Source organism: Myxine glutinosa, chromosome 1 (assembly GCF_964187855.1).
Source record: "Myxine glutinosa chromosome 1, kmMyxGlut1.1, whole genome shotgun sequence".
In the NCBI taxonomy this organism is placed as follows: Eukaryota; Metazoa; Chordata; class Myxini; order Myxiniformes; family Myxinidae; genus Myxine; species Myxine glutinosa.
Genome location: NC_136261.1, coordinates 103,452,726 through 103,583,669, shown reverse-complemented (window position 1 = coordinate 103,583,669; position 130,944 = coordinate 103,452,726). Strand labels below are relative to the sequence as shown.

At 47.1% G+C, this 130,944-nt stretch overlaps 2 protein-coding genes across 3 annotated transcripts in view; both read right to left on the bottom strand.

Moving 5' to 3' along the window:
• Positions 1-5,279, bottom strand: part of LOC137412332 (protein CDKN2AIP homolog B) — a 12,102-nt gene extending 6,823 nt beyond the window's left edge. Inside the window, exons 1-2 of the mRNA XM_068097591.2 lie at positions 5,085-5,279; positions 3,892-3,992 (exon numbers count right to left, since the gene is read on the bottom strand). Coding sequence (XP_067953692.2) covers positions 3,892-3,992; positions 5,085-5,251 — 268 coding nt within the window. The 5' untranslated portion in view covers positions 5,252-5,279. The remainder of the gene's footprint in view (positions 1-3,891; positions 3,993-5,084) is intronic.
• Positions 5,280-11,231: 5,952 nt separating this feature from the next.
• LOC137412330 (phosphatidylinositol-3,5-bisphosphate 3-phosphatase MTMR6-like) lies at positions 11,232-90,116 on the bottom strand. 2 transcript variants are annotated; one of them, XM_078775458.1, is made up of 15 exons: positions 89,957-90,116; positions 89,725-89,815; positions 88,402-88,518; positions 81,038-81,200; positions 80,618-80,775; positions 74,397-74,522; positions 70,805-70,939; positions 70,388-70,520; positions 61,584-61,693; positions 49,604-49,729; positions 27,299-27,348; positions 18,570-18,770; positions 14,831-14,959; positions 14,535-14,661; positions 11,232-12,406 (listed from the first exon to the last, which is right to left on the bottom strand). In XM_078775458.1, exons 2-15 carry the CDS (start codon positions 89,746-89,748, stop codon positions 12,110-12,112), a joined length of 1,896 nt encoding a protein of 631 aa, XP_078631584.1. In that variant the 5' UTR covers positions 89,749-89,815; positions 89,957-90,116; the 3' UTR covers positions 11,232-12,109. The 2 variants fall into 2 exon arrangements, with proteins under 2 accessions (XP_078631584.1, XP_078631580.1); XM_078775454.1 differs by having other exon boundaries at positions 89,725-89,808; positions 89,956-90,080.
• Between the last annotated feature and the right edge of the window lie 40,828 nt (positions 90,117-130,944).

The following is a 130,944-nucleotide window of genomic DNA, read 5'->3' as shown; positions in this document are numbered from 1 at the left end:
ATACTGTAGTGAGATGAAACTGCAGTTATGGGGCAGTGAGGTGAAGCAAGCTTACCTGGCTTAGTGAACTAAATTATAGCTACAATGGTACTGTGGTGATCTATAGTTGTATTGTAGTGAAGTGAAAAGTGTTGGCATTTTAAATAGAATATATCTGTTGTTGCCTGGTGTTGGCTTAGCGGTTAGGGTGCCAGCTTGGGATCCTAGGATCCTCGGTTAGAATCCCGGTCAATCGCTGAATTAACGCCAGGGGGGTTGACTCAGCCTGTCATCCTTCTGAGGTCGGCAAATTGAGTACCAGCTTGCTGGGATGAATGATCCCGGTGTGTACCCCGGTTTAGAATAGGTACCGTATTTTCCGGTGTATCAACCGCACCCGTGTATCAACCGCACCCCCGATTTTCGACTTAAAATAAAATAAAATAAAATAATCAGATTTTTGAGGAAAAAAAAAAACATCAGGAAAATTAAAAAAAGACAAGAGAATAAATAAATAAAATGGAAAGCGAAATATGATGAAAGGAAAGAGAAACTGAAGACAGAGAAAGAGTGAAAATACATGAAATGAGTTGAAAGAGAATTTAAAAAACATTATAATTATTCTTTCTTGCCAATGTGGGGCCCTGAAAAGGGCCGTTGGGTTTAGTCTCTAAAATCCGAAGAAGTCCTCGTCATCCGTTTCTTCAGTCCAATCAGAGTCGGGGTAGGCGAGATCCTCGTCGTCGTTATCCTCTTCTCCATCGTCGGAAAAGGGCCGTTGGGTTTAGGCTCTAAAATCCAAAGAAGTCCTCGTCATCTGTTTCTTCAGGGAAGACATTACGAAGATCATCATCCGAGTCTGGGTAGGCGAGATCATCGTCGTCGTTATCCTCTTCTCCATCGTGACATCGTCGGTCACTGCCATTTCATCCTCCCAGATGATGTCATCTTGAGTGCCATCAAGGGCATTAGATATGCAGCACTTGAGGAAGGCCCGCTCGATGATGGCTGCCGGCAACCCCTCCCAGACCTTCAGTATCCAACTACAGATCGCCGGGAGGTCCACCTTCCTCATCCTCCCAGTCTTGGTGAAGGTCTTGTCCCCCGACAGCATCCACTCCGACCAACAGCGCCGCAGACCGTCTTTGAACGGCTTGTTGACTGAAACGTCTAGCGGCTGCAGGATCCCGGGATCATCACCAGATCAGTGTTGAGGCCCCTCAGCGTTGACTTGGTCTCCTCTGTCTTGTGACAACGGAAGGCATCGAGGACGAGCATGCTCCATCGCCGCGAAAGCCCACCAACTCGTCTCCCCCACACGACGCGGAGCCAGTCATCTACCAGCGCTTGGTCCATCCACCCCTTGGCCTGGGCACGAATGATTACACCCGGAGGAAATTTATCCTTTGGTGGCGTCTTCCTCTTGAAGATGATATACGGCGGCAGCTTTCCCCCATCAGCGGTGCACGCTAGCATAACCGTAAAACGATCTTTCTCATGACCCGTTGTAGTGATGGACACCGACTTGTCACCTTTGGCCGAGATGGTGGTCCCTCGAGGCACATCGAAGGTCAGCGTCGTCTGATCTGCGTTGCCGATGCGGCTTAGGGGATAGTCGTGCTGCTTGCGGAACTTGATCACGAACTTCTGAAAATTAGCAGTCTTCTCTACTATGTCATCAGGGAGACTCTGTGCGATGTGGGTTCGCCGGCGAATGGAAAGGCCATGACGACCGATGAACCTGTACGCCCAAGACGTACTGGCCGTGAAGTCATCGACCCCTGTTTCCCTGGCGATGAGTCAGGCCTGGAGTCGCAACGCTAGTGTCGCGATGGCGTGTCCCTCGGCTCGCTTCTCTCTCACCCACATTAGCAGTCTCTCCTCCAAGGCCGACCACTGGGCTGCTTTGCCCCTCATCGCCTTCTTCTTCTTCGGCATCGTCTCCAGCGTCTGCTTGTTAGTCCGCCAGCGTCTAATGACGGACTCGTCGATTCCGAAGCGTTGAACCTACCTTAGTAACGTAATTGACGATCATTCATCATTGTATCCCCGCAACCCCAAAGTAATATAAAGATTACGTCCCGATGATATGACAGTTTTTCAATGCACAAATTTTTCTGTTACTGTGTATCAACCACACCCCCTTTTTTATGGTTTTCCCGTCGGTAAAAAACCGCGGTTGATACACCGGAAAATACGGTACACCGTATCCCTGCGCATCGTAAGAGCGTGACCAAGGGTTGGCGTCAGGAAGGGCATCCGGCCATAAAAACATTGCCTCAAACAGGGAACCCATGATTGTCATGGGGCCCGCAAGGCTAACCCCCACTCTAGCGGGGAAAATGGCCTTAAAACGATCATTCATTCATATTCATTCATATTTGAACTTTTCTGGAGTAAAAAAGTCCAAGTATTTTTTTCTTCCAATTTACCAATGTATAATTTGTGGCATATAATTGTACTGCAGTAAAACTATCGTGTAGTACTTTATGTACCGCCGCAACACGATGATATTTCAACTTTAGTACTTTTTCGTGACTATTTGAATGCTCTTAACTGAATGGCAGGGCAGGGATTCGTCAAGACCAGTGGAATCATGCTGGAGCAGGGTGGAGTCTTGAAGCCGTGTGCAATTGTGAGATTGCGCCTAAAGAGACAATGCACGCAGCTTCAAAGGCTTGTGAATAAAGGTGTGGAGAGGGAGGGAGGGAGAGACGGAGAGAGAGAGAATATCAAAGAGGAGACATTGGTGGGATCGCTCATGTTGTGTTTTGCGCAGGGCGATTCTTCCTTCAAGAAGAGTAAACGCCGACAGACAGAGGAAGCAGACCGGCGAGACACACATGGTGAAGTCACTTGGCTGGGATCACGTTGCATCGCAGCCAGTCGTGCTCTGGTGGGTTCTCCCTGAGAAACAAAGACGCTCCTGACGCTCGACATTCATGAGAGTTTCAGCCCCAGTGGGATCGATTCAGCTGAGCATTGTTTATTGGAGTTGCGCTGTTCTGGAAGGGCTGTGAGCTCAAGTCGAGCCGTTCCTCTTGCCGATGACCCAGGCTACACGTTTCAAACCCAGGCTAGACGGCTTAGAGGTGACTGCGCACAACTTTAGGTCATCCTATGATCGATTGGTTCATTGTAAATCAAAAGTTATAACTGCCTCAGCTGCTCAGTACACCATCAGGTCTATCACCACATGCTTAATACCACATCTCCATGTGCTCACATTAGGCCTGCTGTCCTGGAGACAGACAAGTGCTGACACATTTTGGTTAACTGTGCGGTTTATCTGCTTAGTTAAGAATAGGCTTAAGATAATCTGGGTAATTTGATTAAAGACTTTGGTTTTATAAATAAATAAATAAAAAACCACCTTTAGAGGCCATTTTTCCCCGCAAGCGGGGGTTGGCCTTTTTCGGGAACCGTGGTTGTTGTTGTTTTTCGGTCCCCTTTTTGAAGCAATGTTTTACGGCCGGATGCCCTTCCTGACGCCAACCCTTTTTGCCGCCTTTAACGACAAACAGGGAATTACCAGTGAACTGGTACTCAATTAGCCGACCTCGGAAGGATGACAGGCTGAGTCAACCCCCCTGGCGTCAATTCAGCGATCGACCGGGATTCGAACCCAGGATCCTAAGCTGACACCCTAGCCGCTAGCCCAACACCAGGGTTTGTTTTTATAAATAGACGGTTAATTATAAATGAAGTTATTACCAATATTGTGTGATGAGTCTCGGCCTGTGTACTCTGACTGCTAGGAATTGGGGCTGCAAATGGCTTTGTGACTTTGGGTCTAGTTCCCGTATTTTGGGGGCATGGTCATTCAACTGCAACCTGCGTGTGGTCAAGACTCCCGAGCATGCAACATTTGTTTTGGTCTGTATTGGATAAAGTAGTGTCGGTGAAAGTTACCTTTTGTAGCTGCAGAGTTCTTGCGTTCTTGAGAATGGCCTTTCTCAATGTCAATGCCTTCTCCCATTTCTTTGACTTTCTTCATCAACTCAGCTCCATAGCTTTCAAAAAGGTGAAAACCATTCACGGTACATACGTGGAACTTCACACAACTCAAAGTATGACGAAGAAAATTCGCTTTAACATGACATGCGCACATTGCAATATTTTGCTTTAACATTACAGCACTTTGGCAAAAGGCAATTCGTGTTTGCAAATCAGATGAAAAGTGATCTACGACTACTACTGCTTTGTCGTTTAATGGCCACAACTTTTCACATCTTGGGGATCCACCAGGAAGACAGTTTATAGTTGGGTCGGGATTCGAACCCAGGCAAGGCAGCATATTTATTTGTTATTTTTCAACCTTGTAATAGGGCAATGTTTGTCATCCCGTCATTACCTCCGCCACCAAAGGTGAATGGAGGTTATATTTTCACACCTGTCTGTCTGTCTGTCCATTTGTGAACAAAATATCTCAAAAAGTTGTGAACGGATTCGGACGAAATTTGGCAGAGATGTAGCGTATGTGAAACCTATGAAATGATTAGATTTTGGTGACGATCCGGATTCGGCTACTAGAATTTTAAAAGTGATTCTTTACCATTGGGAGATCGGGCCAAAAACTACACAAAGCAGGATATCTCAAAAAGTTGTGGACGGATTTGGACGAAACTTGGTGGAGAGGTTGGGTGTGTGACGACGACAAAAAGATTCGACTTTCGTGAAGATGTGAATATGGATTCGGATATTAGAATTATTTGTTTTTTAATTGATTCTTCACCATTGCGAGATCGGGCCAAAAACGATACATAGCAGGATATCTCAAAAAGTTGTGGACGGATTTGGACGAAACCTGGTGGACCGATGGGGTGTGTGACGAGGAAGAATCGATTCAATGTTGGTGAAGATCCGGATCCGGCTAGTAGAATTTTAAAAGTGATTCTTCACCATTGAGTGACATGTCCAACAAGGTGGAGGTGTGGTATGCTCTCTACTGAGTGCCGTTCTAGTTCCCCGTGTTTTAGTAACAACCCCGATTTAGACCCGACAAGTCTTGCGAGCAGGTTGAAAGGACACATTAACACATCTGTGACCCATCATGTGAACACCCATTAACATGCCCATGGCGGAAGGTATCTTGACAGACTCACCAGCAGCCGAGAAAAACGTGATTCGACCACACCATGGATAGTGACACGAGCCTGTGATGCATCGACTCCCCTTCATAGTTGTTAATGTGTCGAGCAAGAAATTCCCGCCGCGCTTGCCACTGTTTCTCGCTCTCGTTGCCGACACGAAAAATATCCAAATCCGCCATGTTATTCGAAATCTCGCGAGATGTTGTTGCTGTTGTTTTTCAATCGTTTGGATTTGGGTCCCTCCGATTCAAAAAGGTTGTGGTTAAAAGAGGAATATTAAATCGGATAATCAAAAATAAAACTGAGGATGCAACCAAGAACCAACAAAATACTATATTACTATATGTATACAGATAGGATGTCGGAACAAGTACAGATACATTCAAAGTACACAGACACAGACCCCATGCCAAATAAATAAATAACACCCTCTAGCGCGCGGAATTGCCGCCGTCCATGCAGCACATGGAAATATAATTGGAAAGGACTGGTGTACAATAATTGATTAATTGTGTAATGAAAATAAATAAATAGTAATCGTAAAATAATTAATTTCTTAATCAATTGGCAAATAGCATGCCTAAACCACCACTCTTTTATCCGAATCTGTAACTTTTTGAAAATTAATTAAGCAGTAGGGCCTATGTTGAAAATAAATTCAGGTCAATCAGATAAAATTGACGATTTTATGCAACCTTGACCTTTTGATCTAAAAAAATGATCAGATTATATATTTTGATTGGTGAACCAATTCATTAACCCAATATGCAAATTCTTAAAATTTCAGGTCAATCAGATGAAAATTGACACTTTTAAATTCCACCTTTAGATTTATAAGGTCTAAAGGCTGAAAATTTCATGTCAATTGGCTGAAAATGTATGATTTTATGCACCTTAACCTTTGACCTTTTGATCTAAAAATAATAATCAGCTTCTAGCTTTTGATTGGTGAACCAATTAATTGACCCAATATGCAAATTCTTAAAATTTCAGATCAATTGGATGAAAATTGCCTATTTTATGCAACCTTAACCTTTGACCTTTTGATCAAAAAAAAAATCAGCTTCTAGCTTTTGATTGGTGAACCAATTCATTGACCCAATATGCAAATTCTTAAAATTTCAGGTCAATTGGCTGAAAATTGACAATTTTATGCAACCTTAACCTTTGACCTTTTGATCAAAAAAAAAAGAAGCAGATTCTCGCTTTTGATTGTTGAACCAATTCATTGACCCAATATGCAAATTCTTAAAATTTCAGGTCAATTTTGCTGAAAATTGATGCTTTTATGCAACCTTAACCTTTGACCTTTTGATCTAAAAAAAAAATCAGCTTCTATCTTTTGATTGGTGAACCAATTCATTGACCCAATATGCAAATTCTTAAAATTTCAGGTCAATTGGATGAAAACTGACGCTTTTAAGTTTGACCTTTACATTTATAAGGTCTAAAGGCTGAAAATTTCACGTCAATTGGCTGAAAATTGACGATTTTATGCAACCTTAACCTTTGACCTTTTGATCTAAAAAAAATCAGCTTCTAGCTTTTGATTGGTGAACCAATTCATTGACCCAATATGCTAATTCTTAAAATTTCAGATCAATTGGCTGAAAATTGACTTTAATGCAACCTTAACCTTTGACCTTTTGATCTAAAAAAAATTAATCAGCTTCTAGCTTTTGATTGGTGAACCAATTCGTTGACCCAATATGCAAATTCTTAAAATTTCTGATCAATTGGCTTAAAATTGACTTTTATGCAACCTTAACCTTTGACCTTTTGATGTAAAAAAAATCAGCTTCTATCTTTTGATTGGTGAACCAATTCATTGACCCAATATGCAAATTCTTTAAATTTCAGGTCATTGGCTGAAAATTGATACTTTTATGCAACCTTAACCTTTGACCTTTTGATCTAAAAAAAAAATCAGCTTCTATCTTTTGATTGGTGAACCAATTCATTGACCCAATATGGAAATTCTTAAAATTTCAGGTCAATTGGATGAAAACTGACTTTTCAGTTTGACCTTTAGATTTACAAGGTCCAAAGGCTGAAAATTTCACATCAATTGGCTGAAAATTGACGATTTTATGCAACCTTAACCTTTGACCTTTTGATCTAAAAAAAATAATAATCAGCTTCTAGGTTTTGATTAGTGAACCAATTTATCCAATATGCAAATTCTGAAAAATTCAGGTCAATTGGCTGAAAATCTACACTTTATGTGATGCTGACCTTGAACCTTTTGACCAAATTATTCATTTATCTTCTCTATATCATAATAAAGCTTTGTTGAAAATTTGATGACAAAAGCTCAAATGGTAAAAACTTTATGACACACACACACACACACACACACACACACACACACACACACACACGGAATATTCCCAAATGGGACGCTAGTCTCCCGATGGAGAGCGGTCATCGTTGGGAGTGATAAAGTCAACTTTCAGTTTGATTCGATGGAAAATTGTGGCCCCGTAGAGGCTGAAAGGCCTGATAACGCGATTGTATTTGTGCAGTGAAAACGATGTAGAATGAGCGAGTGGGTCCTGCATTGATGAAAAACGTTCCATTCATTTTTGTCCACGAGAAGGACCCTTAGACCATTTTAGACCCTAAAGGGGTGTAAAGGGTGTAAAGTGTTGAAATAGTATTAAAAGGACAAAGGGTCATAACAGCATGAAAAATGTCTAAAAGGACTAAAATGACCTTTGATCTTAAAATCGAAAGGTCTCGTGTTGTTGAGACCTGTGTTGGTCCATAGGGTCTATCGGGATTTAAAGGGTCATAAGGGGTTTAAAAGTATAAACGTTTCTATGGGTACATTCCAACACGAGTTAGGGTCTCAACAATCTAAAGTGTTGAAAGGGTCGACAGGATCTCAAAAGGTCTAAAGGGGTGTAACAGTCTAAAGGTCAAAAGTGTTGAGGTTTAAGGGGTCATAAAGGGTCTAAACGTCTGCGGACATAAAGGTCTAAAGGGTACGTTTCAAAAGTAGTTCGGGTCTATGGTGTCGAAAACGTTTTAAAAGGTCTAAATGGGGTCTATAGGGTATTTTCCAATAGTAGTTAGGGTTTAAAGAGTCGAAAGCTGGTGGACCAAATGGCATCAGCTCACGTGTCCTAAAAACCTGCTCTGCTGCTCTTGCACTTCCTCTCTCTGCCATTTTCTCAAGGTCATCTTCCATCTGTTTGGAAATCAGCCAATATCACTGCATCACATAAAAGAAGAGCAAAAACAGATCCCCTCAACTACAGACCCATCATCAGCAAGGTTATAGAGTCCATCATTGCAATTTATATGAAATCCTTCCTTTTCTCCAACAACCTCATCTCACTTCAGATAATCAACTCGGATGCAGACTAGGTCACTCTATCTTAGACATGCTGCCTTCTACTCACCCAAACAATGGATGGAGGTCTTCAATGTCATTCATGGGATCAGGGCCGTCTCTCTGGACACATCTCGTGGTTTTGATAGTCTGGCATCCTGCCTTGATTTCCAAACTGTATGCCCATGGAATCCAAGGTCAACTCTACACATGGATTACTGACTTCCTCTACTCTCAATGGAAGCCTTGCATATCCTCTCCCTGTCAAGGCTGCAGTGCCACAAGGCAGTGTTCTGGGCCAGTCCTTTTCCTGATCTTCATCGATGATCTCCGACTGTAAAAATCCTCTATTTGTTGATGACTTCACCCTCTTCCATGGCACCCCTCATCCTTCAGTCAGGCAGGCTGCAGCCTCTTCTTCCCTGTCTTCAGATCTTGAAAAAAAATAATCACATGCTGGTCAAGAATTTTCAATCCTGACAAATCTCACTCACTCCAAAAGACTCCCCTGCCTCACATCTTTCTCAGCCTGATGCCATGGAAACCAAGGCCTTCAAGATTATTGGAATCGCCCATGATGAAGCCGAGGTCGATGGTCTCTCTGTCGTCTCCTGACTCCTTTCGGGTCTTGCACCTGCTGCTGCTTCAATGTTTCTCTGCAGGGAACACACAACCCACCATCAACCACTTTCTGGTGAAACTACCTAAATCCAGGATCACTGCTCACCTCCAGTAATTTTTTCTTCTTTTTTTCTGCCTGTGTAACCAACTCCCACATTCTCTTCAAACTCATTCTTCCCTCCAGGTCTTCAACACAGTTCACCACCATCTAAGATCATCGCCAATCGTATCACCAATCCAAAACTATTATCTTTCTACCCTCGTAACCCCCCCCCCTCCCCTCCCACTTTAATCCCTCCTTTCAAATTTCCAGCTTTTCCTCCTGAGACTTTCCTTCTGTATCCATATTGTCCACCCCATCCATCCTCTCCTGCCCCCCCCCCCCCCCCCATTCCTCCCCACACGTATTGTTTGTCCAAGTCTCACTCTGTTTTGGCCTTCTGCTCTGCTGTTGGCATTTCTCCCTCTCTCTGCTGTTCCTTTTGTCCTGTTGCGTCCCGATCTGTTTCGCGTAATAGTACTACCTCTTCCATGAGCCCAACTATTTATACAAGACTGAAAGTGTAACAGCGGCATAGCTGGTCGTGTTTGATACTTTAGTTGAAAAGGATAGTATGATCTGGGTGGAGATACCAGTGGAGATACCAGATTCTGGGTGGAGATACCAGATACTAGTTGAAAAGGATAGTATGATCTGGGTGGAGATACCAGTTAGCAAATAATGTAAGTATTAAATTATTTTGAAGTATTCTTAAGTCTCTAAGCTGTCTGTCACCATGGAAGTGAAGAGATTTCAGATGCAGTGAAGAGGTTTATTCTATGTTTCAAGTCAACAATGAACCAACCATACACAGCTTGAATCCAGTAACTTTGTAGTCATGACAAAGGGATTACAGTATTATGATATTTTATTTATTATACTACTATCTGAATGCACCCGGCGTTGCTCGGGTTCTTTTTGATTGAATTTAATCTTCTGCACATAGGTCTGACACAAGCCCAGTATCAGTTAGTGCTCAACGATTCCTTCTTTCTTCTGTCGGGCCCCGCGAGAGAGAATTTTGAAAGCATGTGTTGCAATCAGATATTCCTATTAAGTGCATAAGTTGTACTTCAAGATAATTTTGAAAGAAGAAGATTTATTGCGAAATGGGCCCAGGCCGGCCGAGGTGGCCTCAAGCGGCCTCGCCACCTAGCCTATAACCTTCCCGGGGCCCGTCGACATTTTTTGTTTGAGGTTTCCTCCTATCTTTAACTGTTCAGGAGATTAGCGCGTGCAGACAAAACAAACAAATAAAAACTTTCCTTTATATATATAGAAGATAGAACATAGATTATTATTAACGCTATTATTATTATTATGAAACAATGGTACTGTATTAAGAAACCTGGGCTAATTTGTCTGAAGCGGCCTGAAGGCATGAAGCCTAAGGCCGATACGTACCGTGTCGTTGGAAGACCCGTAACGCCAATGCTTTCGATATTTGATGGTCATTTTAACAATCGGTTTGTTTGTTTCACACTGAATGAAAAACGAAAAAGTAGAGCATGGCGATTGTGATAAATGACAGGTTCGACGATATGTTCGGCCTGAACGGCATATAAATCAACATGGCGGTGTGTGGAGTCAGCCGTTGTATGCCGTAATGACATCACAGACGTAATCACATCACCCTGTCATGTGACCAGATCCTTAGCTCTGATTAGTGTACATTTGTGAGGGAGATATATACATACGGACAGACAAATACTGTTCTAGACGGCTTTGGCCTACGTGCTACGCCATAAAAAAGGAAAAGTATGTAAGGAAAGAGAGAGGGGAGAAGGTGTGGCAATTTTGGTGAAAGACAGTATTGTACACATCAATTGAAAGGCATGACATGAAGAAGGGAATTAAAGGTGAATATTGTGTAGAGAAAGATTAGAAATTGCAAGAATAGTAAGAAATGTGTCGGGTGCTTTTATACGGCTCTTGGTTTGAGAGAAATATTCTCCACCATCATCTTAATTTCTCTCAATCTACAACTTTCCCATTCCAATGTAGATGGTTTGTAGGTGGTCCCCAAATTTCTGTGTCAAGAGCACAAGGTAGGCTTGACTATTTAATGTACATTTTGCATTGTACAATTAGAATGGCGAGAGAAAAACCAAACGCTTAATTCACCACCAACTGAGCCTGTAGATCCAAAAATACAAAAACGTAACACAATGCTGTTCCTTTTATTATTATTATTTCAAAGTGTTACTCTATTCCCCAACCCCTCCACGCACACCCCAAGCACTCTACCTGCAGGACACAGCAATAAACATGTTGCTTTTAGACCAACCATTCCCACATAGCTTAGAGCATAATTTTACACCAATGCCATGCATCTTGCAGGAGGCGACTGCAAAGCCCTTTTGGCACAAGCTGCAAAAAGTTCTCATATCTTTCAGACAAACACTTCAGCAAAACGATTCAAGTTTGACTTTGATGATTCATTACAAGACGTGTTTTTTTTTCATCCGATTACTTCTCCATAACCGTATCCACTGGGTTAAATTCAAATAAAACAAAAAGAAACCCACCCAAAAATGGAAAATACCAACACAGAAGCGACTTGCTTAGTCTCCAACACCAGTACGAAGCAAAAAGTTTGTCTGAAGACCAAGTTCCTAGACAATGTAGAAATAAATGAATATACATCAATTCATCTCATTCAAACAAATATCCTGATACGTATATCCAGCTGCAAAAGGAAGTTTACTATATACACTAAGTTGAGGTTCTGACCATGACACATTCAGTATACAATAATATACAGAAGCAAATCATGGAAAGGACATTCCACCTTTATCTCCAAAGCCGATGAAAGACATCCCAAACAGGCCAAATAACTCGATTCCACAGTGCATATTCTCTTTTTCTAGTGCCAAGCTCAGTGCATTTCAACAAAATGCTGCACTCCCTTATGTAATAAACACCTTTAAATCGCATAGGCTTTGCCAAATATATAAAAATGTATGAACATGGAGCAATAGCTTATGTAGTTACAAAGGTCCTGCTTCTACTTTTCCCTCCAAGTCCCTTTTACTCTGGTTATTCAAGCCCTTCCGAATTGTCACTGCAGCTCAAAACTCCATTTGAGATAACTAAATCATCATCATCATCATCACCACAACTACTACTACTGGATGAAGGAGAACTCGAAGGAAGAGTGACCAAATTTGTTGTATTGTTGGGAAGTCCAGCATAAGCATCCTGTGGTGTACCAGGAGAAAGTGAGGGAGTAGACATTGGATTAGAGTCTGGAGGAGGGAGCTTCAGGCCCACAGAGGTGGGCAAGTGTCTGATCTGGGCTTTGTCTGGCCGTGGACCTTGAAGTACTGTGAGACGCTGCAGGGAGAGTCAAGGGAAAGGATGTGGAAATGGTGTAAGTGAGAACATGTGAAGTGAGCAGAGATGGAGTTGGTGAAAGACCACAAATTTCACTGCTCAAAATCAAACAGTTAGCTGTACTCCAATTGGAATGAGAAACAAGATCACAAAGGGCATATATAAATCTATAATATAAAAGGAGCTCGGTCTCGGCGTGCCTGTGTCCATTCGTGAAGCCGTGTGACTATATGTCTATTAATTACGTACTATTTGAATCTACCTTTTGACCCTTTAAATTGCTAAGACCCTTTAGACCTTTGAAGACCGTTCAAATCCCCCAAGATGCTTTAGACCACAAAGACCCTGAAAGACCTTTAAGACCCTTAAGACCTAAAATATCTTGAAGACTCAAACACCCTGAAGACCCAGAGGACCAAAATTATCCTGAGGACCCAAAAGACCCCGAGGACCCCAAAGACCCAAAATACCCCGAGGACCCCAAAGACCCCGAGGACCCAAAAGACCCCCAAGGACCCAAAAGACCACGAGGACCCAAAAGACCACGAGGACCCAAAATATCCTGATGACCCAAAATACCCCAATGACCCAAAATATCCCGATGACCTAAAATAAAAGACCAAGAGGATCCAAAATACCCTGAAGCCAGATGTCCCAAAAGACCCTGAACACCTAAAAGACCCAAAGACCCTTAAATACCCAGAGGACCCAAAAGACCCAGAGGACCCAAAAGAGCCAGAGGACCCAAAAGAGCCAGAGGACCCAAAAGAGCCAGAGGACCCAAAAGAGCCAGAGGACCCAAAAGAGCCAGAGGACCCAAAGACCCAGAGGACCCAAAGACCCAGAGGACCCAAAAGACCCAGAGGACCCAAAAGACCCAGAGGACCCAAAAGACCACAAAGATACAAAACACCCTGTCGACGCATAATACCCCAAAGACCCTGAAAGACCCCGAATACCCTTTCCCAAAGACCCTTACAACCCCTTTTAACTTTAAGACCCTTTTGATACTTTAGACACTTTTAGATCCCTTCACCCTTTAGACCTTTTATACCCTTTAGACCCCTAGAATCTTTAGACCTTTACACCCCTCAAGTCATCTTTGGCCCCTTAGACCCTTAACACCATTTAGACACCTTACACCCTTCAGACAGATGCTTGGACCTTTGACCATTTAGAGTTTTAGACCACTTTAACCTTTTTAGATTACAAATACATTACAAATAAATAATATCACCAATATTAGAAATAAATTTGTCCAAGAGAAATGTTTGTATTATGATTTGTGTAAATCACGACAACACAGAAACTCACATACAGTCATTATTCTCAGTTAAAACAAACCTGCGCCTATGTAGCGACGTGTGGTGAGGCGAGCACAGCGAGCTGATCCATGCTAGTATTCAATAAAAGTGTGCATCGTGTCAAAATCTAGTTTTATTTTGTTTTTGGCAGCCATTTTGTTTTGACCTCAAACCTCAAAATTTAGTTTGACAGCGTCGATTATTGGATTCAGCGACCCTTAATTATGTTAGATAGGCATGTTACCAACTTCTACTCAAAAATGCATCTTATGTTCTTAAAATGAAGTCTTTTCTGAAATTAGATCTAGTCTAAGAGTAGGATGGACAGTTGCTCAAGTGTTTATACGACTCTTGTTGTTACCTATTGGAAGCTCTGAGCCGACTCTCGCCAATTTGAAAGTACTGTGAAGTGTCATAAGCAAAGGATGTGGGTTTAATTGGTGTATGCAAGACAGCAGAAGTGATAGCAACGAACTAAGTAAATAAATAATTATCAATCACCAATATAGACGATTTCTGGAACATATCTATTTGAGTTATCAAGAAACCAAACTCGACAGCAATAGGTGATGTAATTCATATAAACAGTGTTCCTTTGTCTTAAGAAATGTTTTTACCCACTGATAATCAGGAAAATATATATTTTGTTTTTTAAAGTCTTGCAATACAAACTCATACATGTCATTGCATTTGCCTTCCAAACAGCTTAGTAGAGGTTTTTTTTACTACAATCAATCTCACGATTCACAATAGTTTAAAGGAACTTGTGTTAAACTTAAACCTTTTATCTCAAAATTTGCAGATACAAAAAGACACAAACATACATCTTCCAGTCGGTCAATCTCCCGCTCCAGCTCATTGCATCGCTTTTCCATTGCTGTCAATGCCTTCAAATAACTCTGTCGTGGCTGTAGACTGGTTTCAAAGTGGTTGTACATGCCTCTCCAAAACCTACAACCACAATACAACAAGTTAGTCTCACTTTCAAATAGACTCGTAGGAAGCCAGTACTGCGACAAATGCAATCATGCCACAGGAAGGCAGTACAAGCACAGTACTTCAAGTACCCTTACAAGAAGGCAGTAACAGGAAGGCAGTACTGTGATTGTGCTCAACCCACGTGAAGTTGCAGGCAGCTGTATTTGGCCAGATTGGCCCTGCATTGTTGTTAGGGCGGTAGTGAGGGTTGGCGAAGGTGTCGCGTTGATCCCAGAGATGAGCCCAGACAGAATATGTACGATCCCGCACTCTAATGGGCAAACACAGGAAGTTAAAGATATTTAGAAGTGATGAAAACAAGAGGTAGAATTACTTTGCAATACATGTCCCCTACCTGTCCCAATGAATGTTCTTCTTCAAAGCAAAAAGGGCACGAAAAGGGTGAAAAATTGGCGAAATGCCCCAAAAGTCAAACATGTTCTGCAACTTATCATAGTTAGGCCATGTACCAAGTTTCAGTTGAATATGTTAAAGGGGATGGAAAAAAGCAAACCCATTGACCCTCTGGGTAGGGGACTAATAAAAAGGAAAAGATATCTGGGGTGGGGGGAAGGTGCAAATTAGTGCGATGAAGATTTAAAAGATGTCAAATAAAATTTCCAAAATAATGGTGTCAATGAATGATGAGCAATGAATGGCATAATGTTGCTTATGCATTATTGGCAACCATTACAATTACAATTACAGATCAGATCGTGTACTTCACCAGCTTTCAAAGAACACCCACAAGTGCTGGCAAAATAAAATTAGAGAGTTCATAGAACACCTCGTAATCCTGGTGATGATTTTTCCTTGGCACACCTGAACTCCTATCCACCTACAAGGCCTTCATATCCACAGCTTGATACAGTACTGCTCTCCCCTCTGGGCTGGCTCCCCTGCCTCACACCTTCCACAATGTAATGCCGTGGAATCCAAGCCTTTAAGATTATTGGAATCTCCCGCAATGAGCCGAGTCTATGGGCCTATCTCTTCATCATCGCAGACAAGTCGGTGGTCTCTCTGTCTTCTACCACCTCCTTCCTGGTCTTGCACCCTCTGCCCCCAAAGTTTCTGAAGGGCTCACACTGTCCACCATCAGCCTCCTTCTAGTGAAAGTACCCAGACCAGGACCAGTGCGCACCTCCTCTACTCATTTGCTCCTCTTTTTCCCCACTTGTTGAATAAACTCCAACATCCTCTTCAATTGCTTCATTCCCTCCAAGTCTTAAAGACAACTGCTCGCCACAATCTCAGATAGTCCCCAATGCAGTGACGCTCCTCTCAAGCAGCATGACACAGCATCCAACAGTGTTACAACTATCAAAATCCCATGTAAAAACTAGAGAGGTTCCAGGGAACCTGAACTCAACTGGTCTATATCAATATGGTTAGAATATGCAAAATAGAACCACAAACTATATAGTTTATATGTGCTAAAAATATATAGGACAAAAATTGATTTTTCAATATGGCCACCCTGCTACACCCATTTTTGGGCGTGTAATGCCCAAATGCAATCCCAAACTAGTTTATGTCTTAAAGATGCTGCATAACAAGTTTCATCAAATTTAATCAATATTTGTGACTTTTAGAGCGTAGACGTCGAATTGTTTACAGACGACAGACAGACAGACGACAGACGGACGACGGACACTGGGTGTCGACTAAAACTCAGCTGGACATAGTCTAGTTGAGTTAAAAACAAAAAACCTTTATGTATTTAATATATATATTTAAATTGCAACACAAAATAAAATCTCCTTAATGGTTTGACTTTTAAATGTCTCTTCTTTTATGTTGGACACTGTATTCATCATCATGTGATGACTGCTTTTGTGTTGGGATAGAAATGTAGTGCAGGGTTGGATGGACAGAATTGTCCTTTTTCTGCATCTATAGACTCATTCGCAGTGTGAAATATTCCATCGCAAGAGGTGCAACATCTGAGGAGTTTTGATCCATGAACAGAGCTAACTGATTCCATGTTGCCTTTTTTAAAAAGGGAGAAGGCAACGTGTTTGGGGAAATGTATGTACGTATGATGAGCTGTTGGTTCTGTTCTCAAGCATGGCGTTTAGTTTCTCGTACCGCCTTACTTTTTTTTTCTACCCCTCCTTTTCCTATCATTTGCCCATCAGTCAATTTCAGTTTTCACATTTTATCCAGACATTCCTCCACAGACCCATGCATGCCTGAGCATCATAGCCGTGTTCAAATGTGACAACACCTTTTCATTCTCTAAACACAAAGGCATGTCAGCCTATATATCATCCTCTGCTCAAAGCGCAAGCAACTCTTCAATTTTGAAAGTGCTCCAAGATGGGGCCTTTGCTGCTGCCACCGCTTTGTTTTTAGTGGGCTGGGAGCATGATGAGAAAGGGCTGGGAACATAATGAAACTGTTATACCGATTGGAATGAAATAGGAAAGCATCTTGCAGGAACACTTTACTGGCCTGTTTGGGAAGTGGGGTCTCTTTAAGGAAGGTGGGACAGAGAGAAGGCAGCACTTGAGTTGTTCCAGCACAGGAACAGTTTTGCCTGTTTCGTGAAAACTTTGCCCACAGCTAAGATTTCCCAACGGATCTGTCCTCACTACTCGCTGTAATGTTTTCTAGATATATTCCCATGTCTAATTGACCCAAGTCAGTGTTCAATTTGTGCTTGTGAGTACAGACATCAGGCCTTACACATTCTCTTTTTATCTTGGGTTCCTCCTCTCACATTTTTGTACAACACCTCTTCTTCATCTTCTCAAAAAGCAAAAAATAATAATAAACAAAAGATATAATCTCATTCTGCCTATTATTACCTCCTTTACTTGTTCTTTATCCTCCTTGTTGACACAAATCAAAATAATTCGACTTCTTGATTAAAAGCTTTTAAAAAACCTTTTTTTAAATGATTCAAAATCGTGCTGTGCCTTTTTTGCTACCACTTCGTCTGCCTCTTCCTTGCAGGTTATCGTTTCCACCTTTCCTCTTTTGTTGTCATTTCATCCCCTTGCTTGTTGTATCTGCAACTATGGCCTACTGCTGTTGTATTGCTTTTTTAACCGACAACACCTTGCTCTTCCATTAGCCCCTCCTTTGTACCGAGGAACAGCTTGATTTCACTTGTTGGTTATATCCTGAACACAAATTGGAAAAGCAACCTGCAATTAAGCAGTACTCTGGCTCTGAATTCATCCCGATCGCACATCCACAGGTCGGAGCGAGACCATCTGTTTGCCTGGCAGTCAAACGAAATTGAAAATGATTCCAAACAGGAAACTTAGTTTTTAAGGATGCTAAAAAGGACACAGGTACAAAGAGCTAATGTAACGTGTTAAATAAGTTGGTGTACAAGACACTGGTATCTGGAGAGGTAAACTTCTAGATTTTTTTTTCTACAACATTTAAAGTCTCTATTTTATACTTGAACACTGTAGAACACAAATCGTCTTTTTTACACTTTCAAAACCCTGCCATGTAGCAGTACTTGGACATGTTAAATAAGGTGGTGTATAAGACATCATCAACGGCGCTAAAATTCCGGATTTTTCAAATACAACCTTTAAAATAATTATTTTATTTCAATTGCATTATAACTCGAACACTGCATGGGGCAAGGTGTTCTATGAACTCTCCAGTTACAAAAGCGAAAGTCGATTGAAGATTGGAACAAATAAGCTACACGGCTGTGAACCTTAACTACATGATAGGAGAAAGATGTCAGACTATTTTTACAATTTTGGAATGGTTGGCAGCATGAAAGATTGGCAGCTTAAGGATTGTAGAGGAGGCTGAGGCAATTAAATGGTGGATGAGGGTGATCAAAATTATTGAGGCAAGTGTTTAAAAGATGTAGATTACTGAGGCTGCAGATATGGAAGACAGACCCGAGCATCTGGCGTTTGTTATCACAGTTTCCCAGAAAGTTTCCAAACTGGCAAGAAGTGGTGTGGTGATGCAGTTGAATCAGCAATTCTTCTCCAAATTCAAATGCCAGGGGAAATTGTTGAGCCAGTTGCCACACAGTCTCCAAGAACTGCAGAAACACAGGCGACGTCTCCTTGATGTCTCCTTCCAGGTGTCCGCATCTGGAATGATTCCATAATGTCTTAAATAATAGTTCTAGGTCGGGGTTAGATGGGGAGAAGTGTGGGTTAGAAGGGTTGTATCAAAAGAGTTAACAGGCAGCACCACAGCATGCACACGCACACACTTATTTTTGTTCCTCAAGTTGTTCCTCATGAATTATAATAATTTATTGAACAGTAACAGTTATTCCTAATACATTAACTTCACACACAAGGGATGTTTTAAGTGATACTAATTCCACATTACCCGATACTTAACTCTATCTTGATAGCAAACTTTAAAATAATTATGTGCCTAAAGTCAGAACTTCAGTAATTTGCAACCAATTTCAAGAATGTCTGAAATATCAGCTGCGCTCCCTTTCTTCGTCGAGATTTCGACTGTGCAAATATCTGTCATCATCAAACATCAGAACCATCAAACATAGAGTTTGTCTTACCCGAGGATTTCCCCAACTGACGGGACCTGATTGACTGAAGAGCCCTTCATCCTTAAATGACATCCAAGTGACTCGTCGAGGGGATCATCCCAGTTTTATTTCCCTTCATTCTCACCCTGTCTTTCTATCCTCCCATGCACATCTGGTTGTGTGTAAGGCATCGTTTTAAGTTATACGAACCCGTTTCAGTTTAATAACAAGTGCACGTCTTCCCCGCCGTCATGATCCCTTCCCATCCTTATTTATTAACCAGCAAAAGTACCCGTTCCCAGTGATGGGAAAAGTAAAACTATAAATTTAAATTATTTAATGGACTTTATAAAGGTCAATTGTGTTGCACTCTTGGTTTCACTCAGAACCAAAGCTCTGAGCTACTTATACTGCCCACCGCAAAATGGTGGTGCAACGTCGGGCAGTGAAGGTCGGATTAGTCTGAAAAGAGGGCAACATATAGCTATTTTAAATTGTGTATAACTTCATGATGAAGATCTGTTAAATCTGCTTTAATCCAGATGTTCATGTTGATTTTAAAGGTTACTGGAAGGGAAAAGAAAGTGACTCACTATATTGCATCACGATTTTTATTCTTCAAGTTATGTCACATTTTGAAATGTTAATGATCGTATGATTAATTCCTAACAATTTAGTGTAGAATATCCTGCTTGCGAAATAAAATTTATCAACATTATAAATGCCTGTTCTCACGTCATTTCAAAAGTGAATGTTGAGAGTTTCCTGCATGTGCAGCTTTTCAAATGTAGCGAGGGAAGTGATCGCCATAAATGGGAGATAGAACAGTAATAGACACCACAGTTCTCATTTTTATTATTAATCATTAAACTCATTTTTCAATAATCGTCGTTTTGTTTTGGTTCTAAAGTCGATCCTCCCATGTGTATAAATTGAATAAGCACGTGCTTTGAATGAGTGCACATAAAGTCAAATTGTGCTAAATTCTTAACGGTCTGAAGATGGGGTTCTTAATTTAGTTTCGGCATCTCAACTCAATCAGAGGCCTCCCACCTATCAGGCCATTCATGTTACAACTGGTTCATTCTGACTACCAATCCAGAACCTAAAATATCAAGTTCTTTGTACACTCTTGGTAGAAAATTGAATAATCTTGTCCTCTTCTTCAGCAGACAAGATTGAACCACCAGTGTGTGCAAGGCATCACAACATTGTGCAAGTTCAAATCTTTCCTGCAAGTCTTTCCATATTGGTTATAAATACAATTTAACATTTTTTGTACTACTTATATTTACCTCCACCACCGATGGTGGATGGAGGTTATGTTTTCACCCCTGTTTGTCTGTCTGTGAGCAGGATAGCTCAAGTGGTTATGGATGAATTCAGACGAAACTTGGTGGACAGGTTCAGTGTGTGACAAGCAAGAAATGATTAGATTGTGATGAAGATCTGGATCCAGTTACCAGATTATACAGCACCAGTTAAAAGTTTTAGAACACCTCAGTTTTTCCAGTTTTTATTGAAATTTGCACAGTTTAATGTCTCGATGTACTCTGAAATTAAGCATAGAACAAATAAACAATTGGAGATAAAAAAGAAATCATAGAATCATTTTGTTTAACAAAATTTAATTTAAATTTTTGACTCAGCAAAGTAGCCACCTTTTGCAGATATAACCGCTGAACACACTCGTGGCATTCTTTCTACAATTGAAATCAAATATTGTTCGGGAAGTTCTTCCCAACACTGTTGCAGAAGTTCCCACAAATGTGTTGCACTTGTAGGTTGCTTTGCTTTCACCCTTCTGTCCAGTTCATCCCAAACCAGCTCGATGGGGTTTAAGTCTGGAGACTGTGCTGGCCATTCCATGATTTGAAACCTACCGTCTTGTTCTTTTCCTCGAAGGTAGTTTTGACATAGCCTGGAGGTGTGTTTAGGGTCATTATCTTTCTGTGGGATGAACCCCTGACCAACGAGGCGTATACCAGAGGGTATTGCATGGCGCTGCAAAATGCTGAGGTAGCCATTTTGGTTCAGGGTGCCAATGATTCTGTGCAAGTCGCCGACTCTGGATCCAGCAAAAGAGCCCCAGACCATCACACTTCCTCCTCCATGTTTGACAGTTGGTGTCACACACTGAGAAACAATGCTTTTGCCTACTCGACGGCATACAAAAACCCTGCGTGATGAATCAAAGATTTCAAATTTTGATTCATCGGTCCATAAGACATTCTACAAGTCTTCAGTAGTCCACTGGCGGTGCTTCATGGCCTAGGCAAGCCTCTTTTTCTTATTTTGCCATCTTAGTAGCAATGGCCATCTTGAAATCTTTAACCATCTTTGCCATCTTGAAACTGAGACTTGCTTACTTCGACCAGTGTTAAGCTGTGGTTGAAGCTGTTGTCCTGTGAGCCGCCTATCACGCAAGCTGTTGACTCAGAAACATGACTTCTGATTCTGTTGTGGTTTTGGGTCTGCCAGACCTCTTCCTGTCAGAGTTTCCTCCAGTTTCCAATATACTACTTCCTGCAGTGCAATATTGTCCAAATAATGCTTCAGAGGGTGTAATAACAGTCTGTTCCAATACTGCTTTTATACAGACAGGGGGTTTGTAATCAAGTAATCAGCAGAGGTTGGGACACCTGTAGGAATTGTTTGCATCAACCTTCAAGGCTTAATTTACTTACATTGCTGCAGAACAGCTGTAAGTTGTTAACCAATAACTTGTTCCCTGAAGAAGGCCTTTTTTTTTTTTTTTTTTTTACAACATAACTGTGCAAATTACATTATTTTTCCGTTTTTGCTAACCCAAACTTTTTTTCCTTTAACCTCGAGCAGTTTACTGCTTACCTTTTTACCATTTCAGGTTATTCACTGGACATTAAACTGCGTAAATTTCAATAAAAACCGGAAAAATTGAGGTGCTCGAAAACTTTTGACCAGTAGTATATATATATATTGTTATGGATATGAGAATTGTGTTTACTTGTTGTAAAATATCACCCTCCTTCCTCCATTTGTTGTGTATAAAGGTCAAAGGTCGTTCCCGTAGTTATTCCATATACAATCACACAGCAAATCATAGATTTCCTTTGTTCAGTAGTTATTTCCTTATTATGTGTATTAGGTTAAGGTTCTGTCTTCCCACTAGTTAACACTGCATTGCACCAAATTGGAACAAAGTAGAATCCCTTTTCAATTGCCACCAAAACGGAATTGGCGGCAGCGTTCGCTGCCCTTTGGCTGGGGCTCGCTCAAATCGCCCCAAAACCTCCATTACGCAAATGGTTAAGCTGGAGAAGGAGGAGGAGGAGCCGTCGGATCATGGGCGTGGCACCACCTCGTCATCAAAGGTGGAGCCAGCGAGCCCCAACCAGCCAACCAGGGCTGATGAGATACCATCACGGGCATGGCGCGCATTGATCTGGAAGCGCGTTATATAAGCGCCCGCGCAAGCCTTTTCGTGGCAGAGGAGGTGAGAAGAGATGCGTAAGGGGCCAGAGGAGAAGCAGTGAGAGGGATTTGAGGGAGGTGCGCTGGACCAGAGGCAGATTCTGCGGAAGAGGAAAAGAGCGTCGGAGACACAGGAGGCGGAGGACGCGGGAGACAGCCGCCGGTGTGAAACCAAATACGTGGAGCTGCCGGCTCCTCGCTGCCAGCCCGAAGCGGCGCTGTGTTTGCCGGGTTTTCGCCTCGACCCCAAGAGCGCGGATCGGAGCGCGCGCTTAGAGCTGGACCTCGACGCCTACCATCTACCTGGACCCTCCTCTGCCGTCCCAAACCATTCCTGTCCTTCCATCCTTTTGTGTACGTGAGTTTGTTCTGTGTGTCTTGTCCTGGGGTATACGTTAAGCCTGTTTAGAATAAGTTAAAATTGCACTGTGTCCTTCTGGTCCGTCCCTCTTTCTGCCTTTATTTTCTTATCTTTCCTTCTTCCTTGGTTTCTTTTGGGTGTACATAATAGGTAGAAATAAATCATATTTGTATTTCCTACCTTGCTGTCTTCCTCATCTTCACATCCGTCGTCTTTGTCTTTTCCCCATTGAAAACCTGTGGCACGATTTGGCCAACGTTCAAGGATCGGGTCTAGTAATTGTTAATAGTTCGTGCCGCGGTTGCTAAAACCGCTCGGCAATTAACATCTGTCCGCGGTACGAACGGGGCTGTGCACCTACCTTTCCGGAGGTAGCTGGGCAGCGTCAGGGACCCCGTCGGTCAGTCATAAACGAGGGGATTAGTCCCCCCCCTCGATAAGGGGAACAGAGGCCGACGTTGGGTTCCATAACAATATATATATATATATATATATATATATATATATATATATATATATATATATATATATATATATATATACATATACTGTCATCCCTCGCTATATCGCGCTTCACTTTTCGCGGCTTCGGTACATCGTGGGTTTTTCTCGCTAGTATATGTAAAATTATATATCGGATTTTTCATTATATCGCGGGATTCTGCGGCCGAGAGGTATTTTTATTTTTTTAGATTTTAATTATTTTTGCGGTAAAATAAGCATTTTCTAGCCTAAAAAATTAATAATAATATAAATAAAAATATAACACATTAATTAAAACCTATATTAAAAGAATATTACAGTAAATCGAAATAAAATACGCATTATAAATGAGTAGACAAAGAATCGCGCGTATGGAAAACCAAGCTTGGGTTGCTTGCGCTAGTTTGCCCAGATGATTTCGTTATAGGGGGTTATAAGCCTGAACAAGTTTTTAATATGGATGAGACAGCCTTATTTTGGAAACAGATGCCGTCTCGCACTTTCATCATGATCGAGGAAGCCAGAGCCCCTGGATTTAAGGCCCACAAAGATTGGGTGACTTTAGTAATGTGTGGGAATGCTGCGGGCTTTATGATAAAACCTGGTCTTATTTATAAGTCCAAAAACCCAAGGGTCCTCAAAAACAAAAATAAGAACCTGCTGCCAGTGTATTGGATGCACAACCAGAAGTCCTGGATTACGAAACTCCTCACATCGGATTGGTTCCACCAGTGCTTCATTCCCGAGGTCAAGCTTTATCTCGCAGAAAAAGGACTCGAGTTCAAAGTGCTGTTGCTCATGGATAATGCAGGAGGTCACGCGCTCGACCTGTCGTATGATGGCGTACAAATAGAGTTCTTACCGCCAAACACCACATCGCTGATACAGCCCATGGATCAAGGCGTCATTCGCGCATTTAAGGCACTTTATATGCGAAACACCCTGCAGCACCTGGTCGAGGCTATGGACTCAGACGAAAACTTCTCGCTGAAGGCGTACTGGCATGAGTACACCATTGCAACGTGTCTGCAAAATATTCAGATGGCCATAAAGGAGATGAAGACAGAAACTTTGAATGCCTGCTGGAAAAAATTGTGGCCAGAAGTAGTCCACGATTACGTGTACAAGGGTTTCTCTCCTGACGAAGTCCACCACTCTGCAGTAGATAAGGCAGTGAAGCTGGCAAAATTACTAGGAGGAGATGGCTTCAACGATATGACTCCCGATGACGTTGAGGAGCTGCTCGAGACCCACTCAGATCCGTTAACGGACGAAGACCTGGCGGAGATGACGAAGTCAGCAAGTGAGGAAGAAGAAGAGGAAGAAGAGGGTCCAGGGGATGAAGAATAAGAAGGCCCATCACTGGAACGCCTCGCAACCCAAGTGAGAATGGCAAAATAACTTAAGGAAAGGGCTGAAGAATGGGACCCCCAGATGATTCGTTCGTTGAAGGATGGTACACGGTAGGGATGGTGATAGATGGGTGATTATCTGTTCTCGGTTTTCACCAGACAGACCACAGAAACGTTTGCCTCATGCTCAGTCTTTCACATGCCTTTTTTTAAAACTCCATGTGCCTTTTCCTCAGGAGTGGCTTCCGTCTGGCCACTCTCACATAAAGCCTAGATTTGTGAAGTGCTGCAGAGACTGTTGGGCTTCCGGCAGGTTCTACCATCTCAGCCAAGGAACTCTGTCGTTCAGTCAGAGTGGTCATTGGGTTCTTGGTCACCTCCATCAACAAGGCCCTTCTTGCCCTGTGGCTCAGTTTGGTCGGACGGCCAGCTCTAGGATGAGTCTGGGTAGTTCCATATTCTTTCCATTTCCTAATGATGGAGCTCTCTGTGTTCTTGGGATCTTTCAACACTATAAATTGTTTTAGTCCCTTCCCCAGATCAATGCCTCCTAACAATTCTATCTCGGAGTTCTACGTACAGTTCCTTGGACTTTAGTTTCCATTTAATAATTATGGAGGCCACTGTGCTCTTGGGAACCTTCAATGCAGCAGAATTTTTTTTGTAGGCTTCCCCAGATCTGTGCCTCGACACAATCCTGTCTCTGAGCTCTGCAGGCAGTTCCTTCAACCTCATGGCTTGGTTTTTGCTTGGATATGCATCGTCAGCTGTGAGACCTTATATAGACAGGTGTGCCTTTCCAAATCATGTCCAATCAAATGAATTTACCACAGGTGGACTCCAATCAAGATGTAGAAACATCTCAAAGATGATCAAGAGAAATGGGACGCACCTGAGCTAAATTTCAAGTGTCATAACAAAGGGTCTGAATACTTATGTCAATGTGATATTTCAGTTTTTTCTTTTTAATAAATTTGCAAAACTTTCTAAAGTCCTGTTTTCTCTTTGTCATTATGGGGTATTGAGTGTAGATTGATGAGGGAAAAAATGAATTGAAACGATTTCAGCATAAGGCTGCAACATAACAAAATGTGAAAAAAGTGAAAGGGTCTGAATACTTTCTGAATGCACTGTAGAAATGTGTTTCTTTCTAAATCATGTCCAATCAATTGACCTGGCCACAGGTGGACTCCAATCCAGTTCCAGACAGACATCTCAAGGATGAACAAAGGAAATTGGAGGTACCTGAGCTCAATTAGGAGTGTCATAGCAATGGGGTTGAATATTTATCAACTCAAGACATTTAAACATCATTTTAAATTAATTTGTAAAATTTCTAAAAAAAATGATTCCACTTTGGCATTATGGGGTATTATGTGTCGATCAGTGCCAAAAAAAATCTCAATTTAATCCATATTAAATTTAGGCATTACCGTAACATAACAAAATGTGAAAAAGTCAAGGGATGTGAATACTTTCTGAAGGCACTGTATTTTCTTACTTTGTTTTTTCCTCTTCTTGCTCTGCAGACCCCCTGAACCCTGCTTGTGGAAACTGAGGGGGTCCACACACCCCCTGTTCAAAATACCTTTTGTTGGATAGATGTTTATCACAAATTAATCATATCATCCATTGATGTAACATGACTGATCATTGAACATTTCAGTAGAGCTTCCCAGACTTCACCATGTTGGGGGTCTTCAATGGAAAAAGAAAAACCTTTATTTTTGGTCAAAACTATTGTTTTATCATAAAATTTGTCTTCAGCTGTATAGATGTACATGTTTCACAGTATAAATAAAATATGGGATTTTGGGTGCGATGTCTGTAAAATGGTGATGAAGCACCAGAAGGAATTTAGCCCCCATACCCCACTCCACTAATTTTTCCAGCCCCTCTAACACCACCTCCCCCAACTTTTCCTTGGCTTTACTTTCTAGTATGCAGTCGATAATGTTTTTTCAATCAAGATCACTATCACAATCTTAATAAAGTGATGCAAAATAAGACATTCAGCATACAAAGAAGCAAAGCATGTTTGTCAACAACGTCATTTACTCCTCTCTTCCTGTTTGAACTTTTTTTTTGGAGAAAGAAAGAACCTTCAATTTGATTGGAGATATAGCCTTCACCCCGGCCCTCCCCCTCCGCCCCTCAATTTACATTCATCTCAAGATTGATAAATTTAGAAGAAGGAGGGGGGGGGGGGAGGGGTGGGGGAAAGGGAGCAGAAATACAATGATTGCCAGAAGCTTGACATTTCTGAAAGAGCAAAAAAAGTTTTAAAAAATTAAAGGTGCAATGTTCTGAAGGATTGGAGAAAGAACTAAAATGAAAAGAAGAGTTGTGTGGGGGAGGAAGGGGAGAGGAGTTAGAGATTGAAAGGATAAATTAGATGTAATTTCACAAGAAATACTGCAAGTCTTTTTACATCAAAACAAATGATCTGTGTGCAATAATACACTTCACCTTTGTGCAAACTTGTGACCAAATTTTATCCATTCTTTTTCAATCACAGTCTGTGAACAGAGAGAAGAAAATAAGTTATAAATTGACCTTTGCACTCATATATTTGCACCATCAGGAACCTTTGAATACCAAACCTGGTTAAAACAAAAACATGAATTATGTGGCCATGCCTCATGCCCAAGTAGTTTGTAATTACTTCAAACATTGTTTGCCAATTGTGGCTATATGATGGAAGTGGTACTATTTAATGCAGTTTGCAGATCAACCTTTTGCACAGATTATTCCAATGAAAGTTACACTTCTGATAGATTGTTGGTGTATACAACATATGTCTCCACTCGGCACAGAGATGCTGCAACTGGATGAGAGCCCTGGAAGAAATGCCTATATTTGTGCCCATGTGTACCACAATTAATATGGTGTACACTGCTGTACAAAATTCTGAGACATTTTGCATTTTTCTACCCTGACACAAAAGGAAACACTTCATATTCAAGGCAAATTCACCTTTATGAAAAAAAAAAATCATATTCAAATAACCAAATTTATACACAACACAATATACCTCAATGTAAACTAAAAGCAAGTACGTTCACACTTTTTCTTCAAAACCACTGAAATTTTTCTTGACACTTTCAAATAATGTCGTTATGAACTGGTCATTGAATTTTTCCACAAATAATGTTATAATGATGTTCCATGCTTCTTTCCAGGCCTTCCAAAGTCAACAAAGGGGGGGAAAAAAAACTAGAACAATGCGACTGTCGCCAATATGCCTCCGCATAGTCCCACAATGGGTAGATGCCATCACTCTGCATATGTTTGGATTGGGGGATCACGTTTGTGAAGTTTTGTGTTGATCAGATAACGTTCGTTTTTCTATCCAAGATGGCTGCCAAACCACGTGACCTATGACATCATTTTCAAACTGTATGCAACAGTGCTGTTAGATATTTGTAAAGTTTCGCATCGATAGGGTGAGCAGTTTCAGAGATATAATTATTTAATATTTTCCTTCAATCCAATATGGCTGCCAAACCATGTGACCTATGATGTCATAAATGTAATATTTAAATACAAATGGGTCATAGATCATGTGCATGCAATTTCAGATTTTTAGGATAAGGAATTCAATTAAAACATTTTTGGCTGGTGTTTGCAAAACATTTGGCAAACACTTCACCTATGATGTCATCATTATCATGTTTTTGTTCCCCCATTGGGAGTACTTGACAAATTTTTTTTTTTTGTATACAAGATCGAGGCTTGTGTAAGAGCTAACATTAATCACAAAAAGACAAACTGACACATAAAACATAAGATAAAGGGAGCGGGAGACAAGATGGGGAGAGAGAGAGGGAAGCACACAAGTACTACATTTTAGAGCAGGGACATCGGGAGATCTGTGGGAGGGAGAAGCCTTAGGGGGAGGAAGCACGGGAAGGGGGGGGGGGGGGGGGTTGGGAGAAGTATAAAGCACATGGACACTGCTAGTACTTCCGGGAAAGAAGTCGGAATTTCAAAAATGTGGATCTGGGGTGAATTAACGGGGGCAGAAAAGATCAAGGTTTTGGATGGGGAAGACAAGAGATGGTGGTGAACAGCCGTTTCAAAGACCGGGAGGGAGGAGTGGGATTGAATAGAGTGAGGGAGTTTGCTCCAGAGGCGGGAGAAAAGAGGAATGAAAGAGTGAAGGTGAATAGAGAGTCTTGATTTTGGCAGTTTCACCATAAGAGGGTTGCTGGCAGATCTTGTGCAACCTGTAGGAATTTGGGGGACAGAGCACAGACAGAGCTGGGGGAGCTAGGCCAGAGAGGAGCCCGTAGAAGACAAAGACCACCAACCTGCCTGCGGTGAGCGAGTGAAAGGCCCTCAGAGTTAGCTTCATCACGGGAGATTCCAATGATTCTGAAAATGTGGCAAGTCTAAAAAATTTTCATTCAGCGGTTTCCGAGAAATAATTTTTTTATTATTTGCTTTTAATCCAAGATAGCTGCCATACCATGTGACCTGTGACGTCACAATTATCATAAAAAAACATTCTGCATGGGTGTCACTCCTACCCTGAAAGTTTTTGTCTCAATCGGACATATGGTTGCTGAGAAAAATGAGGTTTAGCCCGTACGGACGGACAGATTGACGGACAACTTGAAAACATAATGCCTCCGCTGACTTTGTCGGCGGAGGCATAAAAAACGAACCGGGGATAGCATGATTGATTCAAATTTGTTTGTACATTGCTGCTATGTTTGCATTGCATTTACCATCAAGTTTTTGCAATTTTCCAACACCACTTAACGATATGCACCCCCAAATTTGAATTAAACCTCCATCCATGCTAAATGGTCGTCTTTGAGCAAGGCTCTATCAGTTTCAGTTTTTTGTCGTCTCACATACCATCTTCGATTAGATCCAAATACAATTTGACTCATCTGTTCAAAGCACCTTTGAACATTGCTCCATAGTCTAATTTCTACGTTCTTGTGTATATTTTAGCCTTTTTCGTCTTGTCCCCCTTTCTTAACAGGGTTCTTCTTTCTGAAACACATCCTTTAAGTCCCGATTTCAAAAGTGACCTTCGTACTGCTGATGGATGGACAACGACACCTGAGTCTTCTGACAGTTCTGTTGTCAATTCAATTCTGGTCTTCTTTCTATTCCTCAAGGATATTATCAAGTATTGCTCATCCCTGATGGACACATTTTTTGGTCTTCCAGTGCTGGGTTTGTCAATTAATTATAGATGATCTTTCTCTGTACTTGTTGTTACCTCCACCACTAAAGATGGATGTAGGTTATGTTTTCACCCATCTGTCTGTCTGTCCGTGAGCAGGATAACTCAAAAAAGTTAAGGACGGATTCGATTGAAACTTGGTGGACATGCTGTGTGTGCCAAGAACAAATAGATTAGATTTTGGTGAAGATTCAGACATGGATATTACAGACTTGGCATTTAATATGGAATATATATTTTTTTCTTGACTTGGGTTTACTTTCTTAACTCAGTATATCAATCTGGTGAGTTTCTTTTACACTTTGGTGATTTATTTGTTAAAAGAACCATGTCACTGATTGTCTGTCGCAGCAAGAAGTCAACAACAGGATTATATCACAGGTGGCGTGGCAAAATGTACGGACAGGTGCATTTGACGATTGGCTTCACAGTCGGGTATACAAGGGTTGTTGCGTTCTGTATTAGTGGAAAACAACTGCTGCACGTCTCCAAAAGTTATTGCCGCTTCCTCTGGAGATGGTCCGTCAACTCGACAATGCTGTTTGTCATGGAGTGGTGGCTTTACGAAATTACAGCATGAAAGAGCGTGCTATTGCTCGGCAGTATGGCATCACTCAAGGTCAGGTGTCAAAGATCCTGAAACGAAATGCTCAGAGGGGTGTCCCTGCTCCAATACCGAGGCCAGGACGTCCCCACAGAACCACAAGGAGGGATGATCGCCAGCTGCACCGGTTAGTCCGAAATGGCCATACCAAGTCAGCTAATCGGCTTAGGGCTGAGCGGCAGCAACTGACAAATGTGCCTGTATCCAGAAGGCTAGTCAACCAACGACAGGTTCAAGCAGGCTATCGTGCCAGGCATCCCCTGGGAAAGCCACGCCTGACCAGACAACAATGCCAGCGCCGATTGCAGTGGGCCAGAGAGCACCGTCAATGGCAGCCAGGACACTGGAATTATGTGATCTTCAAGGACGAGTCTAGATTTCTGGTCTATCGTCAAGATGGCCACGTCCGAGTGCGCAGACAAGTGCATGAAGCCTACAATGAAGATTGTATAGTGCCAAGAGTCCAAGCTGGAGGTGGTGGGGTGACCATTTTGGCTGCTTTTCATGCAGGGGGCAAAACTGACCTGGTTGTTCTGAATGGAAACCTGAACCAGTTCAAGTACAGGGCCATTCTGGAAGAAACATTGCTTCCATTTGCTCGTGCAGCCTTTCGAGGAAACTTTGTCTTCCAAGATGACAATGCACGGCCTCATCGTGCTCGCATGATCCAACACTTTCTTGCTGACCGTGGTGTAGAGCATATGGAGTGGCCTGCCATGTCCCCGGATATGAATCCGATAGAGAACTTGTGGGCAGAATTAACGCGTCAAATCGACCACTTGGACCAGCAGCCGACCTCTGTGCGTGAATTGCAGCAGGCTATTGTCACTGCATGGCAAGCGATTCCAGTCCAAACCTTGGCAAATCTCGTGAACAGCATGCCTCAACGTGTACGTGCTCTCCTGAATGCTCGTGGGGGTTACATGAAGTACTGAACTGTAATTTTACTGTCGGTAATCGCAGTCGTAATTTAACTTTTGTTTTTGTTTAAAAAAAATTTGGCTAATGTGCAAAATAAAGAGATACTTCTGGAAAACGTACAGAAGTTTAACACAGTACTGTCCATGAATTGAGTTCGATATCAGTTTACATCTCTTTCAAGGATCAATTTATTTGTTTCGAAATGGCAAATGTGGTTTTTGTTTCTTTTAAAGGTCACATTAACAAAATCTAGAATAATTTCAACATAATTCCAATGAACTTTTGGTTCTAAGACATCTTGAAGAGGTAAGTTCACCCCCACAAAAAAAATATTCCATATTAAATGCCAAGTCTGTAGATTGTGGAAGCAAACATACTGTATTAATAACAAACTGTATTAATAACAAACTGTATTAATAACAATCAACGTTGTTATAATAGTAGAAAACAGTGGAGGCTTTGAGTGAATTGTTGATGCTTACAACATCCATATATTGTAACTCCTGAATGTGTCCAACACTTTTGCACAGTATTATAAGTGCTCACAAATGTATATTTTGACTAAAGAGGGGGCTATTTACGAAATTTCATGCAGTCAGTCACAAATTATATCTATATATATCTATATATCTATACACACCATTCGACATGCCTACATAAACTTCCTCCAAACCCAAAGTGAGCCTTTCAAGGCAACCTGGGCCACCTTGTCACACATCCTCCTTCTTTCTGTCCAACACACTCCAAGCCGAGCAAGAAATGCAGAAAAGGAATTGCCAATATACCCTCTACACCCCACCTCAAATGGCTGACAGGAAACTCGCCAACCCTTCTCCCGACACTCTACCTCCAGCTCACTGTACTTTCCTCTCTTCCTTTCATGCACCTCCTCAATGTTCTCTTCCCAAGGTACAGACAATTTCCCTAAGATGACCTGTCTTGTTGCACCCGACTAGATGACAATGTCAGGCCGCAACCTTGTCACACAGATCTCCTCTGGGAATACCAATTGTGGGTTTAGGTCTGCCACCACCTGCCAATCACAAGCATCTGACAGCCCTTTTGCTTTCCACCTCCTCCTCTTTCCACCTCTTACCACTTGGTCCTCTTTGACAAACAACACCTCTCCCCCATCGGTCTCCTTCTCCACTCTTCTCTCTCTCGATCTCAGCACCTCTTGTTGCACCATCTGCACTACCACCGCCAGCACCTGATCATGCAGCCACTTGTATCTTCCTGCTGCCAATGCTACTGAGCATGCACTCGGTGCATGCTGGACCATTCCCAAACCTCCACACAAATAACATCTCTCCTCCTGCAACACCCCCCACAATCTCAAGTTTACTGGTGACGGAAGCACATCATACGTTTCCCGCAACAGGAAACTCAATATTGGCTCCATCCTCCAAATCTTTTTCCACTTCAATGTCCTCACCCGCACACCTTCCCACCGCGTCCAAGCACCTTGCTGTGCCTGTCCGACTGCTTTCCCATATCTCCCCTCCTCCTCCTTTCTTCTCACCTCCCTCTCAACCATCTTCCTCCTCTCTTTCACACATGCCTTTCCCCATCACTCATGCTTCATCCACACCAAGCCATGCTTCCTGTGCTGTACCATCCCCATGACTTCCTCCTGTTTCAATCGCTCCTCCATCTAATCCACCTCTGCTCTTGCATTCCACTTCCGACTTCCCTTCTTCTCTGGGAGAGCATTATATATTGTTGCGGATCTCCCGAAGCCCGTTCCCGTTACAAAGGGGGAATTAAACCCCTTTTTTCCCCTCCGGGTCTTCGTGTCCACGAGGCCAAATCGCCACTTCCGAAGCAAGCGTGAAAAAGGGTATCGGGTCAACGTTGCACGTACCTTTAACCCACGCTACCACAAAAGAGGGAACCGAACCTTGCACAAGCCACGCTTAATCGAGTATGCCCGAGCGGTATGCGTATCGCGTGACTCATGCCGTTACTTTCATGGAACCCGCTTCGAGCGGTTCTAGTCGTACCATGCGAGGCCAATCAATGGAAGGGACGGAAACGGTCAAATAAGAGGAATAACACGATTTATTATTTATGTACAATGATTCGCAGAAGGAAATGGGACACAGAGCAGAAGCTTAATCAACCTTAACGTATCCCCAGACACAGGGCCCACTCACGCACACGGGGAGAGGAAGAGAAGAAGTTCGCGCGCCAAACGCGCTTTGCCGTCGGTCGCTCGGCGTGGGTCTCTGGCGGTCACGGCACGTATGCAGGAGAAGGCAGGCAGGAGGAGATCGCGCGTCTGTGGCCCGGCACGGGTCGTCTTCTCGAGCGCGCGATTAACACAGCGCAGAGCGCAGAGCACGGGGAAAGTTTGTGCACAATCACGATAACCAGCAATTCAATGCACTCGTTCTGCAGCGCGTTCTCGTGCGTTCTCAAGCTCAACAACTCCACTCACTCTCACAGGGGCTCCGACAACTGAACTGACTCGTGACTCAAACTCATCTGAGGTGGGGGGGGGGGGGGGCTCGGAGCAGGGTTTTATGGCTCCGTCCGGCCTTACTCGAAAGTTCCAAACCCCACCTCTCATCGTCGTGGTTAGCCACTCCCCTCAAGCCCTGATTGGCGGCTTGTTGCTTACCGGCCACTCCCTCCTGCAGCACCTCCCTTCGGCCTCGCCAGACTTGTTCAGGCCTGCCACATGGCATGCTAGCGCCAAAAGACCACCCTACTCACGGGCCTGCTCAACGCAAAACTAACACAGGAAAGGACTACGCTTACATTCACTAATAAATAACTGAACTATTACGAGGCTTCATGTTGTGGTGCGTCTACCTACGAGGGGGATTATCTTTTATTCCAAAACCGTAACAATATTAAAGATTGCTAAATGACAATCTTAATTTCTCCTCACCCATGCAAACTGTATTAATAACAATCAAAGTTGTTATAATAGTAGAAAACAGTGGAGGCTTTGAGTGAATTGTTGATGCTTACAACATCCATATATTGTAACTCCTGACTGTGTCTAACACTTTTTCACAGTATTCTAAGTACTCACAAATGAGAAATGTATATTTTGACTAAAGAGGGGGCTATTTACGAAATTTCATAGTCAGTCACAAATTATATATATATATATATATATATATATATATATATATATATATATATATATATATATTGTTACTGATCGCGGTTTAGATGTTATGATGGGCCGAGCGGATGGTCCGACCGCGACCGTTACAGGATCCCCGACTCACCCGATTCCACCCAAACGTTGGCCGGATCGCACCGCAGCTGCTCAATGAGGGAAAAGACTAAAACGACGAAATGCAAAGAGGAAAAGGAATAAAACGAGAAGACGTACAGACGAGTAATGGGATTTATTATTTACACAAGCAAAAAGGAGCAATCAAGGTTTATTTACAACACATAAGACGCAGGTGACACAGTGCAAATATTAGCTTACCTACAGACTTAATTAAATACCCAGGGACAGAACAAACAAAACAAACTCACGTACACAAGAAGGATGGAATGGCAGGAGGTGGATGGCTGGAGGGAGAGGAAGGTCCAAGGGGGGTCCTGCAGCACAACCGGCGCGTTTAGCAGCCGCCGTTCAGGCCCCACGCTGCTGTTGTGGCTGCTGTGGACGTCGCGTACTTTGCCAGGCCTCGTCTGACGCGTCTGGTCCAAACCCTCAACTCTTTCTTGTGCGTTCGTTCACTCTTTACCACCGACTCCTCACCGCAACCAACGCAACCAACTGACCACCACCACCGACTCCTCACCGCAACCAATGCAACCAACTGACCACCACCACCGACTCCTCACCGCAACCAACGCAACCAACTGACCACCGACTCCACTGACTGACTCCTCACGACTCTCTCTCTTGTAACCGACTCACTTGCTTCCTGCGTGCGCGCCTTTATAACGCCTCCGGCGATTAAGCCGCCGGCCTTCTGGACACGCCCATCGGGGTGCTCACCTCGGCCCTGGTTGGTCGCGCGACCCTCTGGCTCCGCCCTTGATGACGGGCGGGCACGCACCTCTTCCCCTCTATGACGAGGTGGAGACACGCCTTTCTTCTCCGACCCTGCCTCGTGGTCAATGGCGGTTATTGGAGGGGAGGTAATATGGGCAATCGAGGCTCGGCAATGACGAGAGGGGATGTAAAGGAAATGGGGATTTTGGGGATGGGAATGAAAGGGGATCTATTCTCTTTCACTGGTGCAATGGAGTACTTCAATTAATGGGAGACACAGCCTTACCCTAGAACACAGAATAAGAGATAACTATCAACAGGGGTATTCTATTACTTGGCTGACGTGTATGCTTGTGGACTAATTATGGGATGCCCTTTCACCTTTACACAGCTCCGGAGGTAGGGGGGCGCAGAATAAACAATAATAATAATAATACAGCACACAATCAAAAAAATACAGTCCTCATCTCCGCAACAATATATATATATATATATATATATATATATATATATATATATATATATATATTGTTAGCGGATCTCGAACGTCGGCTCTCTCCTTATCAAGGGGGGGTTAATCCCCTTGTTCTTTTATCTGGCCGACGCGAATCCTGGAAGTTATACGCTCCTTCCGGTCGGTATTAGGTAGGGTTATTGGTCAACTTAGTCCTAATACCTAATTACTAACACCGACCGTGAAGCAGGGAAATAACTCCCGTCCGAACCATGTTAGTGGACGTGAGTCCTGAATGTTAGTGGACACGCCGAGCGAAGCGAGCCGCGATTCGGGCCATAAGCAAGGACTAAACCCGATTATGGCGGTTCCGATCGTGCCACGTTTACCCAATGGAGAAAAGACTGATGCGATCGGATGGAGAGAACACCAAGAGAAGAGGAAGAACAGATGGGTTTATTAATTATGTACAAAGAAAAGAGGAAACGAAAGAAATGTACAAGAAGAAGAAGGAAGAAGAAGTATGCAGGGCAGCCTTAAACAGTCTTATTCTTAATACCCCAGGACAAACAGGCCCGTCTCACAAACACACTCACACGGGGATTGTAGATGGTTGATCGTCACCAGCGCTTCCAGGCTCCAGCCAGGCTCCGGTCCAGCGGACAAAACCCGGCAGGCAGCTCTGCGTGTAGTGGAATGTGAACGGACAATTATATAATGGGGGGAAGGCTGGTGTCCTAGCGGCGTATGTAATAAGTGCACACTCGTGCCAAACGCCCCCTCTCTCCAATGTCCTGTTTTAGCACAAGGTTCCAACAAGAGTCCTTTCACAAGCACGCTTCCAACAAGCTCTTTCAACACCAATGCTTCTCAAAAGTCCTTCTCAATGCGCATTTCCAACCAGTCCTTATACTCACGAGTTGCCTGGGTAAGTTCTCCAAATGTGCTCTCTGGTAAGTCCTGTACAGTCCTTTCACAAGCCACCCTTCCAACAAGTCCTGTAAAAGGGCTTTGCATTCGCACTTTTATAACTCAAGCAGCGATCGCTCCGCGAGCCCAAAAGCCACGCCTATCAGGCGATCTTACTACAGCCCTGGTTGGCTGGTGCTTGCTTACCGGCCCCGCCTTTGACGGCTGGGTGACGTGGCCACACCTTCTTCCAGGCCTCACCTCGTGGCTTATGGCGGCGTTGAGCAAGCTCATGGGCAGCTACGGCTGCGGCTGCTGGCCAAGGAGTGTACCAAGTCGGGAGGGGGCATGGGGCACAGACTGGAGGGCGCGCTTAATGGCATCGCTTGGAGAGGGAGGCTGGCAAAATGAATGGAATGGGGCCTACTCCTTATTTGATTGACACAACGCAGATTCAACTATTGGAAACATGGCCTTATCTATACACATACTAATGACATAACTGAAGTCCTATGGTGACCTACGTGTTGCTTGTGGCCTAACTATGGGGTGCTACCCTTAACCCTTTAATGATGTGATATTTACAAGAGTGTGGGTTCTCAAAACCGCAACACTGCACCCATCCTTTTGCCAGGCTCGTCCCAAGCCGAAACATCAGGGCTATCCTTTACCTCTACATGTGACACTTAGGTGTAGTTACCCTCTACTTTTAACCTACTACCCTGAGTGCGACAGTTTTAACACTAGATATGTCCCCCTGCTGCGTTGCGTCCTACCTAACTGACTCACGCCCACAATTAACCGAATTACGGAATGGTTTTCCATCTACACATATAGCCGGTGGGGAGCATTATTTACAAGACTACTATTAATTATTTACAACTACAACCCAGGACCTGTCTTTTGTGGGAAAAAGAATAGAGATTTTGATAAGAGGAAAGGCCATTGCAATGCACTGCACCGATACACCATACCCATATGTACCAAAAAATGCACCTAATAAAAGAAAATGCACAAAAACACCATCATGAAAATGCACCAAAACATTTCAAAATAATTAATGAATGATGTCTTCTGCGCTCCTCTGCTGGGCCGATGTATCTTGGCTTCTGGCTTAATCTTCTTACTTGATGTTAATTAATTAATAAAAAGGGCACACACCGCGTCTGCTTTTTAAAAATGGCCAGCAGGGCCAACTCAGGTGGTCCACTGCTGGGCATTGATGCCACTTAAAACAGTGGTCCGCAAGCCAGATACTGCTGGCAGCAAAGGTCTGTCCCAGCAGAGGTGCCAGGCCACAGAACGTGTGGTCCATATGTGCCAGGCCACAGAACGTGTGGTCCATAGGGTGTACCGGTGCAGGCAGGCATGCAGGCAGCAAGGTGCAGGCAGCAAGAGTGCGGCCGCACAATTCAGGGCACCTTCACACTCCCCTCGGACAAAAGACCATGGTCCATGAGTGGGGAAAGAAGACAAAGCAGAGATTAGCGGGAGGGCAAGGGCGCAAGAGCACACGTAATCACAGGGCAATGCGACATGAAGGGCGCGGGAGAGCGAGCGGAGGAAGCTCGTCCCTACTTGTTCGTCACCCCCCATGTCACCTACTCTACCCTTGCCCCTACCCCGTATTTACACAATTTACAAATACGTCTCTACCCGTCTTGTCCCCCATATCTCCCCTAAACCAAATTCGTCACCAATCCCTTCCAAGAAGGAAGGGATGGAATACATACAATGTCTCACCCACGTCAAGATGCGTCTTACATTCCAAATCGTTCGCCAAAACCTGGTGTGGAGTCCTATCACCTCGGTGAGTGGATGCGGATGGTGCGAAGAGATTTTCTTCCTATCTATCCTTCTAATTGACATTATCACTGTTAAACTACCTGGGGTCTTGCCCTGACCAATCCATTGGCCACTCTACTCTATAAATAAAATAAATATAACCATCTTTAGAGGCCATTTTCCCCCGCAAAGCGGGGGTTGGCCTTTTTCGGGGACCGTGGTTGTTGTTGTTTTTCGATCCCCTTTTTGAAGCAATGTTTTACGGCCGGATGCCCTTCCTGACGCCAACCCTTTTTGCCGCCTTTAACGACAAACAGGGAATTACCAGTGAACTGGTACTCAATTAGCCGACCTCGGAAGGATGACAGGCTGAGTCAACCCCCCTGGCGTTAATTCAGCGATCGACCGGGATTCGAACCCAGGATCCTAGGATCCTAAGCTGGCACCCTAGCCGCTAGCCCAACACCAGGGTTTTATGCGGTTCTATAAACCAATTCCCATTGACCATCCCTGTGGTGCCTCCCAATTTGGGGTCTCACTCCCCCCATTTTTCTCTGTGCCCTCGCACAATTTTGGGGCTGGGTTGTGTGGCTCTCCTAGCAGGTCCTACTTACCTGCGCACCTCCGCCACTGAACGTCGCCACCCGAGCTTGCCTAGCTCCTCACACTACACTAACCGGGGAAGGCCCTCCCTGGCACTTACCCACTCTATGCCCACCTCGGCATCGGGCAACCCGGGTCCTTCCCATGGATCCTCGGGCCCCACTGAACTCTACACAACACTACCTGGCTCCCAGAGCCTACCTGCGGCCTCACCTGGCCGACAGACTACCAGTGGCGGAGTGCTCATTTAACCATACGTACTAATGAAGCCACACGCCCAGCCATTCCACACACTAATGCACCCCTCTAAGCAATACTTTGCTCCTACTTGCACCACAGATGTCAATATCCAACCAATTTACCTACTCCCTCTACCTAACCTTTAAACTACCCTCCCAGGGTATTCGTGAAGGGGTCCATCCTTCCCCCATCCACTCCTTCGCACCATGCACTCCACTCCACTCATCCCACAATACTCACTCCACACCATTTATTCCAGGCCATTTATTCCAGACCATTTATTCGCTTGCACATTATGCAAGGCAATCACTCAATACACAATGACACACATCCTAAATACCCTCACAATACATCACTTCTCCAAACCATTGCCTCATTCGCTCAGATTTTCCCACGCTCCAATTCCTCATTTCAACATGCTCACCAGCAAGACTCATTCCAATTCTTCATTTCATCCTAAACTTCAAGCTCATACACACAGCACCATTTAATCTAACTATTTCCCCTAATACTGATGCTTTCCCTGTCATCCCTTATACTAAGCACTCCCTCGTCATTATCATCCACATAATCTGACTACGTCCCCGCTACTTGTACAATGTCACTACTTAATTCTCAAGTCACCTATAGTCATTTCTAGGTCCCTAACCATGATCCAAGCCCTCCCTGGCTAGTTCTCACCGCCAAACCCCATAAATCTATGGCTCCTTTGCCCCAAGGGATGTGAGGGATGGTAGAGCCACCATCCCTCTACATCGCTATCACCATTACTACTACTACTACTACTACTACTAGTAGTAGTAGTAGTAGTAGTCCACTTACTACGAGCCTCTCGTGCGGGAATACATTCTCACAGCTCGGCTTCGGAAAACCGAGCAATGCATACGGTGGTCTGTCTCCTGTTGGTTGGTTCTGTCCGGCATTTACGATTCTGGGGAGGTATACTCGGGCCGAGGTTCCAAGGTCCATCTCGGCGCGGAGCCTTTCGGTCTCTGGCCCGATGACCCAACCTCCCCCGGTCGGAGCACCGCGCCCGCCAGGGGACGAAGGTCCGGCCTGGCCGACCTCACCCGGAATCGTGCCGTTCGCCGCTACGATGCGGCACCGACATTCTACTACTACACTCGCTCATGCATTCTCTTTCGCTCCACACTCAGGTGCACACCACTCTGTTACACACTACTCTCACACACATTCTTGTGCACACTCTCCCGTTACGTACTCCGTAACACTCCCGGGTGTGCACTATCGCATCCACCCACTCAGCGCACACCTACCCACGGGTGTGCAATCTCCTGTCGCACACCCAATCATGCGCTCTGGTGTGCATCCCCGCACACTCTCCACAACCAACTCACTCTCTGTGTCGCACTCCTCACACTTGGTTTCACACATACACTCCATCGTGCATTCGCTTTCACTCTCTGTTTCATACTTGCACTCCGGCGCCGTTCGCACATGCACGCCATTCCCTTTCATACACCTCTCCACGGAACCTTCCACAATCGCCCGGGTGATGCCGGGATCCCAAGCGCGCGAAAAATCCTTTCGCGCCAAACCTTTTCACGCCATATACAGCCCGGCTTACCTTTGGGATCCTCCTCTCTACCCGCAGCTGCAAATTTTAATTGGGGTTAACAAGTACTACATCGTGATGTGAATACAGACTTTGTGCATATTCCATTTCTTCCCTCCGCGATTGCTTTTCTAAGTCCGCCGTTTCTTCCACCCCAATTTCCACTATAATTAATTCATTTTCCTTTCCCTCGACGACCGCTGGCGCTAATAAAATTTTATTTTCTACTTCGGCGGTCGTCGGCTTCTCCATACCCCAAGTCGTGATTTCTACCCCGGTCCACGTAACTGCGCCTTGCTCAGCCTCGCTTTTCCCGCGTTCCTCAAGCCACACTACCCCGTCGCATACCGATGCGTCTTTCCCGCTCGACCTGCGGTCTATGTCCTTCTCCATCTTCTTTATCTGGCAAACCCACTGTTTCCAAACCCTGTTAACCCGTCCTTCATTCCTTCCATCTGGTTCTCTCGGGTGGCCATCCTGTTTTCCAATCCCGTTATCCCCTCATTCATTTCTCTGGCTTGGCCACCCATGTCCTTCAATTGACCCCCCCAATTTGCTTCCAAATCCCCCCAATTTGCTTCCTAATCCCCCCCAATTTGCTTCCCAATTGCTCTCCCATTTTGTTTTCCAACCCTTTTATTTCCCGGGTGGATTTATCACTTTGGGCGTCCAATTTGCCATTTATTTTATTTATTTCATTCTGTTGGGTGCCCATCATTTCTTTCATTTCCCGGGTTTCTTTGGTGGATTTGTCACCTTGGGCATCCATTTTCGCATTCATCTCCTTTATTTGGGCCAAGAATAGTTGCATGTACCCTGGCATCGTGGGCTCGGCTGCCGCGGCCATGTGCGAGGCGCCGCCATTTTGTCCGCCTGCAACCCCTACTGCTGCATCCTCTCCAATTGCATCCTCCATCTCCTCCAATTGTCCCACTTCTTCCCGGGGGTCCTGGGTTAACTCTAATTCCTCCTCATCTACCCCCACCGGCATCCGATCGCCTTGGCTATCCATGGCACGATTCAAAATTTAGGTGTTAAATATAATTTCGACCGTGTGTAATTTTGACCAAATTTATTCAAAATATAAAAAATTTGGTTCGGGTCCAAATCCCACTCCTGACACCAATTGTTGCGGATCTCGAACGTCGGCTCTCCCCTTATCAAGGGGGGGTTAATCCCCTTGTTCTTTTATCTGGCCGACGCGAATCCTGGAAGTTATACGCTCCTTCCGGTCGGTATTAGGTAGGGTTATTGGTCAACTTAGTCCTAATACCTAATTACGAACACCGACCATGAAGCAGGGAAATAACTCCCGCCCGAACCATGGCGTTAGTGGATACGCCAAGCGAAGCGAGCCGCGATTCGGGCCGTTAACAGAAGAGTAAACCCGATTGTAAGTGGTTCGGCCGAAATCGCGCCACAGGTACTCAATGGGGAAATCACTAAAGCGATCGTACGCGGTGTACCCCGGTTTAGAATAGGTACACCGTATCCCTGCGTGTCGTAAGAGGCGACTAAAAGGGTTGGCGGCAGGAAGGGCATCCGGCCATAAAAACATTGCCTCAAAAAGAGAACCATGACAATTACGACTACATATGGGCAGGATTTTTTTTTTTTTTTTTTTTTTTTTTTGTATACAAGATCGAGGCTCGTGAAAGAGCGAACATTAATCACACAGAAAGACAAACACACATAAAACAAATAACATCGGGAGCGGTAGACAAGATGGGGAGAGAGGGGGAAAGACACAAACACAACATTTGAGAGCAGGGACCGAGAGACATGGAGACATCGAGAGATCTGTGGGAGGGAGAGGGCTTTGGGGGGGAGGCATGTGAAGGGGGGGGGTGGGAGAGGTATAAACATATGGACACTGCCAGGATTTCCAGGAAAGAAGTTGGAATTTCAAACAAGGTGGATCTGAGGTGAATTAGTGGGGGTAGAAAAGGTCAATGTTTTGGATGGGGGAAGATAAGAGATGGTGGTGAACAGCTGTTTTAAAGACCTGGAGGGAGGAGAGGGATTGAAGGGAGTGTGGGAGTTTGTTCCAGAGGCGGGAGAAAAGAGGAATGAAAGAGTGAAGGTGAGCAGAGAGCCGAGATTTCGGCAGTTTAACCATCAGAGGGTTGCTGGCAGATCTTGTGCGACCTGTAGGAATATTTGGGGGACAGAGCACAGAGAGAGCTGGGGGAGCAAGGCCGGAGAGGAGTCGGTAGAAGACAGAAAGACCACCTACCTGCCTGCGGTGAGTGAGTGAAAGGCCCTCAGAGATAGCTTCATCGCGGGAGATTCCAATGATTTTGAAAGCTTTGGATTCAACGGCGTGAAGCCGAGCCAGGTGTGAGGCAGGAGCACCAGCCCATAGGGGAGAACAGTATTCCATTGAGCTGCGGATGAAAGCCTTGTATGTGGTGAGGAGCTCAGGTGTGCCGAGAAAGGACTTCGCACGACGGAGGATGCCCAGTCGGCGACTGGCTTTGGAGGCCAGCTTGGAAATGTGGTTCTCCCAAGAAAGATCATGGCAGATAGTGAGACCCAAAAGCTTTAGCGACAGAACTTCTTGGAGAGGATTGTTGAGAAAGTAGATGGGAGGGTTGTCCAGTCGATCTTTTCGGAGAGACATAGTAAGAGAGTGAGATTTGTCAGGATTGAAAGACATGTTCCACTTGTTTGACCAGTCTGTGATTTTGTCCAGGTCTTCAGAGAGTGAGGAGGCTGCAGACTGCCGATCTGAGGGAAGAGGAATGGAGCGGCAGAGAGTGGAGTCATCAGCAAAGAGATAGAGAGGATTTTCCAGAGAGTCGGAGAGATCATTGATAAAGACCAGAAAAAGCACAGGGCCCAGCACACTTCCTTGGGGAACTCCAGCCTGAACAGGAAGGGGAGATGAGAGAAATCCATTCAGGGCCACACGTTGACTACGACCAGAGAGGAAGTCCGCAAGCCATGCATGGAGATTTCCATGGATACCATAGGAGGAGGGTTTGGTGAGCAGAGCTGGGTGCCAGACCGTATCAAAGGCCCGTGATATGTCAAGGGAGACAGCTCTGATTTCCTGTTTGGCATTGTGGACCTCCATCCATTGTTGAGACAGCAGAAGCAGCATGTCCAGAGTAGAGTGACCTGGTCTGAAACCAAATTGATGATCAGAGATCAAGCCATTGGAGAAGAGGAAAGATTTCATATCCGAAGCAATGATGGATTCCATGACTTTGCTGTTAATTGGGAGCAGGCTGATTGGTCTGTAGTTGCAAGGATCTGTTTTTGCACCTTTTTTGTGTAAAGCGGTAATGTTAGCTGATTTCCAGGATGCTGGCAGATGACCTTGAGCAAAAGATAGGGTGAAAAGAACAGAGAGAGGGTGAGATAGAGCGGCAGAGCAGGATATTAGGACCCGTGGGCTGATGCCGTCTGGTCCAGTTGCAGAATCAGAGTCGAGGTTTGACAAAAACTCCTCCACCTTGTCAGGAGAGAAGGACACAGAGTCCAGGAGCAGTTGGGTTCGACTGGGAAAGGTGGGAACAGAGAGAGATGGGTTTGGGACTAAGGATTTTGAGGCGAACACAGAGTTGAGGCATTCGGCTTTGTCACGTGCGATGTCAACTGTGTGGCCATTTGAGGTAAGGGAGGGGATGGAGGGGGAACAAACACCAGAAACGGATTTGACCAGACGCCACCAGGATTTGGAGGAAGGAGACAGGTTTGAGAGTTCATTCTTGAGTGAGGAGAGATAATGCTTCCTGGCACTCCTGAGGGTAGACACACACTTGTTCCGAGCTTGGTGGAAGGAACTGAGATTGCCTTCAGTTGGATTAGCCTTCCAAGAGGCAAAGGCAAGTTGTTTCAGGGCAACTGCCTCACCACAAGATACAGTCCGAAGTACCCCGTAGGGGACCCCACTCCCTCTCGTCAAAACTCAAGGTGGGGAACCCGATCGAAGCAAGGGTGGAAATCATTCCATTTATGACGAAACGTCTGATGCCTGACGTGGAGATCGGTTTCTGAGATTTGGGACATGGAATGTAGGGACAATGACAGGGAGATCAGGAGAAGTGGTGGAAGTATTGGTCAGAAGAAGAGTGGACATATGTTGTGTGCAGGAGACGAGATGGAAGGGAAGTGGTGTGAGAATGGTGAAGGGTAGGCAGGGACAGAAATTCAAGTTTGTGTGGCAAGGGTACCTGGAGGGCGTGAATGGTGTTGGTGTCCTGTTTTCTGAGGAGTTTGTAGACAGTGTGGTGAGTGTGACTAGAGTGAGTGAAAGGTTGATGATGGTGAAAATGATGATTGGAAAGCTCTTGGTGAACATCTTCTCGGGATATGCTCCGCAGGTTGGTCGGAGCGATGAAGAGAAGGACAAGCTCTGGTGTGCTATAGAGAAGCTGATGGAAAACGTGAAAGATGAGGAAGTTGTTGTGGTCGGAGGAGATCTAAATGGACATGTGGGAAGGAGTATGGACGGTTTTGAGGGAGTTCATGGGGGTTACGGATATGGTGTGAGAAATGGAGAAGGTGAAAGGATTTTGGAGTTTGCTGATGGAGCTGATTTGTTGATTTGTAATACTCAGTTCCAGAAAGAGGATAATAAGCTTGTTACATACACGTCAGGTGGATCGACGACAACCGTTGACTACCTGCTGGTGCATAGGCGAGATAGGGGGCACCTCCGGGACACAAAGGTGATCCCGGGGGAGGAGGCTGTTTCACAGCACCACTTGGTTGTCTGCGACATAAGGGTGAAAAGTGCGAGGAGAGCTCGGCGGGTGAAGTACCAACCGAGAATGAAGGTGTGGAGGTTGAAAGAGGTGACAGTGAGGGGGGCATTAAAAGGAAGGCTGAGTATGGTGGAGGATGATGTGGTTGAGCTTGAAAGTGGTTGGATGTCCATGAAAGATAGTCTGTTGGGATCCGTTGGTGAGGTATGTGGATGGACAAAAGGACCACCGTGGCACTCGGAAACATGGTGGTGGGATGATGAAGTTGGAAAGAAGATTGACGAGAAGAGGAAGAAGTTCAAGGAGTGGCAGAAGGCGAAGGGTATGGGGGCAGAAAAGGCAGAGCATGAAAGTTATAAGGCAGCCAAGAAGGCTGCAAAGAAAGAGGTAACAAAGGCACAGGAGGCATGTCGGAAAATGTTCAGAGAATGCTTGGATTTGGAAGAGGGTCAGAGAGCGGTATTCAGGATTGCAAAGCAGATAGCGAAAGAGAGGTGTGATGTGATGGGGGTGAGTTGCTTGAAGGATGAAGTGGGACAAATCGTTGTGGACCCAGATGGAATTAAAGGAAGATGGAAGAGATGTATGGAAATATTGTTGAATGCAGAGATGAATGGGATGGCAACATAGAGAGTAACCCAGTTTTAGGACCGGCAGAGAAGATAACCGGGAAGGAAGTTGAGGAAGCGATAAAAGCAATGAAGAGTAGAAAAGCGTGAGGGCCGACGGGAGTTGTGGGAGATATGTTGAAGGCAGCGGGAAATTGGGGTGTGAAGAGAATGACAGAGATCTATAATCTGGTGGTGAAAGAAGGCCGCATTCCAGTGGTTTCGGTACTGAGTACCCTCGTCCCTCTATACAAGGGGAAAGGTGACCCTCTGCAGTGTGGCTCGTACCGAGCAATAAAGTTATTGGAGCATGGAATGAAGATATTGGAAAGGGTGTTGGAGAGGAGGATAAGGAAGAGAGTGAAGATTGACGAAATGCAGTTTGGATTTATGCCAGGAAGAGGAACGACAGACACGCTTTTTATTGTGAGGCAGTTGCAGGAGAAGTATATGGAGAAGAGGAAGCAGTTGTTTCTTGGGTTTGTTGATCTGGAGAAAGCATTCGATAGGGTTCCACGTGAAGTAGTGACATGGGCATTGAGGAAGTTAGGAGTGGAGGAATGGTTGATCAGAGTGGTGATGGCAATGTACAAAAGAGCGCGCACAGCTGTAAGGACGAAGGACGGGAACAGTGGTGAGTTTGAGGTGAAGGTGGGAGTGCATCAGGGGTCGGTACTAAGTCCACTACTATTTGTAGCTGTGATGGAGGTGCTGGCTCAGAACGTAAAGGAGGGTTTACCATGGGAGTTGTTGTATGCAGATGATCTGGTGTTGATTGCAGAAAGTATGGATGGACTGAAGGAGAAGATGAAAAAGTGGAAGGAATGTATGGAGACAAAAGGTCTGAAGGTGAATATCGGAAAAACTAAGGTGATGGCAAGTGGTAAAGCATGTGGTGAGGTGGAAAGAACTGGGAAGTGGCCGTGTGCTGTGTGCAGGAAGGGTGTCGGAGTGAATTCCATTCAATGTACAATGTGCGCTGAGTGGGTTCATCAAAAATGTAGTGGTTTGAGAGGGTCATTAATCAGTGTGGCAGCTACATTCAAGTGTAAGGTGTGAACAGAGGGAGCTGCAGATGGAGGAAATGTTGAGTTGGATCTTGGAGATGGCGTGAAGCTGGAAGGTGTGAAAACATTTTGTTACCTTGGAGACATGCTGAATGGAGAAGGTGGATCAGACTCGGCAACGGTTGCTCGAGTGAGATGTGCATGGAAGAAGTTTCGGGAACTGAGTGGCGTGCTGACGAGGAGGGGAGGGTCATTGAAGCTGTAGAGAAAGGTGTTTGCTGCATGTGTGAGAAGTGTTATGATTTATGGGAGTGAAACATGGGTAATGAACGTAGAGCAGCAACGAAGGCTGGAAAGGGTGGAAATGCGAATGGTTCGGTGGATGTGTGGAGTATCGTTGAGAGAGGAAGACAAATGATGAATTCCAAAAGATGATGGGAATAGAGCCTGTGATGGATGCTGTGAAGAGAAACAGTTTGAGATGGTTTGGTCATGTGTTGAGGAAGGATGAAAGTGACTGGTTGAAAAGAGTGATGGGAATGAATGTAAAGGGAAGTAGAGGACGGGGAAGACCGAGAAAGACTTGGCTAAAGATGGTCGAAGAAGAAATGCGGGCAAGGGGGTTAACAAGGGGAGATGCAGAAAATAGGGCAAAATGGAAAACATTGTCATGGGGACTGCAAGGCTAACCCCCGCTCTTGCAGGGAAAATGGCCTTAAAAATGCCTGTTGTTGTTTGTTGTTGATCGGATGAGAAAGAAACCAAAGAATAAGAAGGAACAGGGATTTATTAATTATTTACACAAAAACCAAAACCAAAGAAGAGGGAACGAAAGCAATTATAGAAGAAGAAGACAGCGCAAATCCTTAAACAGTCTTACTTAAACCCACAGGACAATACAGACAGACTCGCACGAATAGGGAATTGCAGGCAGGAATGGCTCGAGGGATGAGAAGGGCAGACGGTCCACAGAACGGGTGGCAGGGAGGTCCGGGGATCGCGGCACTACGTCGAGGTCCCGCTTGAGCGTCCACGCTCCGGTGCAGTGGCGAAAACCCGGTCATCAGTGCTGGTTGGTATCGCCCACGAGCGTGCCGACTCTCACTCGCCGCAGGATGTTCGCGCCAAGAAAATGAATGGTCGATCCTCTCTCCCTCCTCTCTCAACTTCTCCGGTCGTACTCCCTCACTCATCTGCCTCTTACCGGCTCTCTTGAACCTCCTCACGCGTCTCTGGTGGGGGCCTCGCGCCAATGGTTTTATTACCACGCCCTTGGAACCCTCTCAAGCTCACCAGACGTTTCTTGCCACGCCCTATCAAGCCATGCCCACCGAGCCCTGGTTGGTTGTTAAGGGCTCTCTGACTCCACCTTTGATGACGAGGTGGTGCCACGCCCGTGCTCTGGTGGCTCCTCCCCCCTTCTTGGCCTTGTGCGTAATGGAGTTTGGCACCAGGCAGCGAACGCTGCTGGGCGACCAGAGGCAGTGTGATGCCCACTAAAACAGCCCAACTGTTACTGGCACTTTGAGGAGACGATGGGGGATATTGAAAGGGGACCTGTCTTAGTTGATTGATGCAACGTAGAGTCAACTATTGGAAACACAGCCTTACCTGGAACACATAATAATGACATAACTATAGAGAGGTCCTAAAGTGTCCTACGTGTTGTACATTGACTAACTAAAGTGCAATCTTTAATTAACAGCCAATTAAGGGGACATGTACACAGGGGTCATTTATAAGGGAATTTACATGTGAAGGTTCTAAAAACCATATATATATATATATATATATATATATATATATATATATATATATATATATATATATATATATATATATATATATATATATATATATATATGGTGAATGATCAAAGCAAGTCATGATCACGTGGGAGATATTGAATATCCTGGTTGCGGTCATCTTGGAGTAAGATCTGCAAGCATGGACAACGAATGACAATGCCATGGTTGACCATCATATAATAGGGTAGGATATTTTGGAAGCACTGTCAATTGGTATTTGGAGTGTGCAAGTTTGGATAACTAACATAGATTTCTACAAAACATTTGTAAGGGAGTGAGACCTTCCAGAAATGTAAAAGTGCAACTTCCACAAGGACTATCCTCTTTTATCTTAACAAAGAAGCACTTTGGTCACCAAGCTGACTTGCCATAAAGCCACGAGTTGTCCGGTAGTAAGGATGCAAAATAACAGCAGACAAGGAGCAAACTTGTGCGGTTCTGTCCCAGCCATCTGAGCAGTGTACCAATACACTGGCACCTTCCTCCCACAGTGCCTGCAACAAGATAATGTGCACATCAACTACAATATTAAAGAGCAAATAAATTAATCCTGAGAAAATGGATAACGATCTGTATTAAGCAATATGGGAATAAAGTAACAGTTGTACTGGTCACACAGACGTTTTGTCGCTGTCACACACCCAAAAGTAGAGCACATATCAAGACCTGAAAGTATGAAGATAAAGACATGCGAAAGGAGCTTCAGCTTAAGAAAGCAGAGCAGACACCATCAAATATAGACACACTTTTGAGATGTGTTCACAAAGAACATCTGTAGTAACTAGTCCTTGCTGGTTCACAATAATTTTGATTGACTACAGAACATTTAAAAAAAAATTTTGACATTCACATGAAAATACATGGACCAGGTGGAAGGTAGAGTTGGCATGAGAAGGCATTACGGTAGAATACTTGGCTATTGTTGCTTGTGCCCTAGCAGTACCAAATGCTTGTACAGTACCCTTGTTTATACATTTACTCAGGACAATGAACTAACTAAATCCATCATTCAGTAAAGATCAACTAGTCTTGTTTCCATTCACATATACCAGTCAGACATCAAAACTTCAGACGAATCTTTGTGTGATCACACCTTCAGAATCACTTCGGCAATCGGAGAACTTGGTAAGTAGTACATTTCCACTGTATTTTCTCACAAGCAAAGCCTGGTGGTCTTGTTCAACATTACATTAGACTAGGGCTTAGAATAACTGCATGAATGAAATGAATGATCGTTTTTAAGGCCATTTTCCCCGCTTGAGCGGGGGTTAGCCTTGCGGGCCCTATGACAATCATGGTTCCCTGTTTGAGGCAATGTTTTTATGGCCGGATGCCCTTCCTGACACCAAATGGTGAATATTTATAGATAAATATATATATATGTGTGTGCGCGGCGCACGCACGCACACACACACACACACCATTGTCTCTGTGTGGCCATATATCATATGTCTGCCTTTGTTCCTTATGCACGGTCGCATCTTTTATGTTACAAACTCCAAACTCGGGGTACAAATACAACTCTGTGTGGGGTTAACATAAGCTATGTGGCCACAGCCTCACGTGGGGTTGTGGAGGACCGGGGAGGGGCATAATTACCTATGTAAATGTGTACCGTGTGGCGCCACCTCGTGGTGGGAGCAGAGGGTATTACAATTTCCTTTATGCGGGCAATGCTGAAGTTAAAGCACTCTTTGCACAGGTAAATCCCTCCCCGATCCCCCTACCCCGTCTCCCCTGGTAAAGTTTAATAAATTAATTGAAGGCAGTGCAATAAAATATTGTTTGGTCCATCTTGGAAGACTAAAGGTCTCGATGCTGAAGTTTCAGTCTTAATGGGAGGCTCTGTGACAATACAAAATCCTCACATGGTCACTAGCCACCTCACACAATCAATTGCTTGGTGCAATATTCCAATATACTTGTCAAAATTTATCCAACCATATTTAAATAACTAGACATACAAATAAAATGAAGGAAGGAAAAACCAACCAAGAACTCTGAATGTTATATTTGCATACAAGTATTCTCACAATTTGATGGAAAATAGACAATGATGCATTGCCAACAATAAAGAGCAATCGGAGATTGCAGACCCTCGCCAGGATGTTTTCTGTGGTTTTTAAGGGTTTTGTGTTAAAAAAGAAATATGGCGGCCGAACCACGTGGCCAATAGTCATCTTTTTTTTTTTTTCTCTCTCGACCAATTTATCCCTGGATGACACTCAATAAATTTCTTCTTGATCGGATGAAGTTTTGTACTTGCGAATTATGACGTCATAATGGAGGCATCTATGACATCATCATCAACATATTTTATTCGCCATGGAGAGTTCTTTATAATGAGTCATGTTGTAGCGACCCATGGGTCCCCCAAAGCTCGAGACCAGCAACAGAATCTCCTGGCCCAAGCCGGTGACGTAACCGGCGGACAAACCGTGGCGCCGAGGTTATAATCCTTTGCACCTGTCGGTCACATGATCACCAAAGCGTGCCTCGCCTGAGAGGCGTGGCTTTGGTTCTGATGTATGCTTTTTGGTTTGGCTATATATATGCGAACCCGATAAACGGGCTTTCAGAGTTCCCGAGATGATTATACAATAAACATCTTCTCGGACGAGTTTGTGTCTTGTCCGTCACTTCGTCCGTCTCAAGCAAGAGCGCTGCTCCTTCACTGGTGACCCCGAGTTTACGACACGCGATGGACACGGCAGTGTCCCGCAAACTGCCCACTTCCTGGGAAGCACATGCCGCCGTCTGGTTCGCTCAGGCTGTCTCCCAGTTCGCCCTGCGTGGCATTACGGAGGACACCACGAAATACCATTACGTGGTCGCCGCGCTCGGCTCCGTGACCGCCGCCCGCTGCCTGAGCCTCCTCCAGAGCCCGCCCGCTGACGGCAAGTACGACGCCATCAAGGCACTTCTTCTGGGCGCTTTCGCCCTCTCCCCGGCTGAACGCGCACGACGCCTGCTCGACCTTCCTGAGCTCGGCGATACGCGCCCGTCCGAACGTATGGACTACATGCTCGCGTTGCTCGGCGAGCATCCCTCGGATTTCCTTTTCCAAGAGCTTTTTCTCCGCCAGCTCCCGGCCCAGGTCCGGGTCGCCCTGGCAAGCACGACCATCACGAACCCCCGCGACCTCGCCAGAGAGGCCGACAAGATCGATTCGGCAAGCCAGCTCGTCGGGGTGGCTGCCGAGAGCCCGCCCGCCGCCCAGTCGGCGCCCGTGGCGCAGTTTCCCGCCCACCCGCCCGACGCCCGCGACGCAGCTTCCTTCCCGGAGGCCGCCGGGCCGGCGCGACTGGCAGCGGCTGGCAGCGGCGACGCCGCGTCGCCCGGTCCCGACGCGTCGACCGGAACACCCCCGCCAGACCCGGCCTGGTGTCATTTTCATGCCAGGTTCGGGCGGCAGGCCCGATCATGTCGACCCCCATGCACGTTCGGCAAGTCGGGAAACGGTCGGACCGGCGCTCACTACCAGCCATGAGCGCCGGCCGTTCCGGAAACCTGCTATTCATCGCGGACCAAGCGTCGGGGCGGCGTTTTCTCTGCGACACCGGCGCTCAGCTGAGCTTCATTCCCGCTTTGGTGGAGGACAGGTGGGCCGCCATTTGCGGCCCCTCCTTAATCGCGGCCAACGGCTCCGCCATCCGCACCTTCGGCCCACGCACCGTCGCCCTCCGCTTCGGCAGCCAGCTCTTTCGCTGGGAGTTCGTGACGGCGGACGTCCCCATGGTTTTGCTCGGGGCCGATTTCCTTTGCACCCATAGGCTGCTGGTCGACGTTAAACATCGGCGTCTCGTCAATGCCGAAACTTTCAGCTCACTGGCGTGCGCCTTGAGCCGTTCCGCGCCCACCGAGCTTTCCTGCGTCCTCCCGTTGGCAGACGACGTCGCGCGTCTCCTCGCGGAGTTCCCGGCCCTCACGCGACCGACGTTTTCCACCGTCGCGGTGCGTCACGGCATCGAGCATCACATTCCCACTACGGACCCGCCGGTGTACGCCCGAGCTCGCCGTCTCGACCCAGCCAAACTCGCCGTCGCCAAGGCCGAGTTTGCCGCGCTGGAGCTACTTGGCATTGTGCGGCGCTCCGACAGCGCCTGGGCCTCGCCGCTGCACATCGTCCTGAAGCCGGGGGGCGGATGGCGGCCATGCGGCGACTACCGCCGCCTCAACAACACCACTACCCCCGACAGGTACCCCGTCCCGCACATCCAGGATTTTTCCGCCCGGTTGGCGGGGCGGACCATTTTTTCAAAAGTGGCCCTGATTCGGGGGTACCACCAGGTGCCCGTCCGCCCGGCCGACATCCCGAAGACGGCCGTTATTACACCTTTCGGCCTCTTCGAATTCCTCCGGATGCCCTTCGGCCTCAAAAACGCAGCACAGGCGTTCCAGCGCCTGATGGACTGCGTGCTGCGCGACTTGCCGTTCCTCTTTACCTACCTGGACGACATCCTCGTCGCCAGCACGTCCAGAGCCGAGCACCTCCTCCACCTCCAGACGCTGTTCGGCCACCTCAGCGAGCACGGCTTGATCGTCAACCCGGCCAAATGTCACTTTGGTGCGGCGACGATCAACTTTTTGGGCCACCACATCACCCAGAACGGCGCCGTACCGCTACCGGCCAAAGTCGAGGCCATCGCCGCTTTCCCGCGCCCCCGCTCCGTCAAGGCGCTGCAGGAGTTCCTCGGGATGGTGAACATTTACCACCGCTACGTGCCCCGAGCTGCGCAACTCATGTGGCCCTTGTACGCCGCCCTCCGCGGCCAGCCGGCGAAGCGCGACGTCGTCTGGTCCACGGACATGGACGCTGCTTTCACCGGCGCGATACGGGCCCTCGCCAACGCCACGCTGCTGGCCCACCCGGTACCCCATGCTCCCATCGCCCTCACCACGGACGCCTCCGACTACGCCGTGGGTGCGGTCCATGAACAATGGGTAAACGGGGCCTGGCAGCCGCTCGCGTTCTTCAGCCGGCAACTCCTGCCCAACGAGTTGAAGTACAGCACTTTCGACCGCGAGCTCCTCGGGCTGTACCTGGCCGTCCGCCATTTTCGCCACCTCCTGGAGGGCCGCCCGTTCACGGCCTTTGTCGACCACAAGCCATTGATTTTCGCCATGGCCAAGGTCACGGAGCTGTGGTCGGCCCGCCAGCAGCGCCACCTCTCCGCCGTGTCGGAATACACCACGCACATCCGGCACGTCGCCGGAAAGGACAACGCCGTGGCCGACTGCCTTTCTCGAGCCGGCGCCAACGCCGTCCACCTCGATGTCGATTTCGCCCGGATGGCGACGGACCAGGCCACCGACGGCACGGTGCAGGCGCTCCGGGTGGCGGACACGGGCCTCCGCTTGGCTGACGTCCCCTTCGCGGACACGGTCCTGCTTTGTGACATCTCCCAAGGCCGACCTCGCCCCGTTGTGCCGGTCACCTGGCGGCATCGCATTTTTGCTTCGCTCCACGGCCTCTCACACCCGGGCCGGAAGGCGTCCCAGAGGCTGGTGTCGGCACGTTTGGTCTGGCACGGGTTGTGACGGGACGTCCGCGACTGGGCCAATGCCTGCACACTCTGCCAGCGGGCCAAGGTCCACCGTCACACCCAGGCTCCGCTGGCTCCTTTCACCGTGCCCGAGCGACGTTTCGACCACGTCCACGTGGACCTGGTGGGTCCCCTGCCCCCATCGCAGGGGTTCACACACCTGCTTACCATGGTGGACAGGACCACCAGGTGGCCGGAGGCCGTGCCCCTCGCCTCCACCACCACCGCCGACGTGGCCCAGGCGTTCATCGCCACCTGGGTCGCGCGTTTCGGCACACCGGCGGACACCTCGTCGGACCGCGGCCCACAGTTCACGTCCGAACTGTGGTGCGCGGTCGCCCGCACGTTGGGCGTTACCCTGCACCGCACCACGGCCTACCACCCCCAGGCCAACGGGTTGTGCGAGCGGTTCCACCGCTCCATGAAGGCCGCACTCATGGCCGGCCTCCAGGACGACGGCTGGGCCGACCGGCTCCCGTGGGTCCTTTTGGGCCTCCGCACGGCTCCAAAGGAGGACCTCCAGGCGTCCACTGCCGAGCTGGTGTACGGCCAGGCCCTCCGCGTCCCGGGTGAGTTCGTGCCCGACGCCACCAGCCCCTGGTCCGCTGCGCGCCAGCGCATGGACTTCCAGGAGGCCGCCCAACGTTTCGCCCCGGTGCCCACGTCCCGCCACGGCGACCCCCAATCCTACGTCCCCCCAGCGGAGTACATCTTTGTGCGCCACGACGCGCACCGGGGGCCGCTCCGGCCACCATACGACGGACCCTTCCGGGTCCTACGACGGGACAAGTCCTTCGTCGTCAGCATCGGCGGCCGGGCAGACCGGATTTCGGTGGACCGCCTCAAGCCGGCCCACACGGACGTTGGCCAGCCGCCACGGCTGGCTCTCCCACCGCGGCGCGGCCGCCCCCCGTCCACTGCACCCCCCCGTCCGACCACCCACCACCACACCGGACCCCCCCCCCCCCCCCCCCGCAACCAGCCAGGGGTTGTTTCGGTCGGGTCATCCGGACCCCCCTCAGGTTGACCTTCCTGGACCAAGGCGATTCTGGGGGGGCGTGTGTAGCGACCCATGGGTCCCCCAAAGCTCGAGACCAGCAACAGAATCTCCTGGCCCAAGCCGGTGACGTAACCGGCGGCCAAACCGCGGCGCCCAGGTTATAATCCTTTGCACCTGTCGGTCACATGACCACCAAAGCGTGCCTCGCCTGAGAGGCGTGGCTTTGGTTCTGATGTATGCTTTTTGGTTTGGATATATATATGCGAACCCGATAAACGAGCTTTCAGAGTTCCCGAGATGATTATACAATAAACATCTTCTGACGAGTTTGTGTCTTGTCCGTCACTTCGTCCGTCTCAAGCAGGAGCGCTGCTCCTTCAATGTCTTATTTTTTTCTATGCAGCACTTTCAGAGATAGAGGTGCAAACTTTTTCGGTTTTTCCAAGATGGCGAGCGAACCGCGTGACCGATGAAGTCATAATAAAAAAAATTAGACAGATGGAGTTGCACCTATGGTGGAAATTTCCTGTCAATCGGACCAACGGTTGCTGAGAAAATCATATTTATTCTGTGCGGACAAACAAAGACAAACAAAGACAGACAAAGACAGACAAACAGACAAACTGACCCAAATGCAATACCCTCCTGCGAGGGTAAAAAATCTCAGCTTTTTCATAAGATCAAACAAGACTTTGTCATGTGTTAAACAAGGACTGAGTCTCCCTAATGGGTGTTCCAAGACCTCTGGAGATCAACTCCCAGGATGCCAAGTGTACGAGTTTCATTCGCATGCACTGGCGGTGCCGTCAATTAAATCTGCAGCACATAAACCACACAGCGATTTGACAATGCTCAAGTTTAACCAATTATAAAATAGCCACGTGGGGACTGATGGTTATTTACTGACTGTTTCTAAGAAGATTTTAAAATCAATTACGGAATATGAAGCAAGCAAACCCCCTTTTCAGCCTCTTACAGCTTTTCAGCCTTTCAGCCTCTTGAGCTTGATCCAGATGGGGAGCAAAACCCCACGAGACCTTAATGTTCTGATGTATCGTACCAAATTTTGGTCATAATCGGTCATGCAGTTTGTGAGGAAAATATGTTTTAGTGAATAAGAGGGATAAGGGGAGAGAGCCGTGGCACTAACACATGACCAGTTTGGTCTGGATCTGGTTATCGGTTTCTGAGAAGAAGATTTTTGAATGAAACACCAATACTTGGGGAAAAATCCTTTCCACACCCTATAAATGGGAGTATCCGGATGGGGAGCACAACCCCACAAGACCTTACTGTCCTGATGCATTGTAACATGGTCTGTATCACTCAGGTCGTTGTGGAGAGATATTTTACTGAAAATGAGATTTGGGGAGGGGGAGAGTCCATGGCCTCCTTTCTGGAGGAGATAGGACCATGAAGAACACAACTGAAGGTTAGGGTATGGTTCCAATGCCTCGTGACAAGTTTGGTTTGAATCTGTCTGGCGGTTTCTGAGAAGAAGATTTTTAATGAAATACCAATATTTGGGGCAAAACCCCACTTCTGCTCCCTCTATAGGGGGCGCATCCAGATTAGGAGCACAACCCCATGATACCTTGCTGTGCCGATGCATCGTACCAAATTTGGTCCATAATCAGTCGGGTAGTTTGTGAGATGTTTTAGTCAAATGTTAATGTACGTATGGACGGACGGACACCGGGACCCACTCTGAGGTTATTTCGGAGAAATAACCTGAAAATAGGACCGTGGGCCCTGAAGCTCACCTGGATCCAGAACAACAGTCCCTCAAGCCCCCCCCCCCCCCCTTCACGAGTGATGAAGGGCTGTAGTCAAGTTTTGTCGAAATAGCATGTGTCATTTCCCAGGTAGAAAATACCTATTTTGGGGAGCTCAACCCACCCCCTCCCCTGGTAGACCTCCTAAGACCAATGTGTGTATGTATGTGTGTGTATATATATATATATATTGTTGCGGATATGGGATTTGCATCCATCCATATCCGCTTGTAAATATTCCCCTATTTCCTCAATACTTCCCAACTATCCCCAATCCCCCATTCCCTAGTCCCATTTTCTGTAAACAACACTCTGTAGACCCGACCTCCCCCTATTTCCCCCATTAAATGTCGTGCCCAGGTTCACCGCATCTCATGTAAGACAACTATAGGACATCTTGCTAGTTATTCTTAGTCTATGTCAGTTAAGGACTCGTTTCCATTAATTCTGACTCTTCGTTGCACCAGAATGTGATTGTATGGCACCGTTAGGAAGTTTAGGACCTCCCAATACCTCCCCGCAGCTCTTCCTCACGGTTCAGCAACAACAACAACAACAACGGCGGCGGCGGCGCGGGGAGTGCGCGTCCTCACTCCGGCTTGGTTGGTAGGGGGTGTTGGGAGGGCACCAGGCCTTTCCAACGAGCCGCCATCGAACATGTGCTCGACGGGGTTACCAAGTAGGGGCTCGCTGTCAGCTCCTCGTCAAGGGCGGAGCCTGGTAACCCCCGCACCCAATAGAAGCGGCGGACCGGTCCCATCTGGGGCGGAGCCAACCAGCCGAGGGCGTGTGACTCCCCGCTGAGCATGCGCAGGAAGAGGGAGGTGACGTCAGATGCGCGCTGAGCTTGGAGAAAGAAAGACGCCACCTCCGAGCGCTGTGAGGCCTCCCTGCATCTTTTGGACCGTGCTTGATCCTGTCCCCGAGCCAAGGTGCACCTTGTGCTATCAACCGACCTGTCCTTCCCTGCCATCAATCCCTGTGTAAGTCAGCCTTGTTCCGTTTGTCTGTGGTCTGTCTGGGATAGATAAGATTGTATCTAAGTGCCTATCTCTTCTGTGTCTTTTACCTCACTCTACCTTGTAATCTACCCCTTTTCTCCACCACTAATTATATCCTCCTCCGGAGGTCTTGAGAACTGTACCCCTTGCGTCGTTTCATTTATCCCAGTCGTTGTGTCCTTTCCATCATTGATTTAGCGTAGCGCGACTTGGCCAACGTTCGAGTGGAATCGGGTGAGTTGGGGAAGAATCGGGGGAACTGTTAGGTCGCGGTGGACCATCCGCTCGGCCCATCATAACATCTAAACCGCGATCCGTAACAATATATATATATTGTTACGGAACCCAACGTCGGCCTCTGTTCCCCTTAGAGGGGGGATTAATCCCCTCTTCTATAACTGACTGACGTGGTCCCTGACACTGCCCAGCTACCCCCGGAAAGGCAGGTGCACAGCCCCGTTCGTACCGCGGACAGATGTTAATTGCCGAGCGATTTTTAGCAACCGCGGCACGAACTATTAACAATTACTAGACCCGATTCCTGACCGTTGGCCAAATCGTGCCACAGGTATTCAATGTGGAAATCTCAAAGACGAAGGATGTGAAGAAGAAGAAGACAAAAGGTTGGAAATACAAATATAATTTATTACTACTATGATGTACAATCAAAAGAAACCAAGGGAGAAGGAAGAATAAGAAAATAAAGACAGAAAGAGGGACGGACCAGAAGGACACAGTGCAACTCTAGATTACCTATTAACAGTCTTACTTAAACCCCAGGACAACACAGAAGACGGACGAACAATCAGACTTACACGGGGGATGATGGCAGGAACGAATGGCGGGAAGGATCCGGGTGGTTGGGATGATCGCGGCTCGAGTTGGGCAGCCGCCGGCTCTCCTCAACCGTCTCTCGTACGGTGACGTTGCTTCGAGGCTGCAACTTGGTTCACCGCTCAAAGCTGCTGTGGTCAAAAACTGTGGTGGTTTCAAAGCTCCTTTTGTTCAAGCTGCTGTGGTGTGCCGCATCTGATGTGGGGGCGTTGCGTGACGGGTTCTCTCTCTCCCTCAAAGGGCTTCCGCCCGCGCTTTTATTGCCCCTGGGGCGATCAAGCCGCCGGCCTCCACGACACGCCCATCGGTGAGCTCGCCTCGGCCTTGATTGGTCGCGAGGGCTCACCGATCCCGCCCCTAGAGGAGGCGTTTGCAAGGCCACGCCTTGTTCCTGGCGCTGGGCTGACTCCTCCCACCTTCTGCTCCGAGATGACTCCTGCGTAATTGAGTCTTGCAGCGAAAAACCACAACCCAAAAGCAACAGCGGAATGCAGAAAACCGCCCAATGCAGTTGGCATGACAAAAGGGGAATGTGAAGGGAATCTACCTTGTTTGAATTCGGTGCAATGGAGTGTTAATTAATGGAAGACAAAGCCTTAATCTAATACACATAATAAGGAGATAACTACTGAACAAGGAGGAAATCTATGATTTGCTCCGTGATTGTATATGGAATAACTACGGGCACGACCTTTGACCTTTATACACCAAATGTTGGAAGGAGGGTGATATTTTACAACAACAAAAAAAAACACAATTCTCATATCCACAACAATATTTTTTTTTTTTTTTTTTTTTTTTATGGCACGAACAAACTTGAGTTCCAACATAGCAAATTTCTTTTTAGTCAAGTTTGGTCAAAGTCCCATCAACAGTTCCGGAGAAAAAGTTGCAAGTGTTTACAGATGGACGGACTTACTGTCGACACTCCATTCCTTAAGCACCCTGGAACTATGTTCCAGGTGAGCTAAAAATAGGACGGGGCACACAGCAAACTGGAAAAACAGGAAAGAAACCCCGATCAACATAATGCAATTGTAATTAGAAGATGGATTAAACACCTAACCTTACTCTAACTTATCACGTGCAGACTTGTTTTTTGACACAAGACAGATAAAAGAGGATGCAGAAGGATAGATTAATGTGGAGGGGAGCTTCCCGCAAGTTGCTGTGAGGCACAGGTGACGAGTCAAGGAGCTTGTAAGCAAACATTTTTCGTGCTGTGGCGAGAGAGGCTCATGCTGCGGCTTGAACACAGGGCTGGCATGGCACCGACCTTTACTGCCACCATCTCTCCTCCCTTTGGATCCTCCGCTTTCTCCAGGTGCCGGCTGCGACAATCTCTCTTAAGGGGCTTCCTCTCTTTCCAGGTACGCAATGTGACTGTCTGTCTCAGGGGACATCCTCTCTAGTCTTGAGACACCCGTTAGGGAGGAGACCTCTCACCATGTGGACTTTAATATCCAGAGTCCGACAACCCCCCCCCCCCCCCCACAAGGTCTCACACATGCTTTTGCCAATTGGACCCACCATGCTTACAGTGTGCAAATGTCACATACATGACACCACCATGCTGGCTTCGCACTGAATCTGAGGGCGCACACACGGTACTACCATTTGGTTTCACGGCCAAGTGCCCAAGTAGGGAGTGAGGAAAGTCAAGGGAGAAGGATCAAGAACACTAAATACGGAGGGGAAAAATGGAGAAAAGAGACAGACAGGGATGCTCGGGTGATAGGGAGCCCTCCATACACTTGATTGTGGCAACTGCTAGACTGGGGGTATAAAACGCCTTATACTAACATTTATTATGAAAAAACTAATTAACCCTACTCACCCCCTAGTCATTTTTGTCACATATCCTCAGGTCAAAATATGCTTTCCATTTAAAACATATATTTTTGGTCAAGAAGTTAATACTCAACTGTCACTACACCCTGCAAATGTAAAATTCAGAAAAAGAATGGCTTTCCAGACCTGTCCAGCGAACCATGGGGCAGTGGCATGGTGAGAAAATATAGAATTATCTAACACTCAAAATAAAGGATCACAATTACTATCGTGAAAAAGACAAAGATGCTTATATACAATGTATAATTTTTTTTTCAAACAAGAAATGTGTTTTGTATGACGATTGCCGAGATGGTTTTAGGACAACCTACAAATTGAAATATCTTAATTAGTGCAACTACCCTGGCAATGAAGACAGCAGTATCTGTGATCGTCTTGATGTGCCGCAGCCATCCAGACGCCTCAAGCCCAGACAAGAAAGCAGACACAGTTAGACACCGAGCTTGACATGCTGTTGGACAAAAAGAACATGCAATACAATCATTAATCATCATCATTAGAGGCCACACAAAACTGTCAATATTTTGTGTGCAACTTCCATGAATAGCTGCAGGTGCAGTACAAGATGTAGCTTTGACCATTCACTGTGGTAACTACTGAAATGCCATATGCTACAAAGCATTGAGAACATATTAGTGTTGAATGTAAACTGAAACCACTACATGAAAAGTAGAAGAAGAAATATTTTTGTCTTGAAAGTATCAAATTTGGATTAACAGAATGTCCACAATAAGTTGCGAACATTTCTGTCGTCGAGAAACAACACAAGGCAGGAGTCTCCCGAAAGGGTCCATCACATCCACAAAGTGCAATTAGTTTGGGCAGGAATGTGAAAATTTGCTTGGGTGCGAGCACAGAAGAACTCTTGCAAAATATATTAAGAAATCTTCAATGTCCACCTGTGAATGCCAGCAGATAGGACACATTTCCACATACCTCTCAAGAATGGCATACACATTGATGTAACACCCTGCATGCAAAGCACCAAGATGACAGTTTAAAGTTTGTGTCAAGAATCAAGCTACCTCTGCTGCCATCTCTAAAAAAAAAAACCATTCGACTGTGCAATTAATGGAGACAGTCATTTTCCAATTTTTAATCGCATGCAGGTCCAAATGCAACATTTGTGCAACCCATTTGGTAATCAAGATAGAATGCATAAAGAAGAAAAAGAAAAACAAATATAAACGAAAATGAGGAGTTCATAAAACACATTACCCTGCACTGTCTTGAGAAACGAGGTCTACGAGCGGACAATTTAATTGGTCGTGATGACGTAAAATGCTGTAATATTTTGTCCGAGTACTGCTAGACAGAAGGGATTTGAAAGTGTGAAAAAGACAATTTGTGTTCTCGTGTTCAAATATAATGAAATTGAAATTTTAAAAATGATTTTAAATGTCATAGAAAAAAAAATTAGAAAACGAAGTTCATCGCCGTTGATGCAGCGCCTTTTACAACATCTTATTTATCATGTTACAAAAGAGAGGCTGAGTATGGTAGAGGATGATGTGGTTGAGCTTGAAAGTGGTTTGATGTCAATGAAAGATAGTCTGTTGGGAGCCATTGGTGAGGTATGTGGATGAACAAAAGGACCACCGAAGCACTCGGAAATATGGTGGTAGGATGATGATGTTGGAAAGAAGTTTGACGAGAAGAGGAAGAATTTCAAGGAGTGGCAGAAGGCGAAGGGTATTGGGGCAGAAAAGGCAGAGCATGAAAGTTATAAGGCAGCCAAGAAGGCTGCAAAGAAAGAGGTAGCAAAGGTGCAGGAGGCATGTAGGAAAATATTCAGAGAACGCTTGGATTTAGCTGAGGGTCAGAGAGCGGTCTTCAGGATTGCAAAGCAGATAGCGAAAGAGAGGTGTGATGTGATGGGGGATGAGTTGCTTGAAGGATGAAGTGGGACAAATCGTTGTGGACCCAGATGGAATTAAAGGAAGATGGAAGAGATATATGGAAATACTGTTGAATGCAGAGAATGAATGGGATGGCAACATAGAGAGTAACCCAGTTTTAGGAGCGGCAGAGAAGATAACCGAGAAGGAAGTTGAGGAAGCGATAAAAAAGCAATGAAGAGTAGAAAAGCGGGAGGGCCGACGGGAGTTGTGGGAGATATGTTGAAGGCAGCGGGAAATTGGGGTGTGAAGAGAATGACAGAGTTCTGCAAATCTGGTAGTGAAAGAAGGCCGCCTTCCAGTGTATTGGGAACTGAGTACCATCATCCCTCTAGACAAGGGGAAAGGTGATCCTCTGGACTGTGGCTCGCATCGAGCGATAAAGTTATTGGAGCATGGAATGAAGGTATTGGAAAGGGGGTTGGAGAGGAGGATAAGGGAGAAAGTGAAGATTGACAAAATGCAGTTTGGATTTATGCCAGGAAGAGGAACGACAGACCCGCTTTTTATTGTGAGGCAGTTGCAGGAGAAGTACATGGAGAAGAGGAAGAAGTCGTTTCTTGGGTTTGTTGATCTGGAGAAAGCATTCGATAGGGTTCCACATGAAGTAGTGACATGGGCATTGAGGAAGTTAGGAGTGGAGGAATGGTTGATCAGAGTAGTGATGGCAATGTACAAAAGAGCACACACACTCGCACAGCTGTAAGGACGAAGGACGGGAACAGTGGTACGTTTGAGGTGAAGGTGGGAGTGCATCAGGGGTCGGTACCAAGCCCACTACTATTTGTAGCTGTGATGGAGGTGCTGGCTCAGAACATAAAGGAGAGTTTACCGTGGGAGTTGTTGTATGCAGATAATCTTGTGTTGATTGCAGAAAGTATTGATGGACTGAAGGAGAAGATGAACAAGTGGAAGGAATGTATGGAGACAAAAGGTCTGAAGGTGAATATCGGAAAAACGAAGGTGATGGCAAGTGGTAAAGCATGTGGTGAGGTGGAACGAACTGAGAAGTGGCCATGTGCTGTGTGCAGCAAGGGTGTCTGAGAGAATTCCATTCAATGTACAATGTGCGCTGAGTGGGTTCATCAAAAATGTAGTGGTTTGAGAGGGTCATTAACCAGTGTGGCAGCTACATTCAAGTGTAAGGTGTGCACAGAGGGAGCTGCAGATGGAGGAAATGTTGAGTTGGATCTTGGAGACGGCGTGAAGCTGGAAGGTGTGAAAACATTGTTACCTTGGAGACATGCTGAATGGAGAAGGTGGATCAGACTCGGCAACGGTTGCTGGAGTGAGATGTGCATGGAAGAAGTTTCGGGAACTGAGTGGCGTGCTGATGAGGAGGGGAGTGTCGTTGAAGCTGAAGGGAAAGGTGTATGCTGCATGTGTGAGAAGTGTTATGATTTATGGGAGCGAGACATTGGTAATGAGCGTAGAGCAGCAACGAAGGCTGGAAAGGGTGGAAATGCGAATGGTTCGGTGGATGTGTGGAGTATCGTTGAGAGAGAGGAAGAGAAATGATGAATTGCGAAAGATGATGGGAATAGAGCCTGTGATGGATGCTGTGAAGAGAAACAGTTTGAGATGGTTTGGTCATGTGTTGAGGAAGGATGAAAGTGACTGGTTGAGAAGAGTGATGGAAATGAATGTAGAGGGAAGTAGAGGACGGAGAAGACCGAGAAAGACTTGGCTAAAGATGGTCGAAGAAGAAATGCGGGCAAGGGGGTTAACAAGGGGAGATGCAGAAAATAGGGCAAAATGGAGAAGATTGTCATGGGGACCGCAAGGCTAACCCCCACTCTTGCAGGGAAAATGGCCTTAAAATGCCTGTTGTGTTGTTGTTGTTTATTTATCATGTTACATTCGATATTTGTGCCCGATATTTGTGTCCTTTAGGACATCGTTAAAAACAGTAGATTTACTGTTCGGAATGATTTTCAATTCTGTTCGACTCAGGCACACACACAAAAAAAAAACCAAAAAAAAAACCATCATCTCACTCGTATTGGGGATAAGACATAGTGGTGCACTGTTGACCTGATTCCAGAAAAATAAACAAGGAACAGGAGAAGTGAGGAATAAAAGTTAGGGTGTGCGGTCAGCCTGCATTTTGGAACCTGAACCAGGAAAGGGTTACTGGAAGAACGTGTGCATCCTGGAGTAGATAGGGAGGGTCAGAGGATAGAGTGCAGAAGGAGAAATATAGGAAAATGGGCAGCAGAAAAGAGAGACCACCGACATGCCCAAGATGTGAGAGCAACAGACCCTATGCCTTGGCCTAATCAGAGGAAATTGCAATACCTTTCAGAGTTTTAGATTCCACAGACAGATGTGATACTGTGTGTGCCAGATCATAGAGGATAGCAGTACTCCATTTTGTATATACATGGACGAGGCTCGTGGAAGGACTAGTACAGTGAATGGATCAGGATGTAACAGCCAAAAACAGGATGCAAAACACATACATGGGGTCGACAAAATGGATAAAGAAGGAAACTCCAAGGAGGGAAAACTGGAAAAATGGAAGTAGGAGGGATTTGTGTGGGGTTAACGAGGTTAGAAAAGATCATGGTTTAGGATTGGAGATGATCTGAATGAATGAATGAATGATCGTTTTTTAAGGCCATTTTCCCCGCTAGAGCAGGGGTTAGCCTTGCAGGCCCCATGACAATCATGGTTCCCTGTTTGAGGCAATGTTTTTATGGCCGGATGCCCTTCCTGGCGCCAACCCTTGGTCGCCTCTTACGATGCGCAGGGATACGGTGTACCTATTCTAAACCGGGGTACACACCGGGATCTGAGATGGTGGTAAACAACTGTGTTGATAACCTGGAGGGAATAGTGAAATTGAAGAGGATATGGAAGTTGGTTCCACAGGTGTGGAAAAAAAGAGGAACAAATGAATGGAGGTGAGCAGTCATCCTGGATTTGGATCGTTTCACCAGAAGGAGGTTGATGGTGGACTGTGTGAGCACTGTAGAAACCTTGAGGGCACAAAGCATGGAAAGAGCAGAGGATGCAAGACCAGAAAGGAGATGGTAGAAAACAGACTATTGACCTGTCGCCTGCGATGTCAAAGTGATAAACTAAAAGATTCAGCTTAAGCACGGGAGATTCTAATCATCTTAAAGGCCTTGGTTTCCACGGCATCAAGCTGGGTAAAATGAAGATGTGAGGCAGGGAAGTCAGTGCAGAGGGGAGAGCAGTACTCCATCAAGCTGCAGATGAAGGACTTGTCGGTGGGATAGGAGTTCAGCTTTGCCAAGGAAGAACTTTGTATGATGGAAGATGCCCAGTCGGCGGCTGGCTTTGGAGGCCAACTTTGAAATGTGGTTTGTCCAAGAAAGATCATGGCTGATGGTGAGACTGAGTTTGAATGACTGAACCTCAGCAAGAGGGTTGTTAAGAAAGTGGATAGGAGGGATTGCCAGGTGGTCCTTTTGGGAAGAGATAGTGAGTGTGAGATTTGTCAGGATTGAAAACATGTTCAAAGTGTTTGACCAGCTTGGGATTTTTTTAAGGTCTGAAGAGAGGGAAGAGGCTGCAGCCTGTCTGGAGGATGAGGGATGTCACGACAGAGGGTGGTCATCAGGAAATAGATAGAGGGTTTTCCAGAGTCAGAGAGATCATTGATGAAGATTAGGAAAAGGACTGGGCCCACACTACCTTGGGGCACACCCCAGCCTTGACAGGTAGAGGAGATTAAATAATTCCGTTGAGAGTAGAGGAAGTCAGTAAGCCATGTATGGACAGGCAGACAGTTTGGAGAGCAAGGCGGGATACCAAGCTGTATCAAAACCACGAGATATGTCGAGAGAGATGTCCCGGATCCAACATCGAGGGCCTCCATCCATCGTCAGGGAAGGGGGAAAGGGGAAGTTTGGAGGGGAGAAGCAACATTTCCAAGGTGGAGTAACCTGGTCTGAAACTAAATTGGTGATATGAGAGGAGTTTGTTGGAGAAAAGGAAGGATTTCATATCAACTGCGATGATGGATTGCATGACCTTGATGATGATTGGAAATAATCCGATAGATCTTTAGTTGAGGGGATCAGTTTTTGCTCCTTTTTTGCTCACCTGGGACGAAGTTCAGGGGAGCTTATGCGTTGGCGTGTCATCTGTCAGTCCGTAAACACTTGCAACTTCTTCTCCTTAACCGCTGAAGGGATTGTGACCAAACTTGGCACAAATGACATTTGTTGTGTTGCGACTAAAGTTTGTTCACGGCAGAACAGCAAACATAAATAGATAAATAAATGTTTAAATAATAATAATAATAATAACAATACATCAGGTTCTAACAGGGTCTACCGGGGGTCAAAGTGGATCCAGGTTTGACCCCCCAAAATAGGAATTTGCTTTTTCCTCTGAAACTACACAAACGATTTCAATGAAACTTGACCACAACCTTCATCCCCCATGATTTACCGAAGTTTGTTCATGGCACTGAGAAAATCGAAGTTCATGGGTGTCCATGAGGGGGGGGTCAAAGTGGGTCCTGGTTTGAACCCCCAAAATAGGTATTTGCTTTATCAGTAGCTACACATGCAATTTCGATGAACCTTCACCACAACCTTCATCACCCATGATGTACCAATTTTTGTTCAAGGCATTAGAAAAATTGGGGTCTGAGGAGGCACACGGGGTTGAGGGAGGGGGGGGGGGGGTTGCCCCATAAAATAGGTATTTCTTTTGTTTGTTTAAAGTCTTATGGTAGAGTTAGCATGATTCTACATGCTGTCCTGTCTTTTAGCAACCATTGAAATTGGTTTAAAATGCTTTTAGCGAGTGCAGTATACTGTTTATTCTACCAGGTGAGCGCCAGGGGTATTGCCCCTATGTTTTATGACGTGCAGTGATGTTGCACCCTGCAAATGTTGTTTTTGGAATGAGTGGTTAAAAGTTTGGCCATGTTGCCTGAGAGAGATGTCGAAGGAGTTGTCACTGTTATGAGGATGGTACAACACAGATCAATACAAGGTGGGAGTGGAGGGGAAGTCGCAGCCAGAAGTACTCATGGTGGTTGGGAGGTGGAAGGTCATCAATGACAGCATTGTGAAATTGCGTTATTGATGTAAAGAGCAACTCTGCCGCCGAAGTGTGGTTCAGGCCTATCAATTCGGAGGAGACAGTAACCAGGGAGAGAAACCAAGGAGTTGGGGATGTCCTGTGTGAGGAAGGATTCTGTCAAACAGATGATGTCTAGTTTATCGGCAGCAGCCTGGAATGAGAGATCCATCGGGTTAGGGTGGAAACCTCGGGGGTTTGAGGTCCACGCAGTTAGATATAGGGGGTGGGGAGGAGGCATTGGAGGCAGGATGGGGGGTGGGAGGGGGAAGGCTTTGTGAGAAAGGGGCAGCTTTTGGGGGGTGGAGTCAAAGGGAAGGTTTGAGTGTGTCAGGTACAGGTGAAGGTTTGAGTGTGAGCTGTGGGGGAAGGTATTAGAGGGTGAAATGAGGGGGAAGCATTCAGGGGTGAGGTTTGTAGACGAGGAGCAGAGCAGACAAAAACCTCAGAAAAAAAAAGAAGAAGATATTGTGGTGGAGAAGCAGAACATGTGCAGCATTTGTAGGGGAGAAATAAGGGTTAAAATGCATTATTAAAATGATTTTTAAAAAGAGTAGTTTACATGTAATGTAGATTCAGCTTGGAGAACAGCAAGGGGGGGTGGGGGGGGGGGGGGGTTATGTTGATCCAGGAGCAGAAGGAAATTCAATAGAAATGAGAATAGTATGGAGTGAAATATATATTGAAAAAATGTATATTGTATCTTGAAACGAAGAGAGGAGAATGAAATAGGAAATAGGATAGTGTTGAGGAGAGAGAAATAGGGTATCAGTGAATACACATGGGAATACAGCTAAAAACAGAGCAAACTTTCTATCCAAGGAAGTCCTTGACAATACAAATGTACAAGATGAAATGAACAGCTCAAAACATTAACAAATTTACATGAAATATTGCACTGGATAAAATAGCAACATGTTGATGAATGATACACACCAAACTGGATGAATATGGTTCAAAAAAATTGGTGAGGTGGGACGGAGGAGCTCAATATTGAGGAGTAGCTCCAAAACACTCCAGAGGAGCATTGAACTACAGATAAAGGCCTTGCAGACTGAGTAGCTCTAATTTTGCAAGAAAGGACTTAGTTTGACAAGAGACTGAACTGATTCCAGTGGATGACCAAGGAAACTGATTGGTGGGTTCGTTTGACTATCCTTCGGGGTGATGGGGTGAGACTGAACATTTTCAGGATTGAAGGATGTTTCATTCATCAGACTAGTGTATCGTCATTTCCATATGAGCGGCGAGAGATATGTAGTTGCTAACTGCCTATAAAAGGGATGAGGTATTGTACGACATAATGTGGAGTAGTATTGACAGAGTCTAAGCATTCTGCCACATCTTGAGCAGAGTCTGCAGTACAGTAATGCTGTTTGAGGTAAGGGATGGAATGGAGGGGGAACATACACCAGAGCTAGACTTGACGAGGTGACACCATGATTTGGAGAAAGAAGATTGGATGGAGAGTTCAGTCTTGAGATTTGAGAGATATTTTCTGGCTTGCCTCAGGATCGACACCGTTGTTGCGTACCTTATGGAATGAACGAAAGTTACCCTCAATCAGGTTAGCTTCCTTTGCTGATAAAGCACGTCTCTTGACTGCAACTGCCTCCTCACAGGATTCAGTGTACCAGGGACGAGAGAATGGGATAAAGCGGTGGCCAAGTAAAAGTAGGCTTTTATGGAAGTATTCCCAGGCAGAATCAATATCAGGCCCTTTCATGCGTCAGAGGGCACATTGAAGCCCATGTCAGTTGGCTTGTGTGAATAGCCACCTTCTGCATCATTGAGCTGCTCCCTTAATTAGCTACAGATATATGGGCCTTGAGGAGCACGTGATCAGAAGAGCCAATCAAGAGGAACAACAGATATTGGATGAAGAATTAGTCATTACGAGGTCCAGAAGGGAGGATGTAATTTCTATATACATAATCAAAGCTCATAGAAGAACAGAATGAAGAGCGAAATAGAAAAACAAGAAAATTAAAACAGGAACATGACAGTGGCGAGAGCGTTGCAAAGACAGCTTCTTGTACTACATCCTGCAACAATACATGTATATTTATAAATAGATGGCCCATCAGGATCCAAAAAGATAGACAAAACAAGGTATTTAGACAGTGTGAGAGAAAATAAAGCCAAAAGTAAACCTTTTTTAATCCCTAAGAATAGTTTATTACCTTCGAGCAGCCGCTGCAAGCTGCTTCGCATGACATGAATGTTGTCAATGCCCACAAACCGAAATCGGACATCAGTGTAGTTATCTTCATTCTCATAACCCTTACCAGCTGCCCGATTTGCCAATGCATTTATCTGTAAAGAAGAACAAAATACAGTGTGCTGTGCAATTAAAAGCTACATAACCAGAGCCGACAAAAGACAGCCGAGAAGACCGAGAAAGACGGCCAAAGATGGTCGAAGAAGAAATGCGGGCAAGGGGGTTAACAAGGGGAGATGCAGAAAATAGGGCAAAATGGAGAACATTGTCCTGGGGACCGCAAGGCTAACCCCCGCTCTTGCAGGGAAAATGGCCTTAAAATGCCTGTTGTATAACCAGACAGCGATGAAAGTCTTCAGTTTAAAATGAATACCAGTACCTTAGGCCGTGTGTCTACAACATACAAGTAGTTGCAGTTCGGGTTGGCCAGTCTAATTGCTTGCAGCAATCGCTCATCCTCTTCGCAACGTGCACTGAACCCAGATAATGGCTGGCTGCATCGACACAGTGCTGCCTATCGGTGCAGAGAAAAGCATACGAGGTCATAAGAAATACATAGCTCGAACCTCCTCACTGCCTGCATCCTTTTTCTCTCACAACATACAAATTTTAGTGTTTGGAATATTTTTGTGACATTGTATTGACATGGGACATTTTTTTCTACAATCACTTAACATGGAACACATCATATTGATAAGATAACGATAGCCAGGATTGTCAAATGTTGTCACATTGTTGCAGAACAACACTCAGTCTCATACACCAATGTCACAACTTAACTATTGCAGAGTTAAGTTAAAAAGGTGCTTAAGCATCTCATTACATAGCATGGGAAGATGGCCTATGAGGTATGCACACCTCTCGGCTGTCTCGCCTGGGTTTGAATCTCTGCCCACTATAAACTGTCACCCTGGTGTTTCACAGGCAGGGAGATTCACCATTCTGTGTGCCGTCCCTTAAATGGACGTTAAATGGAGAAACCTGTCTGCTGGCATTAGTTGTTGGTGGACATTAAAGATTCCACAGTGTCATTCAAAAAAGGTATGTGAGCTATCGTCGGCACCATGGCCAAATTCTAAATTCCTGCCCTCACCTACAGAGGGCATTGCATCAGCAGCACAACCGCACCCTCAGCCAATAACGCTACCCCATAGCCTTGTGCTGCATACAAAAGAACATCTCATTACATAGTACAGAGGTGAGGCAATCCAGATTTTCTTTCTCTCCATCTCTTCAGCCCACTAAAGCAGAATCTCAGTAGCAAAAGGTTTCAAAGTAACAAGGATACGAAAGCAAATGTCCTAAAATGGCTACGAACCGGATCCTAGAGAGATTTCCATCATTAATAATAATAGGAGTTCCCTTAGAAGGAATTTTGATGCAGGAGGCCATTAAGCCCATCAAACCCTGTGCTATTAATACTAACCTAATATTGTTTATCCGTGGTCTATCCTTTTTAAGTGTTGAGCGTCAAGGAAGGAAGCAGCACGCACCATTTTTAAAGTCTTTGGTATGACTCAGTCTGAGTTTGAACCACCGACCTCTCGGACTCAGAGCAGATGCTATAACCATCACACCACCGAAGCTGATAAACCTCCAAATATGGTTCAAAATGGATGAAATCTGGCGTGTTTTTATTTTTACTTTTTACACGAGATCAAAATTTGGGGGTGAAATTAGGGGATCGAGAATTTTACCTGCAAATAAAGACTACCACCGAGCACATTCCCATTGGCCAGAATTTGGAAATTAACAAAATAATACAACTTTTAACCCCAAGGCTGTGTCAACTTTGTGTTAAGGCATCAACTCTGTATTTGCCTCAAAATCTTGTGTCAAACACGTCCCTCTGTACCCACCGTACCCAGTTGCTCCTGGACTCGGTGTCCTTTCCTCCTGACAAGATGGAGAAGTTTCTGTCAATCCTCGACTGATTCTGCAACTGGACCGGACAGCATCAGCCCATGGGTCCTAAAATCCTGCTCTTTCACACCCTCTCTCTGTTCTCTTCACCCTCTCTTTTGCTCAAGGTAATCTGCCATCAGCTTGGAAATCAGCCAACCTTACTGCTTTATACAAAAAATGTGCAAAAACAGATCCTTGCAACTACAGACCAATCAGCCTGCTCCCAATTATCGAAAAGTCATGGAAACCATTATTGCTTTGGATATCAAATCTTCCCTCTTATCCAATGGTTTGATCTCTGATCAACAATTTGGTTTCAGACCAGGTCACTCTACTCTGGACATGCTGCTCCTGCTATCTCAACAATGGATGGAGGTACTCAATGTCCAACAGGAAATCAGAGCTGTCTCCCTTGACAAATCACGTGCCTTCCGTACGGTCTGGCACCCTGCTCACCAAACTCTCCTCCAATGGTATCCATGGAAATCTCCACACATGGCTTGCGGACTTCCTCTCTGTTCATAGTCAACATGTGGCCCTGAATGGGTTTCTCTCATCTCCCCTTCCTGTTCAGACTGGAGTTCCCCAAGGCAGCATTCAGGGCCCTGTGCTTTTTCTGGTCTTCATCAATGATCTCTCCGACTCTCTGGAAAATCCTCTCTATCTCTTTGCTGACGACTGCACTATCTGCCGCTCCATTCCTCATCCCTCAGATCGGCAGTCTGCAGCCTCCTCACTCTGCAGACCTGGACAAAATCACAGACTGGTCAAACAAGTGGAACATGTCTTTCAATCCTGACAAATCTCACACTCACTATGTCTCTCCGAAAAGCGACTGGAAAACCCTCCCATTCACTTTCTGAACAATCCTCTCTGAGAAGTTCTGTCACTCAAGCTTTTGGGTCTCACTATCTGCCATGATCTTTCCTGGGAAAACCACATTTCCAAGCTGGCCTCCAAAGCCAGTCGCCGACTGGGCATCCTCCGTCATGTGAAGTCCTTCTTTGGCACACCTGAGCTCCTCACCACATACAAGGCTTTCATCTGCAGCTCAATGGAATACTCTTCTCCCCTCTGGGCTGGTGCTCCTGCCTCATACCTAGCTCGCCTTCACGCTGTTGAAACCAAACCTTTCATAATCATTGGAATCTCCCGTGATGAAGCCAACTCCGAGGGCCTTTCACTCACTCACCGCAGGCAGGTTGGTGGTCTTTCCGTCTTCTACCGACTCCTATCCGGCCTAGCACCCCCAGCTCTATCTGTGCTGTGTCCCCCAAATATTCCTACAGGTCGCACAAGATCTGCCAGCAACCCTCTTATGGTTAAACTGCCAAAATCAAGACTCTCTGCTCACCTTCACTCCTTCATTCCTCTTTTCTCCCACCTCTGGAACAAACTCCCTCACTCTCTTCAATCCCACTCCTCCCTCCAGGTCTTTAAAACAGCTGTTCACCACCATCTCTTATCTTCCCCAATCCAAAACTTTCATCTCTTCTACCCCCGGTAATGCAAATCCTGGAAGTTTGAGCAGTGTCCATGTGTTTTTTAGCTCTCCCCCCCCCCCCCCCCTCGCTCATTCCCATGGCTCCTCCCCCCCAAGCCCTCTCCTCCGATGTCCCTGTTCTCTGCTGTTGTGCTTGTGTGCTTCACTCTCTCGCCCCATCTTGTCTCCCGCTCCCTTTATTGTACGTTTTGTGTCCGTTTGTTCTTTTTGTGATGTTAGCTCCTACACGAGCCTCGATCTGGTATACAACAAAAAAAAAAAAAACAGGAAAAAAAGACTTAATTCAGGTGAAAATGTGTAAGGTGTTATTATTGCCTAAAACAACAAAAAGCCGTTTGAGCACCAAGATTGGGGTGATACGGTGTGGCATGTTTTGTCACCAAATAATCACAGAGAATAACTACACGGGTGTTTGAAACGTGAAGAAAGTTACATTGTGCAGGTATAACAAGTAGAGGAGGGTTTGTGGCAAGGAAATGTATTCATTCAAGGAGGCAATGGAGTCGGGTTTTATGCAAATGAAAGCCAATTGCATCAGCTGCAAGATGTAAACATTCATTACCCCATTGGCAAGTAGCTGGCTGAGGGCTGGCAACCGATTCTTGCTGCGGAACTTTGCACTGGCAACAAGAATAGGAACGCTCACCGAGACGGGGGTGTATACATCCTCAGGGTATGTGCTGCAGACCTGTAACAAAGCGTCATGGACGATTTCATGATGAACTAAATAATAATTAAAAAAATCAGAAATTTGAATAGCAACATATTCAGAGAAATTGTCATTTGATCTTCAGCATGTCATCAACTGTATGTTGTTTGTTTTATTTATAAATCATCATAGCTCTAAAATTCAGTTATACAAACTAGATATAATAAATAGTACAAGCCATGTCAACTTGAAATGTTTCAATATATCTTCAAAGGAAGAACGAGATGGTGGACTCAAGCAAAGGCGCAAAGCCACGCATCTGGAGATTACAGTCACGTTTCCAGCCACCTGAATCTTCAACTCCTACTTGCTGGAGACATAAAATTCAACCCTGGTCCACCAATCTACATTTGCCCTACATTCAACATGAGAATCACCAACCATCACTACTCAGTTCTCTGCACGAGATGTAACAAATGACTCCATGTCAAATGTACAAACCCACCTTCGCACAAAGATTACAGCTCGCAGTGGACCTGTGACTGTCCTATATAGCACCTCCCTGCAGTTATTCAATCTACCCCACGATCAAACAACATGCATTTTAAGGCCATTTTCCCTGCCAGAGCTGGGGTTAGCCTTGCGGTCCCCATGACAATCTTCTCCATTTTGCCCTATTTTCTGCATCTCTCCTTGTTAACCCCCTTGCCCGCATTTCTTCTTCGAACATCTTTTGCCAAGTCTTTCTTGGTCTTCCCCGTCCTCTACTTCCTTCTACATTCATTTCCATCACTCTTCTCAACCAGTCACTTTCATCCATCCTCAACACATGACCAAACCATCTCAACCTGTTTCTCTTCACAGAATCCATCACAAAGTAAAGATATTTCACCTCAACAATCTACAGGTCAACATAAATGGCATTCAAAATAAAATAACAGAGCTCCAAAATTCCACCCAAAAAAAAAACACACAAAATAAACACAGCTCTCATTCAAGACTAAATGTAAAGGGGAACCCAAATGCAATTTTTTTTTCTTCTGGTGGGTATTGTGGGGGTGATGGTTGATGGTGAGATCGGTCACCAGCAGGCCAACACAGGTGTTCGATTCACCACTCAAATCGCCCATGTCCATATGCTGGTAGCTCGCCAGAGATGGCGTTACAGTTTCGTGTGACGGTTGTTTAGTCTCTGTACAGTGTCAATGACCTGACCCAGTGGAGGAGGGAGTGTGGCGGCGAGGTGAGATCGGTCGCCGACAGGCCAACACAGGTGTTCGATTCACCACTCAAATTCCCCCATGTCCATATACTGGTAGCTCGGCAGAGAAGGTGTTAGATTCGCATGACGATTGTTTCTTCAACTTAATCGTGGGGATGGCATCCTCTCTCAATTGTGGCAGAAAACCACGAGATCTAGCCATCTTTGTTGTTTCATAACAGTTCTCTGTGAAATGTTCCAAACACAAACCCAATATTTGTAGGCACGATCCATGCTCCGGTATTTTGGACAAACCATGTCAAATTTTTGTCAACCATCGGATCTTTCCACCATTGGTGTAGCATATGAAAGTATGAAACCATCTCGATACCAAGTATGCATCGACGACGCATATTTGTAGAATTTCGAAAACAATTCACCGTTTAAGTTAAATTGTTCCTTGATGTTATCCGTAGACAATACTGAAGTGGTGGTCGCTTTGACTACGTGATGTCACAGTTAATCTTGAAGGAGAAGATTTCGACTTTTAATCACAAACATACCGATTTTATAAATCACAAATCAGAAAAAGACACATCATATCTATTTTGCAGAGTATAAAGGGATTGATTAGTGGCGAGGCGGTCTGAGCATTTGGTTCCCCTTTAAAGAATGCCACCAAACTCTCCCACACCTTTCCAAACCACTCTTTCATGAGAAAGGATCAACCAGGCAACACAGGTAGGGGAGGGCTACTCACCCACATCCACAGAAACAGATTATATTTTCCAACAACTGCAGACATCCTCCAGCTGCTTCCAAACACAAATACCATCAAAATCACTTCCATAACTAGAATGGCACTCTTCAGCATCGTGATGTCACGCCGTCAATAGATATGCCTCGGCCCACATTATTACATCATTATACATACTTGCACCAAGTTTGATTTAAATACCTTCAGCTGTTCACAAGTATCACATTTTACCTGCTATGACTGACCTTTGATGCCAAAATCTAATGAGTTCATTTTGCATCATAATATATACTTACGCATACCAAGTTTGGTCAAAATCCCAACACTGGTTCACAAAGTAGCTTGGTAACAGAAATTTTACACAACAGGACATCTGACCTTTGGCCTCATGAGCAGCATGACCAGCAGCAAATGAATATACCTTAAAAAAAACACAATTACCACACTCTTCAACAGCCAAAAACAAAACATTGTGAAAAATTAATCAGCAGCCTCAACCATAAAACAGTCAGTAGAAAATCCTGGAGGACTATATCAAATATACACAACTCATGTAACTTACCCACTCCATCACAAGAACTGGTAATCAATCAAGATGACACAATCCAAACAAAAAGGAGCAATTAGCCAACCTCAAACTACTACGCCCAAAACTACTACGCCCAAAACAACTACTACGACAATTCCCAGCAACAGACCGATCACAAAAAAGCTAAATAAATTGAAACTTTACAATGAAGCTTCATCACCTTTCACCTTCAAATCAGTTACAGATATGATAAAACACAAATAACCGCACTGTGGTCACAGCCTGCGACAAAATCCGGTAACAGTCCGATTGGGAAACGCCCATTTGAAGCACTATTTAAAAAAATTAACTCAACTCTCATACATGTCGGCTTCCTCCACGGTTGTATCACAACGAGCTGATTCGTCACATGGTCACAGATCGTTTTACCCCAACATTGGGCTGTTCATTAATTATATAACGCTACTATTTTTTAGGGACATGCGCACCATGCATGCTTACGGGCTTGTTTAACTACGCCCCCTGGGGCACCCTCTTGTTGTGTCATGTGGGGTATTCTAAGGGCTCACTTTTAAGTAGTTAAACCTCATTAATAATTTTTATTCGATGTACGATTAGTTTTTTGGGGTCCCTCATCGTGAAAAATACTCAACCCAAACAAAGCCAATGGAAATCTGACACAGCAAACCCGAGCAGTGTGTAATCAGAAGAGGCCAAAAGGCCTGATGTCTTTGGCCCACCAGAAAACCGAAAAAGAAGCCATATTATTTTGCCTGGGTGCCACCGTGGGTGGAGTCAAACGACAAATGTGGGTGGAGTCCGGCAGCTGTCCGACCAATGGGTGCACATTTCAAAAACCGACCCCCTAACAAGAACCACAACACCAACAACAACTATCAGGGACACCTCTTCGTGGTGGTTGTACCCCGCAATGCAAGTCAAGGGCCAAATCTTCCCTGCTCTCCAGATTTGTCAGGGCAGCGCCGATCGGTCCCCATGGACCGGTCTCTTTAACTCTGTCGTGGCCCCGATTTCAGGAAGGCGCGGGTACACCATCCGAGATGTTGGGATTTTTAATTGTAACAGTTATAATTTTGCCGATTGCTTGATTGATTGCTTAATTATTTTCTCACCCCCTGCCATGCAGTGGTTGTTTTTAATGAAAGGCTAAGGGTACAATACCTAAAAGAAAAATGGCTGGGTGCCTTATGGTATGGGTTTTTGTTTTTTTTAAGCAATAGCTAAATGTCCAATCCTTGAAAGAAAATGGTTGGCATCAGGAAGGGCATGCAGCCGTAAAAACCTCAATGACAAAACTTATGATGGCAGTTCAAAAACATGGGTGTGGTACACCCCAAAGTACCACGTGAGCAGGTCCACCCTCCTACGACAAAAAGAACAGTGGACAACCCGGAGTAAATGAGCTCCATAAGCAAAATGACTACCAATGACGGTGAACAGCCCAAAATTGCCAATAGATTCTAGTTAGAGTTTTAAATGGTAAAAAAAACGATTATGCTTAGGAACGATCAATGTTAATAAAATGCCCTGAAGGAGTATACAAGTCATTGAAACACTGAATAGACGAAGAATTGCTATTTGTTGTCTTGAAGAAACAAGATGGAAAGGGCAAGGTACAACGTCAATTGGCTACAACAAAGAACTAGAACTAGAACATCACGACGTCGACCGATATGCCTCCACCCACATCATTACATCAATATAATACTTGTATCAAGTTTCATTTAAATCCTTTCAACTGTTGCTGTTCTCAAGTATCACATTTTTACCTGACATGACCTCTGACCTTTGATATCTGATGTAGAAATATAATCCATTCATCTTTTCATCATCTATCTATAATTCCATTAATCTCTGTGTGTATGTGTGTGTGTATGTGTGTATGCGACAACGATTTCTCGACAACTACCGGTCCGATATACTTGAAACTTGCCAGGTATATTGCTGGGGACCCGAGGATGTGCCTTTTCAAGGTTTGAAATTAATCGGACAAGTAGTTACCGAGCTATGGCGATTTAGCCGTTCGCCGTTCGCTTTGGCGTTGCGAATGGACCAAACCATTTCATGTAAATAGAGGGGGGGGTTCTGTGGTCGTTGCGAATGGACCAAACCATTTCATGTAAATAGAGGGGGGGGATTGTCACTGTACTCGCAAGCCGTTCGCCGTTCGCTTTGGCGTTGCGAATGGACCAAACCATTTCATGTAAATAGAGGGGGGGGATATAATTTTAGATAGATATATAGTACGGGCATATATATAGTACGGGCATGCCCTAGTAATATATAATTTTACAAAGTTTGTTCAAAATCCCTTCCTGGTTCACAAGTTTAACACATAACAGATTTTTACATAACGGGACTTCTGACTTCTTGACCCCATAATCAAATCCGTTTATCTTTACATCATTATACCTACTTATACCAAGTTTGACTTCGTTCCCTTCAGCCATTCTTAAGCTATCGCAGTAACGAAAACCTATTACAGGCTCTGACCTTTGACTTCTTGATGCCAAAATCTCATCAGTTCATCTTTGCATCATAATACATACTTGTACAAAGTTAAATCAAAATCCGATCACTGACTTACAAGTTAGCGCGGTAAGAGAATTTATCCCAAATGGGACCTCTGACCTTTGACCCCATAATCTAACCAGTTCATCTTTAAATCATTAAACATACTCGTACCAAGTTTAACTTGGTTCCCTCAAGCCGTTCTCAAGTTATCGCGTTCACAAAAACACATCACACACGCACAGACAGATGGACAACCCGAAAGCATAATGGTTCCGGCGAATTTGTTGGCTGAGCCAGTCAAGATGTCCTAAAAATATATGGATTGAAACTGAGAATCCACGTGTAAGAATCATCTTCATTCATATGCAGCACAGGTCTATGAGGTAACATAATTAGCTGAGGAATAACTAATTGGCTGTTAATTAATTAATTGATTAATAACATTAATTAATTGGCATAATTGGCTGTGACGTTGATGCAATGCCCTCTGCTGGTTCGGGCAAGAATTTGTCATTTATTAACTGTACTGGCGATAGCTCACCTACTCTTCATGAAGGACACCATGGGATCTTTAACGTCCACCAACAAATGCTGGCAGACGAGACGCCCGTTTAACATCCCTCGGAGGGAAAGCGTACACTGATGAATCATCCTTCCTGTGAAACACCGGCTGACAGTTTAAAGCTGTGTTGGGATTCAAACACATGCTAGAGAGCTTAGAAGCGAGTGCGCGTACCTCTAGGACCTAGGCCATCCTGTCAATCCTTATGGAAGAATGGCTAACCCCCTGAAAAAGGGGGAAATTGTCATAAAACGTTTTGTATTGTTTCGTTTACATTGCTCTAGTATTTGTACCTCTTTTTATCAACAAAATAACATCCTGCAAATATTACTCATGGAAATAAATATCGCACAACTGTCGTTTGAGGGTTCACCAGCTCATGTGAAATGAATTATGATTCCAAAATATTAAATTGTCAATTCACCAAATAATATTTGCTGAAACAAATAGCCCATGGGGGATACAATTTAAAAATACTAAAACAAATGACAAGTCGTCACGTGGAATTATTTGGAGTTACAGTTGCCAAGCTTGGCAGGGTCACACCTACTTTGTACTTGTAATTCACATGGGTGCAGTGCCAAGCAGCATTGGGCAACCCCATGCGCTCGTAATCATCCTGAGCTGAGAGCACGTCCCAACCAGCAGCGCGGTCTGTCTCGCTGCTTCTAGGGTTGTACAAGAATGCGTACAACTGGTCAAAGGTATCTAGGGGTGTGAAAGGAGACATGCAAAAAGGTAAAGAAGCATTTGGGAAATAGAACCAGCTGATAAAAGATGAATGCACAATCGAAAAAAAAAATTAGGAGGAAAATTAGAAAAATTGTTCAAGAGGAAGACGGAATGACAGAACGATCGGAGATTGGTAGTGTAGCTGCTGAAAGCTGGAATAAAAACGAGTGACATCCAACGATGATAAATACAAGAATGATGAGAATAAGCATGTGTGGCTATATTGTGGATAACACGCCTGGTTGAGATAGCTTGAGGAGTGAATTATAGAGTTGGTGTCCATCTCTCTCCTTGGGAAGGATGAGAGTAATCAGTTGAAAGGTCTTGCACGAGATAAGTAGAGGACAACCAGTTGGGCAAGTTGCTTGCTTCTCCACTGATGAAATATGGTTGTGAAGTATCTGATCATGGAAAAAGAAAAAGTAATAATAAATAAACAAGAAATATGTCGTGCATAGCACGATACTTGAGAAATCCCTAAAATAAGTTGTTGGCCTATGATGACCTCAAAAATATTTGGTGGTTGAATTCAGTGACCAGATATGCAAATCCTCTTAAAACTTCAAGTCAATCGGATGAAAATTGAGGATTTTAGAAATTTGACCTATGTTGACCTCAATAGTTGGTGGTTGAATTCCGTGACCAGATTTGCAAATCCTCTTAAAACTTCAAGTCAATCGGATAAAAATTGAGGATTTTAGAAATTTGACAAAGTTGGTGAAGCCTATGTTGACCTATTGACCCCAAAAACAAGAGGCTTCTTGCTTATGACCAACTCCACCGTTTGGTGAAGTTTCGTGAAGATCGGTTGAAAATTGTGACCTGTAGGCGACTGACATACAAACAGGCAGACAAAGACAGCATAACACACAAGACCAACCAAAATACTTGGAAAAATTTTCGATTTTTGCAAGTAATAAAACATCAATATCTGTCTTCAGTTCATCATGAAAACAACTTCAAAGACCAAGTGAATGATGAAGTTGACTTGTGTTGCTATTATCACATCACGACTACATGTTTTTGAGTGAAGATTTATAAACTACGCATACTTGTGAAATCTTAATCGGAATAACTGCAAATTTAACACAAACAGACAGGCAGTGTACAACACCAGGACAGTCAGGGCAAAGTTTTTAATTTCCAATGACTCATCAGAACAACTTCTCTAAATAATGGTCGTAAAATAAACTGAGTGGTGGATCACTGTTTTTTTGTTGTTGTTGTTTTGTTGTATACAAGATAGAGGCTCGTGTAAGAGCTAATATTAATCATAAAAAAAACATAAATGGACACAACAACAACAACAACAACAACATGCATTTTAAGGCCATTTTCCCTGCTAGAGCGGGGGTTAGTACAGCAGTAGAGAACAGGGACATCGGGAGTTCTGTGGGAGGGAGTGGGCTGAGAAGTGGGAGGGCGGGGAGTGGGGGGGGGGGGGGGAGGGAGGGCGTCCACAGTATAAAACAAATTGACACGACTAGGAATTTCAGGAATGAAGTCGGTATTTCAGAAAAGTGGATCTGGGGTGAATTTACGGGGGTAGAAAAGATCAATGTTTTGAATGGGGGAAGATAAGAAATGGTGATGAACAGCTGTTTTAAAGACCTGGAGGGAGGAGAGGGATTGAAGAGAGTGTGGAAGTTTGTTCCAGAGGTGGGAGAAAAAGGAATGAAAGAGTGAAGGTGAGCAGAGAGTCTTGATTTTGGCAGTTTCACCAGAAGAGGGTTGCTGGCAGTTCTTGTGCGACCTGAAGGAATATTTGGGGGACAGCACCGTTTTGACCACAAGCCCCATCCCCCTGGGACATGAACCAATGGCCAAAAAATCGTTACATGTTTCATACATCCTGCAATGTTGATTGCATATACAAAGTTTCATTTAAATTTTGAGCAATAAACAAGCATTCTGAGTATTGCGCTGCAATACATGTCCCCTACCGGCAGTCTGTCGTCCGGAAAACTGTTGGGGAAATTACCAAAGTTCAAAGTGCCATAACTTTGTCAAAAATGATCGAAACGTCATGAAGTTCAAACTTGATCTGTAACTTATCATGAGGAAACCATGTACCAAGTTTGAAATCGTTAGCATTAAGAGTTTAGGAAGAAAGTCCGGAAAGCTGTTCTTTGCATGACGGACTGACAGACGGAGGGACGGAGTGCAAACATATAGTCCCCTCCGGTGTACACCGGTAGGGGACTAATAAGATACATGAGCATGACCTGTAATATAATTATTTGGTATTGACCTTTGGACCCTGCCCCCAAGTCTCTAGGGGGCTGCGTCAAAAACTATACAGCTCTTGCACCTTCTTGCCAGGTAGTGATCATAACTACTAAGTTTGGGGAATTTTCGCAATACAGTTTAGGAGGAGATAACGTGATGTATGGAGACAGAGACACAGCCGATTACAATACCCCCGTTTTTTTTTTCAAAGAAAGCGTGCGTGTGGGGATAATGAAGGATATTTAAATTGCATGCTTGCAGAGGAAAGCAGAAGATCATGATACATACATCACTGATATAGGGAACATGGAGACCATAGAAATGTGATTTTTGAGTGATTTCTGTAAAGAAAACATGGAACAGAGCAGAAGATGGTTCTTCCAAGAGGAATAGTAAAAGTATTTTGGAGACCTTTTTTTTTTTTTTTTTGTATACAAGATCGAGGCTCATGAAAGAGCGAACATTAATCACACAGAAAGACAAACTGACACATAAAACAATAAAACATATAACATCGGGAGCGGTAGACAAGATGGGGAGAGAGGGGGAAGGACACAAACACAACATTTGAGAGCAGGGACCGAGAGACATGGAGACATCGAGAGATCTGTGGGAGGGAGAGGGCTTTGGGAGGGGGCATGGGAAGGGGGGGGGGTGGGAGGTATAAAACATATGGACACTGCCAGGACTTCCAGGAAAGAAGTTGGAATTTCAAACAAGGTGGATCTGGGGTGAATTAGCAGGGGTAGAAAAGATCAAGGTTTTGGATGGGGGAAGATAAGAGATGGTGGTGAACAGCCGTTTTAAAGACCTGGAGGGAGGGGTGGGATTGAAGGGAGAGTGGGAGTTTGTTCCAGAGGCGGGAGAAAAGAGGAATGAAAGAGTGAAGGTGAGCAGAGAGGCGAGATTTCGGCAGTTTAACCATCAGAGGGTTGCTGGCAGATCTTGTGCGACCTGTCGGAATATTTGGGGGACAGAGCAGAGAGAGAGAGCTGGGGGAGCAAGGCCGGAGAGGAGTCGGTAGAAGACAGAAAGACCACCTACCTGCCTGCGGTGAGTGAGTGAAAGGCCCTCAGAGATAGCTTCATAGCGGGAGATTCCAATAATTCTGAAAGCTTTGGTTTCAACAGCGTGAAGCCGAGCTAGGTGTGAGGCAGGAGCACCGGCCCATAGGGGAGAACAGTATTCCATTGAGCTGAGGATGAAAGCCTTGTATGTGGTGAGGAGCTCAGGTGTGCCGAGGAAGGACTTCGCACGACGGAGGATGCACAGTCGGCGACTGGCTTTGGAGGCCAGCTTGGAAATGTGGTTTTCCCAAGAAAGATCATGGCAGATAGTGAGACCCAAAAGCTTGAGCGACAGAACTTCTTGGAGAGGATTGTTGAGAAAGTAGATGGGTGGATTGGCCAGTCGATCTTTTCGGAGAGACATAGTAAGAGTGTGAGATTTGTCAGGATTGAAAGACATGTTCCACTTGTTTGACCAGTCTGTGATTTTGTCCAAGTCTTCAGAGAGTGAGGAGGCTGCCGACTGCCGATCTGAGGGAAGAGGAATGGAGCAGCAGAGAGTGGAGTCATCACCAAAGAGATAGAGAGGATTTTCCAGAGAGTCGGAGAGATCATTAATAAAGACCAGAAAAAGCACAGGGCCCAGAACACTGCCTTGGGGAACTCCAGCCTGCACAGGAAGGGGAGATGAGAGAAATCCATTCAGGGCCACACGTTGACTACGACCAGAGAGGAAGTCCGCAAGCCATGCATGGAGATGTCCATGGATACCATAGGAGGAGAGTTTGGTGAGCAGAGCTGGGTGCCAGACCGTATCGAAGGCACGTGATATAGAGGATACAGATATATAGAGGATACAGATAGATATATAGAGGATATAGAGATACAGAGGATATAGAGGATACAGATACAGAGGCAAAGGGAGACAGCTCTGATTTCCTGTTTGGCATTGAGGACCTCCATCCATTGTTGAGAAAGCAGAAGCAGCATGTCCAGAGTAGAGTGACCTGGTCTGAAACCAAATTGATGATCAGAGATCAAGCCATTGGAGAAGAGGAAAGATTTCATATCCGAAGCAATGATGGATTCCATGACTTTGCTGATAATTGGGAGCAGGCTGATTGGTCTGTAGTTGCAAGGATCTGTTTTTTCACCTTTTTTGTGTAAAGCAGTAATGTTTGCTGATTTCCAGGATGCTGGCAGATGACCTTGAGCAAAAGAGAGGGTGAAAAGAACAGAGATAGGGTGAGATAGAGCGGCAGAGCAGGATTTTTGGACCCGTGGACTGATGCCGTCTGGTCCAGTTGCAGAATCAGAGTCGAGGTTAGACAAAAACTCCTCCACCTTGTCAGGAGAGAAGAACACAGAGTCTGGAAGCAGTTGGGTTCGACTGGGAAAGGTGGGAACAGAGAGAGATGGGTTTGGGACTAAAGATTTTGAGGCAAACACGGAGTTGAGGCATTCGGCTTTGTCACGAGCGATGTCAACTGTGTGGCCATTTGAGGTAAGGGAGGGGATGGAGGGGGAACAAACATCAGAAATGGATTTGACCAGACGCCACTAGGATTTGGAGGAAGGAGACAGGAGACATTCTTGAGTGTGGAGAGATAGTGCTTCCTGGCACTCCTGAGGGTAGACACACACTTGTTCCGAGCTTGGTGGAAGGAACTGAGATTGCCTTCAGTTGGATTAGCCTTCCCAGAGGCAAAGGCAAGTTGTTTCAGGGCAACTGCCTCACCACAAGATTCAGTGTACCATGGACGGGAGGAAGGGTAAGACAACTGAAGACGAGATGGGATAAATCTGTGCATGAGAGAGAGCAGTTTGCTTTGGAAGAATTCCCAGGAAGAATTGATGTCAGAGGCAGTGGAGATGGGAGACCAATCCAGACGATTGATGGCTGCTTGAAGACCGTCCCAGTCGGCCTGAGTGAAATGCCATGCTCGTCGACGCTGAGGAGGCTCTCTGAGAATGGCCAGAGAGATGTCCACTTTGACAAGCACATGATCAGAAGAACCGATTGGAGCAGAAGAAGAGCAGCAGACATTAGCAAGGAAGTTTGTCATAACCAAGTCTAGAAGAGAAGATACTCCATTGGCTGAGATCCGGGTCGGGAAATTGACAGATTGTGTCAATCCCAGTGAGTCACAGAAGTCCTTTGCTGAGGTGCCATGACTGGTGAGAGAGGAACCCACACCCAACCAGCTGGCATGATGACAGTTGAAGTCACCACATATGAGGAAGAGAGAGTTGGGATGAGTGGATAGAAGTTGGTCCATGTTGCCAGACAGTGAAATGTAAATGGGGTCATCACTGTTTGGAGGACGGTACAGAACACATATGAACAAAAGGTGGGAGCGGAGAGGAAGCCGGAGCCAGAGGTACTCCTGGGGGTGAGGAGGAGAGAGGGCAGTGCAAGGAGAGTGAGGAAGAGAGTTTTTGATAAAGATAGCCACCCCACCACCAGGACGAGGCTCAGGTCTATCATACCGGAGGAGGGAGTAACCAGGAAGAGATATTAAGGAATCAGAGACATCTTGAAGGAGGGAAAGTCTCTGTTAAGCAGATCAAGTCTGGATTGTCAGAAGCAACCTGTATGGAGAGATCAGTCAGGTTTGAGCGAAGGCCCCGGATGTTTGAGGTCCATACCGTTAATGAAGAGAGAGGGGGAGCATCGGGTACAGGACAGGGGAGGGGAGGGGAGGGGAGGAGTAGGTAAGATGAAGGATGAGAGGGGGAGGTAGGAAGAGCAGTTGATAGTGTCTCAGAGATTACAGAAGAGTTCCAAGAAAGGGAAGGATGAGGAGGATGAAAGGTTTGGATGGTGAAGGGATGAGGCACAATGAGGGGTTGTTTGAGGGGGGGGGGGTGGGTAGAGGAAAGTAGAAGGTTGGGGGGGGCGGTGGAGATATGAGATAGAAGGGAGATGAAGTGGGGAGGAGGCAGCTTTGAGGAGGAGGGGGGAGGAGGAGGGAGAATTGGAGAGGAATGGTATGGGGGGAGATTTGAATGTGAGGGGTTGGGGGGGAGTTTTGAAGGGGAGGAGTGAGGGGGGAGTTTCGGAAGGGGAGGGGCAAGGGGGGAGTTTAGGAGTGGAGGGGCAAGGGGGGAGTTTAGGAGTGTAGGGGCAAGGGGGGATTTGGAGGGGAGGGGCAAGGGGGGAGTTTAGGAGGGGGAAGGGCAAGGAGGGAGTTCAGGAGTGGAGGGGCAAGGGGGGAGTTTCGAAAGTGGATGATTAATGAAAGACGAACATTGATAACAAATTGGGTTTGTTGTGATTTTCAAGTTAGCAATCCGATTCAGAATGATGGAGGAGGGGTGGAATGAATGTGAATTTAGACCATGTAGTGAGGGAGACGTATAAGAGATTGAATTTCTTTTTTTTGACGTGGAATGAGATGGAGAGGAATTTGAAAAAAGCCTTTTAAATAGGAAGAAAAACAGCGTGTTGTAATATACCACTGAATAAAACACTGAAGGGGAAAGTTTATACATATTTAAATAATATTAAAACAGGACCGCAGACAATCTTAAATGCACAAAGTACCAACGGGGGGAGAGCCGAGAGGGACCACCACGTGTCAGGTGGACAGGGCAAAAGGTCGATGGCAACGAGATAATGGGGGCGGGGCGAACAGCACACCTGGACAGAAAGTACAGGATGAGACAAAGCACACGTGGAGAAAGGAAAATAAATGTTTTTGGTTATTTTTTATTTTTATTTTTTATTTTTGTGGGGTGGGGGTATTTTAAATAAACGTATTTAAAACGTTAGACAAAGAGTATTATGTTCGGGGTAGAAGGGAAAAAAAACAGAGCCAAGCAAAACACGATGTAGGGGACTTAAGTAAACAAACACCGATGGGGGTACAAGGCCGCACATGCGGAGCAGAGCACGATTAATTAACTACGAGTTTCAGGAAATTCAAACCAAAAATAACTATAAACAAACAATAACGCATGGACGATAAAATAACGAGTTGAAATTTGACAAACACACAAATGAAAAAATAACCGCTTTGGATGCCCAGAGAGAACCAGGCCTCAAGGTCGGAAGCTTCAACAACTAGGCCGCGTGGCACGAAATACTCGACTATTTTTTACAGGTATGAAAGATTAACACCGATAAATCTTCCGAGGGACATGCAAAAGGTACACACACGTAAGATAAATACAGTTTCGACAAAAATACAAATATGACAATTACTTAACTTCGATCGTGGAACAGCTTCGAAAAACCGTTTTATAAGCATGTCTAGACTATTGCTGTACGAAGATAAACAAAAACACCTCCCTCCTCCATCATTCATCAAAAACAAATAATCACCAAGTCAATTATTATTCTCATGTGGAATATTTGACTCACCCAGGTCTCCTTGTTTCCAGAGTTCTCAATGAAGATAAGATGTGTAGCAGTTAGGTGCAAAGTACCTTCGACTGCCTTTTTGGATGCAAACCGGTCCACGAAACGCACATTCTCCAACTTTGTGGGGTCCGGGGAACGTGGGCAGGAGGGGCGAGGGGGGTTGTGGAGGGGAGGGGAGTGGGGTGTGGCAGGAGTGGGGGGGGGGGGGAGTGATAGGAGGGGGGAGGAGTGAAAGGATGGTGGGAGGGAGGGGGTGGCAGAATGGGGAGGAGGGTAGTGGCAAGAGTGGAATGGAAGGAGGGGGGCAGGAGTGGCAGGGAGGGGGCAGGAGTGGCAGGGAGGGGGAAGAGTGGCAGGAGATGGGGAGGGAGGGGGCAGGAGATGGGGAGGGAGGGGGCAGGAGATGGGGAGGGGAGGGGGCAGGAGATGGGGAGGGAGGGGGCAGGAGATGGGGAGGGAGGGGGCAGGAGGTGGGGAGGGAGGGGGGCAGGAGGTGGGGAGGGTGGTGGCAGGAGGTGGGGGGCAGGAGGTGGGGAGGGTGGGGGCAGGAGGTGGGGAGGGTGGGGGCAGGAGGTGGGGAGGGTGGGGGCAGGAGGTGGGGAGGGTGGGGGCAGGAGGTGGGGAGGGAAAAGGAAGGAGGTGGGGAGGGTGGGGCAGGAGGTGGGGAGGGAAAAGGAAGGAGGTGGGGAGGGAAAAGGAAGGAGGTGGGGAGGGAAAAGGAAGGAGGTGGGGAGGGAGAAGGAAGGAGGTGGGGGAGGGTGGGGGCAGGAGGTGGGGAGGGTGGGGGCAGGAGGTGGGGAGGGTGGGGGCAGGAGGTGGGGAGGGTGGGGGCAGGAGGTGGGGAGGGGAGGGGGGAAGGAGGTGGGGAGGGAGGGGGAAGGAGGTGGGGGAGGGAGGGGGGAAGGAGGTGGGGGAGGGTGGGGGGCAGGAGGTGGGGAGGGAGGAGGAAGGAGGGTGGGGAGAGAGGGGCAGGAGTAGAATGGAAGGAGGAGGGTTAGGGGGCAGGAGAGGGTGGTGAGTGGCGGGGGGAGGGGGGGAGGAAGAGTGACAAGACGGTGGGGCACGGGGTCAGGGGGTATAAAGAACAAAGATGAAAGAATGGATACGTGGGATACGATAGGCAATGAATACGAATACGATCGTGTAAACATATGAGGTTTGACTTGAGCTTGAGGAAACCAGATCGCAGATTTTGGAAAACACGATAACGATAACGAAACCCACAGCAAGTTTCAAACAAAAACAGAAAACGCCATGGCCTCGGAAATTCACTTTCGCTACAAAAGAATCGTTCTATATGATAATATGAGGTATAATACTTACCCTGGGTGTGTGTATGTGTTCCATGGCGGAGTCAACAAGTCACCTGTACGGCAGCCATGGTACAGTATTTGGAAGGGTGGCGAGGGCGAGCCTGATGAGAAACGAATCGCGGGTTATTCCTCTTAAAAACCAAACCGCACGTTTCCGCTCATTATTATTCGTTTCTTAAAATAAAAAGGCATTCCTTCCGGTTTCTAGTTTTCTGCTTTGCAGATTAAAAAGTTTTTCACACCTGGGTGTTGTATCATCGACACTGCTATCTACTCCAACTGGATTGGCTGTCACTGCTGAATGTTTGAGTCAACGCGCCGCCATCTTGGGACACTCAAAATAAGCGACAACACGCATTGGCCGTACTGAGCGTTACGTCCCATGACGCCATGCAATCGATCACTCTGAGCATGCAGACAGGTAGATTCTTCTAATAATTTTTTGCGAAGTATCATTTACAAACGATCTACGGTCAGCGTTTTTAAACGTCTGTTATTACATGAAAACTATACGTATGCCGAATCAATTAATTACAATCATATAATATTTTCCTTCTTTTCAAGCCCCAATCACAGGAGGGGCAGGAGGTGGGGAGGGAGGTGGAGAGGGTGGGGGTCACAGGTTCGTGTCACCGAAGTTCCCCACGATAATTATGAATTTTCATCTGAATAATTATAATGGACTTGGAAAATAGGTATTACCTTTCATCAAAACGAAATTGTAATATTGTAAAATTGGATTGAAATTTAAGTCGACCCAATATGTTGGTGGACGTTATAGATCCCCCGGTGTCCTTCGCAAAAAGTAGGCAGGCCATCCCTAACCTACAAGTTCCTTCCCGAACCTACAGAGGGCACTGCGCCAGTGGCACAACCGCACCGCGTCCTCATCCAAAGACGTCATCCGGCAGCCGCCTGCTGCATAGGAAAGAAGAGGAAGAAGATCTCTTATTATGACAGTCCTGCTCGCGGCATGCTTGATCAGCGGACACCCAGGTGATGTTGGCAGGGCTTGCAGGTCGAAACACTGCAGTACCGAGCCAACACAGGTCGAATGCTCAAATAATTACTGCATATTGAGAAGGGTTCTTCTACAGTATATATAAGCTTCTATAATGCCGATTCATTTTTATACCCTTGTGTGGAGCTATGCTCGCACGATAAAGCCGGACAAAATGAACGACACCAGGAACGAAGTTTCACTGAGCTATTTATTCGAGCTCAACTCGAAAGAACTCAAAAGCACTGAATTCTGAATAGCCCGTTAACACGGGCGGCAATTTATATCAAAAGTTCACCGCACAAAAGCCACGCCTCTCAGGCGGGGCGTGGTATGCAAATCGAGAGTCCGCCCGGGCAAGGCAAGTCCGGACACGTCCGGGCGAGTCCGGGCAAGTAACCGCCCGCCGGTTACGTCATCGGCCGGTGCAAGGTGATTGTGTCATGCTTCCGGTAGCCGCTACATGCGCCCCCCCCCCCCCCCCCCAGAATTAACGTGCACCGGGAGAGTCAGTTTGAGGGGGGTCCTGATGACCCGGCCGAAACGACCCCTGGCGATTCGTGTGGGGGTGGTAGGTGGCGTGGCGGTGGATGGTCGGGCGGGGGGCTTGGTTGACGGGGGACGGCCCCGTCGTGGAGGAAGGGCCAACCGTGGAGGTTGGTCGAGATCCAAATGGACCGGCTTGAGGCGGTCCACGGCGATGCGGTCCGGTTTGCCGCCGATGTCAATGATGAACGACACGACTTGTCGTCCCTCTTCAGGACCCGGAAAGGTCCATCGTACGGCAGCCGGAGCGGTCCCCGGTGTGCGTCGTTCCGGATAAAAACGTACTCCGCAGTGCGAAGTGCTGGGGGGGACGTGGGGTTGGGGGCAGCCGTGGTGGGACGTGGGCACGGGGGCAAATCTCTTGGCGGCCTCCTGGAGGACCGAGCGTTGGCGAGCCGCGGACCAGGGGCTGGTGGCGTCAGGGATGAACACGCCCGGCACGCGCAGTGGCTGGCCATAGACCAGCTCGGCGGTGGAAGCCTGGAGGTCCTCTTTAGGGGCCGTTCAGAGGCCCAATAGGACCCACGGGAGCCTGTCGGCCCATGTCTCTCGGTCCCTGCTCTCAAATCTTGTGTTTTGTGTCCTTCCCCCTCTCTTCCCATCTTGTCTACCGCTCCGATGTTATATGTTTTTGTGTCGGTTTGTCTTTCTGTGTGATTAATGTTCGCTCTTTCACGAGCCTCGATCTTGTATACAAAAAAAACAAAAAACCGTCATCCTGGAGGTTGGCCCTGAGAGTGGCCTTCATCGAGCGGTGGAACCGCTCGCACAAGCCATTGGTTTGGGGGTGGTAGGCCATGGTGCGGTGTATCTTGACCCCCAAGGCCTGGGCGACCGCGCCCCAAAGCTCGGAGGTGAATTGCGGGCCTCTGTCGGAGGAGATGTCTGAGGGGGCGCCGAAACGGGCAATCCAGGTGCCAATGAAGGCCTGCGCCACGTCAGCGGATGTTGTTGATGCCAGCAGGACGGCCTCCGGCTGCCTGGTGGTCCTGTCCACCACCGTGAGGAGGTGGGTGAAGCCCCGCGAGGAGGGAAGGGGTCCCACCAGGTCCACATTGACGTGGTAGAAGCACCGCGCGGGCACGTCAAATGGTGCCAACGGGGCCTGGGTGTGCCGGTGGACCTTCGCGCGCTGGCAGGCGACACAGGCATTGGCCCAGTCGCGGACGTCCTTACGGAGCCCGTGCCAGACGAACTTTGCTGCCACGAGCTTCTGCGACGCTTTCCGGCCCGGGTGGGAAAGGCCGTGGAGGGCGTCAAAAATGTGCCGCTGCCATCCGGTGGGCACGATGGGGCGAGGTTGGCCCAGGGAAACGTCGCACAGGAGAACTGTGCCTGTGTCCTCGAAGGGGACGTCGGCCAACCGCAGGCCTGTGTCCGCTGTCCGGAGGGCTTGCACTATGGGGTCGGTGGTCTGGTCGGCCGCCATGTGGGTGAAGTCCACACCAAGGTGGACGGCGTTCCCGCCGGACCGGGAGAGGCAATCGGCCACAGCGTTGTCCTTGCCCGTGACGTGCCGGATGTCCATCGTAAATTCAGACACTGTGGAGAGGTGGCGCTGCTGGCGGGCCGACCACGGCTCTACAACCTTGGCCATGGCGAAGACCAGGGGTTTGTGGTCCACAAACGCCATGAACGGGCGGCCCTCTAAAAGATGGCGGAAGTAGCGAATGGCCAGGTAAAGGCTGAGTAGCTCGCGGTCGAAAGCGCTATACTTGTGCTCGTTAGGGCGAAGCTGCCGGCTGAAGAAGGCCAGCGGTTGCCAAGCCCCGTTCACCCACTGTTCATGCACGGCGCCCACCGTGTAGTCGGAAGCGTCCATGGTGAGGGCGATGGGTGCGTCGAGCGCCGTTGCACCAGCATGGTCACGTTGGCGAGGGCCAGCTTAGCGCCCGTGAATGCCTCGTCCATCTCTTTGGTCCAGGCAACGTCGTGCTTGGCCAGCTTGCCCCGGAGGGCTTCGTACATGGGGCGCATGAGTTGGGCGGCGCGAGGCACGCACCGGTAGTAGAAATTTACCATCCCCAAAAATTCCTGTAGGGCCTTGATGGAGCGGAGGCACGGGAAACTTGTGACTGCCTCCACCTTGGTAGGCAGTGGGACCGCCCCGCGCTTCGTGATGCGGTGCCCCAGGAAGTCGACGGCCGTTACGCCAAACTGGCATTTCGCCGGGTTGATGATGAGGCCGCGCTGGCCGAGGCCCTCAAAAAGCGTGCGCAGGTGGATGAGGTGCTCCGCCCGGGAAGTGCTGGCGACGAGAATGTCGTCCAAGTAGACGAAAAAGTAAGGTGAGGTTGCGCAGCACGCTGTGCATCAGCCGCTGGAAGGCCTGGGCCGCGTTCTTAAGGCCGAACGGCATGCGAAGGAACTTGAAGAGGCCAAAAGGTGTAATTACCGCCGTCTTCGGCACGTCGGCCGGCCGGACGGGTACCTGGTGGTAGCCCCGAATGAGGTCGACCTTGGAAAAGATCACCCGCCCTGCCAAACGGGCGGGAAAATCCTGTATGTGTGGTATCGGGTACCGGTCGGGGGTGGTGGCGTCGTTGAGGTGGCGGTAATCGCCGCATGGTCGCCATCCGCCACCCGGTTTGGGCACGATGTGCAGGCGCGAGGCCCACGCATTATTCGAGCGCCGCACAATGCCCAATCGCTCCAGTGCGTCGAATTCCGCCTTCGCCACGGCGAGTTTGGTCGGGTCGAGGCAATGAGCCCTGGCATAGACCGGTGGCCCTGTGGTCGGGATGTGGTGTTCGACGCCATGTTTGACGGCGACGGCCGAAAACGTCGGCTGCGTGAGGACGTGAAACTCGGCGAGCAGGCGGGTGAAATCGTCCGCGGCCGGGAGCGCGCAGGCTCGCTTGGTTGGTGCGGAGCCGCTCAATGAGCAAGCGAGCGAGCTGAAGGTCTCCGCGTTGATGAGCCGATGCCGTTTGACGTCCACCAAAAGCCCATGCGCGCACAGAAAATCTGCACCCAGCAAGGCCATGGGCACGTTCGCCGTGATGAAGTCCCACCTGAAGCGCTGGCCCCCGAAGCAGAATGCGACACTGCGCGAACCGAAGGTGCGGATGGAGGAGCCGTTTGCGGCGACCAAGGCGGGGCCGCAAAGCGCGGCCTGTTTGTCCTGCACCGAGGCGGGTATCACGCTAAGCTGAGCACCGGTGTCGCACAAAAAACGCCGCCTGGACGCTGTGTCCGTAATAAAACAGAAGGCTGCCTGAATGGCCGACGCTCATGGCAGGCAGCGAGCGCCGGCCTGGTCGTTTCCCGATCTGCCGAAAGTGCACGGTGGGCGGCATGTTCTGGCCTTCTGCCCGAACCTGGCGTGGTAGTAGCACATGGTCCGCTCTGGTGGAGGCTCCGGCGGTCGCGTCGGGTTCGGTCGACGGGGCGTCACGGCGGCCGCTGCCGCCAGTGGCGCTAACTTGGCCGGTGGTGGCGCAGGTCGTGGTGCGGGCGTTGCCTCGGTCGGCTCAGGGTTCCAGGCGGCCGCTCTGACGTGTCGCCTGGCCGAGAAAAAATTATCGGCCTCCTTGGCCAGGGCGCGAGGGTCCGTGATGGGCGAATTAGCCAAAGCTAATCGTACCTGCCCGGGTAGCTGCCGGAGGAACAGCTCGCGGAAGAGGAAATCTGGGCTGTGGTCACCGAGTAGAGCAAGCATGTGGTCCATGCGTTCGGATGGATGGGCCTCACCCAGCTCCGGGAGGTCGAGCAGTTGTCGCGCACGTTCGGTCTCCGTGAGTCCAAATGCACCGAGGAGTAGGCCTTTGAGCGCGCCGTATTTGTCGGCGTTCGGCGGGTTCTGTAGGAAGCTCAGGACCCGGGCAGCAGTGGAGGCATTGAGCGCGGAGACCACATGGTGGTAGCGCGTCGTGTCCTCCGTAATGTTCCGCAGGGCGAATTGAGGATCCGCTTGGGCAAACCAGACGGCTGCGTGCGATTCCCAAAAGCCAGGGAGCTTCAAAGCTACAGATGACTCAATCGCCATGTTCTTGAAAAGGGGTCACCAATTGTGGAGCTATGCTCGCACGATAAAGCCGGACAAAATGGACGACACCAGGAACGAAGTTTCACTGAGCTATTTCTTCTAGTTCAACTCGAAAGAACTCAAAAGCACTGAATAGCCCGTTAACACGGGCGGCGATTTATATCAAAAGTTCACCACACAAAAGCCACGCCTCAGGTGGGGCGTGGTATGCAAATAAGTCAGCCACGCCTCTCAACGGGGCGTGGTATGCAAATCGAGAGTCCGCCAGGGCAAGGCAAGTCCGGACACGCCCGGGGGCGTCCGGGCAAGTAACCGCCCGCCGGTTACGTCATCCGCCGGTGCAAGAAGATGATTATGTCATGCTTCCGGTACCCGCTACACTTGCATTGTTTAGTGAAAATCATTGCTGTTTCTATCATTTAATCAAATAACAATATCTTATTTAACTCTAATAATAATTTTTATTGTAATATTTTTTGTTATGTAAGGTGTATTCTGATTTTGTATTCTCGAAGACTGCCCCTTGGAGCGGATATGTAATTCCTATTTTCATTATTCTTTCCCATCCCCAACACCTTACATTTATTTATGGTAAACCGCATCTGCCAACATTGACATCACATTTCTTCAAATGAATCACATTTCAGAATGGGGAGGGAGGGGTAGTGGCAAGAGGGAGGAGGGGGGGAAGGGGTGAGTGGCAAGGTGGGGAGGGAGGGGGCATGAGGTGGGGGAGGGGGGAGTGGCAAGAGGTGCGGAAGGTTGGCAGGAGTGGAATGGAAGAAGGGGGGCAGGATAGGGGATGAGTGGCAGAGAGGGGGAAGAGTGGCAGGAGGTGTGGCCCACCCTCCTCCCCCTCTCACCACACCCCTCAGCCCTCCTCCAACCCAACATTCCTCCCACCGTTTTCAGTCACCTGTACCATTTCCAAGTCATCATTCCCATTGACATAACTATAAAAAAAAGAAGAGCATTTTTACTGTTTGGAGGTGGAGCAGCAAATCAAGTACTTTCTGGTGGGGATTAAGAACATGTAATTGAACATAAAGCAAGATCATAAACTTTCAAGTTTTGTAATTGTACCAGTTTTGTGTTTATGTCATCAATAGTACTGTGGCGGACACGAAAGCTCACTGGCGTGATGGCATCATTCCGCACCAAGTGGGCGTCGGCCACGCCCGAGGGGTGGGCGTGGCCTCGGGATATACACGGGGCTCGTAGCCCCGAGCTCCTCAGTGCTACAGTGGAGCTCTTCCAATAAAGACTCTTTCTTGTTACCTGCGTTGTCCGCTTCCCTTCTTGGTAAGCAAGTCGTGTGCGTAACATCGCACTACATTTGGTGACCCCGATGTTGGCTCAGCCGTAGCTGACCAACCGAACACGCCATAGCAATGGCAACCAACGCAGTTGTGGTCAAACTCCCCGAGTTCTGGGAGGCTCAGGCCGAGGTCTGGTTCATTCAGGCCGAGGCCCAATTCCGGCTTCGGCGCATCACGAGCGACGAGACCATGTACTTCCACGTGGTCGCCTCCCTCGGGCCCGGCACAGCCGCCCGCGTCGTGTCTGTACTGAGGAACCCACCAGCCGACCACAGGTACGAGGCGATCAAGCGTCTCCTCCTCGCCACGTTTGGCCTCACGGAGGACGCAAGAGCCGACCGCCTCCTGGACCTCCCCGAGCTCGGCGACACGCGACCGTCGGTCCGAATGGACCATATGTTGTCGCTGCTGGGCGATGAAACCCCGGATTTTCTATTCCGAGCGCTATTTCGACGCCAGCTGCCGGCACGAGTACACCTCGCGTTGGCCGGTTCCATGATAATGGAATTCCGAGCTCTCGCTGCCGAGGCCGACAAGTTTTTTTTTTGTTTTTTTTTTGTATACTGAATCGAGGCTCGTGAAAGAGCTAACATTTATTTCACAAACAAATCAACCAGACAAACAAAATATACAAAAGAGGGAGCGGAAGCCAAGATGGGGAGAGAAGGGGAAGCACACAACCACAACATTTGAGAGCAGGGAGAAGTGTGGGAGGGAGAGGGCTTGGGGGCAGGAGGCGTGGGAAGGGGAGGGGGGGGGGGGGGAGAGGTATAAAACACATGGGGACCGAAATTAGCGGGGGTAGAAAAGATCAAGGTTTTGGATGGTGGAAGATAAGAGATGGTGGTGAACAGCTGTTTTAAAGACCTGGAGGGAGGAGTGGGATTGAAGGGAGTGAGGGAGTTTGTTCCAGAGGCGGGAGAAAAGAGGAATGAAAGAGTGAAGGTGAGCAGAGAGCCGAGATTTCGGCAGTTTAACCATCAGAGGGTTGCTGGCAGATCTTGTGCGACCTGTAGGAATATTTGGAGGACAGAGCACAGAGAGAGCTGGGGGTGCAAGGCCGGAGAGGAGTCGGTAGAAGACAGAAAGACCACCTACCTGCCTGCGGTGAGTGAGTGAAAAGCCCTCAGAGATAGCTTCATCGCGGGAGATTCCAATAATTCTGAAAGCTTTGGTTTCAACAGCGTGAAGCCGAGCTAGGTGTGAGGCAAGAGCACCGGCCCATAGGGGAGAACAGTATTCCATTGAGCTGCGGATGAAAGCCTTGTATGTGGTGAGGAGCTCAGGTGTGCCGAGGAAGGACTTCGCACGACGGAGGATGCCCAGTCGGCGACTGGCTTTGGAGGCCAGCTTGGAAATGTGGTTTTCCCAAGAAAGATCATGGCAGATAGTGAGACCCAAAAGCTTGAGCGACAGAACTTCTTGGAGAGGATTGTTGAGAAAGTAGATGGGAGGGTTGTCCAGTCGATCTTTTCGGAGAGACATAGTAAGAGTGTGGGATTTGTCAGGATTGAAAGACATGTTCCACTTGTTTGACCAGTCTGTGATTTTGTCCAAGTCTTCAGAGAGTGAGGAGGCTGCAGACTGCCGATCTGAGGGAAGAGGAATGGAGCGGCAGAGAGTGGAGTCATCAGCAAAAAGATAGAGAGGATTTTCAAGAGAGTCAGAGAGATCATTGATGAAGACCAGAAAAAGCACAGGGCCCAGAACACTGCCTTGGGGCACTCCAGCCTGAACAGGAAGAGGAGATGAGAGAACCCCATTCAGGGCCACACGTTGACGACGACTAGAGAGGAAGTCAGCCAGCCATGCGTGGAGATCTCCATGGATACCAAAGGAGGAGAGTTTGGTGAGCAGAGTGGGGTGCCAGACCGTATCGAAGGCACGTGATATGTCGAGGGAGACAGCTCTAATTTCCTGTTTGGCATTGAGGACCTCCATCCATTGTTGAGACAGCAGAAGCAGCATGTCCAGAGTAGAGTGACCTGGTCTGAAACCAAATTGATGCTCAGAGATCAAGCCATTGGAGAAGAGGAAAGATTTCATATCCGAAGCAATGATGGATTCCATGACTTTGCTGATAATTGGAAGAAGGCTGATTGGTCTGTCGTTGCTAGGATCTGTTTTTGCACCTTTTTTGTGCAAAGCGGTGATGTTGGCCGATTTCCAAGCAGATGGCAGTTGACCTTGAGCAAAAGAGAGGGTGAAGAGAACAGAGAGAGGGTGAGATAGAGCGGCAGAGCAGGATTTTAGGACCCGTGGGCTGATGCCGTCGGGTCCAGTTGCAGAATCAGAGTCGAGGGTTGACATAAACTTTTCCACCTTGTCAGGAGGAAAGGACACGGAGTCCAGGAGCAGCTGGGTACGACTGGGTATGGTGGGTACAGAGAGGGATGGGTTTGGGACACAAGATTTAGAGGCAAACACAGAGTTGAGGCATTCAGCTTTTTCACGTGCGGAGTCAGCTGTGTTGCCGTTTGAGGTAAGGGAGGGGATGGAGGGGGAACAAACACCAGAAACGGATTTGACCAGACACCACCAGGTTTTGGAAGAGGGAGACAGATAAGAGAGTTCGGTCTTGAGAACGGAGAGATATTGTTTCCTGGCTCTCATGAGGGTGGACACACACTTGTTTCGGGCTTTGTGAAAGGAAATGAGATTTCCTTCCGTTGGATTTGCTTTCCAGGAGACGAAGGCAAGTTGTTTCTGGGCAACAGCCTCACCACAAGGTTCCGTGTACCATGGACGGGAGGAAGGGTATGACAACTGAAGACGAGATGGGATAAATCTGTGCATGAGGGAGAGCAATTTACTTTGGAAGAATTCCCAGGATGAGTTGATGTCAGAGGTGGTAGAGATGGGAGACCAGTCCAGATGATTGATGGCTGCTTGAAGACCGTGCCAGTTGGCCTGAGTGAAATGCCAGACTCGTCGACGCTGAGCAGGCTCCCTGAGAATGGTCAGAGAGATGTCCACTTTAACAAGGACATGATCAGATGATCCGATTGGTGCAGAAGAAGAGCAGCAGACATTTTCAGGGAAGTTAGTCATAACCAAGTCGAGAAGAGAAGATGCTCCGTTGACTGAGATCCGGGTCGGGAAATTGACAGATTGTGTCAGTCCCAGTGAGTCGCAGACGTCCTTTGCTGAGGAGCCATGGCTGGTGAGGGAGGTACCCACAGTCCCACACCCAGCCAACTGGCATGATGACAGTTGAAATCACCACATATGAGGAAGAGAGCGTTGGGATGAGTAGATAGAAGTTGGTCCATATTATCAGACAGCGAGATGTAGATGGAGTCATCACTGTTTGGTGGACGGTACAACACACATATGAATGAACAAGAGGTGGGAGCAAAGGGGAAGCCGTAGCCAGAGGTATTCCTGGGGGTGAGGTGGAGAGAGTACAGTGCAGGGCGAGTGAGGAAGGGAGTTTTTGATAAAGATAGCAACCCCACCTCCAGGACGAGGCTCAGGTCTATCATACCGGAGGAGGGAGTAACCCTGGAGAGATACTAAGGAATCAGAGACATCATGAAGGAGGAAAGTTTCTGTTAAGCAGATCATGTCTGGTTTGACAGAAGCAACCTGTATGGAGAGATCAGTTAAGTTTGAACGAAGACCCCGGATGTTTGAGGTCCATACCGTTAATGAAGAGGAAGGGGGAGCATCGGATACAGAACAGGGGGGAGGAGGGGCAGGGTAAGATGTGGAAGAAGTGGAAGAGGTAGGGAGAGCTGTTGAAGGTGTGTCAGAGATTTCAGAATAGCTCGGAGAAAGGGAAGGATGGGGCGGACAAAAGGTTTGATGGTGATTGGGTGAGGCACAATGAAGTGTTATTTGAGGAGGGGGAAGAGCGAGGCAGAAGGTTGGGGGAGATGGAGGTGAGAGTTGGAAGGGGGAAGAATCGGGGAGGACGCTTTGAGGAGGGGGAGTGAGAGGGCGGAAATTGAGAAGAAATGAGGGTGGGGAGATTTGAATGGGAGGGGCGAGGGGGGAGTTTTGGAGGGAAGGGACACAGGGAGGGATTTGAAAGGGATGGGATATGGGGGAGATTTGGAGGGGAGGGGTGAGGGAGGAGTCTAGGAGGGGAGGGGTGAGGGGGAGTCTTGGAGGGGAGGGGTGAGGGGGTAGTTTAGGAGGGAGGGGGCAAGGGGGGAGATTTGAAAGGGATGGGTGATGGGGAGGATTAGGAGGGGAGGGGAAAGGGGGAAGATTTGAAAGGGATGGGTGATGGGGAAGATTTGGAGGAGAGGGGTGAGATTTCATTTTAGAAAGTGTACGATTAATGGGAAACGAACATTTATTGCAAAATGAGTTTCTTGGTTGCACACCCTCGCTACGACTTTCTACCTCTGCCATCGAAGGTGGATGGAGGTCTGTATCTGTTTGTGAACAGGATATCTCAAAAGTTTGTGGCCAGATTCGGACAAAAAATTGTGGACAGGTTGAGTGTGTGATGAAGTCGAATCGATTCGATTTTGGTAAAGATACGAATCCGGATACGAGAGTTTTTGAAAATTTTAAGTGATTCTTCACCATTGAGTGATTGGACCAAAAGATATGCAGCATCATATTTCAAAAAGGTGTGGATGATTTATGACAAAACTTGGTGGATGAGTTTGGTAAGTGACAAGAACAAGCCGATTAGCTTTGCGTTCAGGTCCAGGTCCAGATCCGACCTGTCAGTGGATACAAAACGTAAACTGTTCAGCCTGGCAGGGGTATGCGCTCTACCGAGTGCCGGTCTAGTTTTACATGCGACCTGCTGCCATGTTCGAATCTGGGTGAACATTTCCAAACAGCAAACTGACCAAAGCCCTCACCATGCATGCCCAGAGATAATAAAAGGTGTTGTAGCTGAGAGAAGGCAAGGGCAGGCAACAATCATATCACCTGAGAAATAAAACTTGATCAAAATCCAGATATGACTTTACAATACCAGCGACAGTCCAACTACCTACATCTCCAAACACCAAAAACTGTCCAACTACCTACATCTCCAAACACCAAATCACAAAAACTGTCCAACTACCTACACTCCAAGCAGCATCCCACAGAGACTGTGCAACTACACACACCTCCAAGCAGCATCCCACAAAAACTGTCCAACTACCTACATCTCCAAACACCAAATCACAAAAACTGTCCAACTACCTACACCTCCAAGCAGCATCCCACAGAGACTGTGCAACTACACACACCTCCAAGCAGCATCCCACAAAAACTGTCCAACTACCTACATCTCCAAACACCAAATCACAAAAACTGTCCAACTACCTACACCTCCAAGCAGCATCCCACAGAGACTGTGCAACTACACACACCTCCAAGCAGCATCCCACAAAAACTGTCCAACTACCTACATCTCCAAACACCAAATCACAAAAACTGTCCAACTACCGACACCTACAAGCAGCATCCCACAGAGACTGTGCAACTACCTACACCTCCAAGCAGCATCCCACAGAGACTGTGCAACTACCTACACCTCCAAGCAGCATCCCACAAAAACTGTCCAACTACCTACACCTCCAAGCAGCATCCCACAGAGACTGTGCAACTACACACACCTCCAAGCAGCGTACCACAGACACTGTGAAACTACCTACACATACAAGCAGCATACCACAGCGACTGAGCAACTACCTACACATACAAGCAGCATACCAAAGCGAATGTGCAACTACCTACACCAACAAGCAGCATACCACAGCGACTGTGCAACTACCTACACCTACAAGCAGCATCCCACAGAGACTGTGCAACTACGTACACCTACAAGCAGCATACCACAGCGACTGTGCAACAACCTACACATACAAGGAGCATACCACAGCGACTGTGCAACTACCTACACCAACAAGCAGCATACCACAGCGACACTGCAACTACCTACACATACAAGCAGCATACCACAGCGAATGTGCAACTACCTACACATACAAGCAGCATACCACAGCGACTGTGCAACTACCTACACATACAAGCAGCATACCACAGCGAATGTGCAACTACCTACACCAACAAGCAGCATACCACAGAGACTGTGCAACTACCTACACCTACAAGCAGCATCCCACAGACTGTGCAACTACCTACACCTACAAGCAGCATACCACAGAGACTGTGCAACTACCTACACCTACAAGCAGCATACCACAGCGACTGTGCAACTACCTACACCTACAAGCAGCATACCACAGCGACTGTGCAACTATGTACACCGACAAGCAGCATACCACAAGGACTGTGCAACTGCCGAAACCAACAAGCAGCGCACCACAGAGACTGTGCAACTACCTGCACCTACAAGCAGCGTACCACAGAGACTGTGCAACTACCTGCACCTACAAGCATTGTACCACAGAGACTGTGCAACTGCCGAAACCAACAAGCAGCGCACCACAGAGACTGTGCAACTACCTGCACCTACAAGTGAGGAGAATAGAACCATGTTCCACACCTTGAGTTCAAGAGATAACAAGATTTAATGATGAACCAATATCACAGCGCTGTGGAGGGTGTAAGAGTCATACCATTCACAATTGAACAGCATGGCCACATACACTCCTAGAAAATTGGCAACCCAGAGTTTCTTTATATACACAAAATTATACAAAAAATCTCCGCTGAAAAATGAGCACGGACAAAGGAAAACGGGCTAGACATCTCCCACCGAGACCCTATCTTCTTTGGCATGAGCAAAGGGAAAGATGCGGGAGAAAGACCACTGTGACATTCTCAAAACTTATCTTCCATGCTGGCCTTTGGTCAAGGACAGACAGACGCGTTTTCATGAGGGGGTCTAACAGAGCAAGCAGTTTCACTGTCTTTCTACATTCCTTGGCACAGTTGGACAATAAAACATAGTTCAAAGCAAGAGGGAACATAGTAAGCTTAATCCTTTTCACAAAGCAACCACTATTAAATGCAAACCACAATTACATAAGGCACAATAAAAGGCATGATCTCGACATTACCCCATTTGGTCTCTACGAGACTACGTATCACAGAGACCAGGCCACATCGGCTTTATTTGCAAAGCAAAAGAGAATAGTGTTATATGTGGCCACATCGGGCTTTATTGAGTGTTGTATGTGTGTCCTCCCAAGGGCATGCCACGCACATAAAGTACCCCACATGCACGCTTGAAAGGTGTGTCATGTTGTGCGTGTTTGGAACATGAAGGTCCAGAACATGAAGATCTATTAACTTTTCAGATCCGCAACGAAGGCGCCTGGTCCGGCCAAGGATGTTGCCCGGGGGGGTCTAACAACCCACCCTTGCAGCAGCGTAGGTGCGGCTGAAATCCCCCCCAATCGAAGGGCTCCCCGTCCTCGCACAGACCCGGTCCTTGCCGATCTTCGAAGTTAATCGACGTCCATGCTGTTGTTCTGAGGAATACATAATGTAATTAATATCTTGTGTCACGTGTTCCTGGCCAGAGTACAGAGCATTACAATTCAAAGTAAAGAGAGAAACTTCCTTTTGTGTCAAAGACGTTCATGGACGCATAATCAGCTTGTGGATCCAGAGTATCAGTGTCAGGTCCTTTGGCAGCCAGACCCAGCGTTGCAGTCAGATCCATAGTCGGATCAAGCGGAGATGTGCAGCTGTGTGCTTATAATACATAAGAAGCATTAGCCAATTCCCGCAGGGGATTTACAACAAAATCATCACAATAAATCAAATAAATCAACAGTCTTCTGATGCGCCAGTCACATTGGCATCGCCCAGGGGCTCGTTCAGGTCGACGGCCTCGGCGGTCAAGATCATGGTCTTCCGACGGCAGTTTCTTCATCGTCCATCCTGAAAAATACTTTCTTACACACACCATGATCAAATTCCTAGCCCCCCGTCCCACCAATTGGCATTTAGTTACCTCATCTCTCAGATGGTTGGCTTATTCATAGCCGCATTTCCTGCGTCGTGTCTGGAAATTCAAATGCCATATTTACTTTCACCAATTTCCGAAAATACCTTCCTTTTAATCATCTTCCCTACATCTAATAATACATGATTTACCAACCATTTCCCCCCCAACCATAATCGGTCAATGGAAATAATCGGTATTCTCCCCTTCAAAATTTCACTGTTATCCTATCAATACCTGGACATTTTTTCCCTTTTTCCTAGATACGCGAATTTCACACCAGTATAAACCCACTGGAAAAATTATCTGAAAAATAACGAAATCGTCTCCAAGTTCTCCAGCTAATCTCCATCCGCAATCACCAACTCTACCCTCCTGTGCATTTTGCCTTAGGTTTTAGGACCTAGAGTCTACCAAAACAACAACAACTAGCCTCCCAAAGCCATTTCCCTGCAAGAGCAGGGGTTAGCCTTGCGGTTCCCATGACAATCTTCTTCATTTTGCTCTATCACCTCCCTTTAAGGAATAATTCAATTGATGTGATTCCCACGTACCTGGTGGAGTTCTGTTCATCTGGTCTGCAGAGCCGTGATCCAATCTTCACCAGCCCCCAATCACCTCCTCGATTGGGGTCATTCTGCGCGTAGCAATCTAACGCAACGTTATTAAACGAAATTCACAACTTTACATTCATTGGTCCCTCCCAGTGCAAGCCAACCCCTTGTATCACCTTCTTATCACAAAAACAACAGTCCATAACTAACCACTTTCCTTTATTTCCTGCCTTTTCCATTAACTTTTTACAACCCTTTCCTCTACTTCCTCAACAATTCCTGCAGAGTCACCTGTCATTGACAAATAATCCATCTGATTCGACTTTCCAATCCAATCATCTTTGCACTTTCCACGACCTTCTTCACACTTCCTTCCGAACCTTTCCTTCAGACTCAACCCACATGAGTTATGAATACAATTTCCCCTTCCAGGCGCGTCTGTCTAGCCACTCACAAATTGTCCACAAGACAATGTCACCATATTTCACACCTCGGACCAGCCTGGGGTCCATCGAGAGATGCATCCTCAGGTTAAAATCACCTCAGCTCTTGAGAGCTCAATTTTGTTCCATGGCCTATTTTGATCCATCTTGGCCCACCACCACCTCTACCTTCTGCCAAGCAAGAGGCAGGAGCATCATTACTCCCTCTTCCCTCTGCCCACCATAACTGGCAGACAGACAATGGCGAGCCACAAGCCCCAATGTTCTTAAACAGACAGATTCAACAACATCCAATAAGTGAATTCATTTTCCCAGAACTCATTCCCCTTTCCAACCAACATTTACACCTAAGCTTCAGGAACATGCCTTGTTCCAGGTGTGTGCGCATCCACATCCTTAAATTGGCAGACCCCCATTTGTATCCCGGCTGCCCCACCACCTGGAGCATGGTTACCCCCCAAAATGACATTGCACGAACCCTTTCAACACCTGTCTAAACCTACTACCATTTAACAACGCTTCCCCATACACTGTTATTGCCCCATCTGGATTTTTCACGAAAATATGGTAGAGATATTTCCTGGTGCAGCGCTATTGTGGTGGCAGCAATGTTTCCCTGTCTTCCCCCTTTTTGCGGTACTAATGAATGATCCGTCAACGCTGGTGCATGTCAAGACCCCAATTTCCCTATCCACTTTTCCAATCTTCATTTCAATTTAAATTCAACCCGATTTCCTCCAATTCCTCCCTACAGCATCACATGCACCTGTTACAGTGAATATATTTCCCCTGCTCCCTCCCCTTACTCAGGAGCCATCATTTTGATAAAATCATTTGAAAAATAGCCAATGGCAATCCATTCTGTTCAGATTGCGTGCTCCCAACAGAATACTGGATCCCAACCTCCAACCAAGCCACTGTTTCTCCGAAACAGCTCCAATTGTTTTCTTTTTCCCTCGCACACAAGTCAGTCCAAGCCAGCAACTGTACACAAAGATATCCCAGCACGCCGTGACCTTCACACCCCCACCAAGCTAGCATTCCCAAAAACAAACCCATGTTGTCTTTTTTTCCAGTCATACAAACCAAAGTACACTTTTGTTTGCACATGTACTTTAACCACGATTATATGAGACTCAACACCAGGACTGCTCCGTGGAGCAAGGCACCAGAGACAACTCCCCTCTCCACCTGGACTTACCCCAGGTAGAATTTGGCTACCTACAGAGAAAGTACTTGCACAACACATTTAAACCTACTTGGTCATATACAATCACGTTTAGCCAATCATAGATTCCCTGCTTGTTGGTAGTTATTTCCTTATTCTGTGTATTAGGCTAAGGCTTTGTCTTCCATTAATTGACACTCCATTGCACCAAATTCAAATAGATAGATCCCCTTTCATTTTCATTCACAAAGCTTCTATTGCCAACTGCATTCGCCGCCATTGCCCATGTGCTCCCACTCGGAGAAGAAGGGCGTGCCCGCCCATCGTCATCAAGGGTGGAGCCAGAGAGCCCGTGCCGACCAATCAGGGCCGAGGCGAGCTCACCGATGGGCGTGTTCTGGAGGCCGGCGGCCTGATCGCCCGCGGCGTTATAAAAAGCGCGGGCGGAAGCCTTTGAGAGAGGAGTCCTGAGAAAGCACACGACGTCCCCACGGCAGCACGGAGAGCGAACCATTGAGTTCTAAGAGTTACACAAAAGGAGCTTCAGAGAGAGACACCAAGCTGCATGATCCAGGAGAGGAGAGAGGGATGCCCCATGAGCTTTGAACCACAGCAGATTGAACCACAGCAGCTTGAACCACAGCAGCTTTGAACCACAGCAGCTTTGAACCACAGCAGCTTGAACCGCAGCAGCTCAAACCATCGCAGCTTTGACCGCCACAGCTTGAGCGTTGACGGCAGCGTTGCTGTTGAGGAAGGGCGGCGGCTGCTCCCTCCCGGCCCGGCCGTCCTCTGGTCCGAGCTGAACCTTCCTCCCGGTCCAGCCAATCATTCCTGCCTGCAAATTCCCCATTCGTGTGAGTCCGTCTTTTGTTTGTTCTGTCCTGGGTTAATTAAGACTGTAGGTAAGCTAGCATTGCACTGTGGCTCCTTGATTCCTTCTGTCTTTATTTTATTATCTTTCCTTCTTCCTTGGTTATTTTGGTCCTGTAAATAGTAATAAATAATAGTCGTATTTCAAACCTTTTTGCCTTCGTCTTCCTCTTCTTCACATCCGTGTCGTCTTTGTCTTTTCCCTCATTGAATATCTGTGGCACGATTTGGCCAACGTTTCAGGATCGGGTCTAGTCTTGGTAAACGGCTCACGCCACGGTTCGCTTCGCTCGGCGCAACATCCATTACTCTGCGGCCGTGAGCGGGGGGTGTTCCTTCACGTACCGGGAAGCACTGGTATTTAGGTCATAGGACTTGTGGGCCTAAAACCCTATCCAGCGCCGACCAGGCGTGGCGTCATACCCCCGGGACCACGTCGGTCAGTAACAGACGAGGGGCTTAATCCCCCCTCGAAGGGGAACCATAGGCCGACGTCGGGTTCCGTAACAACATATATATATTGTTATGGATTTGAGAATTGTGTTTTTTTTGTGTTGGTGTAAAATATCACCCTCCTTCCTCCATTTGTTGTGTATAAAGGTCAAAGGTCGTTCCCGTTAGTTATTCCATATACCACACGTAGCCAATCATAGATTTCCTCCTTGTTCAGTAGTTATCTCCTTATTATGTGTATTAGATTAAGGCTGTGTCTTCCATTAATTGATACTCCATTGCACCGAAGTCAAATAAGCTAGGTCCCCTTTCGTTTTCATCCCAGCGGTGCGAGTGGTTTTCCATCGCCGCAAGACTCCATTAGCCACGAGGTAATCTCGGAGAAGAAGGGGGAGGAGCCAAATCACGGGCGTTGCCTGCCCATCGTCATCAAAAGGGTGGAGCCAGCGAGCCCTGACCAGCCAACCAGGGCTGGGGAAATACCATCACGGGCGTGGCACGGGTTGATCTAAAAGCGCGTTATAAAAGCGCCCACGCAAGCATTTTGGGAGAGATACAGCAGATGAGTCCAGATGCGTCAGAGAGTTGGCCGTCCACCGGGAGAGAATTGAGTGGAGTTGATCAGTTCAGTGGAGGAGGAGCAGTGAGGTTGAGCGCAGGAGGTGGAGGACACGTGAGACCGCTGCCAGTGTGAAACCGATTACGTGGAGGTGCCGGCTCCTCACTGCCAGCCAAAGCGGAGCTGTGTTTGCCGGGTTTTCACCTCGACCCCAAAGCGTGGATCGGAGCGCGCACTGGAGCTGGACCTCGACGCCTACCATCTGCCTGGACCCTCCTCTGCTGTCCCAAACCATTCCTGCCATTCCATCCTTCTGTGTACGTGAGTTTGTTCTGTGTGTTTTGTCCTGGGGTATAAGTTAAGCCTGTTTAGTTAAGCTAGAGTTTCACTGTGTCCTTCTGGTCCGTCCCTCTTTCTGCATTATTTTATTATCCTTCCTTCTTCCCTGGTTTCTTTTGATGATTTGTAAATAATAATAATAAATTAGATTTGTTCTTCCTACCTTGCCTTTCTTTCCCTTACATCCTTCGTCTTTGTCTTTTCCAAATTGAATACCTGTGGCACGATTTGGCCAACGTTTCAGGATCGGGTCTAGTCGGTGTTAATAGTTCGTGCCGCGGTTGCTTAAAACCGCTCGGCAATTAACATCTGTCCGCGGTACGAAAGGGGCTGTGCAACCGGCCTTTCCGGAGGTCGCTGTACAGCGTCAGGGACCACGTCGGTCAGTCATAAACGAGGGGACTAATCCCCCCTCGATAAGGGGAACAGAGGCCGACGTTGGGTTCCGTAACAATATATATATATATATATATATATATATATATATATATATATATATATATATATATATATATATAAATGTATATATATATATATATGTATATATATATGTATATATATATATATATATATATATATATATATAAATGTATATATATATATATATGTATATATATATGTATATATATATATATATATATATATATATATATATATATAGATATATATATATATATTGTTACAGACGCGGATTAAAGATGTTATTTTACCGAGCGGTTGGTATTACCGCGTCCGAACAGTTACTCCCCGATTAGAACCCGATCCCGCCCAAACGTTGGCCAGATCGCACCGCAGCTGCTCAATGAGGGAAAAGACTAAAACGACGCAATGCAAAGAGGAAAAGGAATAAAACGAGAAGACGTACAGACGAGTAATGGGATTTATTATTTACACAAGCAAAAAGAAAGCAGTCACGTTTATTTACAAGCACATAAGACGCAGGTGACACAGGGAAAATACTAGCTTATACAGACTTAATTAACCCAGGACAGAACAAACAGAACAAACTCACATACACAAGAAGGGTGGAAAGGCAGGAGGTGGATGGCTGGAGGGAGAGGGAGGTCCAAAGGGGTCCTGCAACTCAACCGGCGCATTTAGCAGCCGCCGTTCCTTTACGGTCCTGCTCCAAAGCGCCGTTCAGGCCCCCGAGCTGCTGTTGTGGCTGCTGTGGACGTCGCGTGCTTTGCCAGGCCTTGTCCGACTCGTCTGGTCCAAACCCTCAATCGTTCTTGGTCCACTCACTCTTTACCACCAACTCCTCACCGCAACCAACGCAACCAACTGACCACCGACTCCACTGACTGACTCCTCACGACTCTCTCCACGACCAACTCACTTGCTTCTTGCGTGCGCGCCTTTTATAGCGCCTCCGGCGATTAAGCCGCCGGCCTTTTGGACACGCCCATCGGGGTGCTCACCTCGGCCCTGGTTGGTCGCGCGACCCTCTGGCTCCGCCCTTGATGACGACGGGCGGGCATGCCTTTCTTCTCCGATTCGAGCACATGTTCAATGGCGGTTATTGGAGGGGAGGTAATTCGGCAATCGAGGCCCGTCAATGACGGAAGGGGGTGTAAAAGGAAATGGAGATTTTGGGGATGGGAAGGAAAGGGGATCTATTCTCTTTCACTGGTGCAATGGAGTACTTCAATTAATGGGAGACACAGCCTTACTCTAAAACACAGAATAAGAAATAACTATCAACAGGGGTATTCTATTATTTGGCTGATGTGTATGCTTGTGGACTAATTATGGGATGCCCTTTCACCTTTACACAGCTCCGGAGGTAGGGGGGCGCAGAATAAACAATAATAATAATAGTACAGCACACAATCAAAAAATATACAGTCCTCATCTCCGCAACACTGCACCCTCCTCCTCTTAGGCACGCCCCGGGCCTACAACTTTTATTTTTAGTGTGACACGTAGGTGTAGTTCCCTCTACTTTTAACCTGACCCTGAGTGCGACAGTTTTAAAACATAAATAAATGTGTCCCGCTGCTCCATTGCACCCTGCCTAACAGACTTACGCCCACAGTTAACCGAATTGCGGAATGGTCTTCAAACTATACACTGATGGTGGGAAGCATTATTTACAATGACGCTATTTTTATTTACAAGACTAACCCAGGACCTGTAATTGTTCTTTCTGGGGGGGAGACAGTCTGCTCTGCATCGACGCACCATGAAAGCACCCAAAAACGCACCAATACAAGCACCCTCAAGCACCAATCAGTGCAGTCACCATAGTTCATCAGTGTTCAATCAAAATAAAATCAACAACCCCTAACCCTGCAGGTGATCTCTTGCTCTTCGGCTCCCTCTGCTGGTTATTATTATTTCTTCCAGTTGTTGTCTTTTCCTTCATTTTCTTACTGGCGGCCTATTTGAACTGAAAAATGCACCCAATGTGTCCTTTTTATTTGATTTTATTTATAGCCCACAGGGCCGACTAGTGTGGTTCACCTGTGGGGCATCGGTGCCCTGTGGCCAAGGTCCGCCAGCAAGATTTTGGGCCCTCATGGCCGGTTCCAGCAGAGGGGCCATGCCCCAACCCATGGGGTCCATAAGTGGTGCTCGGCCACAGACATGTGGTCCATAATGTGGTGCATCGATGCAGACAGCTGGTTCTGGGAATTTCGGGCGCACAATGGCCGACCCACGCACGCTCCCCTCGGCACCCAGTGGCGCACAGGTCATGTGGGAGACAAAAGGGGAAAGACAATTGAGCGAGGGGTAAGGTCACAAGGGTACACATCAATAAGGCAATGCAAGGCGAAATGCGTACGGAGGGCGAAGTGAGAAAGCTCGTCCCTACCGTACGTCACCCCCCTGTCACCTACCCTACCCTTGCCCTTACCCCATATGTACAAAAATCTACACATTTACAAATTCGTCACTACTGTCACGTCTTCCTCATATTTCCCCTATACCAAATTCGTCTCCACAATCCCTCTACTTCAAAATTTGCCATCACCAAATTCATCATCAATCCTCATAAGGAGGCAGAGATGGAACATCAAAGCACAATGTCACACCCACGTCATGATGCGTCTCACAATCCAAACATCTGCATCAAAAATAATTAAACATGGCATGGTGTGGAGTACCTGTCACCTCAGGTGAGTGGATGCAGATGGTGCGAGGAGACTTCATCCTAACTACTTTCTAAATGACATTAACACACTTTACACTACCCGGGGTCTTTCCCTGCCAATCCATTGGCCACTTACACTATGGGTTCTAAAAACCAATTCCCATTGACCAAACTGTGGTGCTTCTCAATTTGGGGTCTCACTCCCCCGATTCATCTCCCGGTGCCTCGCACAATTTCTGGGCTGCGACGTGTAGCTCTCCCAGCAGGTCTACCCACCTGCACACCTCCACCACTGCAGTTGCCACCCGAGCTTACCTAGCTCCTCACCCTAACCTAACTAACTGGGGAAGGCCCTCTCCTGGCTCTGTCACCCCCTGGTGCCCTCTGGCACTGGGCTACCCGGGTCCGTCCTCCGGATCCTCGGGCCCCATCCACAACTACCGGCTCCCAGAGCCCACCTGCGGCCTCACCTGGCCGACATCCTCACAGTGGTGGAGTGCCCAAACCAACTACACACACTAACAGGCTACACGCCCAGCCATTTCCACAACACTAATGCACCCATCCAAAGACCATTCTTTCACTCGCACCACAGATGCCAATATCCAACCACAATTTACCTATACCCTCTACCTAACACTTACACTACCCGCCCCCATACACTGCTCCACACACCTGTTCAGTTGCACACCTGTGCAATCACACCTGTTCAATCCTCAAACACACGGCATCATCTCAGCTAACTACTCCCCTCTGAAACTTGCGCTTCCCAGTCGTCCCTTTAAACTATTGCGCTCCCACGTCATTATCATCCACGCTAATCTACCTGCGTCCCCACTACAGGTATCAGTCACTAACTAAACTTAACGTTACCTAATGTCATCTTCGCTAGATCCCTACACACGATATATCCTAACCCACCCGGGCTAGTTTTCACTGCCATACACCCCCTAAGCTATTGCGCATTTGCCCCACTTGTGAGGGATGGTGGATTGGCCATCCCATCACATGGGGCATCTCTTACTATAAATTTTGCTTACCAAATTCCAACAAATCAAAAATTTGTCATTCATCTGCCAATCACTGTACTAATCATCAAATTTCGCCTTTTTCTAATTTTGAGTCCAAAACACTATCCTCATCACCCGTCTACTTATTACATCCTCTCGGTGCGCCAATTCACTTCTACAGCCCGGCTTCGTACAGCCGAGCAATGAACGCGGGTCGTTTTGTGCCAGCGGCTGGATACGTCCCGCATTCGGGGCAGGGACGGGGGCTTACCCGGGCCGAGATCCCACGCACCACCTCGGCGTGGAGCCATCCAATGTCCCGATCTCGACCTGCCGGCACGTCTCAATAGAAAGTGGTCGCCATGACGACCCTTCCTATCGGGCTGCCCGCTCCGCCTAGTGGAGCCCGGACGCGGCCGTTCCACGCGAGGCCCAGCGTGGATCGCGCACGGCGGTCCTTTCGAACCCGCCGTGGCTCGGATCCCCGCTGGTTCTCGCGGCACGCGAAGCCCGGCACGCACCGAGGGCCCGATTCGGCTATAAGTCGTTCTAACCTCTAACCCGGTTACCGTCGATGCCTCACCTGGATGCTTATATGCATACGCTACCCCTTTCTTGCTCATACATGCAGCCGTTTCCATGCTCCTCGTCGTACCTTTTCTTACACACCTCGGTACACTCATTCCGCTCACCGATTTGGTCACACACCTGACCACCGAACACCTTGGCACACATTCGTCGCTCGCACACCTCACCAACACACCCCTTCGCGCCCCCTCCTCGGTCACCTCCCCTGTGACAATCACAGGTGTGCTCTCACTCGCACACTCAACCACGTGCCTCACTACCAATTCCAGCATGCATTCCCACTCACGCTCTACCATTCCAGGTGTGCATCCTTCCATTCCAGGTGTACATCCTCGCTCACCTGTCACAACCAACTCACGCTCCTTGTCACTCTCACTACTCTCACCACCACTCTTGACAACGCACTCACCCTTACTCCCGACAGCGCACTCTTTCCTCATGCACCTGTCCGTTACACACCTTTCTCGCGCATCCTCTTGCGCACACTTTTCCGTTACTTCCTCCGTAACACTCACCACACCGCGCTTCCATGTGCTCCCTCGCACACGCGCTACGTCCAACTCACTCTTGACGGCACACTCACTCCTCGGCGTGCACTTTTTCCTCACACACCCCATGGTCGGACATTCTCGCACACCTCTTTTTTCGCACACCAGACCTGTCGCACACTTCACCAACGGCCTTTCACGAACACCCGGATCCAAACCAATCCCCAAGCCGACTGAAGCTTTCCTCACATCATATACATTGCCACTCACCTCCGTACCTCGTCGTCGCACCTCCTTTGCCACCTGCAAACTCTTTATTTGGTTAGTGAGCATCACATCATGAGTTGAGCACCGACCTTGCACATATTCCATCACCTCCTCCTGGATTTCTCTTTTAGTTTCTGTCCGTCTCTTCTTAATTTCACTCACCTCTTCTTCCACTTCCTCTAATTTTTGTTTAACCTCTTTTATTTCTCGGTGCGTCTCCTCTAGTTCGTCCTCTAAGGCTACCGTGACCGTCTCTATGTGCATCCTCACCTCTCGGTCCTTCGTCTTCATTATCTCTGTCACCTCGTCCACCCTCATTGTCAGTCCCTCACGTACCATCTGACATTGCCTCTGTGTCGCTATTAATTCGTTTTTAATTTATTTTTGTGTCGCCTTTAACCCTCCTAGTACCGCAGTGTTCTTTTGAACCTGCTCCACTAACTCCGTCTGTCCCTCTGTCAGCTGTTCCACCTCCTCCGTCAGATCTTCTATTCCCCCTTGTAACTTTGCCGTCCCATTTCTCACCTCCTTCTCCATACGCTTCTCACCTCGCTTTACCTCCTTGCGTAGCCCCGAGACCTCCTCACTCACACCTCGTCGTATCTCCTCCTTCATCTCCTCCCTTTCTTTTGTAGATGCCGCCCTCATCTGTCCCAATTCATCCCTCTGAGCATCCAGTTTGGTTTCTACCCCGATTTTTACCTCCTCTATCTGCTCTCCCATTTGTTTAATTTCTCTGGCGGATTGCTCCCCTATCTCCTGCAATTTGCCTTCCATTCTGTTTTCTAACCCCTCTAACCCCTTCTTTACCTCTTTTATCCCATTGTCTAATGCCTCACCGGTACCCCTCACTTCGTCCCTCATTACCCACAATTGCTCACCCTGAGCATCCATCCGGTTCCCCATTACCCCCATTTGGCCCTCCAATCGCTCACCCTGAGCATCCATCCGGTTCCCCATTTGCTCACTCTGAGCCTTAATTTGCTCACTCTGAGCATCCATAAGGGCCTTCATTTGGATCATAAAAAGGCCCCAATCCATCGGCGGCGCTGCTGCGGTCACGGGCGTGGCAAAATTTGGTGCCGCTACACCCACGTGCGCGAGAGCGCCATTTTGTGCACCTGATACCCCCTCAACCGCCTCCTCATTGCTCCCCTCCATTTGATCCTGGGTTACTCCTAACCCCTCTATCTCTCCCACCGGCATCCCATCGCCTTGACCAGCCATGGCGCGATTTCAAAGTTCAGGTTTTGTAAAACAAAACAAATTTCGGCCGCTCCAAATTTTGACCAAATTTTTTTTTTTTTTATGTTTTAAAAATTTGGTTCGGGCCCCGAATCTCACTCCCAGACACCAATTGTTACTGACGCGGATTAAAGATGTTATTTTACCGAGTGGTTGGTATTACCGCGTCCGAACAGTTACTCCCCGATTAGAACCCGATCCCGCCCAAACGTTGGCCGGATCGCACCGCAGCTGCTCAATGAGGGAAAAGACTAAAACGACGCAATGCAAAGAGGAAAAGGAATAAAACGAGAAGACGTACAGACGAGTAATGGGATTTATTATTTACACAAGCAAAAAGAAAGCAGTCACGTTTATTTACAAGCGCATAAGACGCAGGTGACACAGGGAAAATACTAGCTTATACAGACTTAATTAACCCAGGACAGAACAAACAGAACAAACTCACATACACAAGAAGGGTGGAAAGGCAGGAGGTGGATGGCTGGAGGGAGAGGGAGGTCCAAAGGGGTCCTGCAGCTCAACCGGCGCGTTTAGCAGCCGCCGTTCCTTTACGGTCCTGCTCCAAACCGCCGTTCAGGTCCCCAAGCTGCTGTTGTGGCTGCTGTGGACGTCGCGTGCTTTGCCAGGCCTTGTCCGACTCGTCTGGTCCAAACCCTCAACTCGTTCTTGGTCCACTCACTCTTTACCACCGACTCCTCACCGCAACCAACTGACCACCGACTCCACTGACTGACTCCTCACGACTCTCTCCACAACCAACTCACTTGCTTCTTGCGTGCGCGCCTTTTATAGCGCCTCCGGCGATTAAGCCGCCGGCCTTTTGGACACGCCCATCAGGGTGCTCACCTCGGCCCTGGTTGGTCGCGCGACTCTCTGGCTCCGCCCTTGATGACGACGGGCGGGCACGCCTTTCTTCTCCGATTCGAGCACATGTTCAATGGCGGTTATTGGAGGGGAGGTAATTCGGCAATCGAGGCCCGGCAATGACGGAAGGGGGTGTAAAAGGAAATGGAGATTTTGGGGATGGGAAGGAAAGGGGATCTATTCTCTTTCACTGGTGCAATGGAGTACTTCAATTAATGGGAGACACAGCCTTACTCTAAAACACAGAATAAGAGATAACTATCAACAGGGGTATTCTATTATTTGGCTGATGTGTATGCTTGTGGACTAATTATGGGATGCCCTTTCACCTTTACACAGCTCCGGAGGTAGGGGGGCGCAGAATAAACAATAATAGTAATAGTACAGCACACAATCAAAAAATATACAGTCCTCATCTCCGCAACAATATATCTATCTATATATATATATATATATATATATATATATATATATATATTGTTATGGATTTGAGAATTGTGTTTTTTTTGTGTTGTTGTAAAATATCACCCTCCTTCCTCCATTTGTTGTGTATAAAGGTCAAAGGTCGTTCCCGTTAGTTATTCCATAAACAATCACGTAGCCAATCATAGATTTCGTCCTTGTTCGGTCGTTATCTCCTTATTATGTGTATTAGATTAAGGCTGTGTCTTCCATTAATTAACACCCAAGGGGTGAGGGAGGGGGTTGCCCAAGGGACAGGGGAGGGTATTGCATCCGGGGGCAGGGAGGGGGGGACTAATGTGTTGGTGTGTGTGTCAGCCCCCCGCCCCGTAGAAAGTAAAGGGAGGGAGTTGGAGGGAAAGGAGAACATGGAGGAGGGAGGGGTAGATCAGGACCTGGATGTGGCTTCGCCGGGTGTCGGGCCCACTGCGGTGGGAGGGGAGGAAGCACGAGGAATGGTGGCTCCGGTGGCGGGGTCAGAAGAAACATACTCGGTGCCAGAAACCCTGCTGCCGGAGGCTGGAAGTGATGGCTCCTCCTCCGGCTATGAACAAAGCGATCCCGGACAATGGATGGAGAAAAAGCGTCGGAGGAGGGGCCAGGAAAAAGGGAAAGCTCCTCTGGGAAAAGCCCCACAGGGAAAGAACACAAGAACGTCAAAGAAGAAAACCCCTGTGGGGCGCAGAGCCCCCCGTGCATCAAGCGACCCATCCAGGCCTGGGGGATCGCCTGCTCGTGGTAGGGGTGGGGTGCAGTCGGGGATGGCCGCAGCAGGTCTCCGGGGGAGGGCCCAAATGCCGTCTTCCCCTGAACGCTCACGTTCCCGTTCCCCCGTGAGTCGTTCCCCACCCGTTGACCTCACCCCTCCTCCGGGGGCAGCTGTGGCCATGGGCCTCAAGGAGGGTTTGCTCGCGGAGGACTGGTGGCTTTCTTCCCCAGGTGGTGGGCGAGGGGGGGTAATTTATCTGACCCCCGAGGAGGAGGACCTCTCCCTGCTACCCGGGGAGAATGTCTGCATAGACGGGGACTGGCTCCCGGGCACCCTCGTGGCTCCCGGTTGTGGGAAGAACCGCTGGGGGAGGAAGAATGGTAGCTCGTCATGTCTTGGCAAGGAGGGAGGAGCTTCATAAGTCCTATGACTCCCCTTTCGTGGTTTGCACTAGTGTTGGTGATTAATACACTAACACCTATGAGCTTTAAACTAACGAGTTTAAATGTACGGGGAGTCCGTACCACGGTCCGGAGGATCGCTATTTTTGAAGAACTGCGCAATTTTGAATGGGATGTCTGCCTGTTGCAGGAATGCCATATTCCGCACGGTGAGTATGGATACCTCCGTGCAAATTGGCGGTACGGAGAGTCGTATTGGTCCGGCAGCTACACTAACAGGGCGGCAGGATTAGGGTTCCTTATTAAGAGCCCGAATGTCGAGGTCCTTAGTTTAGAAGAAATTATCCCGGGGCGATTGGCCGTGCTCAGGGTGATGGTGTCCTCGACCCCACTGACCCTGGTCAATGTGTACGCTCCAACGACGGGGGAAGAAAGAGTGGAGCTCCGGCGCCAGTTGGGGCCCCTCCTCTCCACCTCTGGCCCCGTGATTGTCGGGGGAGATTTTAATATAAGATTGGACAGGTTGCCCCTGGGGCCATCGGCGCGGGCCCTTAAAGGGCTTGTTCAGGATTTTAGGTTGAGGGACACGGGTGCGGAAAGGAATGAGGTCACCTGGACCGATGCGGCTGGTACCAGTCAGGCTAGGATTGATTACATCCTTTTGACACCAAATTTTGGCGACCCGGACCTGGTACTTCACGCGGTGGCATTTTCAGATCACTGTCGTTTGTCTCTGGGTATTGAATTAAATGGGGTGCGTCCCCGGCGCTCTGGACTCTGGAAGCTTAACTGTCGCCTTTTGCAGGATGACAGTTTAGTGCGTGCCTACGTTCGGAAGTATAGGGAGTGGGAAACGGTTAGGTGCCTCTTCCCTACCTCGGCAGCCTGGTGGGAGGAGGTGAAACGTAAGACCATAGGGTTTTTCCATACGGACGGGCGAATGAGGGCCGTGGGGAAACGAGAGCGTTTGAAGCGCATGCAGGCATACCTCCAGCGCCTGCATAAGAAACTTTGCGAAGGGAGGGATGTGTCGGGGAAAATCCGCCGGGTGAAGGGGAAGCTTTTTGGCCTCCTCGAAGCCAGGGCGAGAGCCGTCATCTTCCGGAGTAAGGTGCAGGCATTGGAGGGGAACGAAAGGTGTACCAGATTTTTCTTCCAACGATGTGCCAGGCAGAGGGGCGTCTTGGCCCCGGTTAATGTGGGGGGAGGCCGTGTTTCGGATCCGGACCAAATTACTGAAGCAGTGGAGGACTATTACTCCAGGCTTTTTGAAAAACGACCGGTTGACCAAATCCAGATGGCCGACGTTCTCGGCCATCTGAGGAATCATTTGAGCCCCGAACAGCGGGAGTGATTGGAGGAGCCGGTGAGCCTGGAGGAATTGACCTCCACTGTTAGGGATTTGGCCGCGAATAAAACCCCGGGTGACGACGGCCTGCCTGTGGAGTTTTATCGCCGCCTTTGGCACGTCCTTGGCGAGGATTATCTGCAGGTAGTGAGGGAGCTAGCCACCTCTGCGAGGCTTCCAGATTCGATGCGCCGGGGCGTCGTAAACCTCGTGCACAAGAAGGGTGATCGGGAGGATCTGTCCAACTGGCGCCCGATCACTTTGTTGAATGTCGACTACAAGATACTAACAAAGGTGCCGTCTAAGAGGGTGCACGGTGTCATGGTGGACCTCGGGCACCCGGATCAGACTTGTGCTGTTCCGGGACGCAGAGTGTCCGACAGCCTGGGCCTGGTTCGAGAGGCGATCCAGCTAGAGGAGGAGAGAGGCCTCCCACTGACCATAGTCAGTTTGGACCAGGAGAAGGCTTTTGACAGTGTCACATGAATACATGATGGCTGTTTTGGACCGTTTTGGCTTTGGGCCAAATTTGATGCATTGGGTGGACCTGATGTATAGGGACGTTGAAGCCCGTGTTTTGGTCAACGGACACCTCTCGGGAGCCTCCCCAGTCGCTTCTGGGGTCAGGCAGGGCTGCCCAATGTCACTAGTCCTTTTGGTCCTTTGTATTGAACCATTTGCTTGTGCACTGCGAGCGGACCCATCCTTCCCTGGGTTGTGGATTCCCGGAACCCATGGGGAGCGCCTAAAGGTGAGTCTGTACATGGACGACGTGTCAGTGTTTGTCACCGATGCAGTCGCCATGTGCAGACTGGTGGGTCTCTGCGAGCGTTTTGGGTTGGCCTCCTCTTCTAAAATCAATCCTCAGAAGAGTGAGGTCATGCACTTTGGTCGGCACAGGACGGGCTCCGGCCCCCCTTGCCCGTACACGGAGCGGAGAGATCGATTAAAGATCCTTAGGGTCTGCTTTGACCCAGGTGGCGTGGCCGCTGAGAACTGGCGAACGGTCATTGGGGGATTGGAATTGGAGGTCGCTTCTTGGCAGTCTCGTCGCCTAACCATGGAGGGGCGAAATTTAGTGATCAAGAATGTTTTGATTGGTAAGTTGTTGTATTTGGCGAGAATCTCCCCACCTCCTCCTGCGGTGGGACGGGCTCCGGAGAGATTAATCTTCACTTTCTTCTGGGGTACCCGAGCAGAGCGCAGGAGTAGGAGGGTAGTAAAGATGAGCCCGTCCTTGGGTGGGAAGGGTGTCCACTGCCCGGTGTTTGTATGTATGTCTGCGTTTGCGTGTACTCTAATTGAGTTATTTGTGTCCAAGGACCCGGGTCACCTGCTGGCGCGGGATTTTTGTTCTTTTTTCTGGGGCTGTCCATCGCGCGGTTGGAAGGGCGGTCCCTCCCGCTGTCTTGGCCTTTTTCTGGGTCGTGTCCGGGGCATTTCCGGATGTTTGAGGGGTTCGCCCGGGAGCAGGGCCTGTTGACCTGTCGGCGCATCGGTTGGCAGTTGTCGCAGGTCCTGGATCACTTGCGCCCAAGGGAGGTGCTGCGGGAGGTGCGTATCCTTCGCAGAAGGCCTCTCGCAGAACGTACGGCGAGAAAGGTTTGGGAGAACGTTTCGGCTCGCTGTCTCGCCAACGACCAGAAGGACGTCGCGTGGCAAGCCGCCAATGAGTGTCTTCCGGTCCGGGTGTTTCAGTTCCAGAGGGACCTGATCGTGTCGGTCCAGTGTCCCCGACCCCGATGCACAGGGGAGGAAACCGTCAGGCATGTCCTTTGGGACTGCCCTGTCGCCGAGGGGGTCTGGTCACTTGCGGCTGGCCTCCTCGAATGCTATGTGCCTTGGCTGGTGATGGTCAGACGGGACGTCTTTGCGTTCAGCGGGCTCCTACCACAACCAGTGCCTGTCCGCAAGTGGAGGCAGGCCTGGAGAACGGTCTGTATAATCAAGACCGTCTTGTGGCGAGCGAGAACCAGAGGTTTCCATACCAAGGTGTGGTTGGATCCTGGGCAGATATGGGGCATGGCCCAATCCTGCCTCCAAAGGTACAGGCTTGGCGACAGCCTGCGGGCGACGGGGCGGGGTGCTGGCCGCAACGATGCGTCAGGTGTGTCGTAAAGCCCTCCCTGGAGCGGGGAATATGGCCGGGCTTTTCCGTGGTGAAGGGGGGGGGGGTCCTGCGGGAGGTTACTTCCAAATGTGCGGGCGACAGTCATGTGCAGCCATAGTCCCTGACCGAGCTTGCCGCCCGGGCTTGGAAAGGTTGGGGGTGCTCCGGCAGGTGTGCTTGCGGGCCCTGTCGGGCGGTGATTCTCATTGGGACACTCACGCCTCGTGCGCAGCTCAGGGAGCCGGGGCCTTCCTTGTGGGGCATCTTCCGGGTGGGCCCTCCCGGGCGCGGCCTGGGGAGGGTGGGGGCAGTTGGGTTTCCTTTTGTTTGATCTTGATTTTGCCTTGATTTGATTTTTATTTTCTTTCATTATTATTTCCAGCGGTGGGTCGAGCCCTCAACGTGTTTGTGGCTGCATGTTCCCGGCTGCCTTTAGCAGCCGGTTGTTGATTTCGGTATGCAAAGGAAAAAAGGCCCCTTGATCCTTATTGTTTTAAGGTGTCCCTTCTTTGGTTGTTTTCGGGGGGTGGGAGGGGGGATAGGGTCTTCTTTCCTTTCTCCCTCCCCGTTGGTTAGTTAGAGTTAGGTGTCTGCTGCCTGGGGTGGGAGAGGGGTTTTTGGGGGTTTGGGATAGGGATGATGGACTTTGGTTTTTATGATTTATGGTTTATTGAGTTTGATTTGATTTTTATTTTGGTCTTTGAACCTTGTTTTCTTTCGTTTCTTGATCTTTGGTTTGCTTTCTCTCTTTGATTTCCTATTTATTGTTTGATATCTGGTTTCTTGGCTTTTGATTTTCCTGGGTTCTTGTGTGGTGGTGATGGTGATGGGTTTATTGATTGACTTTTGAGCATATTTTTTTACCTTTTTTTATAATAAAAAAAGGCCTCGGCCATAAAAGAGGTGTTGTTGTTGTTGTTCGCACTGGCTGGGGGTGGGGGTATGTACGCATCCAGGTGCAGTTGCTGCATGTGGATGTGTATGTGCCCCTGCTGGCCCACCTTAGCTGACCGTATCGAGGTTGAAGGGCCGAAACGGGATGATGCTGAGGACCTCGACTGAGGACCCGGTCAGTGCGGCACACTTGTGACCAGGTGTGTTTTGAACTTATATATATATATATATATATATATATATATATATATATATATATATATATATATATATATATATATATATATATACATATATATATATATATATATATATATATATATATTGTTACGGGTCTGGGGGACGGCACTCCCGTTAGCAGGGCGGGAGGGGGAGGGTTAATCCCCTTGTCCTGTTAAGCTGGCCTTCCGAACGGTCCTGGGGGTATGACGTCACTTCCAGTCGATGGTAAGTAGGGTTGTAAGCCCAATTTGTCTTAATACCTAAGTACTACCACCGGCCGTAAGCGAGGAAATACTCCCACCCGGGCTGCAGCGTGATTGGATTGCGCCGAGCGAAGCGAGCTGCGACTCAGGTCGTTAGCAATTGACTAACCCGATTCAGAGCATTGGCCAAATCATGCCACAGGTACTCAATTGGAGACAGGACAAAAGCGATCGGGGTAAAGAAGAAACCAAAGGTAAGAAATAACAGGCATTTATTAATTATGTACAAAACCAAAGAAGAAGAAACGAAAGTAATATACAGGACGAAGAAGAAAAAGAAGATACACAGGCAGCCTTAAACAGTCTTATATTATACCCTAGGACAAACAAACAGACTCACACGACAGGGAATGGCAGGCAGGAATGACTGGAAGGAATGAGAAGGCCCAGGCAGACGGTAGGCATCGAGGTCCGGCTCCAGGAGTCGACTCGCGTCGTGGTGGGAAAACCCTGGCAGGCAGCGAGCGCGTATCGTTGACTGCGAGCAGACGTTGCATATAGCTGTGGGACTGGGATGATCCGTTTGTAATAAATGGCTCGTGCCAATGCTCTCTCTCTTGAACAAGATGGGGGAGATGCCAGTTCGTAGCGCATTCCAGCTCCTTCTCTTCTCATCTGTACCTTCTCACGCATCTCTCTGTACCTTCTCACTCAACTCTCAAGCAGTCCCTCACAGCCGCCTTTATTGTTCGTGCTGGAATCAAGCCTCCGGCTCTGATGACACACCTACCGGTTGGCTCACCGCGGCGCTGGTTGGTCGGTAAGGGCTTGCTGACTCCACCTCTGCTGATGCGTCGACGTGCCACACCTTGTTCTGGTGGCCCCGCCCCCTTCTTCCTCGGCTTCAGACCGCATGGCTTATGGCGGCGTGGTGCCAGTAAACAGCCCAGTGCAACGGCGGCAAACGCTGCTGGCAAACGAAGTACTGGGGCCTATCTTATTTGATTAATGCAACGCAGATTCAACTATTGGGAACAGATCCTTAACTGAAACACATAATAATGAAATAACTACGGAGAGGTCCTATGGTTCGCTCTGTGTTGTACATGGATTAACTAGGGTGCGATCTTTAACAAAGCCAATTGATGGGGATATTTATAGGGGAACATTTATAAGGGAAACATTTACTAAATTTACTAGTGAAGGTTCTAAAAACCGTAACAATATATATATATATATATATATATATATATATATATATATATATTATATACACACACACACACATACTAGCGTGTATCAGCTCGCTATGGTCGCATCATCACACATCGCTATAGAGGCACAGGCTTGTTTTATCTGAGGGTAATAACTGTACATGAGTTGCTGTGGTGTTATGATTTACAATTATCACAATACAAATATTTATTTTGCACAAATGTATTTGTAATATTCTTGATAGTACATTTTTATAAACAATTTAAGTTGTTAAAAAAAATTGTAATTATTTTAAGTTAAAATTTTTATGTTTTCAAAAAAAAAGAGGGGTAGAGAGAAATAGGTGGGGGGGAGGGAGGAGGGAGGGGGAGAGAGAGAGATAGAGAGAGATAGAGAGAGATAGAGAGAGATAGAGAGAGAGAGAGATAGAGAGAGAGAGATAGAGAGAGAGAGATATAGAGAGAGAGAGAGATAGAGAGAGAGAGAGATAGAGAGAGAGAGATAGAGAGAGAGAGATAGAGAGGGAGAGATAGAGATAGAGAGGGAGAGATAGAGATAGAGAGAGAGAGAGAGAGAGAGAGAGAGAGAGATAGAGAGAGATAGAGAGATAGAGAGAGATATAGAGAGAGATATAGAGAGAGAGATAGAGAGAGATAGAGAGAGAGATATATAGAGAGAGAGAGAGATATAGAGAGAGAGAGATATAGAGAGAGAGAGAGAGATATAGAGAGAGAGAGAGAGATAGATAGAGAGAGAGAGAGATAGACTTTTGACGTCCTTTTATTCCAAAAATATAAAGTGCATGGATGTACAGTGTTTAAAATCAACAAAGGCAAAAACAAGAGAAAACGATGAAGCGAGGAAACAATACAGATATATGCGTTGATCAGTTCAACTTTTACGGAAAACAAGTGCAATCTTCTGCAGCACTATTATGAATTGTAGAAATTATGAACAATCATGAGAAAAATAATACCAACTCGTTTTGGCGGACTTCACAGACACTTTTCAAACACCATTTTTCCACAAATCCATCAATTTCGCCCATGCTCTTGGAAAACTCAAACTCATGTTTTAGCCTTGCAGCACACAGTGCGTTGAAAAACGTCATGACCTTGCACTGATGAATGGGCTTACCATTCCGCTTCTCCTTTCTGGACAGGTAAGTGGCAAGCTTTGCTGTAGCTACAAAAAAGCACAACAGTTCATAGTCCTTGTTGTGTTGCCGTCTCTTTTTGAGCCCAAAAATAAAGGATCGAAAAGTAAATCTGAAATTCATTTTGAACGACACAAAGTCTAACCATTCAAATAAAGGAAAAAGTCTTTCACAGCCAATGAAAAAATGAAAAACATCCTCATTTACAGAACAAAAGGGGCAACATGCAGATATTGGGGCAAAATTCCATACATATGTATTACATGGGATGATCCCGTGGGCAAGGCGCCACTGAAGATCACCTGTTCTTTTGTTGATCAGCTTGCTATACATTGATTCCCATACAGGTTCATTGGGGGGCCCGGCAGGGAGTAGCCTCTTCCATCGTGCTACTCCATTTAGCGGAGGAATACCAAGAACTTGAGATAACCACCACCTATACAGGCTCTTGCTGCTCTCAGCATGTAATACACTTGTCCCTGTGCTTACAGGTGGAAGTTCGTTGGGAAAGCAGGCAAAAATCAGTTTCGGAAACGGGGACTCGTTGGGGTGTCCAAAAGTATTCCAAGTCCAAAGTTTCTGTAGCTGATGACGTTTTTGAACAACTTTCCTCAAAATCGTTCCAATTGTCCTCTTGGACCGAATCGCCGTCAAGGTTGAAATTTCCTCCACATTCCTCCACCCGACACCGGAGTTTGGCCGAAGGTGCCATACTTTGTTTATGCCTGCCTCAATAAAGCGTTGGCACAAATGACGACTCTTGAGAACATCAGGGAAGAGAGGATTGAAGAACAGGGGTTCAACCTCAAACATCCCTGGGGAGTAGGTGTCTGCTTTACGGCTCACGGAAAGTCTTTCCCAGGCACTGAGAAGGCTCTGGTAAAATATGGGGAGCGTTGATGTATTCACGTACTTGAGGTGAGTCAGGAATACTTCGAGACCATAGCCGAGTCTACCCGCCTGCTGTAAAATATGGCAAGCCAAGGCATGGTTTGGCAGGTTTTCACCAAATAGGAGGCGTTGAATGGAGCACAGGCGAAAAGCCATGAGACGGGATCTCACGTGAACAAGGCTCTGACCACCTTCCGATGAAGTAAGGCATATTACACTTGGCCGCAGCCAATGATGGCCTCCCCAAAAAAAGTCCACAAGTTTGGCCTGTATCCTGTCCAGCAACACTTCTGGTGGTTGCAGGCAAATAAAGCGATGCCACAACGTTGCAGCAACCAAGTTGTTTGCCACTAAGACTCGGCCCTTAAATGAGAGGTGCGGTAGGGCTCTTTTCCACAGGTTCAGCCTCCTGTCTATTTCTCCGGTCACACCTTCCCAATTCCTTTTCTCAAATTGTGTAGAGCCCAGGGACACACCAAGGTAATCAACACCATCTGTTTTCCACTCCAAGTTTTCTGGAAGAGCAGGCAGATGTGTTGAGACAGGTAGGCAGCTATTAAGGTATGGCACCCAAAGAGCTTTGCTTTTCGTCCAATTAACCTTCAGAGATGAAGCCATGAAAAAGGTTCTTAAGGACTTTACAAGAGCAACAATGTCTTGGTGGTTTTTTATAATGACGCAAACATCGTCTGCATAGGCCGATATAGTCATTGGTGGGCTTCCAGGAAAACAGGTCAGGCCAGAGATATTCTTTCTCAGTGTGCAAAGAAATGGCTCCATTGCTAGCGCAAAAAGCAAACCTGAGACTGGGCAACCCTGCCGTACCCCCCTCTGAACCTTTATGGGGGGAACCAGTTCATTGTTCACCTTAATTACACTGGAGATGTCAGTGTACAATAAAGTTATAAAGGCCCTGAAAATTACCCCAAACCCACATGCTTCAAGAACATGGCACAAGAAAACATGGTCAATGCTGTCAAAGGCTTTTTCAAAGTCTAGAAAACATATTCCAAAATCATTTTGGTCATGGCGAGCATACATTAAATCCCGCACGAAAAAAATTGTTGTCGTAAATCGAACGACTGGGGATGCAGAATGTCTGATCAGGTAAAACCAGATCACCAATGACTTTTTTTAAGCGATTTGCCATTGCTTTCGAAAACAGTTTATAGTCGGTACACATTATTGAAACCGGTCTCCAATTCTCCATCCGCCGGAGGTCTCCTGACTTTGGGAGAAGACTCACCACTGCTCTCCTTAGGCTTAGTGGCATTACACCTTTTCGCAAGGATTCTTGGATTACAATCAATAGTTCTGGGCCCAAGATGTCCCAAAATTCCATGTAAAGCTCAGCTGGCAGGCCATCAATTCCAGGAGCCTTTCCAGATTCCATTCCAACCAGGGCACGCTGTAATTCATCAAGACTTAAGGGCACATCCAGCTCCAGGCGTTGCATCTCAGTTAGGGTTGGGAGATGGGAGGTAAAACATTTTATTTTATCCTCATTTATATCTTTTTTAGCAAATAGTTCAGAATAATACTTTCTAATAGTGATTTTTACCCCATCAGAACTTGTAATTTCATTCCCACTGGGGTCCTTAACTGATGACATCAGCTGGGGAGGCTTCGTTTCAGCTTCTAAGTGAAAGAAGGCTTTGCTAGGACTATCCGATACTTTGATGCTTTTTACTCATAGTCTAACTAGCAGTCCTGCAGCCTTCTCCTGTAATAGTTCCCGGAGTTGGGTCCTTTTTTCAAGGAGCAATTTATAATTTGCCTCATTTTCCTGCTCTGCCATTTTGTTTTGCAGTTTTAGAATTTCGGTTTCCAACCGTGCCAATGTGATTTGATTTTCATGGGTGATGTGGGAATTAAACTGTTGACAAAACAGTCGTATATGAGTTTTCATATTATCCCACCAAAGGTTAGTGGAAGCAAAGAGGGGCTTTTTTCCAACTATTGCTATCCATAGGATGCGAAAGGCTTCCTTAAACAGGGTATCATCCAAAAGGCTTGTATTGAATTTCCAATAGGCGCTCCTCCGTTTGAATTGTGGGAAAGATAGGCCCACCGTGACCATGTGGTGGTCAGAGAAGATGGAAGGGGTAATAGTTGAGGAGGTTGCAATATTCCTTAATCGTGGGGTGATGTACCAGCGGTCAAGCCTCGCTAAGGATACTTGGCCATTGGAGCATCGACACCATGTAAACTGCCGGTCATTTGGGTGCATCAATCGCCATACATCCAAAAAAACCCCACCTGAAAGGAACTGGGAGAGGTCACCGTGGGACTCAGGATGTGGTTCCGGTGAATTTCTGTCTATTTTGGGCTCTAGCGTACAATTGAAATCTCCCCCCATGCATATGCACTGATTTGGGTCAAACAAATTTAAATGGTTTATCACTTCAGTAAAGAAGGCTTTACGGTCAGTACTCTCGCTTGGTGCATATACATTAAAAATAATAAGCTTCAGGCTATTGATCACCAATTCCAGGGAGGCAAAACGTCCCCGAATCACCTCCTGAAAGAGGCAAGATTCAGGTACAAGTCCTGGTTTTAGCAAAAACCCCACTCCAGCAGATACAGATGACATATTACTGAAGAAACATTTACCTTTGAACATGCTGCTCCAGTCATGTTCAACCTTCTCAATAATATGAGTTTCTTGCAGTAATATTACATCGACTTGTTTCCTTTTGAATAAACTATTCACTTGGATCTGGCGGACGTGACTGGCCCCACCGCCATTTATATTGAGTGTTGCAAGATTAAGCGTCTTCATCACTCATTAGTAAATTTTGCCTGACACTGTGAGTACTCACTCTTTGCCTTTGTTATGATTTTCTTTAGTCGATGAAACTGCGATTTTGTTAGGTTTAGTTCCTCAGATTTTTTTATGACTAGTTTTGCAGCCTGAATAAAGGGAGCCAAATCAGGGAAATGATCCCCAATGATGACATTTCGCTGTCTATATGTTTCATTGAGGAATGAGAGAACAATATGGGGAGGGGTTGGGGGTTGATCTGGCATTACTTGTGATAATGCTGTTACCTCCACCTCCTCTTCCGATTCTGATAAATCAGAAAGTGGTCCAATGGGGTCTGGGTCAATACCGTTTTCTTCTCCTGCTATGCAACCTAGCCTTCCCTTGTCTGGGGGGTCCACGCAGTGCTGTGTTTGGGAAACATCAGCACATTGATTACTGATTTCCTCAATTGGCATGAAATTATTATTCCCACATTCCTGTGGATTTATGTTTTCGTCCTTTTCTGCTATATTGGCAGATTTATTGTGGATGTCAGCCTGTTCGGCGACATTCGCTTGGATCAATGATGCGCCATTCACGGTATCATGGCCTGAATTATTTACATCATTAACGTCGTCTGTGTGAGTAATGGAAGCGCGTTGTTTTAGCGGCTGAACCCTGATGCTCTTTTCTGGGTTTTCCTCTTTATTTATTTGGTCCACGCTTTGCAGAGAGATTCCAGGTGCATCCTGAAGAGTTTTTTCACTAACAGCCTGAAAATCGAGCACGACCTTTTTACCTGCTCCAGATGAGTCACTATCATCCGGAGCCCTTCGTTTACTCGTCCCCACCTTGCTATCAGTGTCCATTTCAACATTTTGCTGAGGAAGAATATACGCGTTCACGCTTGGAACACTGGATTCACCCTCATTAGGAATTTTAGGCGGTGGCAATGCGATAGCCTCCCCCCCACTGGGAATCTCAATTAGTGGAGCAACGTTAACCTCCCTCCCACTGGGAGTATTGATTAGTGGAGCAGCGTTTACCTCCCTCCCCCTGGGCGCATTCATTAGCAGAGCAACCTCCTCCTTACAAACTATGGCAGTGTGACCTGTCTTGCCACACCTGACACACGAGGCTTTGGGACAAGAACGTTTTAAATGTCCATACGCTCCACACTGAAAGCATGTTAAGGTGGTGGACGATGCGTATAGCTGGAAATTTGCCTCTTCAAAATTAATTTTGAAAGTGATATTGAGGCCTGTGTCGTCCCCACGGTCTGGAAGGACCATATATACTTGTCTGCGGAAGCTCATTACGTGCTTAACACGTTCATTCCGACACCCAAGAGGGATTGTTGAAATCCTCGATACCATTTTACCGTACCGTGATAGCACGGTCATTAACTTGTCATTTGGGATAAATGGAGGTACGTTGGAAATAACCACTCTCGTCGCGGGAGTTAATAGCGGCGATGCCATCATAAAGTGACCGCTTTCCGTGGTTATTCCCGCGCTTACCACGTCATGGACGAGTTCCTCGTCCGAAACGAACACCACCACTTTCTGGTTCATACGCGAAGCTGCACGTATATTTTCATCTCCAACAATGCTCCCCACAGCGAGGATGATGTCCTCGACAGGGACTCCATCCGGAGGCACGCACACAAACGCGTGCTTCCTGGTTAAGCCTTCAAAGTCATCGCGACGAGAGCGTGCATTCGCCATTCCGGCGAAAATACCCCCCCCCCCCTCTCCCCGCTTGTCCGAGCCGGACAAGAGGGTATCAAACCTAAAAAAACGAACTAAAGTAAAAAATAAACGTGCATTATAAGCACAGAAATGGCTTACAACGCGCCGTCAACGGCAGTAGGCCGCGCCCAGAATGGGCCCGCTCTCAATCCTCTCTCTCTCGAAGGAAAAGGTGTAGAACAGATGAGAACAAATGCCAAAGCACATAGGGTGGAAAAGGAGAGGGAGGGGGGCAGGGGAGGGCAGGAGAGGGGGGAAAACTCACGACGAACTCACCAAAACACAGAGCAGTTGCTCACAGCCGCCATGACGCTACACCCAACGCTCCGACGGCCGATAGGTGGCGACAAAGAGAGACAGTGAGAGAGAGAGAGAGAGATAGAGAGAGATAGAGAGAGAGAGAGATAGATAGAGAGAGAGAGATAGAGAGGGAGAGATAGAG

Bases quoted from the DNA above. Each gene is read 5' to 3' on its own strand.
- LOC137412330 (XM_078775458.1), bottom strand. From the start codon at position 89,748: ATGGAACACATACACACACCCAGG. The intron at 74,523-80,617 runs GTAGGTGTGACC...GCTTTGTTACAG, and splicing joins ATGTGAATTACAAGTACAAA to GTCTGCAGCACATACCCTGA. The intron at 12,407-14,534 runs GTATGTTTGTGT...CTCTCCCTGCAG, and splicing joins AGATTGACCGACTGGAAGAT to CGTCTCACAGTACTTCAAGG.